This window comes from Calonectris borealis, chromosome 15 (assembly GCF_964195595.1).
Source record: "Calonectris borealis chromosome 15, bCalBor7.hap1.2, whole genome shotgun sequence".
Taxonomy (NCBI): domain Eukaryota; kingdom Metazoa; phylum Chordata; class Aves; order Procellariiformes; family Procellariidae; genus Calonectris; species Calonectris borealis.
In genome coordinates this window covers 22,247,813-22,391,991 of record NC_134326.1, presented here as the reverse complement: position 1 = coordinate 22,391,991, position 144,179 = coordinate 22,247,813, and the positions used below count along the sequence as shown (strand labels likewise).

Sequence of the window (144,179 nt, the reverse complement as noted above, 5' to 3'; positions counted from 1 at the left end):
AACATAAGCTTTCAATAATCTTTGTTTTGCTTTTTCCTGTTCTCTGGCTGAGTCTTGGTTTGAATTTCCGTAGACTAAAAATACATAATTTTGTTTGAAGAGCTTAGATGATCTTGTTCATTTTGCTGTTTATCTATTACCAGGAAAGTCTAATCCTTCTTTGATTGATGTTCAGCGTCACGTAGTTAATCAGCAATACAGGATATGCAGCAGGGAGTTATTATTCTTAACCACGCTCTTCAGGTACCTGAGCCCTCTGTTGACACAGCGCATCCACCACATATTAAATTGTATTGCCCTAACAAAACCTACTGCCACAGGTGAGGAGCAAAAATGTTAACAAATAGATGCAAAAAGGTGATAAAAGACAGAAATGGCAGAGGATATTAGGAGGCATAGGGCAGAGAGAGAGATTGGTGGCAGTCAAGCCTGATTTTCAAGATAACAACATGACTCTGAGGCACCATTCTCCACGTTGTTCATGTCTGAACACTGGCAGGGAAGGACTGTGCGTGCCCGACGCCTGGCTTCAGCCTTACCTGTGATATTTATCCATGTATTTATCTGGGGCTCTGCATTTCAGCTTCCCTTCTAGGATGTTTTATGGGGAACAGCTGGTGATTTCTTTAATTTATTTAAAGACCTGTAGGGTAAAGAAGCAGGGAGAGGAAAAGCAAGCCAAAGCTTCCGAAGGATTTCCCCATTTACTGGGCTTCTGGATGTTCATGTCAAAGTTAAAAAGTAGCATTAATTACAGGCATCTAGAAAGAGCCATAATCATCTGTCATTCATGGTGACAGAATGACACCTCCTGTTTGGATGGTTCAGCATTACCATTGGCAATCTCAAGAGCTCAGGCTACAATGATAACTATTTCTGACAACCTCGGGAGACGAGTTCGACATTGTGGATGTGTGTGTGCAGGGGAGGTCGTATGGCAGGGCAGGTATGCGTTAGGTTCTTCCATAGACAAAGAGCAAACAGGTATTTTCATTCTGAGCAGCTTTTACTTTGGATAAAGGGGGGAATAAGCACAAAAGAAGAAAGCGCGGAAGGTGGGGTACCCCTTGTGCCCTCCATATGGCTTGTATTGCAGATTCACCGCTACGTCCAGAGTCCCATTAAGCTAGATGCTGCACACCCCTAATGACATTGAACTCCTCCAGATAGCCAACAGATGAAGTGTTATAAGTCATTAAACTGTGCGTCTTATCCTTGCTCAATCCCCCCTTTTACCTGGGAGCAGATGTGAAAACGAAGCCTGCCATTTACATGGAGCTGGGCTGCGGGCTGCCCAGCCAGAAGGGACCTCCTCGGAGCCTGAACTTCGTCCTTTGCTCCTGCAAATCTCCTTGTGGATTTTTTTGCTTCCAGGATGAGTCCCAGTGAGAAATGCTTGTTTGGAAAATAGACAAAAACTAGTAGCCATTGAGAGTTGGGTCTGTTTATTCCCTACATCTATGATGCTATGATGGCAACTGTCATCAAAATCTTGCTTGAGTGCCTAAACTGAGTAAATTGGACTGGAGGACAGCAGGGGCAGGAATGCCAGACCCAAATAATGGGTTCAGCATGCTGAGACGCACCAGTTCAGGACTGACAAGCGCCCATGTGCAGACTAACAGACGGCCAGCATCGCATCTCTGTGCAAAGCAGGGCATCATAATGTCAGATCTTTTTTGACTGGGTGGTTTCCCCCTCCCCATCAGATATCAATCTCTTGGAGAGCTGGCATCTCTCATATCCTCCTTGGCTCTGGCTTCTCTGCGTGTCTGCATAAAGTAGACCTGCTGGCTCCTGCTCAGCTCGGAGCTATGTGGTAGTCAGGAGACCCTGCCTGCCTTGCTGCCTGCCCCACAAAATGTTTCTGTGTGCCCTCATGGCCTGTGTGCTGCTGGGGCTAACCCCTGCACTATGCTGCAGGTAGTTTGCAAGTTTGGAGTCGGGCACGTAGCTTGAGCACATGAGGAATGCAGCATCTTCATCACTCTTGATTAATAATGTGTCATGAGAGGTGAGAGTCATTTGCCTGCGAAATTCGTTAATGATGTGTTATATTAATAATAACAGAGATGAAGAATAAAGAAGAAAACAAACAAAAAAATCCCCATCCAACCCCAAATCCAAGCTAAATAATGTAAGGAGTGTCTCCTGTGACCATCTCGCTACAGATTAGATCAATAGCAACGTCTGAACGAAGCCAGGAGAGTGGCTCTGAGCCCAGAGCTCTGCAGCACTGGCAGGATTCACAGCCCTTATCATGGTTTATTACACAAATGTTTTCCCTGCACATCGCAAGGTTCCCTGGTTGGCTAATATACAACCATTGTCGAAATAAATGTTTTGTTAATTTTTTTCTTGCTAGAGGAGAGATCAAGTAGCAACTTTTCACTGCCACTGGGAAAGAATATGCAAAGCCAGATCTTCAAAAGGTCAGGCTTGTATTAGACACTGTGAATACAGACAGAAAAGGAAATCTGCACTCACTCTGCCCTTTGGGCGGATGCTAGACATTGTGAAGTTTGGTGTGCAAAAGTATTTTTTTTATACTTATGGAATAATGTTTGCAATCTGGACTCTTGGAGGAAGTCGGTAAGAATCTCTGCTGGGTCTTGACATGGGATTTCTAACTAACATGATGAATTTCTTTGTTTGCTGTGTTTATTTTTCTCCCTCAGCTGAACCAGTCTCATGGTGTTTATTGTGCAGTTCATTATTTATACCGCAGCACTCAGCTGCCCTCATCGGATCAGCTCCCTCTGTGCAAACACACAGTGGGAAAGTCCCTTCTCTAAAGAGCTTTAGCCATCGCTGCTAATTAGAAGACAAAGGTGCCTGCTGCTCTCCCGTACTTTGTTCTGGCTCACAATAACAGGCAGTTTTCCATGATGTCCCGGGAGACGATGGGATTGTACCTCCCTCCGGCCGTTTGCCAAGAGCCAGTGCCTCGAGGGTGCAGGTTCAGAGCTGTCGGTGGAGGATTTGTCCATTCTGTGAACAGACGAAGATTTGCACCACAGGAGCATCCTCCAAACACACTGCCTTCACTTCGAGGACTCAAAAGGACTTTAGCTACAACTTCAACTTCCATCTTTCTTAATCTTACAGCTTTCCAGCCTCTGTTTGGGAAGATATGATGAAATGGTTTCCCACGTCCCTGATTATTACAAAGGGGAGCACAATATACAATGAAGGTTAAAATGATTTATAACGTAGAACGCTCCAAAGGATATACAACGCAGGGAATGAGAGAACCGCTGGAACACAATCTTCTGGCAGTGCATGAAAGCCCAATAATGATCTTGGAAACATATTGATTCAGGGATTAGCATGAAAGGCATCCAGCTAGGACGCTTTGTTCTCTTTTGGGTGGCATCACTGGAGACCTTGAGGAAGGTCAGTAGATCCCACTGACTCTCACTCATTCCAGCTGGAAGTTGGGTAAGAAGCAAAGACCTGGTGGAGGACCAGATGCTGTATCCACTCTTACTGTTCCAGGGTAAATAAAAGAAGAAAATGCTTTTCATTTGTTTGAGCAGCTGTTGTTCTCCAGTGAATCTTCCACTTCATCATTTTCAATTGCGAATTGGCTAAGTAACTGTACATATTTCAAATTATAATTAAAGATAAAGTATAATTTAAATACATCATTCTATTGCCATTGAAGTGGTACGAGCCACACTTTGATAGTGCAGTCAAAAGGGTTACAAGTGTAGTGACACAGAAGAAGCCAGTTGTGCTAGCCAGGCACATTTCTCTTGCCTGCATTACACAAGGCGCTTTGAGAGAGGCCAGAAAAGCAACATCATGAAATAAGACCTGGAGGATCTGAAATGGTTTTAGTTTTAAAGTACAGCTGCTGTCATTCGCTTCCCCACCTCCATCTCAGCTATTTTTGCAACGGGGGCCGTTCAGACACACACGGACAGATGTGGCTAGAAAGGCAGACTTGACACCATATATAGGATGCAAAGAATATTGTATACCTTATAGGAAGATAAAGCCATGTCAAGCTAGAAACAGAGAGCTGATACTCTTGCGCTGTATCTCTCCTCTCAGCCCTGCACGTGCGGCGGGATGAGGGAAGTGGAGATCGCAGTGAGATCGATCCTGCGGGCAGTCCTGGACACCACACCTCTGCGTCACGCGTTTCTGCAGACACGCCGCATCGCCCAGCGGCCGCTCCGGTGCTCTGGCTCCCGCACCTCGCGCGCGAGGAGCTGCACGTCCTCCGCAGGCGTTTACTGCCCGAAGCACCATGGTCGGCGATCCTGTGCTGCGAGTGCCGCGCTAATCTGGGGACGTACAAATGGTGACTCCTCTGCAACTGGAAGGAGACAGTAACTGATTTTAGGTGGTTTTCACGATACGCAAGTCTGACTGCAAACTGTACAGCTCCTTAATTAATGACTTGCTGGCTTCATTCCCGACTCATGCCTTCTCCATTTAGACTATTCCAGTCACACACACTCTCGAAACAGCTTTGGCTTTTACAGATGCAATCCACCAGATGAATAAATAACAAAAAGCTCTGGCTGAAATGCATTCAGGAAACATTTGATAGGAACTAATTTATTTTACTTTATTATTTAGCAAGCCAATATATAAAATTACCTAACACAACAGTGGATTAGCTGATGCACTCACTTTCTATTAGCTTTTGGTTGCTGTTATTGAAAGGCTCAAGTATATTTTTGGAGAGGGAGTTATGTAAGAAAGAGGTGTTTTAAAAAAGACAAGATATTTTCAGGGTTTCCTGACATAAAAGCATACTGAAATAGTCCTGCATCATCAAGCCTTTAAAGTATTGGTCCTTTATCTAAGCTTCGTCTTAAAAAGCTTACATCCTAGGTTGGTTTTAAGGAAGACATCACTGAAAACTCTGCAGTAAAGATTACAGCTGACACCGCCTGTCCTCCGGCGCAGACGGACTTCCCACCACATGGGTGAGGTGTCCCCAGGGGCTGGTTGTGCCCCAGGAATGGAGCACCAGCTTAGATCTCCCTGCCCATTGCACTAACTCATCTCTAACATGAAAACGGAGCAGGGTACACAGTAAGAGTGAAACCCCAAATTAAATACTACCAAAGCAAAGTGTCTTCTTGCACGTACAGGTCTTTGCTTGGGAAGGTAAGGCAGGTGCCCAGCTCCCTGCTAGGTGGGCTGGCGTTGAAGGGCACTGGTGTCTCAGGGAGTTTCTGGGCTTCTCCCCCCTGCCACAGGCTGCAGCATCATGTTCAGGTCTGTCCAACAGAGAAACTCATCACAAACGTATGGGTAATCCCAGAAACCGGGAAGACTAAAATGAACCTTAAGTAGTTTGGCTGCTCATGCACAAACACTGCCTCTGCTTTGACAACACAATGTGGACAGACTCCTCGGAGTCGTAGGAAACCAGAGAGGGTAGAAGAAAGACCAGCCAAATATATTCCCTGGCTGTAAATAGCCACTACTGCAGTAAACCCTTTTGTTAGAAACAGTGCATTTGCATTTCTGAAAAAGAGAGTTACAATGGTGAGGGTGAAAACTGGAAGAACAGCGCTGGACTCCCTGGCTTTGGACCCTCAAGGTGTCTAGGAAAGGAAAGCAAACCTTCAGTAATTCCAGCTACGGTGGAGTTTTTTAATTTTTAGAGTTTTTCTGTTGTATTCTGATTTATCTGTTAGACAAAAGAAACAGCTCGAACGAAATACTTAGGCCCCAATCCTGAAAATGAGAACCAGTTAGAGGTCTCACAGTATCTGAATTAAATAAATATATTAATCTTTGCAGGAGAAGAGATATGGTAATATTCTCTGAAAATCTTGTGCCCGTTTTGTAGAAACAATCAAAAACTGAGCAAGGGTAATTCTCTGAAAATTTTATGGTGGGTCCAGATAGCAAAGAAATATAAGTGCAAATCTGTCTGTCTGGTGATTCTCCTGGTTTACGAAATACGAAAGTTGAATGTGTTGTGCGCTTGAGGTGTTTTATTTGTACAGTCATTTATTCAGCAGTCATGCTGGTAGTTTTTCTATCCCTTCAACTTTGTGAAATTGTAGAAAATGACACAGTTTCTTTACAAAGCTTTGTGTGGTTATATGGAAATTAAACTCTTCATTACTTAAAAAGGCCACAACATGCAAGGAATTTGTTGGTATGTTTAAAAACTGGAATGATATTCTATTTAATTTTAGAACATTTAGCAGAAATTTAAAAATAGTTTAGTTCATCAAGAGATGTGTCTAGAAAGTCAGTAACCTGAAACTAAGGGTTTGGCAAGTAAAAGCAGATATACGATTCTTGGAGAGAAAATAAATTGAGAAGAAACCAAAAGCTTAGTAAAAGAAATCCATATTGGTGCAATTTCTTCTAATGTATTTAAGAAGGCAGTTAAATGGGCAAGACTGGCCGATGTGTAAAAAAGAGTGTGTTCAGATATAGATAGGTCACTTTTAAGACAGGGAAGGTTAAGTGACTTTGAACACTAACAATGTCCCCAGGGTTCGATGGGATAAAATGAAGAGAGAAGCATAACCAAAGAAAATAGAATATTAAGTGTACTAGAAAGAGCTACTACCATCAATTAATTTCTGGGGTTAATGGTAATATAGAGCAACACGACATACGTCTGGGGGGACCTGTGGAAGAGAAGAGTGCCTGGCAGGGAAGGGCAGTGGGGAGGAAATCCTCCTCTCCCGTTGCCACCAAACGCTTGTCCAGCTCCCCACATCCTACCCAGCTCCCACCGGCACAAAATGCCAAGCTGCTGACTCAAACTGCCTGAGTAACCAAGCAACTCCAAAAATATATATATATATATATATATATATATAAAAAAAAAATATTATATGTCTTCCTCTCCCTCCCATATATAAATATAGGTAGCAGTGTTCTGATATACCCAGCTCAGATTCTGAAATTGGTTTCTCATTTCTGTGACTCTCTCCCCGAATACAAGCTGGCTTTTTTTATCAGTGACCAAAAAATACTTTGCTACCTTTTGTGAATGATTTTCTGTGTATTTTAGTTCTGGTCCTTAACCGATAACATCCTGAGCATCCCACAAGCCCTTCTCCATACCCCAGCAAACCCAAGTGGTACTGAAGTGGTTGTCTCCTGCTCTGCAGCACTCACAATGATAATTCCCGAGACAGTTTAGCTGCGCTTTGAGGAATTAGTTAAACCTCCAGCTCTACCTAGAGCTGAGGAGTTTGTGGGGGTGGGGACGCTGCATGAAAAGTAGGCAGCATGAGACAAATATAGAAGCTGTCAAAAGGAAGCTTATTTCAAGCATGTCCCCCCAAACCCACCAGTCTATTATTCTAGCCATAAATTTGTCCTTCAGTGTTTGTTTTTCTTGTCTTACAGTCTGAAAGGCCTATTTCTAACATTGCGAAGCCTCAGCTGTCATATCTGCTTTCCTCTTATTGCAAGCTACGCACTGAAGCACCGTGCCCTTTCATATCAAATACATCATTAAAATAGATCCTTTTCCCCATCAGAAATAAGCTCTGGGTGCAGTTACTCAAGCGTTTGCTCTAGCAGCCAAGCCAATCTAAGACATTCCCACCTTCCTGACCTGTTTCTGCCCACGTGTACAGTTTTCATCCCCTCACGCGTACCTGTGTGGGGCTGCCCCATGAATTTGATGCATGTGGATTAAAACCAGCGCTCTAAGAACACATGCCTCAGCACAGCAGAGGGGGGCATCGACCCCCGGCATGAGATGGGCAACGTGTCCTTGTAACCACGTCTTCAGACACCGCTAATGGCCATTTCTGCTGCTTACGGGCACTGCCCAAAGCAAAGACTGCAAGAGCGAAAAACCTGACCTGAAACCTTTATGCATTTCTCAAGCAGCCAGCTGGAGACCAGAATCATTTAGTTATCTTTAATGGCACTCTCTTTGGGTATTTCCCCAAACAAAATTAACACCCTTAAATCCCCAAATCAATTCAGCTTCCACATTTTGCTGTGATTAAGTAACACGCTGTTAGTTATTTAATCCTTTTTGGAAACAGCAGAGCTGCTGTGAACAGAAGAGCCATGTTTATCTTCAGGTATTTCAAATTCGTTACACTGCTGTACTCAGAGATATAGAGAGAGATTTATATCCTCGGTACAGAGAAACCCATTGAGCGAAACAGAACACAAGCATCTAAAATACAAATCAGGGTGAGCCTGAAAAGCTGAACTGCAGTCTCGTGTCCTCCTCGCAAGCACGAATGTTCCAAAAGACTACGGCTCCCAGCATGCACCGAATCGAATGGCATTTCTGGCACCAGGGTGACAGCTTGCATGAAGAAGCAATTAACCTGCCTTGGCAAAACAGGAGCGAGTGGAAGAATCATGACCACAGCTGCTCCGTACTCTTGAAAATTTGGTGCAGCTGCCAGCTTGCACGTTTACCCTGCACTTTAAGCTAGTGAAAATTTGCAAGCTGTTTGACATGATGGTTGTTGGGAGGAAAAGGGATGCTAAAAATGACTTGTGGAGTGCTTGGTGAATACTGCGATATCACAGGAAGATAATTAAATGCAAAAAAGCACCTCTGTGAACAAGCGTTAGTGAGGTGTGTTTGCCTTGGAGAAAATCCTTTAAGTTAAACTTGCAAAGGAGCAGGACAAAAGGTAAAATATATCGCAATGGGTTTTCGCATCCACAGCACTCTAATGAGATGTTCCACCTAATCAATGAACCCCTGTTCAGGGTTTTGGGAATAATGCCAAAAAGCTGCAGCTCTGTGACACATGTGCAGACCCTTCCGTAGGGGTTTTGTGCTGTTGCCTTCAGACAGCATCGCTGGCAAGCTCATGGCCAGCCTTGCCAACCAGCTGCCACCGCAGGGTACGCCGAGTGTCCCAGGAGGGAAGCAGGCATCTCGCCCATCATTTCCAAACTGCCTGCTCTAGTTGGTTGCTGTTAAGGTGTGTATGAAACTTTAGCTTTTTGCAAACCTGAGATTTTGTGAAGAGACACAGCCTTGCTGGTGCTTATCAGTTTAGCAGAGAACAAGAGCCTAGGTTAATTATATTTGCATTACCAGTTGCATCTGCAAAGTCAGCTAGAACTAGCTGGAGAGCAGCAGCAGCATCAAGCCCAGCACGTTTCCTGAGCTCCTCTGTCTGCAGGCCCAGCATGGACAGGATAGGCTTTTGCTGGAGATGAGATCAGGCAGGCAGCCCGAGGGGAGACATGGATTAAAACCACCGTGCCATGGTGAGGGGGGAGAAACCACACCTTACCTTGGAGCCAAAAGGGACAGAGGAACATGCTGGATTTTGGTATCCCTATGCCCTTTCAAACTGACCTGCGGACTGGTGGACCCCCAATGTCCCCATAGACTGCAAGAGTGCTTGAAGTCTTCCAGCACCTCCACCTTCTCATGCCAGGCTCTGTCCAACCCCCGTGTGCACCTCTGTGGGGAAGCCGGGCTGTCTCCAGGGTGCCTGCACGGGAGACCTCCACACTGCCCTGAGTATAAGCATGTCAAGTCCCTTTAAACCATTCCTGTTCTTTTCCCTGGAGTGAAGAGGCTGGATGAGAGGTTAAGTTAACTGGGGAGAATAAATCCTCTTTATTCTCATATCTGATTTTGCAAAATCTTAAAAATAGAAGAACCCATTTGTGTTTTCTCTAGCCCTGTTCAGAGTTAAGGACTCAGGTGTATATTTGTACAAGATGTACATGTACGTCTATAAAAATCTTCACCTCCTCTTCTTCTCCCCTACATGCATACGAACGCTTTGTAGCACTTGAAATTCTTCAGTTGCTCAGTAAAAATTGCTGAGGAGAAGATCAAAGGTTAATGGAAAGTTCAGCCAAGGAGCAGACCCCAGCAGAGAGAGCAGTTCCTTAAGGCTTTCAAACAGCTGACAAGAAACCATCAACAAGTATTTGTGGTCAAGGATAAAGAGAAACATCTTTTTGAACATATCCAAGCATGAAAACTCCATGGTAGTTACTTTATAATATTATCCCTATGTGTCAAACCATGTCATTTTTATGAAGAAGACTGATTTATATATGACAGTGGCAACTTTTTACAGCCCTCGGGAGTTGTGACTTCAATAGCTAAGATCTGAGTAGTAGAACTGTAGTCTGCAACCCTGTAATAAACGGCAGTGGGAGGAAGACGAGTGTTGCATTCTCGTTCCTGTTACCAGACTTTAATAAGTATTGCCTGCGAGTGCAGCCAATTTGTTTTCAGAGCTCAATAAAAATTGTCTTCGTGGAGCAGTGCTTTTTTTTTTTGTTTTGTTTCTGGGTTTCTCATCTTTTAAAGTAGACTCCCCTGAAACTAAGTTTTTGCTTTGATGCCTGGGAAATTGTTAAGGATATTTATTTATGTTTTGCGAATATTCATGTTATAAAATGAATGTACTTGTGGTGTTTGTTACTAGAGCTCCACTCACGTGAAAGCACGGTCAACAGTCTTTCAAGAAAGAGGACCAGGGTTGCTGGAATGGTTTATGCGGACCAGAGTCTACTCCTGCCTGAGGTCCGAGAGACCTCAGGAAAGAGGGCAATGGGAGCAGCCAGCGAAGTGGGGCCAGCCGGCAGGTCAGGGTGCCTCGATGATCTCAACAGCAAGTCACGAGAAAGCATCGTCACCTCGTGTGGGCTCTAGTTTGGGTTGTAATACCTATGGTCAGATGGTGGGGGCTCATGACGGGGGGATGATGTTGGAGAACTGGTGCTGGAGGAAGAGATTGATTCACATTCTCTGGGGTTAATTATACAGTGAATGTTGGTGAACTGGGCAGAGACCTTAAAATTTATGAGGTATTTGTAATGGGAATTTATCATCATACCTATTCTGTTATTGATCAAAATGGTAGTCACAAGACATCCAGACCCCACTGATTAATTTAGATATGTTAATGGCTTATGTATTCTAAATAGAGTTTGATGCACTAGTGGATATTTTCTCTTGCCTTTATTTTTATTTTCCTGTCGCCATGGTACTGTATATGTAAACACTCCTTATTTAAAAATATCCAATATGAAAGCAGATTTAAAGCATTTTAGAACGTAAGTGCTGGGATCAGAATAACATGTGTGGTGTTTTGACATGAGCTGAAAATATATCCAAAGGCTCCTTTCCAGCATGCTGACAAAATATATAAATTAGCCTGGCAAAGGTCTGGCTCTCACCAGAGCTCCCAGCTCAGCGCAGAGTTCTGATCCAGCAGAGCAGCCGAAGCCACTGCCTCTGATATGTGGTGGATCATCATTTTTCTAGCAAAGATTGTACCTGTGGTCATCGCAATGAAGACCGCAGGGAAGCCAGCAGCTCACTGCCTCTAAATTCAGTGATAAATTAGAATTGCTCTGTGTCTGGCTGCTACAGTGATGGCTGAGGAATCCCTACCGTGGTCTTCACTATTCTGTCCGTGAGAAGAGAGGCAGCAGAGTCACCCCTCGGGGCAACAGCTGGCGAAGACAGCACTTTCTAGGAAGAGACACTGAGCACCAGTCTCATATGTCCCTGTACCAGCACCCTCCTCTTAAGGAGTCATTCGGTGTTCTGGATCCAGTGGATAAGGGAGAAAACCTGGTGCAAGCTAAAGCATTTTTGGTGCTTGGTTAGCCTTTCCCAAACACGGCAGCCTGGAAGACTTGGGGCTCAGCCTGTCACCTTTTCATATATTTAGCTTTTGATGCACAGCCGCCTGGTTAAAACACAACCTGCTGCTTTGTACGCAGCAGTCCCAGCTAGGTTTGTACCAGGTTTCTGCACTGAGCTTCGCCTCCCCACTCGTGCTTTTAATTTTAGAGCTATGACAGTTCGTGCAAATGGGCTAGTGGAGGCATGAAATGTCCTTGAGTAGCTCTGAAAACAAAAAAGCAAATTTATTTAGGGATGTTTCTTCTCACGGCTGATGGATAAAGTTCACCCTCAGGCTTGAAAAGATGCAGACTTTAAATCACCTTGTAAAGAAAAGGATTTTCTCTTGGGATACAAGAATAGCATGAAAAAAAAACTCAAAAAAACAGGTCACTTTTATTGAGTTAGATATTTATTTAGGTGCCTAAATCTGATTCCTAATTTTAGGCACACATTTTTACCAGCGTTGAGAACCCTGGCCCTGATAACACCAAAGGCACAGAAGCACCACAAGGAAGAAGCTAACATTAAAAATGCAATTTCTTTTAAAGCATTACAGATTCTGTGATTTACACTTCTAATTCCTACAGATGCTCCAGAAAAAAACACTTTAAATGTTTGTCAAGCATGCTAGGACTGCTGGTGGGAAGTGCAAATTCAAAGCATTAATATTATTGCTTAGCTATTGTATCTAAAATACAAAGGGGCCATGTGGTCTTTAAATGTCATTTGAAAAAAGAAATCTTCCCCTGGAGAGATCAGCTTTCTTCTTCCAGGAATTCTCTGCTCCCAGGCAGATCCACAGTATTGAAGGGAGACTCGTTCACGTTCACATCTTGTCTGTTCTTACAGAGACTGAAGGAAAATCTCCCAAAGGAATGTATGCGGCTGCTATAGAGCTTGTGTTTTATTTCTGCACCTCGTCTGTTCTATCCTGCAGCTCAGGCTGGCGAACTGCTGTTAATAAAATACCAAGGATCAAGCTGGTATTGGAAATCAGGTCAGCTACTGAGTCTCAGTTTTAGCTGTTCTAATTACTCTATAGCACAGCAAGACACAGACACAGACCCCAGAAGGCTCACCTTTGGAGTAAGACCCATTCTCCATGTTGCTGGATCTAACGAGGGATTACATTTTGCTTCTTAGAGCTATTAATTTGGTAAATTATTCCAGGTGCAAACAGCCCCTCACCTGGATCACTCCCTCTTCCCCCCACAGCAGCTGGTGGTGGAGGGGGAACATCCTTTTTGCTGATGAAGAGCCCTGAATTGCTGCCAGCTGTGCACTGCCCCGCCACCCTGCAACACACCCCCTCCCAGATGTTTTATAGCTGTGCTCTAGTGAGCGGTCAGTTAAGGGGGTAGCTACTCTCATGTGTGTTGGAGGGAGGTTTTGCCTCTTATTACTGCACTGTGCATTTTTTGAAGCTCCCTTGCAATGTGAGTGGTTCTTCAGTCACAGGTAAGCAGCAGTCCTTGGGCTAATTTGGTGCTGAATGTTTTCACTTGCAGTGTTTCACTTCTGTGGATTTTAAAGTGGATGAGATCAAGTGGGTTGTTTTCTCACAGTTTGCTCCCAGGCTCCTGTGAGTGCCTGGTGTCCCAGGAAAGGTAAAGGTGGGCTAAGTTCTCCTGCTCTTTACAGATTGCTAAAAATATGAGACCTGTATGCTTATTTTTTGTTATGACTGCATACCATCCTCTGTAAAACTAACCACAGTTACTGTTTGTGGGTTGTTTGGGCATACAAGAAGTTTAGTGATAGATGGTCAAGCTAATTTATGTACTACTGGAAATTTTTTGTTATGCTTCTACTGGCTTTTTGCCCACAATCATTATACTTGAACTTTGATACACTGTTTATGAAATACTGGTAGCTCTGGAAGTGGGTGAATTTGTAAAAGTACTTAGTAGCTCTTGGTAGACAGATACCTAGTGATTTTCAGAAGAGTTCAACCTATTGTACTGAGAGCTCTGAAAATAAAAAATGTTGAACAGAGGATGAAGGATGTTTGATGCTGAGATATGGAAAGCACTTGACCTTTTGTGTCTGCTGCATCCTCTTGTCGCTGTAAGGTGTCCCTCACTGCAGAGGGCTACACGACACATTTACGAAAGGACCTGTTTTACACCCGAAATTAGAAAGAGGTTTCCTGTGGCTTCTTTCCTAATAGTCTGGACTTCAAAGCTATTCAGGTCTTCCTTCTATTTATGATAGTTTTCTCTTGGTGGAGTTCATAGTAGTTTGTGGTGGTTTGTACTGCTATAAGAACAGATAACTTATAGGACCAGGACTTTGGGGAGGAAAAAAGATTGGGGACAAGTAGTAAACCTTTCCCCAGATTTGTTGTGACTGCACAAGAGTTTTTTGGGGGGTGGGGTGGAATTGGCAATGAAGGGTTGCTTGGTCTATAGTAGCTAGTGTCGTTCAGGTGACTAGCTGTAACTAGCTTTCCTAGCTGAGGACCTCAGGTTGATAGTAGAGCATTTGCAAGCCCCAGAACAAAGGACTCAATGTCACATAGAAATGACTTTCTTCCTAGTGTGTCTCATCTGCATACTCCAGGTGCATGGCAGCCAGGCGGACTGCCTTGGGCTCTGTGCCTCACAGAGGTGTAAACTGGGAATTCTTAAAAGGATGGAGGACTGTCACTTAATTCATTTAATGAAATGGTATCAGAAATGAAAAAAATTTTTTTTACCATTTCATTTAATGAAATGGTATCAGAAAGAAAAAATTGAGATCTTTGCCTAGACCCTTAAAGTTTCTTATTTTGATGCTAGAAATGGATCTGATATGAGAAGTTCAGTCAATTCCTCTACTTAAGACAGCAGAAATCTATTTCTGAAGAACAAAGCAATGTGTGATAAGCACCAAAAGTATTGGCTGGAAAAAACGCAAGTAATTTATCAGAATCAGTTATTTTGTGAAAATTCTGGACCTCAGTTAGACATAAGAATATTAAAATTCCAGCTGGCCAGCAAGGCCTGTGGCAGGATCCAAAAAAGTTACCTCTTGAAACACTTGCTTTAAATCAGCCTGAGCCCTTTGGACAGTAAGTATCTGGTGTTTTCTTTGCTCTCATAATCATGCTGCTTTACCATGGTGAAACTGAGAAGACAATCCAACCTTTGTTTCTGATGGTTATTTTTCATAAATGACCACCTATCTATCTCCAGCAAGCCCAATTATGTTCTTCCATATTGCATTTCCAGTCATTTCACAATTGTCTTTTGTACTGTGTAAATGAACCATAGAAGCCTGTAGTAAGTGCCAATCCTGGTGAAGTAAGTCCTGTTTCAGTATATTACGGTTGGTTTGCAGTGCTTTTTGCTATTACTATACCTTTTTGTCATGGAAAATGAGGTGTATGCTGTATTACCAACTATTGAACTATTACACAGGTTTAGCATTATAGTTTCCATTGATAGCAAATGTTGTAGTTGAGGAGAAAAAATGGCTTCCATTATAAAAATCTGACTCAGTGTTCTCATCATTAGCCTTGGGGTGAAAATTGTCTCCAAACAGAATGTAAGCAATAACAAAATAAAGAATTTGGCCCACCACAGTCCTTTTATTGTAGAATCTGCCTCAAGTCCCCTGTCAACTGACTGAAACCTTAACTTTTCATAAATATCGGCAACTGAAACAAGCTACTCTGCAAGCAGCAGAACTAATATAGAATGGCTTCTCAGTAGTGAGCAGAAGTTATTCAGCTGCTTTCAGAGCCAAGATCGTCTTGTGAAGCCAAAGTATAGTCAGGTTCCAGCAATGTTGTACCTCTGCTAATGAGCCCAGGCAGATCCAGGCTGGCTCTGCATCTGGGCCAGGGTTGTTTTGCAAGTCACATAATGCACCCCAGGATAATAGCGCTGATAACGTTGTAGGGCATGCATGTACAGTAGCACATACTGTGTTAAGAACATAGAAGAGACATGCAATTAAGAAGTATATACATGCAAAATGGATAGGAAAACAAACTTGCACAGATGAACTTTCTTGGGTGCTGGGCTGCTTGGGTTTCCAGTAAAATCAGAGCTTACAATGAATGGAACTTTCAATTCACGTTCACTGTTTCATTCACAAGAAAGAAAGGAACCAGTTCTGTTGCTCTGGGCTGCCCAGTCCCACTGGAACAGTTGCCCTGCTGAGCTGAATTTGGGTAGTGTGTTGGGATGCTTCAGCACTGCTTAGTTTACATGCCAGCTTTCACTCTGTTTCTAGGGCAGGTTCCTTGGTAGCAGGAGCTTGCTTTCACTGCAGTAATCCAGAGATCAATTTTGTCCTCCCCAAAGTAAAGAACAGGGCAAAGGTACTCGAAGAAACCAGGAGGAGATAATCAGTTAGCAGGGGGTAGAGGGTAACGAGGGGATGAGTCTGTGGTCTGCTGCAATGGCAGGGACCAGGGACTGGGTCTATTCCCAGCTTCTCACTGATCTACTCTGACTCAGGGAAACTCAGTCTGTTTCAAATCCCCATTTGTAAGGGGAAAGGAAATAATCCTTTACCTCCACCAGTGTTGCAAATGTCATAGCCCTTATCTAAGAGATTGCCTTGAATACTGTAATGCTTCTTATCCTCTTTCCCCTCAGCTGTAGCTGCACAGGGTATTGGCAGGCTTCAAGGAGGGAGGGGGTCATCCTTTCTCCTCCATTCCCCCTTACTGTCCTTACTAAAGAGAGGAAAACGTTTTCACAAAGGCAAGGAATATCTTTGATGCTCTGAACATGCCTGATCCAGGAAAGGCTTGGTTAGCTGACTCAGCTTCAGTAGCACTGAAATTAAATTAGCAGGTGTTAAGCCTGTTTTGAAATGCAGCATCCCTGTTACCCGATTAATAAAGGCCTAACTCTTTTAAGCTGCCTCTTTGGCCTCATATAATTAAAATTTTGCCCATACATCATGTCGTTTCCTTGGTTTTTCTTATGCCAAAATGAAATTCTCTTTATTGCATTAGTCTCAGTAGCTGGAGGATGCTTGTTATCGAAGGCATTCAGATAGCTGTTGTCCCATTACTGCAAAGAGCACAGTGTGTTCAGTTCCTTATGGAGCTCCACAGGTACTAGCCAGGGCTGGCTCAAACCCAGAGACGCGCAGAGCTGTGCCTTACCCATGGCAGAAACTAACTTCTACCAGTGGTCAGTTAATCTGGATGGTTTTGTTTGAGACTTCAGATTCAAAGCCTGCAGTACTTTCCTCGCCCATTTAAACTGAAACTCTGTTTGGAAATTATGTGCTTTGCTTGCCTCTTGTGCCTTCTGGCTGGCAAAATGCTTCAGAGGTACAGAGACACCCATATTCTCTGCTGATGAGTATCGTGGCAAATAGCATTGCATTTTTTTTTTTTTTTACTACTTAGGTAGGGTGACTAACCCTTCTCATGCTTTCCTCATTTAGTCTGTGTGATGTAGACTTCTGTCCATTTCTTTGATGCAGATGCTGTTTGTGAAACAGCTTCTAAGGAAACAACTGGGCACAATGTATTGGGACACCAGTCCCGGCCTCAGAAGACGTGAATACCATCAATCCCCTTGGTAACCTTCACCTTTCTGGGCTCCTATTTTCTTCCCTCAACTTGTTTATTTAGCCTATATGTTCTTAGGGCAGGGCATGGTTCCATTCTTCCATGCTGCATTCAGCACAGCAGAGTTCTGATCCTTTGGAAATGCAGCAATAAATTTCTTGGAGAGTTTCCTGACTTGACAATTACGTGTGCTGAGTCCCATCTTCAGACATTCGGGAACCTAGCAGAGTCAAGTATCTCAGAGGTAACCAGCAAGACAAGAACGAAAACCAGGTCTGCTTTTTGGAAACTAGTGTTTTGTCATTCAGCAATTACCACCGGAAACTAGATAACCACATTTTCAGTATCTACTGTACTGATGTCTTCTGATAATCTGCCCACTGGTTTTGATGACTAAGTGACGGCTGATTCTCTGAAGGTGAGGTTCCTACTTGACTTCTGAGATTGACTCCAACATCTGATATCAACAGAGATGATGTACATCCATCTGCAGAAGGCCTGTTCATCATCAAAAACTAGGTCTTATATGGTGACTGAACCTTATCCTGTCCCTTATTGCCATCTAACCATGCTACCTAGCCCCACATGACTCTGAAAGCTGCTATGGATCTGCCAGATGGTAGAGTTATTGAAGGGCTATATTCCTCCTCCCAAATATAGCTGGCCAGTGCAGTATTTACACCCACAAACACATGAGGCAGTAGCAGCTCTTAGCCATGCTACATCCAGGGCTAGGGCATGCTCTGCTAGGCTAAAACTGGTCTAATCCCATCAAAATCCCCAAGCTGTGCAAGTTCATACTGCCTAGCTCTTTGCTCTGAGTTTCTGGGTACACCTCTGAACATAAGAGAGAAGAAAAATCACATGAAAGCAGAATACCCATTACTGCTAGAAAGTGTAATTATGAGAAAGCTAAAATTGCTTGTTGGTCCTAGAAGTATTTGAATTGTGAAGAGTTCTTTTTAGTGAAGAGTTTCATTGGGTTGCCATGATTTCTTCAGTTCATAGTATTTTCACGCCGATATAACAGTTTGTTGTATAACTGGCTTTTGCACATGTCCTGTATTTTGATACAAATTGTCTAGCACTACGGCTATCGTAAATGGTCATCACAGTAAACAAAGCCCAGTCACTGTATGTTGGGTGAAAGGAGCAGATTTGCAGTAAAACAGCTGACAGAGGAAGAGACAGCGTGAGACTGCAGCCCTGAAACATGTCACTGACTTCAGGCAATGCAGATCAGCAGGAGACAGGACTGCAGCAGATGGTCTGAGTTTGATTAATCAAATGTCCTGAATTAAAGCCTGATTGTTTAAAAAAAAAAGTAGGTTAAAAAATAAAAGCAAGCTGACAATGTAAATGACTGCACTGTCTATCCCTATTATTAACTTCAAGTAGCTGAAGGAATCGTTGTTCTTCTAACAGAGCTCAGCACATCAAACATTAGTGTGTTTAAATACAGTTTTATTTTTGTGTGTTTAAATACATTTTAAACATTGTGGGCATCAAGCAAATTCTTGATCTCTGAAAATCAAGCAAATTCTGCATCCTCTGGAAAGGCTGAGCTTGATGGGCTGGGGTCCTTATGAATGACAGGCAAAGTTGTGCTAAAATACCCAGGGCCCCCCCAGTCTTGGGAACAGCTCTGGGCCATAAAACAGGCCCATAAGTTGCCTGTTCCACCCCAGGCATACACCACCCTGTATTGAATTCAATGTAGTTGAGGATTCAAGCCTTCCAATGTGACTTTATTTCCAGAGAAGCAAACCAGACCTCAGTTCTTCATGGCTGAGACTGCATGATTCTTTTTTGTTTTTTTAATCATGTGCACATTTTATTATAATTAATCATCATAACATAAGAAATGGGGAGAAATGACAGAAGCGGTGAAAATCACATTCAGCTCTGATTTTCTGTCTCTAAAATAGCAAAAACCACCCAACATTTTGGGAGTACAGAATTGAATTAAAACTATAGATTGATCATAAGTCCTCTTGGCTATAAGCCAAGAGTGGAGCTATTAATTTGACACAAATTAATCTATGCAAATTTGCACACTGATTTAATGAAGAGACAGACATGCAATCATTTCATTACTTCTCAGGTTTTCAATTAGATTGAATTCAGTAGCTGGCCACCATCATAGTCACTGAGTTTTGCTAAAAGGTTATTTGATGAATATTTATGAATTTGGGACTCTGCTACAGCTGGGCTTAATAGCAAGTATCATACTTTCTGAGTACATGCAAATGATTCTTCAAATATCCTAATGTAGTGATTGATTTACTTTTTTTTTTGTCTTGACTGCTCTATCTTTAATCTCAGTTATTACTCTGCTGTTCTGGTCTGAGATAAATGACTTGCTCAGGGGTAAGTGACTGTTTTGTATTATTACAAACACTGTCTTGTTTCGTGGGTATTTCAGTGTGAGACATGACGTTCTAAACAGCTGGAAATGTGACAAACCTCACTCAGAATGCAAACAGATAAAACTGAGACAACCCATAATATTTCCCTGGGCAAAAAAGGTGCCACTTCTACAGATGTCTGAGATTAGAGCAATGGATTCCCTTCTCATTGATTTCTATAATGCTACTCATCTTGCAGTCGCACTTAAGGATGGGTTCAGCTGGAAGTCTGATGCTTCTGCTGTATCAACTCCAGTGAAGCTATACATGCACAAACACTGCCCCAGTTCGAACTGGTGCTTCTGAACCTTATCCAGCTTTTGCTGAAATGAATGGACCTAAACTAAATTGCTATAAATAGGAATAGGAGCAAGTCCAACACGTTCTATTCCTGCCTTTCATTGTTGCAGGTTCTCATTTCTTGTAAGGATCCAGAATAAAGACTAAACTCCTGAATGCACAATACATTCATGTACTGCAGGACCGTTCTGGAGACAACCAGAATCAGAAGCAGCCCTGCGAAATACTGGCTGCCCTCAGGTGGCTTTTACACCCCAATCTATAGCCAGAATGTCAGAAACTTACTGCAGAAAACAATTCATTTTGTGCCAAATTAAACAGGGACATCAGCAAAAAGTGATCACATTATTGTAAGCACTTTGACTCGCCCTTTTCCTATGCTTATTTGTGTAGGCTCTTATAAAACCTCCATCAACACAGTGTCAAAGCCTCTTCTGTAACCATTAAGCAAATTGCCTAGTGGCTGGCAAGAGAGATTCATTGTGTCTCACTGCATCTCTTATCTGTGCCACAAATGGGATTTGCTTTGGATGCTCTTGAAGTCGGCCTGAAGAAATACACAGCTGGTACTTTGATTAGGAGATAGGTTTGTGGTGCTCTTTAGCTCCTGAAGAAAACAATTCTGATGTCTGAGGTCAGCACCTCACTGTTTATCATAGACTTCAAACTTTGCCTTGGACCTTAGCCTTTTACCAGTGCAATGCAGATGTGAAAGCACAGGTAAATGTGAAAGGAAAATGGCTGTAATTTGTGAGCTTTGTAAAATGAGATCTTGACCTGCACAAGGCAACATGGAAATAAGCCCTATATTTTATCCCTTCAGAACCAGAACTGGAGAGAGTTGGCTAGCTAGAGTAAAAACATACTTATCTCTTAGTAAACTGTGATGGAGATGACAATTGTAATTTCAGAACTAAGCCAAAACTGGTGTCACTGGCACCTTCTGCCAGACCCCTTGGTATGCTAGTTAAACCAGTTTTGTTGCCCTTTAGTTGACACCCACATATATTACAATTACTTGCACATAACCACAGGACTGGCTCACTCTACCCGAGCAAGAGTATCTTCTGTGTGAAGAGCCAGAAGAGCAGGATATATCTAGAAAGACAAGAAGCGGTGATAAGGAAGTGTTGACTGAATAGGCTGCACCTCCTTTTAGGTTTCTCTCTCCACTGGAGCCAAGGTGTTAAGCTTATTCACTCCTACTGTAACATATACCATTTTGTATCTTCCCACTAACCTCTGCCTGCTATCCAGACTATGAATTAAATCTTGTTTGTGATGGAGGAATTTAGCTGGGAATAATGGGAGAGCAGCAGACTTCAGAAGGTTAGGAGGTTGACAGGACAAGGAAGGCATGTTCCCATGCTGCTTGAGAGAAAGAGTCCTATTCTTTTTAACTGGCAAGGAGACTGGTTGCTATTCAATTAATGGCTCCTGAAATAAAGAGTACTTATGAAGTCTCTGCAATCCCTTTACTCAACAAGGTCAAAAGGGTGCTGTTTCCATTGCAGTCTGTTTCTTGCACTAAATAAACACCTGCAGGTTATGTCAGGCAGGACTCAGCTGCTCCGTGAGGAAATGCTGCAGGATTTCAACACAGGGGCCTGGATTGCCTGGGGAGAAAAGCTAATTCAGTATAGGCTTTGGGAAAGTTTGCAGCAAATGTCATTGGTAGGGTTTGTCTATACGCTTATGTAAATCAGAGTACGTGTGGAGGAGGCTTATCAAACTAGCAAAGTAATAATATTACTAGCAAGTGACCTAAGGCTGAACCATTGCAGGGAGGCTGGGCTGAGTGAGGACTGCAAAATTTGACTCACTCTACTCGGGGGTTTCTGATTTCCACACCAATTTATTTGCATGAATCCTGCGCGACTGAGTGTCTAATCATCTCCTGCTTATTCATACCTTTCCCTGTTGTGGAGCACATCCTCCCTGAGCTTTTTCTTTAACCTAAAGGAGCTTTCACCACTACCTAGGGATGTAACCATACAACTGAGAGGCATCGCTGCTTACAGTGCTATTATATGACAGCGCGTGATGTTTCCACACTTAACTTGCAAGCTTGTCGAATGCCTCATTGCCTTCCTGAAAATCGCCTTTCTCTGAGCAGCAGTGACAAATGACCATCACAGGGCCCACGGAGCAGGAGGGGAAACTGCAAAACTCAGTAGAAATTAATTTCTGCTAAGTAACAGACTAAAACCCATGCTTGCACAGCTTAATACATTTCAGCCGCTGGCAGCATTTCTGCCTCCCTTACAGGCTGCAAGCAACTGAGGTGTCTTCCCTGTGCCGATCTTGGAGCTGGTGCTCTTTGCTTTTGTGGCTCACTGAAAGGACATGGCACAACCATCTTAGCACAGAGTGAGACGTTCCCTGCAAGCCCTTCGTCCAGGTGTGAGCAAACAACGCCATGATCCCATATCCCCTTTAAAAAGCAGGGCTGTACAAGAAACAGGACTGCCCTGTCTAAGGGACTGGGAGATGGTTTTGCCCTCAGTCCTGCTGCTGGCCCATGCTGGAGTTTCTGGCATGTCTCTGCCCTGCTGGTGGGTGTCCTTCCCTTGCGCACACCGGCTGGGCTGCCATGCTTGGAAAGGGGCCCTGAATTGGCAGGAAACTTCCTCAGAGCTAAGGAGGCTGATGTGGGTGACGCTGTGAGGGAGGAACAGCCCTCCGGGAGGGAGGAGATCTCTCTGTGTCCTCACAGATAAGGCACCACTAGCTTTACCTGAGGCAACTCTCCTATTGCCATTTCTGGTCAGTCTCGTTATCTACTGCCAAAGCTGCCCTCAGGAGGAAGGCACCGGCTGCACTCCTGAGAAAAGGAAAAAGGAGGTAAGAAACAGGAAAAAGGTGCTTTTCCTGCACAGGGAGGGTCTTTCCCCCCAGGCACAGTGCTGAGGTGCTAACTCTGGGGGACTATAAAATGGCTGTCCTCACCTGCCTCCCTCAAAATGGCTTGCCCCCTGCCTGGGGGCCAGGAGGAGATGTGCCCTTTGCCATGACAGGACCACTTTGGCAGGCTTAGGTGCCGTGTCCTGCTCTCACTCCCCACTGTGCTTTCAGCACCCTCTTGCTGTCGGGCTTTGAATACTGAGCAGGGCTGGCTGGGCCGTGCCCACCCTCTTTGCTGCTCCCTGCATGGGGGATGTGCCATGGGCCTGGGCCTGGTGCTGGAAGCCGTGGGCACGGCCAGCACTGGTGGGGTGGCTGGAGTAGCCATGGAGAAGCTCTTCCCCATGATGCAAACATAACAAGGAAAACCTTTTATTTAAAAAAAAAAGAAATCGTCTTGTTTCCTCTGGGTGTTTAGTCCATGCATGTACTCCTGTGCCCAGGCCCTGGCTCCTCAGCAGGGACAAGGGGATGAGCCTGGCTCTCCACAGCAGCCCCTTGCAGGGAGAGAAGTGGCTGTTGAATGGCCCCTGGAGAACACCTGGAGCTCAAGGTGCTGGGAAATCATCTGTGGCCACTCTTTGCTGTGTGAGAAGAGCATCAGACATGACAGGTAGGCTCTGGATTGCTGTGTGGAGGTGCTCCTACTGCAGGGTCTGACCCTCGGCTGCTCCTGGCACTGACCGTATTTTGGGGGTGCTTCTCTCATGCCCTGGTCCTGGCCACAGGGTAACACTGTGCCTGTTTTGTCGTGCTTCCCCTGCACCCATGTAACCGTCTCCAAGCTGCCCCTGAGCAGTGAGATGGCTCGATTTCTTGTCACTTAATATTAGGTCTTTCAGCCATACTGCAAATAAACCTCAGAAGGAAATCAATATTTCTCACCGTTAGCACATTGATATACACCACCTTTCCAATGATGACTCCTGTAACAAATGCAAAAGGGCTTTTAAAGACTTGTCTGAATGCAAATATCTTCCATGTGCAAATATAGCAGTGTGGGGTGGTGGGGAATATATGCGCCTGAACAAACTTGCAAGGGGCAGCGCAGACTCATGCAGGGCTGGCTTCTGTGCTACTGCATGTGCGTGGATGTCTTTTAGAGATGCAGTCCATAGTCTGGGAACAAGCAGCAGAACAGTGGGACGCTGCCTCAGCATGTGGGTTAAAATGGAACTAGGATGGTGACATGGTGACAATACATGATGACAATAAAAAAAAAGGTAGTGACAAGGTTTCAACCTTGAAGCATTCCGCTTCAAGAGAATAGCAGTGCCATGCCGTGCTTTTGAGTTGCCTCTATGTTGGTGCCAGGCAGCTGGGTGCCTTGAGCCTATGTGTGTAGGTAGCCTCAGTCAGCTGGTTACAATGCCAAAATATTAGCCTTTTACCTGTGAAACTAACTCCCAGGGCAAGGGGAGAAGCTGCAGAAGTAGCTGGGATCAGATCTGGGGCCACAGAGACAGGCCCTGTCTTGGTGTTAGAGCAACATGCTTGATACTTGCCTACACCCCAAAGCACTTCAGTGACCAGAAAGCCACCCAGGATTGTGACTCTGCCTGTTCTTTGAATTGGCTATGTAGAAAGTATAATTTGTATTGTTGAGTTGCATGAAATCTAGTAATTGCTTAGTCCCAGTAAACCTTTGTGTTAATGGCTGCCTCTTCATTTTGGAAAAATACAGCAGCTAGCTAATATGCCCCTTTATATGTCAAAGCAGCCACCAAAAGCACAAGCTGAAGTCACCAGTCAGAGGAGTTGTAGGGGCTTCACAAGATGCTGTTCTGTGGCCCTGGCAGAATGGCACCAGATCATCTGCGTAAGCAGCCGGAGAAAGCACAGAGAGAAAGCACTGCCAGCACAGTCTTGAGAAAATGCTGAATGCAGCTTTTTGCTGGCTAAAAAGGGATTTGGAGCTCTCTCCTGCTGCTTCATTCCTGGTGTGTGAAGGAAAACAAGGCTTTGTACATAATTTGAAAACAAACAGGATTGTGTCAAAGGTATCAGACTCCACCATTAATTATTTCTCCAGACTGGAATGACCCGTGGGAGTCAGATTTTTAGCCAGCTCCTCTGGGCAGGCAGATAATATCCTGAAATGTTCTTATCTGATGGAAGTGTGTATCACTCCCTGGACTTTACACTAATACACACCAGTGAAAAAGCTGAAAAAAATAAAAAAACAACTTCCATTGGAGTTGAAGCTGAGCAGTACCTGGATTTAAATAGCTGCTTTAAGTTAGCTACTTGGTATATTAAGTACATCATTTTCCTGCTCCATTACTTCCACTGTAAAACAATTGCTAATGAACACTATGAATTAGAGTTTGAAAAAAATGCTTTTGAATATTATGCAGTTTGACTCAAACTGATTCCTTGTCTAAAAGGGTAGATCTCATAGTTCATAGGTCTGCAGGGATTGCTGATCCATACTATATAGTTGCTTTAAAGGTGTCAGCATTTCAGAGCTGTTGGGCTATACATCTGCATTGCTGCATTCTGTCTATGAGTTCCTATTAGGGCAGTTTCCAGAATTTTCCAAGCTTCGTCCCCAGTAAAATTGCAGGTCCTTGGGAAAGAAGGTGCAGAGGAGAATTATTTCGTATGTGTTTATACAGTATCTACCACCCTGGGACTCCAATCCTAACTGAAGTCTTTGGGTACTGCCACAGTATAAATAACAAATCTTCCAAACATTGCTGTATAAAAGACATTTAGGAGATCGTGCAGAGTGTCCGAGTCCTACTGTGCTAATTCACTGGGGCAAGTGATCTACTGTTGATTATTTGGTATGATAGGTGTTTGGCTCATAGTAAGAGCTGGGCATTCAGTGGCATTAAGTTATAATTATTCTCTTGAAGTCCTTAGACTGGTCCAGAGGTGCAAAACCTGGACACAGGCCTGGACTTTCCCCAGCTCTAAGGCTGTATTGGGTTGTGTGACCTCATTGGGTCCTCGGCTGTCATTTGAAATGTAACCTGCTGGAGTCTGAGCATCTTTTTGGGTTCAGCGGGAGAAGAGGGTTGGGGTAGCTGTGGACCTCATTCACAGGGAGACTCATCAATGCATTTTAATGCTTTTGGTTTAGTATGCAGGGTTTTTATTCCTTGAAGGGAAAAAAAAATATCTGAGAGAGAGGATTTGTAATTACTGTTTGTAATTTGGATAAAATTGGCACCTTTGACTTGAATGACCCTCTATGCAAAGATTTTTTCATGCACTGAACAGCATGATTTCCCATCAATTCTGAGAAAAAGCACTGTTCAATCAAGGCACCTCTACCTGCGTGGGAGAACAGTGCTGTAGCAATGGTACTTCCCTTGGTCAGTAAGCTGGGTTTATTGTGTATATTTGGTATTCCAGCCATAGTTTCATTTTTATTCTTAAAAAACCATGGATTTTCCCAGCAAGACATTCTGCCCTACCACCAATCTACTGTGCAGCTGCCTCTGTCCTCCAGCTTGGCTCTCAGTCCCAGCAAGTGCCTCTGAAAATATAATACTTAAAATAGAATGGTTGTATGTGCATCAATCCATACCGATTATATTTATAAGCTGCCACTGCTCTGGGCATGTACGAGGACAGGCATGGCATCGAAAGACAAAAGGAAATGCCATAGAGGCTTTTATGCTTGCAAACACCTCGACTGTATCTTAGATATTGGGAAATGCACTTCATAGGGTAGTGCACGATCTCTCTGCACTGGCACCCAATTGCATGACTTGTCTCTTTTGTATTCATGAAGAGCTCTCATTATGGCTACTTCTCACATTTATTTTATTTCTAATTACACTGATTTATGATTGGGTTTTAATTAACTTCTCGTGTCTGGAGCCTACCTATACACTTAACAGATCCTTACAATCTAGGCCTAACACATTCACACTGGTGGAAATTGTGCATGGAAACACCCTTGTAGCCACAAGCTTTAATTAATAAAGGATTAGATGCTCTAAAAGAGCAGTTAGTGAGGAAGATCTCAACTTTTTACAGAGGAGGTGAATGACTTGTTCAAGATCTCTCCTGAGCCCTGGTCTCCCAATACCAAATCAGTGCTGTGGTCCTCAGACTCCCATTCCCATGGGCCGGGTACACCGTGCTTGTGGACCCATCCTGTTGTCCAGTCAGGCTTTTTTGTTCTCCATCTCTGTGACACTCGGCAGCTCCAGTGAGACCTCAGATCTGACTTGACTTTGGAGGATGCTGGGACCCCACAGCAGACAGAGGAGAGCGGAAAACTGCTGACAGTGTCAGACTGTTGATTCCCTGCGAGGCTGCCATGCATTTCAGTCTGAGAGCGCTGACTTGCACTGCAGTCCTGGCTGCAGAGATATATAACAGTGCTATGAGTTAACTTTGATGTGACATCAGACTTTTAGTTTAGTATGACAGTCCCTCAATTTTCTAATAAATTTGGGTCAACACTGGTCTCTTGTGGGATAATTAAGGTTGATCCATTCTGCAGGGCAGGCAGGAAGAAAATTCATTACTGTGTGGGGAGGTCAACAAGGGCCAAGGTGGAGAAATATCTGAGTCCTGAGCACTGCTGTTTAGTGCTGCATCCTAATTGATCAGTGAACTATGTAAATGCTGAACAGGTCAGGCTCTGCATTTTATAAAGTGTCAGAACTGATGAGGCTTTCTTTGAAAAGTTACGTTGCTCTGCTGCATGCTGCTGAGAGAATAGGAAAATGGGACTTCTAAGCACTGTTTATTTTTAATTCATGGCAAATTCTTTTTATGATCTTTATGCAGCACTCAGTCTGCTGAGCATAGTGATTGTCTCTGTAAACAAAATATTTGCCACACAAATAAGACAAGAAACAGCTTCCAACCCTCCTTACCCCCTTCACCGCCCGTAGTACTAGGTGCTGTACACAGCAAAATAGGATTTATTAGCTTGGGCTTAGGTTCAGGCAAGTTCAACTTCTTGTTCTGGAGCTAAAATCAAAGGCCGTAGAGGCCACTGTTTCACACTCCCTTGGGTGCGGACTTCATCTCTTTCCTTTTTTTTTTAAGGAGAGAAACCTGATCCAAAGCCCAGCCTCCATCTTCTTTCTTCCAACTGGGCTCCAGTGTTCTGAGTAGAATGTTGCCAGGAACACTACTGCCCTGCACAGGAATAGAAAATAGGGGCATCTCATAGCTGAGTTGGGTCCTTGTATGGCACTTGCAAGCTGAAATCCCAACAACATCGGGAGGAGGAGATCTGCTATAAATACAGGGCTTTGTAGAGCTTTGACTTGCAGGATCATGCTCAAGTCCCATAGCCTGAGCACTCTGCTAGAACAAATTGCTCTAAGAGATCTCGGTGTTTTTCATTTTACTACGATTGGAGGAATGCCAAGTTTTTTTCGTTCACTTGTAGCAAAAACTTATCTGACCTCAGGGCTTTACAAAGCACAATGAGTTAGAATCATCCAAGAATGAGATCTTCCTGTGAAGGAAACTACATATTCATTTGCACAAGTGATGTGGGGACAGAATTTCTACTTGTGGCATTAATCATTTTTGTGATAGACCCTTCACCACTACTTCCCATCAGTGCTAAAGCTGGGAAACATTGTTTTCACAATGAGAGAGGCAAGAAGTGGATCTCTAATTATGAATACTATTAGGGAGCAGAAGCAAAGCACCCAGGCTTGTTTTAAGTACCAAACAATGGAAATCGCCACTTGGGCTCAGACAACATGCGTGTGTTACTGATATTAGAATTGTTAAGGTAAACATGCCACGGTTTTCTGTTGTGATAAGACTGTGCAAATACAAAGCAAAAAAAAAAAAAAAAATTCAGAGGATGCTTGAAATTCTGATTCTTCCAGGCAGAATTCTTCCAGTGGGCCCTGGTCTGCCTCTTGGACACCAGTTGAAAGAGTGGAGCAGCAGACTGCCATCCCAGGCTGGGAGAGGTATGCTATGGCTGATGGTCTAGCTATGCAGAACAAGGAATCTCTGATCCTAAGACAGGAGGTTGAGGCTCTCATAGGAGAAACAGCTTGGCTTGTACTGCCTCCTGAAATGAAAACGAAGGAGAGGATGTGATTGCTGGCTATAAATACAAGAGGAATAGATAGCAGGAAGGAGAAGAGCTCCATAGTTGGCCTGTGCCTCTGTAAGCTTGCCCAGTGCTTCCCCATTGTATAAATTGATTTAATGAAAGATATTACCTCTTCCTGCAGACTTTGCTTTTCTTCTGGTCTTAGGCTATAACAGCTATGGTACTTCTATGCTTGGCACTAGAGTGGAACACTTACAGTCTAGTTGAGAATAAATTTAGTTTGAGTGTGAGGAGGTTTCCAAGTATGAGAGCTGCAGGGATCTTGAAAAGGCTCACAGTAAATCTCATGTAGGCAAGGCACCTGAAATAGCCATAAACTGGCATTTGATTTGTATCTGAAGGATTGCATAACATGGAAGCACAGGATAGCGGAATTGTTGTGATGGATCAAGAGATCCTCTGCAGTCCTAAGGGAACATGAGCTGAAATAAAGAGACTGCGTAACATCAGCAAAGTGGGAAAAATCTGCATAAGGAACATCAGCAGATTTACTATCCAACGGTTTCTATTCAATTATTGATAGTAATCCAAATACTGCTTACTGGATCTTGTACTATTTTACAGTGTTTTCATCTGTGTATTGAATGTCTGATTTACTAAGAAACTATATGCTTGGAGTTGTGTAAGAACAACGAATGTATTCATCAGCTTTCATATAAAGCAGCTGTAAGATCTCACTGAGGAGGGCTTCTGCAAAGAGTTAAGCTGGGGAGGAGGGGAAATGTAATAGAATTATACATAAGATTGGCACATCCATCTAATGTACTACATAAGCTGTGTCATAAGGTTGGTGTTTTGTTCTCTCTCTTTGCATGGTTAGAACTTACACAAAGATTTCAGAAATTCAGTGTCCATACCTGGGGTAAGATTTTGGCTCCCACTTAGGCACTGTCTGAAGGAGCCAGGGTCTCGAATGGAGCGCTGTGCTCAGCACTTTCTCCTTAGGTCTGCCATGGAGAAAAGCTGTTCGTTAGAGTCAGCCGAGAGGATTGGAGCGCAGATGAGCGCTGTGGCCTTCCTAGCTCCCCGATGCCTGCAGGGAGGGTGACTGGTTGCAGGCATTTTGGGGAGTTACAATCCACAGGGAGTGCAGTGGTTTGAATTTTGGAGCAGTTTCTTCAATAGGACTGGGTGTGGGATGGCAGGACAATTTTGCATGGTAAAAAATTATCTAAGTGAGTTGCCAAACTTTTGCTCAGGATAAACAACCAGAGAACATTAGAATATTTCTGTAAGTTAACCTCTGCCAGTGGCATCACTGGAAGTACCAGGAAAAATCCTTATCTTTCCCCTGCACTGCACTGCACTGCATCCTTGCTCTGTATTGGTAAGAGGGACGTTTCTTGTCTTAAGAAAGGAAATACTCCAGAGCCTCAATATATATGGTTCATTGTGATACAAAATACTTCATGCACATTTTATAAAATTGCTGGTCTAAATTCTTCCTTGAAATCTCATCTGAAGGGACAGGCTGTGATGGAGGGTCTGATAAAATAGAAGCTAACCAAGGATGGAAGACCCTGCTATCTGAGCCTCCTCGGAGGAGTATGTGTGCTCAGAAGAACAAGCAAACAAAAATCCTTCCCACGTACTGCATGGGCCTGAACTCTGAACTTGGGCTGCTCTTTTTGATAGCTTAAACAGGTTTTGGATTAACCTGTGTGAATGGGAATGTATTCCCAGTAACTACACAGCAATAATCTTATGAGCTACTGCTTACCAGTAGTAGTTAGGGAGCCATTGCAAACAACTGGATGAAGATGGGATGATGTTTTACACTGTCCTCAGTTATCATTCTTCTCTTCTTGTAAATGCATCTGAAGGGCATGATTTCTATTTCGCGTACATTGTAGAACCAGGTCAAACATGAGGAATTCATTTTTTACCTGCCTCGTAACCTGACAGATCATGTAGTTTGATCTTTGTGAAATTATCTGATTAGACACAGTGCTCTTCGAAAGCAGAGGATTAGGAAGTATTTAGACAAAGAAGCAGACGGTGTATTAAAACACAGTGATAATAATAGTTGCTTGCTCTAGCCTTACATAGAAAATGAAATTAATGGGGAAAGTGTTACTTATTTGACTGTGAATGTGGGAATTATTACTAATTGCAAGAGTAATTCCTTGATAATGATGCTGTAATGATTCTTTCTATTACAAGTGGTAATGCTGTCATTACTACATTACTCAAGCTCAAATCCGTGGGAAGCTCTGTAGGGTTAGCAGTGACTGAAAGTTCCACATTAAAATAATTACCCGGAATCTTAAATTTAGAATGTGTGTGATATATATCTAATGTTCACTAGATTTCTTAAGGCTCCTCTTCCACAAAGATATTTCTCTTATCTGCACTGGGCTCTGGTTATTTTGTTCTTTCTACACTAGTTAATTGTTCAGGACATGTTTAAGGATGATACTCAGAAATAGTTTTAGTATTGTTAAATGGTTACAACCGATAAATGAGCAGCGTATTTCTTATCTATAATGTTGTGTAGGGAAAAATGTATCATTCCTTATCCAGAGCTTTTCTGTTCCTGCCGCCTCTTTGAGATAGGATTTCAGTATCTTGGCTGAAACATACAGTGGCAGTGTGAGAAATATGACATAGGTAGGTGCAACAAATGCTAATCCAGGTCTGATTTTGATTCTGAAAGCCCTGGTGAGAGGAATGTGAAGAACTGAGAAAGTCCTTCTCTTTACAGTGTGGGAGGGAGAGCTATGGAGTCGGGCTTCCACACAGGCATTCTCTCTGCTTTTTTTTTGCGCCTTTCTCACTAACCCAACGACACTTCCAGAACTTCCTAAAGAGGGTAGGGCAAGCCCTTCCCCTGGGAAATATTGTTAATTCAATTCTCCCAGAGGTGAGGAGCCTGCTTGAACCCGGTATTTTAACTAGTATCTTCTGTATTACTTAAGAGTCAGTTCTTTGACAGCCAGAATGAGGCATATGGTTGTCATGTACATATATGCCTCAGTGTAGCAGAGACGGGGGAATGCCACTGAAATGCAGTGAGAAAATAAGGTGCTTTCCTCTCCTTACTCTATTTCTCTGTGGTGTTCCTGGTAGCAACTGGGAACTGCGCCACTGCTATGCTCTGCCCTTGGCTTGTCTTTCAATGGAAGACTCTGCTGACACAAGTGCTAAATGCTCATGCTCAAGGATTGCTATTAACTTGTAGGAACAATTCTGAAGGAGGGTTTTATTCTGGTTTTTCTGTACCAAACAAAGGAGAAGGAAGCCTCCAAAATCATTTTTGGTTAAGCTAACTGGATATAAATTAGGTTGCCATAGAAAAACACAACTCACTTCAACTTGGAGATGAAGGAGCAGTGGGAGCCAGACCATCTCCTGTTTTGGAAGCACTTGCAAAGCTTCTGAACTCTGTTTCTTCGTGGAGTCCTGAACAGGGGCTGTGGCTGGGACCACTGAGGGGAACTTGGGTCCCGTGTGAGGGTGATGGCTGGCCCAGCTGTGAGCCCTAAGGACTTCTCCCTGATCTCTCACTGCTCTTAACCTCAGTGATAACCTTTCTCCTTACTGAGCTTGTCCCAGTTAACTGAAGTTGGGGGCTTGTCAGGATTCTCCTCTGGCAGAGAATTTTAGTCTTTGTTCTTCATACATATTCTCCTTTGTAGAGGAGTACAGAATCTGTTTTCTTTTTAAGTATAATTTTTGAACATATTAATGATATTGGCGATTATTCAAAGAAAAACATATAATCAATGCTTGTTAGTCTGTGCGATGATAAATTTTAAAAATACAGTCTGTGCTCGTCTGGAATTTATTGCTTCAGGCAAGGTGATAGCTTCAGCAGTGCCATTTCCAAAGAGTGCACTGTGCATTTATTTTCTCATTAGCATCTAGTTTCTATTGTATATTTTGAACAAAGGTAACCTTGGAGTAGGAACACATTCCTTTCTGTCAGGAAGAACTTGTGATGCTGTTTCAAAGGTGCATGCATGATTGAGCAGCAACACATCACAGGAAGCTCTGCAAAGAAGATAATTCTCCGTGGGCTGCAGTAGAAGAAAAGAAAAAACCATTTTTTAGATTACCGTACTTTCTGTGTGGGGGAGGGTTAAATTATGTGTGTTGTGACAAGCTCTCTCAGATGGTGAGTAGACTGTTTGTTAACTCATAACTATAATTCTCCAAAATAGCAAAGAGTCAATGATTTGCATTTTAGTAGGTTTTGATAAAAATTTATATTCCTTTTTAAATGAGGGAGGCTGTTGTCAGTGCAAATTTTAAAAAACAAAAATCCAGACTGACTTTAATAGTGCAAGAGAGGAATTTGAAACAGTGACTCTTAACTTTCCACTGCAGCATCCATTGTATAGTGTAAAAAACCCTTGGTATATTGTTAGCATTTAAAACATGCTTAGGATGCATACAGTCCACACAGAGCTGCAAGTTCGTGGTAGCTGCATTTCCGAGGATGGAGGAGAAGACGTGCTGAGGAAATGAGGGAGGGCAGTCTTGTGGTAAAGCACTGAGCTGGGCCCTAGAGGAAGAGGAGGTCCGTGGCAGAGGGAGAAGGCTATATGACCAAGGGTGAGTCACCTAATTTGTGCTATTTTGCTGCTGTGTTGCTTGTCTGTCTGCTTGGTTTGGATTGCAGCTGCTTTGGTTTGGGGATGTCACTGTAAGTGATGCGGTATCAGAGCAATGGTTTTGCTCAGCTGTGTTTACTTGGGGTCTGGCACACTCGGACTCTAATGTCACATTCTCCCTGCAAAATAAATACTAAATGGTGACTTGTCCATCAATAAATACCAGTGGGAGACCTGGAAATGGCCTCTCAGGTGCTCCTGTTTTGAAAGCATCTGCATTCCAGCAGCATCTCAGAATAGTAGACCCAGCTCAAGAAGGTAACTAGGAGCGGTCCTTTCTGTAGCTTGGACCAGAGCTGGGATAATAACCGCTACCCAGCAGCTTGAGTCCTAGGAAAGACCCATTCACATCCCCAGAGACCACAGGGCGTAGTTAAACAGGTAAGAGGAAAAACACTGGTGGCAGAGCCAGGTATTAACCAGGATGCTAATCCCAGTACTCTCATTTTACAAAACGCAAGCTGAGATCTTTAACAAGTCTGTGTTACCTCAGACCCATCTGCTTCAGCAGAACTGTGCCCCCACACCTAAGGTGAGCACTGACTCAGAGGAGTGGCTTCTGCTAAGAACCTGCTGCTAGCTGTGGGTAAAGCTTCTCATGTTTAGAAAGTTCATCAGTGTAGGGCCAGCTGTCTCTGATGCTGCCAGGATTTTGACTTAATGTGCCATCGCTGCAGCTAACAGTGCTGTCCACACTAGTGCTCTGGGTGCACCCTCAGTGGCCTCCTATAGATTGGCTGAGCTGTCCCAGGAAAACAGAAGCACAGATGAACTGTGGAAAGAAAATACTGTTTCTTCAGTTTGCTGTTCTTGATAGATTTTAATCACAGCTGAGGTGGCTCTATCCACGCTGAGGACGCTGTGTGCTGAGCGTTAGGCTGAGTGCAAACAAGCTGCTTGGGCTCATTCTGCTGCAAAGCAAGAGCAGTGCCTGGGGAATTCCAGAGATATTAAAGGGCTGCACCAGCCAAAGCAGCTGGATCGTGGCTTTCAGCTCTCAGCGTGAGCGAGCTGTGGTGTTGGCCCTTGCTCTTGTGTTTTTATGATGATGGAGATAGGACAGGGAACTGACGCCCTGCAGTTTCTCGCTTTGGGGATTTTTCTGTGATAGCAAGTTTGAATCCTCAGCCTTCCTAGGACACAAGAGTCACAAGAACTTGCTTCCGTTGAAAATGGGGCTTTTCAGTCCCGTACCAGGTTGATCCTAGAGGGTAAATCTCTATCAGAGGAGTTAGTGGTTTAAGGATAAACTTCTGGTGTGAGGCACTGTATAATCACAACACAAAAAGCTGGCTCTTGGCTTGAAGAGAGTTAGCTCTGCAGTCAGCTACAGCTGTTCTGGCTCGAAAGATCATATTAAACGCAATGTCTGTTTCTATTCATAAAACTTGATGTTTTTTGAACAATACAAACTTTAATGTGTTTGAAAGTGCCTTAAGTTGGTAATAATGATGAAATAAAAAAAATTTCTGTTTACTTCTATAATATAAACAGCTTTATTCAGTAGTTCCTGCATGGGGTATTAAAGATTTTTGACTGACAACAGAAATCCACATATGGCTCAGAAAAGTGTTGGCATACTCTTGTGTGAAGTTTGTTAAAACTGTATGATAGACATCTTGTTATTTAAAAAATTCTTTTCCTTTCAAACAAATTTATTCTGTGGTTTAAAAGCTGAGTTTTAAAAGCTAATTGGACAAGGCCAAGGATATAGTTAGACTTATACTTATGCAGAACAGTCCTCCAGGACTGTAAAAGAACTGAGACTGAAATTGAAGTTTGTCAGAATATCACCAGCAAGGGGGGTGGGGGGAAGGAAAAAAAAATTGCTATCCGCTCTAAGTGACAATTCCAGTTGTACCAGGAGGGTTCTCAGTATCTAAGGCAGAGATGATCTGGTGCCATTATTTACCATCCACCTTGTCAAGCCTTCTTCCTTCCTCCTTTCCTGGGGTGATGCTGACTGCCAAAACCATCAGACCTGCTGGTGGTGTTTGTAGGATTAAGAAGGTTAAACCAACATTTGGTCACTCACTGAAGGCTGATGATTCATAGCTGTTAACAAGTGCATTCAGTAGCCATATTCTTTCTGACCATCAAATCAATCACATCTTTAAGAGGAGCATAAAATAATTCATTTAGGAAATAAGAATCTTCACAAGCAACCTAAACCTTTTTTTTTTTTTCATTTTTTTAGGGAATTTAAATTCTCTCCTTCCCTCACATAGAAAAGTTTCAAAGGAATGTCTTCCAGTCTTTTTGCACTTGCTTCCTTGTGAAGTCAAAGATGAACAAAAGCTTGCTGAAGGCATCCTCCAAAAGTAAAACTAGTCAAATCAGGCCAAGTTGGTTTTTTTGGCTTTCTGTTGGGTGTGTAACAACATCATGATTTCTACATAGTAGCTTATTTTTGCCATTCAAACGTGTGCAGCATGCACAAACATGACTGCCCTGCACAATCTTACTGTGCTTATTTAAGCCTTGTTTTAAAAATCCAACAAGGATGTGTGTTCCTTAAAGAACAATAAATGTGAAATGGAGAGCAGAAAACTGACTTCATTTATTCAGTGACTTCATTTCTTTCTGAAATCTTTGTGCTATAGGCCTGTAAGTGGAAAACATGTATGAATGTTACACATGGAAGTACCCCAGATTTCAAATACGGGTAGCCAGGCAGAAAGGTTCCCTTCCTCAAAGCTTAATAAAGATTATTCAAATCTTACAACTTTGGTAGCAGGAATTGTTTCTTGTCTTTGCTAATTCCTGAGTAGGACAAAGATATATGAAATTAAGGGGAGAGAGAGAGAAGATGGGCTATACAGGACTACTTGAAACCTCTGAAGTTCAGACATGATCTGCAATGTTGATGATGGTTAGGCTCAGCCTGTGCATTTTCTGTGGCTATTTCCAAAAAGAAAGCACCTCCAAAATCTAAGTGGCTTACTAGATCTCTGTCATTGGGGAGAAAGCTTAATGTGATGCAAATATACTAAATTTATAACAAATACATTGCTCGTATCCCATTTGCTCCTGATACTGCAAACATTAGTGGAACAGAAAACGATCTGGTGTCTTGAGGTCTACAAAGTCTGGTCAGTAATGAGTTATACCTGTCTAAATGTGGTCCTACCACCTTGCCATCAAGGAGCTGCTATCTTAAAGGCTATTCCTCTTTGTGTGTGAAATGGTTTTTTTCACCTGTGGTTCAGCCACCTCCTCCTGATCCCTTACACCGATGAGAGCTGTATCGGTTCTCAGGTCATTCATCTTACCTCAAAGTTTATTAACTGTCCACAGGTTTCTGGATCTTGTGCTTTTCTGCCTTTGCCTGGATCATTTCATGGCTGAGATACGTCTAGAAAAGCACAAACGTTATTTCATTCAACTTGCCCTCGACTTGTAACTGCGTTTCCCACCTATGCTATAACTTGTTTGGCCTCCCCTTATGCTTTTACCTGCCTTACTGTTATCACACATCAAAGATATGTGCCAGGTCCTGACTAAATAGAAGGCATGCTCTGGCGTATTTATCTGTAAAGTGCCAGGGGCCAAATTCTCCCCTCAGCCTCCGTGCTCTGCTTTGATCTGGCAGGAGCTGTGTGCTCAGGCACCTGGAGGAGCAGATCACCTTACCTGTGGTTTGCCTCCTCTCCCTCCCAATTATCACTGGAAGCAGCAGCTTTTACAGTGTAAATGAGACATTTGAAAGCAGCTGTTGTCAAAAGGTTCCTCCTAATTCCATAATGCAAATCTTGCATGTTAAAGAAGTTGTCCCTCATTAGGCACATGCTATCATTTAGCATGTGGACGTATCAACCAATGGCAGGTGTCCTCTGTTGCTAATATCTATACATTTGGGTAATTAGAACTCATCTCTACCCTGAAGAACTTACAGTTGGAGCTTGTACGCAAGACTTATAGGGAACTTCTTGAATGGGAATTTTCCAGTTGTCAAAACTGAGTGGTTTTGTGGAAATAACCTGACTTCCCAGACTTCTGACAGAGCATATACATGTCTGAATGGCCCCTATTTCCTACTTTCCTAGAAGCCCCAGCCTTTCCAAATTCCCGTACAAATTGAATAAATAATGTAGAGTTTTATTTCCATGAAAAGGCTGCAGGTCTTGGCCAAAAATGACCCTGGATATTTCTTCCTTCCCCCCCCCCCCCCCCAAACTAAAGTCTGGTTTACTATTAAGTTGTATTTATTCAGTGACTTCATTTCTTTCTGAAATCTTTGTGCTATAGGCCTGTAAGTGGAAAACATGTATGAATGTTACACATGGAAGCACCCCAGATTTCAAATACAGGTAACCAGGCAGAAAGGTTCCCTTCCTCAAAGGGAAGGGAATTTATTTCTGTTTATTGTCTAACAGAAAAGACGGAGGAAATATGCCTTTGAGAGCAAACAGACTAAATGACTTCCCCAGGGTCCCAGACGTACTCCAGAGCAGAAGCTGAACTGAGCTTACAGCTCCTGAATATTAGTAAGGCCTTAACCACAGAATTGTCTTTGTCTTGTTAACATAATCTCAGTTATATGCTGGCTGACTTAAACCTCTGAAAATGAAAGCAAAGCTCTAGCTCGAAAATGAAATAAAATGCTGGAATCACTTCAGTACTAGTGAATTATTAATATTAACCACTTAAAGAAAAATGTCACTGTTCTAGAGGAATAGCTTTTTAAAAAGTCTTTTCGAAGGACAAATATTTATTCATGTGGATTTTTTTTTCCTTAGCCATTCAATAACCAGACTGCAGGGAATCATCTCTGAGAAAGCTGCTTTGACTCTTACTCTGAATCCTTTACCTATAATTTGCTAATGAATTTCAGCTTAAGTGCAGTTAAAATGTAAGAGTTTGACTAGGGAATGGATTGAAAATAATAATTTTCCTTCTTCCTGCTCCCTCTCTAGGCACTTGTTAAGAAATGTTTGAACGTACTGAAGTGTTAAGAGACTGAGAGCTTGTTAAAATAGCAGAGGGTTTGCTGTTTGAGGGGAGACAAAGAGGAAGGTAAGGAAGGAATCTGAAGAAACTTCCTTTCCAAGGAAGATTAAAAGCATTTCAATTTGGGGAAAAATGAATGTCCTTTCACATCTTCCTGTTGCACACATTAAAATCAAATGAGCTAGAAAATTCGTTTGGCTGCTTTTATGAGCATCAGTCTTTTATGTCTGCATCGGGACACTGGACCTGGTGTGCACGTGCCCAGGCTAATTGCACTGGTAATGTCTCACTGCAGCTGCTGGATCCAATTTTGATGGATATTTAGGAATAATGGATGCATTCATAGGGACTGGGATTGGCTAAAACCAGGATAAAGTCTTCAAATATCTAGTTTGCAGTTGGTGATTCATCCAATTTTGATAAGGACATTTTGCATGAAAAAGGCTTCCCTTTCCTCAATAATTCATCAACTTCTATATTTATTGCTCAATAGCCATTGCTCAGCTCTGGTTAGGCATCTTCAGGGCTGGCTTTTCATAGTGCTTCTGTGTTTTAATACCAAATGCAGTCGTCTTAAATGCTGTAACCTATGGGATCAAATCAACTTTAAATAAGAAGGGCGAAGTCAGCCAGCAGCCAGCTCTAAAGCAAGAGCAGTATCTTTGTCCTGGTGCTTGCTGGCTTGGGTAGAGGGTGAGTTCATGCCACGTCTATCTCTAGGAGCACACAGCCAGGCTCCGCAGGGCGCAGCCCCGGGATGAAGCAGAGCACAGGAATGAAGCCTGTAGTTGGCATATCACAGTAACTGTAGGGGAGAGGACAGGCATCAGCTGCAAGTTTTCACTGCTGGTCATCTCAAATGAGAAGCAGTTTATGTTTGTCTGCCAAGACTAATGCAAGGGCAAGTGACTGGGATATCTCTGTGTGTGTGTTTGCCACATATGAAAGGGCTGGAGCAAGTTCTCCATGGGTCCAACCCACTGGTGCCAAATAGGAAAGGACTGCTTGGCCTCTCCCATATTCTCTTCTGCACTCTCTACCCTTGTTATGTGGGATCTGATGCTTCTTGGGCCCTGCATGGAGCTGAATCCATTTGTTAATCCAGCAGAAAATTAACTTCCCGAAATCAAAAGGATATTTTTGCTGAATTGCCACAGAGTTGGCTCAGCACAGAGGCTGATGAATGTCAGAGCTGAAGCAAGGCAGAGAGCAAGACTTCTGACTTCAGTGCTGGCATCTCAGCCGTGCTGTGTAACTCCACCCGTAGCAGTTGTTGCCTGCCTTGGGAAGTAGAGTTAACAAGGAAGATTTTGTTACTGTGAAGTGTCTTAAGTTTTTGTGAGGACGATCTGTGGAGCAGATATCCTGTGCTGGGAGCAGGCCCTGACTCTCTGGAAGGGTGGTAATATACCTCTTACTTTTGCAAAACTGGCCTAATGTATGTGCAATGTTAGGTTGTTTCATGATTTACAGGCATGGAGATTGAAAGCATTCAGTTAGATGATAGGTGATTAAAGACACTTTTTCTGTTAATCCGTGTGGATTAGGAGGATAGGTTTAAGAGTTTAACACTGAAGGGGACTTAAAAATATTTGTGAAGTACAGACTTTGCCGTTCATTCAGCTGTAAGCCTTTGGGATCCTGAGAAGCGCATGTTTCATTTCACAACAGCATACAGATGGGGAAAGTCTGTTTGCAGATGCATCATGTTCTGTGGAAGGGACTTGGTGGGAATGTTTGCCTTGGACTTTTAGTATTATTCAGATACAGTTCTGGTTTAGTTTGGATTTTAAGCAAGAAATTTGCTCCAATTCTACTCTCGTGTGGTGGGTTGACCCTGGCTGGATGCCTGGTGCCCATCAAAGCTGCTCTATCACTCCCCTCCTCACTGGGCAGGGGAGAGAAAATATAACGAAAGGCTCATTGGTCGAGATAAGGGCAGGGAGATCACTCAGCAATTACCGTCATGGGCAAAACAGACTCGACTTGGGGAAATTAGTTTAATTTATTACCAATCAAATCGGAGTAGGATAATGAGAAATAAAACCAAATCTTAAAAACACCTTCCTCCCACCCCTCCCTTCTTCCCAGGCTTAACTTTACTCCCGATTTTCTCTCCCTCCTCCTCGCCAGCGGCGCATGGGGACGGGGAATGGGCTTGCGGTCAGGTCATCACGTTATCTCTGCCGCTCCTTCCTCCTCAGGGGGAGGACTCCTCACACTCTTCCCCTGCTCCAGCGTGGGGTCCCTCCCATGGGACACAGTCCTCCATGAACTGCTCCAGCGTGGGTCCTTTCCATGGGTGCAGTCCTTCAGGAACAGACTGCTCCAGTGTGGGTCCCCCACAGGGTAACAGGTCCTGCCAGCAAACCTGCTCCAGTGCAGGCTTCTCTCCATGAGGCCACAGGTCCTGCCAGGAGCCTGCTCCAGCGCAGGCTTCCCACAGGGTCACAGCCTCCTTCGGGCATCCCCCTGCTCCGGCGTGGGGTCCTCCACGGGCTGCAGGAGGATATCTGCTCCACCATGGACCTCCATGGGCTGCAGGGGGACAGCCTGCCTCACCATGGTCTTCACCATGGGCTGCAGGGGAATCTCTGCTCCAGCGCCTGGGGCACCTCCTGCCCCTCCTTCTTCACTGACCTTGGTGTCTGCAGGGTTGTTGCTCTCACATATTCTCATTACTCTCTCTGGCTGCAATTGGCTAAGGTTTTTCCCCACCCCACCCCTTCTTAAATATGTTATCACAGAGGTGCTACTACGGTTGCTGGTGGGCTCAGCCTTGGCCAGCGGTGGGTCTGTCTTGGAGCTGGCTGGCATTGGCTCTGTCGGACATAGGGGAAGCTTCTAGCAGCTCTTCACAGAAGTCGCCCCTGTAGCCCCCCTGCTTCCAAAACCTTGCCACGCAAACCCAATACATCTTGTTTGAAATTCAAGATTTACCTGTACAAGTGCTAGTACAGATTGAGCTAATGCCACTGAAGTCCTGCACAGGCTGTGGGGATGCAGCAGGCACATGAACTGAGCGGCGGCTCCCATCCCATCCGGTGTGAGCATACCACGTATGGATGCACCAAACTGTGCTGGGGCGGCCCATTGTTATGACCCTGTCACATCTCAAAGGAGACGTTTGGTAATGACTTTGAATCCAGGCCTTCAAATGAAGTACTCTGGACTCTTAATTGAACTCTGCAAAACCCTGATTGCTTGGCTGATGTGCACCTTGATAGGCAGATTTCCAGAAATCCAGGGAATTAAACAATAGTCTGGTATGGATTAGTGTTGCTGGCTTTGAAAATCATAGTTGTATATTTTAAGGACTGAATTAAGCCATTTAAATCATCCAGCATGACTTGTATAACATCATAGAGTTCTCTTGCCTTATGTTCTAATTGAGATAAAATATATCTCTTAGATATAAGGACCAATCTATCACATCCCCCAAACAGGCTGTTCACCTACAAATTGTCCTTAATCTTAAAAGTGCATATAATGGTGCTGATGCCCCTAAATCATGTTGGCAAGTCCATAAAATTGGCTTTGATATTCAGCCTAATGTGCTAAACTGAGTCTGGACATTGAGAAGCTGGATTTGCCCAAGCAGGGTATATAGGTGCCCTGGCTTGAAACTTGGCTTCTTGTCACTATAACATGTATTCTTCACCTTAAAAAAAAAAAAAAAAAAAAAAAAACAAAAACCAACAAACACAACAACAAAACAAAAAAAATATCACCACCAAAAAAACCCATATTGCCAGCTTGTTTACACATCATCTCAGCTGGTCTCTGTATGGTTGCTATAGTGTTGCTAACACAAGCATGTGGATTAGGAGTAGTAATTTCCTCTACTACTTTTCCGGTTGAGCAATAAAATAATCCATGTTGGCAACCAAGTACTTTTTTAGCACTCAACAGAAAATGGTTTTATCAAAATTCCCAATTAAAACAAACCCAACCTTAGCCTGAAATTTGAAAGCCTATTCATTGGCAAAACTCGTTAACTTGTCAGTTTGTTAAATATTCCCAGGACTAAACTCACATCCACAGAAAGAACAATGCAAAATGCAAAGTTTTAACAAAGCTATAAGAGAGGTGGAAGTCCTTTTTTCTTTTGTTAATGTATTTCCAGCACTGTTTTGCATCCTTATGACTCTGGGGAACATAGTCTGCAAAGTACATGATTAAGCATTATCATCATGATTTCAGAAGCCATTCTGTTACACCAAGTAATAATTCATTTTCCACCATTGTGCACACCGATATTACTGTCCGAGCTATAAGTTAGACCCTGGCACTTGCACAACAGTGGAAGAGAAGCCATAAACTAGCAATAACCATTGTGTACGCTTTTTTCCCTACTCATGACTCTTACGCTTAGTAAAGCCAAACAGGCCTATGGACTAGAATTACAGTCCTACCATAGGCTTGGCAGTCTGGGCAGAATAAGGCTGTTCTGTTACTCTAAGGTGTTTATGGTTATAGTTTTCTGTGGGTTTGTAAGAGTCTTATGTTTTTCTGGAGGCACCATTTTAATTTTGAGGGCTAATCATGACCAATGTTGGATTCGTCTGTTTAATGAGATTGCTCCAGGTAGAATTTGTTCTCTGTTAATTAAAACATTCACTTGGACTCAAACCTGAAGTACTGTTTGGAAGCAGGAGAGCAGCAGCCCCTGGGTGTGGATGTGAGAGGGAGGCTGAGGCTGGCAGGAAGGTGGAGCTTTGAGGCAGAAAGAGGTCCATGAACATTTACTCTTTTAATCCCTACTTTTTAGGTCTCCCTGTACAGCCACCTCGTGTGCAATGAAATGATGGCTGTGACGTCAACTGATAGAATTACAAGGGGCTCTCGCTGCTCATAATCCCCAGAACCAAAGCTGGAGACCTAGCCCCCATTTCCCAAACAGGGAGGAATATTTTCATTACTATGTTAATTCAATCTCTCCTGTAATAGCGATACTTTAATTGCTCCTCTGTTTTCTTCAGACATAATCCAATTCCCTTTGGCCTCCTAGTTTATCCACACATTAATTGGGTTATTGCCTTGTAAAACAGAAGGGCAAATATATCACTTAAATTTTATCACAGACAATTAATAAGCACGACTGAGATTTTTAAAGTGCCCTAATGCAATTAAGTGCCAGGCTCCCAGGAATTTCAGTGGGATCTGGGTGCCTTCCTGCATCACACCTACTTGGAAATCCCCATCTAAGACACCTAAGGAAAACTATATTTCTTTATTGTACATTGAGCACTTCAGAGTTTCTCCTTTTCAACCTGAATTCCTGATTCTACAGTCTTTAATCTTGTAAATCTGCTTTTGATTTAATCTAGTAAAATTCCTTTTGATTTCCTTGATTAAGGATTGCGGGGTCAAAGCCTTTGAAGTACAGCTGAAAGCTTCAAAGTATAAAAAAAGGCAGAGGCAGGGCTTGGGGACTGGTAATGGGACACCCAGCTTCTCACATTCAGGACTGCAGTCCTCGTCAAAAGTGACTCCTTGTTTCCTCAACCTTGTGGCTGCAGGGCTGGTGTCTGTACCCCGAAATCTGATGGAGCTGCTGAGTAACAGCCTTGTTCAGCAAACTCAGAAAGCTCTGAAGCTTTCTCATCTCCCCACAGCAGCTTGTTGTGGAAAGGAGCTGGCGTGGCCAGGTACGTGCGAGTTATCCGACAAGCAGACACCTCTGAGCCCCTCCTGTTTCATGGGTGCTTTTGTCCTGTGAATTTTTATTACCTGTGTTAAGGAACACTCGACCAGGATAGCAGCAATGAAAATTGTTAGAAAAAAGCAAGTGGACCATTGAGAATGGCCCTAGTTTGTTTTCACCTGAGCAGTGCAGTGAAACACCAGGACTGAGCATGCTGTGGAGATCTTACCCCCTTCGTAGCTGTTTCAAGCACCACTTGTAGCAGCATGGTCAGAAATATCCTTCATTTGTAATCAAAACCGTGCACCCTGCAACTCCTTGAGCTGGTGTTTCTTGGAGGCAACAGGTTGCAACAGAAAGGGAGATGGGTGCTACATCCTCCCACAAGATCCTAGTGACACCAGTATTGGGTAACAATGAACAAATAGCCACCGTCGCTACAAAGCCTTCATAAAGGAAACACATGTGCTGAACTAAGCCCTCTTTATTGTTACTTATTTGGGGCGTGAATCAACCAGCATAAAAGCCAATAGTGCATGATCAAAGGGTGAATACTAATGATAAGAATATTATAGTAAGTCATGGGATATCTCTTCCATACCAGCTAAGGTATTATAATCATGCCCTACCCACATCGTGTCTGTGTAGTGGCAAGAATCAATTTTCTTCAAGCTAGCAAGGGAGAAATAAGAATTGCCAAAGCAACACACACTTTGTATGCTTTCTTCCTATAAAACATGGAGTGAATGAAACTGATGGGGATCATTTTGCTTTGAGTGGTTTTCAGATAAAACCACTTTCCACCCAGCCTTATATAGCATAGGTATTATAGTGGCCAGGGAAAAGCATACATTGAGCAGACCATTGCAGGAGTCGCTAAAATTGAAACTAGAAGTAAGTTACAAGTGGTATGAGAGAGCTGGGGACAGGTACTTCTCCAGTGTAGCTCAAGCAGAGACTGAAGACCCAGGGCTGAGCTTAGCTGGAACCCCTGGGCCCATGGGCACAGCCCTGGTGAATGCAAGGCAAGATGTGTATAAATGCAGTGCTAGATTATTGTGATAGTTTCTCCTGACCTGTAACATATTGTACATGGTAAACCTTTGTGCATCAGCAAAGAACAAGTCTCTTATACTAAAGGCTAAGGGACGTGCCAGGGAGGTGTATTGCCTTGCATCTGTCTCATGGAGAGTCTTAACATCTCCTCTCAAAGACGCTGATGTTGGCTGCCATAGGATGTCGGTTTGCTTAAACCATGAAAACCCAAACCAAAGAAAGAGAATTGGTTTTGGTCCAAAATTATTTTCTTTATTGGAATTCTTTATTGGAATCTTTGTCATTTCAAGTAATTCATGGATTTAGAATCAGTAACTTTTGCTGAGATATGAATTTGGGCTTTTCAGGAAGTACCATATTCCAAAGTTCAATGGACAGAGGGATAATGAGGGTACAGGTCCACTTGGATGCTTCGTGGAGCTAGGCGAAGCGTTTGCTTTTGCTTCTGACTCTTCCATGAGGAAAATCAGCCCTATTGCTGGCTGGGCTTCCATGTGTCTGTTGAGCAAAAAATTACTTTTATCTGGGAAGTTTCTCACATGAGAATGTAGGGATATACTACTCCAGATGAGCTGATCAGGGTTTCTGGAGGGTGTGGATTCTTCATCACTTACAGACAGATCTACAGTATCTCAAAGGTACAGTTGTCCAAACAAGCAGGGAGCTTGATGTGGAGTGTCTCTGACCTGTTACACTGTAAGTTGGCCAAGACCGTCATAAGCATCATCTTAAAATCTACAGACATATTTTTTGTGTTGTGTCTGCAGTTATTCCATTTCCAGGAAACACCTTTAATTTAAACAGAAAAAGTCTGGGTAATTAAACAAAGCAAAATGCTATAGTGAGGAGTGTGCCATCCAGCTGTGATTGTGCAAAGTACCAATGTTTCCTTTCTCCCCTCCGAAGAAATTAAAGGAGTTACAGTCTTGTTTTAACTCAGCTGGGGTTCCCAAAGCTCACTTTACCTATTTACCACCATTACTGCTACTGGCTGTAGGCGTTCAGCTGTAAGCATATATAGAGGGAAGCATTCAGCTGCCTGAGCTGTATTCATGGACAACAGCTTGGGAGCACCTGAACTAGCCTGGCCTCAGCACAGTACCCGACTGAGTGGAGTTGTGCCAGTGTGTCTGGGAGCACAGGCTGAGCCTTTCAAAGGCGTTGCTATTCCTGCTGGAGTCTTCACAGTGCTTTTGCCGCTACTCAGCTGCGTGCTGAACCAGCCAGCTTGTAGGACTGAGCGGTGAGTTTTCCCTTGGGGAAACTTCCCTGCCATTTCATTTGGAAAATAATAAAAATGAAACATGGAGATTTTCTCTGTAGTGGTGGATTTGGAAAAGAGGGAAATGACTGCAGTACTGTTCTGTTAAATGCTCACTGCCACAGGGGAAGGGATGCTGCTGCTGCTAAATTTGGGGTGGATTAAAACTCCCTTGTAGTATAGGGCAGAGCATTTTCATTTGGAGCATGGAGTCCGTCCAAAACAGAAATGCAGAAATACAGATAAAGCTGCGATTCTGACAACTGCTCAATCCTGTCTTCCTGTCCCTCTCCCTGTACAAAAAAAACAACACAAGTTTTGGTTTCAAGCCTTTGGTCTTGCTTTTCTTTTTGGCTGAGCACTCATTTCAGGTAAATGCTGTCAGACAAGCTTGTTCTATTTCTTGAAAACTTAAAAGTCCAGGGATTCATTTTATGAGATTTTTTCTTCATTGCAGGCTTCAGAGTTTACACGAAGGGCCAGGACATACTTGTTGGGTTTTTTAGTCACAAAAATATCTTAAATAAGGTCTTTTATAGCCTCATAAGCTTTATTTGTTGTTGGGCTTTTTTAATACCTTTCAGGATTTATTAGCTATGTATATGGAAAACACCCTAAAATCTGATAATCTGCAATATCTTTACTCAGGCTGTTGAGTTGATTGCACTTTACAAGACACTGTGACATCTTAAGTACTTCATTGAAGCTACAGCTATAATAAGATTATTGCCTGGTTATTGGCATTAAATATAATAGTAGCCACAAGGTTTTAAAATTGTTGCGTACATTAGAAATGGGATAAAATGTATCATTGATTATGCTGCAATTTATTGACAGTTCTATTGACAGCACTGTGCCCAGATGAACTGGGAAAACCCTGATCTTTTTGCTGATAAGAAGCTGAGCTCCCATCAGTTTTACGCCAACAGAATCAAGCTCACAGAAGTAGCCCGAGATAGGGAAATCAAAATATCCTTTATGTTGGTAGCTGATCTGCCTCTTATGTAAGTGGGAGGTGGGCTCCAAATTCAAAGCAGCAGAGGGAAGTATAGCACTGATTTCCTCAAGCTGTTTCCCAAATGACCAAGGAGTCATGGGGGATTGTGCATTTTGCCCCAGTGATTTTCCTGGTCTGCTCTTTGAGATATGTTAGCTTGACCTCATTCCCTGTAGAAGAGCTGTCTGGGTTGAATGGTCTAAAACCTTTAAGATCAGCAAGAAATTAGCAAGCACAGATGGGAAATTGAGTCCTGTCACTAACTTTGAACAGGCAGTGTAAGATCTCAGGGATAAATGAGAAGACTTAAGGGAAATGTGGTGCTTAAAGGACTTTATTACTTACATTCTGTAGCACTGATTTTGATTAATAGCTCTCTAATGCTAGAAGCACCATATCCAGATCTGAGGGAGCTCCACACACTGGAGCTATATAGGGCCCCCCAGAGCTCAGTCTATGGGGCACAGTCATAAGATAATTTGTGTGGTTGTAAAAAATGGGATGGCAGAAATGGGAAAGAGGGTAAAGATGTTAAAAACACAGGTATTTGTTATATATTAGATCTGTTTCCGTTAGGATCAGCCGTGGTCCATGCTGCATGTTCAGAGGTGTTATTTTGGGTTGTTACCCTGGTACGTCTGAATGGAGCTGAGTCTGAGGTGCTGAAAATTCTGCTTCTGATGTGACGCAGAGCCACTCCCTTGTGTGCCACAACACAATTTCCCTAGCCCAGAAGGACCATCTGAGGCTGAGAGGTTATTTGACTCCTAGGGATGTACAGACTGTAACTTTGCCATCTACACTTGCTCTGTCACTCTGAAAAATCAGCCGTTTGGCTGGCATGAAACATGAATTTCCCATTCGTACCAGCTGGTGCAATGCAAGTTTCAGGACTGTTTTAACTGGAAAGATCTGTGAAGGTGGCAATAGCAGTTTAGCTTTATCTTTTATCTTTAGGCAATAGCTTTATCTTTTTTTCAGACTTCTAGGTGAATGAATTGTAGGCTCTGTTTATGACCTTGAACTGAAGATGACCACTCTCTTTACAGCCTCAGCATAAGTCTTACCGGGACCTCGTGAGAAAAGTGTTATTCCCTTTTGGAGCAGAGCGAGCCAAGGGTTGTGATCCTGAGGTGTCACGCAAGCCAAATCCAGCTCAGCTTTCCCTGGCCACAGTCAGCCCAACTCCTGTGAGATTAACGAGCCAAATTCTGATCTCACTTATGTTTGTGGAGTTGTCCCATATTCGTCCTGAATAAATCAGTCTTACCCTGTTCAGGAAAGCCAGATAGGTTTTGGTCCCAATTAAGTCAATGGGAATTTTGCCATTGGCTGCAGTGGGTTTGGGTTTCATTTGCTGTTGAGAGCTTTCAGTTTAATATAACTATTTCCTACTGGAGAAGGCAGTACTGTCCCAAACCTGAAATAAATACTTGGCATCCTCTAAACCAGGCAGCTCTCATCTAAAGGTGCATTGCATTTCCCATAAAGACTGCTGCAATATTTGGTTGGCCAGGATGCTTCCCTTTCATGCTGAATCAACGGCTCTAATTAAGCATGATGACAAAATATGAGGACTTCTGTGTAATTATGGCAACGGCACCACCTGCCTCTAATTAAGCTGCCAAAACATTTGGTCTAAAATGGTGCAATGAATAAGAAAAAAAAATTATATCCAATATTTTGGCAACGCAACAAGAGGCTGGCTTTCCTCACATAATTAGCTTTAACAAAGTGTTGTTAATCTGATTTCTGATTAATAGACTATTTAATCTTATAGCAGTGTGACAAGACTCTGAGCTGCCCCTGGTTTAAGTTTCCACCAAAAAAGCTAAGATTTCTAACAGTTTTAAGGGATATACTTACATGAGAAACATTAGATTTTCTTATCATTTTCATTGTTCTTCATGAGAGCCCCAAAGGTTACATTCTCTGAATTCACTGAACTTTTAAGCCTTTCATTAAATTGGAAGCCAGAGGAAAAGCTAATTTTTCTTCCTCTTCCTAATTCCTCGTTCAGAGAAGTCACTGGTATGATGAATTGGGGGGAGGAGGGGTGCCCAGAAACCTTGCAAACTCTGCACATTTTAGAGCTGCTGGTCGGCTGGCAGAAAGTATCAGCTATTTGGGCTGCTGTGATGCCCTGGGGTGTTTGGTGGCTAATGGTTTCCCCCTAGAAGTGCTTCTTGGGTTGGATTTAGTGACAATGAGGAGGGGAATATAAAGTGTAACAACAGCAAAGCAGCCCAACTGCTTTTTCAGGACTTGTGTGGCCATTTGGGTTTCAGAGCTGTTAATGTAACCTGGCATGTTAAATCAGACATGCTCAACACTGTAAAAGAGCCAAGCATACCAACAGTACAGATGGGTGGCAGATAATGAAAGCAGCCATGGCTGAGCAGTGTAAAACTGCTGATCAAACCACGTTAATATATGGGACTTATATTTCTGAAAATCAGCATTTGAACACCAGGATGAAAACAGGTAACTCTGTATTCACTATAGATGCCAAACCTTTAAAAACAAGTTTTCAGCAGCTTTTTGTGCCCTGCCCTGGCTGCCTTAAATTTTCTTTTGGCATGATTTTTCCACTGCCTTGTGCCCCCTATAACGATTGATGACTCCATAAAGTGGGTATACAGAGTTTCCACCAGCCGTGGTGTTTCATGTCTGTTCTCTTGCCCTGTTGAGGCTCTTTCCCATAGCAATGTCTGGGCTGGATTATCTACTCCCACTCCAGCTGCAAAGTCTCGACTAGCTTTAAAATTCAGGGGAGTTTCAAAAAAGTCCAAGAACTTGGCAGCTCTCGGCTGTTTGTAAAGATGACTGTTAATTCAAAGGATTTGTTTCAATTTTCTCAGCCTGAAGTAATGATAACGGCAGTGTTCTTGTATCTGGTATATTGCTGGGACAGTGGTGAGATTTTTAGCATTTGAGAATAGGCTTCCCAGTGCAGTTCCCTGCTCTGACAGCACAGATTCGATGGCACGAATGACACTCCCTTTGTAGGTTAGACAGCCTTTATATCTGTGTGCTCACACACCCTTCAGAGTTGGGTGCAGAAGTCCATTTGTTATCGCTAGGCTTCCTTTGTGCAAGCAGTAGTTTAGTTATGTAGTAAACCTTAACAGATTTGCTAAATAAAAATGTAGTTGACGGGTTGTACCATGACCCACCAGGAGAGAGGCAGCAGTGTAAAACCACCTCCAGATTCCACCTACTAACAACGCTTGAGACGTGGAGCGTCCTCAATAAATGCTTTCTGTACAGCTGCATGATAAGAAGAAGAGATTAGGGTCAGAGGTCTCATTTGGTGCTGATAGAGTGCGTGGATCAAAACCCCGATGTGGTGAGTATCCCACATGATCTGCTGAAGCAGGGGGAATACCCAGTTACTCACTACACACTGCGACTCCTGCCGACAATAAAAGCCAGGATCTCTATTAATTCCCAAATCTTGTCAATACACCGCCCTGCTACTCCAAAAAAACAGCAACAAACCTTAGGTGACCTCACCTCTCTTACACATTGGACTGGCAGATGAAATGCTTATGACTTTTTTTTCCCTCCACTCTCTATCTTATTTATCAAATATGTTTTCAGATGCAGATTTGGGAATACCCTGTGTTTACTTTTAAGTACGCTTGGTGAGATTTGTTTTCTTAAGAGCTGATCTAAGAACTGAACAAATGAGCTCCTGAGCTGGTCTATAGAAGGAGATGGCTCAGGTCAGTTTGATGTTTTCCATGATTAAAGTACACACTGCTGAGTAAATAGAGGGAGGAATTATATATTATTTGACTAGCTGCTAATTATGGTGAGCTCTTCCTGACTGCTCTTCCTTTGTAAAAGATGAAAGTCAGATCCCTCAAAATTCTCATATTTAGTTCCTTTGGAGAAAATGGTCTGGTAAATAAAACAAGTATTACTGCTCTAGTTTGTATCATGCTTCGTTTGCATGCTAATCTGAAGCTCCCCCGAGATAATTTGACAAGGCGGCCATTAATGCAAATTTAAGCATGACCTAGAAAGAATTTATTTTTCATGTACCACATTGATTCTCTGCTATTGTTATTTGTTTTTCTTTGTTTCAAACGCCTAGTGTTTCAGGGTTGCCTTTCCTTCTTTTTCTTTCCTCCTTTTTTTTTTTTTAAATCTCATGACCATAGTAGCATAATTCACCTCAAAAGAAATATGTTGCTTTCAAATAAAATGCTCAAGTAAGATATGAAAATGTTGCATGTAAAGAATGGAGTTTATCCAGCAAACACTAGGTATAGTTTGGAAAAAACGTCTTTGTAGGCAATTAAGAAAAGTTGACTTTAATTTCTTTTATTTTACTGGAGAACTTGTGTGCAAATTTGCATCATAGATACCTGAGCTTTCCCAACAGATGTGGTCTCAAAGCCCTCTATTGTCCAACCGTGCCAACTGGCCAGTAGAATTAAGTAAATACTAACAAACCCAAAACTGTTGCAGCAAGCAGGATTAAACATTCTTTTTTCAATTGCTCAATTCTGTTTCTGTGATTTCTAGGCATAACATAATTTTGAGGGACTCTAGCTCCAACATTCATGTGAGATATCTAATGTAGAAACAAGTGAGGAACAAACCCAAACACTTGAGAATCTCAACACTTCTGGGTTTGGTTATACCTCGTAAAGAAGAAAAAGGTCCCAGTTATCGGCCTCCTTTTAGCCCTTTGCAGGTCACCTTTACTATTTTTGCATTTTAATATATATGGGAATAAAGTATGTAAGCTTTCCCAAAGGGATCTCAAAGCTCTGTGCCATCTTCTTTCACTAAGCCCTCGAAAAATATGCCATTGCTTATAGTCAGAAGAAATAAATCTAGCTGGTTTCCAGTTAAGATGTGGCCTGTTACTATGTGTTGGTAAAAACCTCTCTCTCTGAGCCGGTGCATTTTTCCCCTTTCGACTGCTAATGGCAGAAAAAAAATGGTTACTTTCCTTTTAGCTCCTCAGCGTGCTGGGAGGTTATTGCTGATGGTGGCACTGAGAATGCATGCAAGGGCGCGCACACAATTCGCTTCTGGGTTGGTTAATATTTTTCCCTTTCAGGTCGATACGTCTGCTTTATATTCGGCTGAAGAGAATGCAAAATACTTCCTCATGTGGTGCAATGGGGACAGTGAGCAGTCCTGAGGCGGAGGGAAGTTAAATGACTTGAGGTTATGGAGTAATTGAAGCAAAGGCAGATCGAGGTGCGAGTCCCGCTGGAGCCAGGGCTGCGCCGGCAGCGCTCCCGCTCCTGCCCGGGGAGCCGCGCCGGGAGCGATGCCGCCAGGCAGCGAGCTCTCGCTGACACCGTGCCAGCTTCTGCTGCCGGAAAACGCATCCAGTGTCCAGCCCGCTTGACCCCCTGTCTGAGTAACTTGTTTTGCCATTTGTCACTGCCAAATGTTTCTTTATTCTGCCTCAGTCACTTGGTTTGCCACTCATTTGACTCCCTGCATAATTAACTTTGCCAGCCAATTGACTTGCTGTGTAATTATCTTTGCCAGTCACTTTGGTCTCTGCATGTTAATCACGGTGTCTAACGGGCCTCGGGGCAGGTTGCAGCTCAGTGGGGCCGGCAGCAGCTGCCGGCCGGCCCTCGCACCCACCGGGCACTGCCCGGCGTCGCGGGAGAGCCCGAGGGCTGCCGGCGCAGACGAGACTTTGCTGGGACCGCAGCACGGCCAGGACAGCTGCAGAGACATGCTGCCACTTGCTGCTTCTCTTCCCTGACCCGAATTTAATTCCGCTTCCCCCTCCCCCTCCGCAGTGCCCCCCTCCAGCCCTGCCCCTCCTCATTTAATTGCTCTCATTTCAATCGCATCTGTCCACCTTTGTCGGCTTCTCAGACACACTTCCCCATGTGCTTTACCACGCTCTGGTTGTGCAGACCGGTCCTTCGCTCCCCAAACAATCTGCAAGGCGTCCACAAATTCTTTGTTCAGCTTCAACCAGGGGGTTGTTTTTGCAGGATGCCTTGGAAAAATTATCTGACTTAGAGTGACAAGTGTGAAGAGCAGTTGCAGACAGTTTATACACCCTCCTCATGGAAAATAAACCTGTTAGTGTACGCCATATGCTACAAAGAAGTGGCTCTTGGCCACACAGCTGAAACACTAGAGCCTTTCCTTGACTCTTTGTCTGCTCGTCTATTTGTCTTCAAAGAAGGAGCCCCTTACAGCTGACACTTCTCTTTCTGTCCTGTTTGCCAAATAGCTGTGGACTTTGTAAATAACGTAGACAAAAGTTTTGGATGTTGTTGGGAATAAATAACGTAACGCCTAGATTTATCATCTAATCGCAGAATAATGTACTTTGGAAACTGATCTTGCCTGCCTGCTTGCCTACAGTTCAGAGAGGTTTGGGTTTTTCCTTTGGTGCACTTTGCCTTTAAAATCTCTCTAGCCTGTGCTTTGTTTTGCCCCTTCTGCCCAACTTCAGTCTAGCCCCTTTATTGCTTAATTAAATTTTGTACAACTTCATTCCCTGTCAGATACACTTCAGCTCTAAAAACACAAGCCGGCACCAAAACCAAACAGAATTCCAATCTAGTTTTCCCTGATGGTGTTTTCTAGTTTGTCTGGACAGATAAAATCCATTACAAGGATTTTGGCCTCTCTGTATCCTTTTATATTGACTGGTTATTTCATAGTCCAGTTATTCTCCTTGCTTAGAGGACCTATAACAAATTCTTGTAAAGAGCTTTTTAAAATCCTCTCCCATTGTTTGATGTTTTGCATTTGTATGTAACCAACAATGTCTCACAGAGCTTATTCTTCTGAAGTATCAAAATAAATCCCCAAATGCATTCTGAGATACAAAGGCGTGACTCTATACTGTGCAATCGAGTGTGATGCTGTCATCTCACCTAATTTTGGTTGAGGTAGCTCCACAAACAGGAGCTTTCCAGCTTCTGCAGTTAGTATGGCATTTTGTGAGGTGCTTTTGCCCCGCCATCCAGCCCTGCGCAGCCGGGGCTGTGCTCAGCGCAGACTTGCTCAGAGCTCGCTTGTGGACCTCGATGTGGTGCACCATTGGGTATGCCTGACGTGAACATTTTGCTCATGTCAAGGGGAGGCAAGTATTCCCCCTCCTCCCAACTTGTCTTTCGGTCTCCAGCTTTTACATTCCCTGACATGTTCCTTGGAGAGCCTGGATTATTGTTGGTAGTGGTTTTGTTTTGCAAGAGTTCTTTGGCTGACTAATGCACAGACAAATCATCTGTCCTGGCTTGGTCTTCCCATAACTTCCGCATAACAAAAGGAAAAGGAGTGATCATATCTCAGCTGTCCTGCGCTCTCACGCCTGCGTTTCAGTCTGGGGCAAGATAAGGGTACTCTGCTGGGAAGAGATCTAAAGTTCACAATCTGGAGTTTTTCTTCTGAGGTTTAATAACTTTTTTCTTCTTTAGAAAAAATGAGTTCATGTGTGAAGTATGACTGCTGTTTATTTTTTTTTTCCCTGAAGCGTCTCTGCTCTGTCTCTCCCAACAGCTTTGAGCTGCAATAAACCCACTCAGAAATGCACCAAGAGCTAGTTCTGACTGGTGCGGACAGTGCGGCTGCTGAAATTTGATTTCGGCACAGGAAGTGACATGACTGGAGCAAATTCCTCAGCTTGACATTTAAGAGCAAATATAACATCATTGGTGGTTTGGCTGGGGCTGCTGTTCTTTTGGACTAGGCTTGGGTCAGTGGGAAACATGGCAACAGAGGGGATGTACTAATGCAGCCTCATGTTGCCTGCTCAGCCAGGGAGAATCTGGGGGACAAGGGGACAACTTTGCATTTTGCCCAGGTCAGTCCCTACCTTTGTGGATGTACAAACTCAAGGCTCCATGCACAGGGAACTCCAGCAGAAAGGAGGAAAGAAACACAGTCCTTGCAATGAGCTCTAGCTAAAGATTAACCTTGCTGACTAATTGAATGCTGGGAATGAAAAATGTGAAAACAAATATTCTAAAGAACCAGGCTGTATTTTTCCTCTCTATCTGTTGATGGAGGGCTGTGTTGCCACCTGTCTGGGCCAGCATCTTTGGATGTTAAATAAACCCAGTCTCCTTCTGTGATACAGTACAGAGAAGTTAATTCAGCTCTATTAGAAAAGTCTACAGCATAAAGCAAGCCAATAATAGCTTTGAGAGTGTGTCCTTCAAGTTACGTTTCACACCCACCCAGTACATGGAGATAACAATGTTTACTATCACTTTGTATGTATAACTCCTGGATGACTAAATCAGAAAGTAATGAAATGCAGCTGCCTGCTCTATTTCTGTTTTCTCTTTTATTTATTCATCTTTCTGTAAAAGAGCCTAGGGTCTATGATCCCCTCCTATGGGAAAAGCAGGAGTAGGTTCCCCTCTGGGGAAAGCCTGGCATGTGGGTCGGGCTGCCCTGCTGCAGCTGGGGAGATGTGGGGGCACCGACTAGTGCTGCCAGGGGATTTTGGCTTCAGTGATGGAGTGGGTTTGGTTCAGGACTCCTAGTTTAGCCTCTTCACTGTTGTCTGAACCTCTGGAACGTCCTTCTAGGAAAAAATGTTACCTGGAGTTGTCTCGTAGTGGGGATGTGAAACAGTGAAGAGGTTCTGAGCAGCTCAGGTCTGCTGTGTTGGGTTCCCCGCTTGCAGCCAGAAGCAGCTGCAGTCACCGGCAGGACAGCCTGCATCCCAGGGCGGCACAGGTACTCAGAGGAGAGACCGGGGAAACGCAACGACCGCGCTGCGGACAGTCCTGGTGTGGTAATGAGGTGCTATGGGGAGGTGTCTCAGGAACTGACTTTACAATCAAGACCAAACGTTACCACTAATCCACATGGCGTTACAGACGGTGCTGGTGGGATGCCAGTTCAGAACAGAGCTTGCTAGCAAGGGACCCTTTGGCTGTCGGACACGGTGCCACAAGAGGTCAAAATGTTACCAAATCTTGATACCCTCCACTCAGCTCTCTTTACCAGAGTTGACCTGCAGTGATGACGGATTGCCAGAAACGAGGGAGAAAAAAGAGACAACAGTGGAGGAAGGGGGACAGGGATGCTGTTAGAAATCATTGGCCTTTTAAGACCTCCTTTAAAGTCTCTCTATTATTGCAAAGATGAGCTTACTATAAACTCCTGAATAGACAGACAGAGCCTGAGATGCAAGAGAATGGGCCTCAGACAGCTAAGACAGTTTTCTATTATCTGGGAGATTTCTGTCTTGATAGAAGCTTTCAGAGCCAGCATGAGAGTTGAGCTTTAAAATTATGCCCCTGTAGGAACAGAGTGTGTTCTGATGGAAAAGGCAAATAAATTGTGTTTTGTGATACGATATTGCACACACACAGTATTACTCTGCTGGTTCTCAAGTCACACAGACTCCATCACAGACAGCGAGCCTAAATGTCTTCTGTGGCAAAAATAAAAATCACTTTCTGTTCTCACTAAGAAAATACTTTGTTTCTACAGAGTAATACCTGGTCAAGGTGGCTGCTCTGTTGAGCTCTGCAGAGAGTTTTCTTCTCCTCTGTGCTGCTGAGCTCTTTCTACTCCTGTGCACACATTTTTCTTTTAATTTTTCTTTTGACAGTATCTATTATCTCAACCTGTAAGTGTGAAATTAATGTTTACATACTTTGAACGAGTTAAAACTAATTAGAGTAAACCGTCGCCTTCCAGGTTGGGCTGAAATGGAGAACAGTCCATGCCCCAATACACACACACTTACACCCACCTGCCTGTCACACAGCAGGATTTAATGGCAACAAATCATAATGTCAGGTTAGCCGAAGCTTTGCTACCCTGGTGCTCCTACATCCTGCAGTTTCAGTCACTGGATCAGAACTCTCTCCACATCCAAACCTGTGGTTTACAGAATAGATTTTGTACTTTCGGTCTTGCCACTACTTTATTTACTTCACTACTTTCTTTACTCACCACTTCTGGGTGGTGTCTCCTTCAGGGACGCTAGCCACAGCTTCCATTATTGGCCGCATTGTTTGTCATAATTCCGCATTATTTCATTTTCTGCCAATGGCAATCACATAACAGCAGTGGATTATTTACCTCCTTTCAGTTTAAATATGATCTATATATTTCAGCCCAGCTTAATAGCTCTTACATTAGCAGTGCATTTCTGTTTGAAGATTTTAATTGAATGTATGTTCCAATAATTCCTACAACAATATTTATTTTTCTGCTAAAAAACAGGATTCAATAAAGAGCCTGCCTTCATGTTTTACAGGTTTTTAAAGAGAAAGAATCTCATGAACAATTTTTGGTGTTGCACCTTTTTTTTTTGATCTGCAATTAAGGGAATGTAATTACTTTTCACCTTGTCTTCTGTTTGCTTTTTGCATTCCACTTCTCCTGTGCTAGGGGTATGAATCATGTTTTATTTCATGACTGGAGAGCAGGCATGGGTGTGCTGCTGATTCTGTGTCTGGTCTATATTTTTGGTAGAGACACTCAGCTGCTAGAAACCAACAAAGGAGTCAATGAAGGCAAGTTGGTTTAGATGTGCAAAGATGTGTAACCTTTGATCTTCTGCAATAGAAAGCCCTTGACCCTACCCCTTTGAAAAATCTAATTTAAAACAAAAAGTACATGACTGTCAGTCAAACACATTCTATTCTTCTCTTGGTGGGGGTTTGCTCTTGCAGGCTTTTTTTCCTCCTCCTAGGAATGCAGTCGACAGGATTCAGATAAAAACCTGATACCTAAGAAAGACCCTTCAGCAAAATGTTTGTCCGGCAGTGTTAGAACTTGCCCCTGGATAATGAGTTAGATCCACCTTTATCATTCTCTTGCAACTCTCACGCAATTAAGCAGCCGATTGCAGCGTTTGCTGAAACTTACTGACGATTATCAGCCTGTATCTGCTCCTGCTGACAATCAATTTTACACTGGTGGAGCCGAGTGGGCTTGGACCCATCCCTTGCAGGTTACCTGCCTACGTACAGTACTTCCTTTCAAATCTCATGCTATATCACTGATGGAATAACTTTGTAGGCTCAGCTGGGCTTTCCCTTGAACCTGCTCTCTAATTAACCACTGCTTTAAGTTCTTATCAGCAGATTAACTTACTGCAGAAACACTCTGCATTTCCATAGCTTCCAAGCCACATAGGAACATGGCTTCTGTCATCTTGCCATAACCTTGACATTACTCAACACGTCAGCTGAAGTCTTAGGAGTTTTCCAGACCTTTTAATCTTTACTTCTCACTTAATATTGTTCCCTTCAAATAGATGTCATTCCACCCACAGGCAATTTGCCCCATGGGGATCTAAAGCAAGCTGGGTTGAGTAAAGACCCATTTCACACATGGAGGAAAACACAAGAAAGATAAGGACTCTAAATATAAGCCTCCATTTAGGAGGACAATAAAGCCAGTGCTTAAATCTGTACCTGTTGTAATTATTGGTGTTACGAGAGCTATAGAAACTACAGCCTTATTTGTACTTGCTGTTGTACAAATATATAATGAGGAGGAAGTGTTGTGTCCTGAAAGACTGCCTAGCAATGTAAGAATACAGTCAACAGGGAGATCCAAGCAACAGACACGAGTACGGAAAACTTGAAAAAGCTTTATCTACAGAGGGATTCACCGGCCAAAACAAATTACCTGTTGAACAGCGCTGTGATTTCTGTGGGTATTGTGGCATATCCTCAGTCCAAAGCACATATTTAAGTCTAATTGAAGAAATTAAAGTTTAACATGTACTTCAGTGCTTTGCTGAATCAGGGCCATAATGCTGCCACCGGCCATTTTAACGCTGGACGGAGATGAGCTAAAGAATGTGTCTGGTATCAGTGAAATTCCCGAATTGGGTACGTTGTGTCCAGCCAGAAGAACTGAAGCCCCTTTCTGTACTGTGATTTTCAACTCTGATTAAACTATCTCAATATACATTCCCGAGGCCACTGATGTAATAGATTCCTTCCAGAGAAAACACTGCGTAAAGCAACGCTGCCAGGAAATGGGAGTCCTCACACTTGGTGCCTGTATTTATTGTAAATATCCTGACTGAAGTCTTTTGTGCGGTAGTTTGAGAAGAAGCTTGTTGTTGTCACCCTCCTCAACTGCACCATTGTCCAAATCTGGAAAGAAATTGGGATCTCATCTGTGGTGAAAAAAATCCATCTTAGAAAAAGAGACGAAATACAGTAAGGGCAAAAATAGCCTGAAAATGGGATTGCAGTGAGACAGTAAGTTTCCTGGAGGTCTTGTCAAAATAATCTTCATCAACAAAGCACTCTTAAATGCTATGGAATTTTAGCTTTTTTTTTTTCTGTAATAGTAGATTCAATACATTAATGCTCATTTCCCAAAAGTGATGCTCTCCCTGACCCTGTGGTCGCAACATGACCCTCAGCCCCCTGCTTCAAACAAATTCAGCAGCTTTGCAGCTTTCTGTGGAAGAAGCCAGCTCACCTCACTCTTCGGCATTTCCAGAAGCAGTAAAATTCAAGGGGAGTTTTGCAGCTGAGCAGGATAAAACTCTTGAGTGTTTGTGCTAGGCACTCTACCATGTCCGTACCACAGGCTCGAGAGCTCTTCTGCTGGAATCAACAAGCCCCTTGTCTCAGTACTCCAAATGTGCAAAGCTCCTTTATGAATTAAGCAGCTAAAATACATACAAAAGAAGCAGCCAGTTTGTTGGCATACTAATAGTATTAAATGTCATTTTACTGTTAAACATCAAAGATACTGAGCTTGGACCAGAGTTCTCCCCCGCTGAAACCAGTTAGTGACTAAGGCATCTGGGCAGGCTAGCACTAACCAGAGGTGCACATCTGCTGTCTGTGCCTGGCTGTGAGTACGCAGCCATAGCTCTGCGTGAGAGAGCATCCACAGCTACTTTCAAGCTACTGTGGAAACCTGTGGGTCTTCCTATAGACCTGACCGCTTGCCAGATTCTCATTAAGAGCTAAAGACAGAGATTGTCATGTAAAATGAGGGGCAAGGATGGGGCTTAGCCCCACCATGAAGGCCTCCAGCCATTGACCCTGGGGACAACTGGAGATGCTGCTCCTGGGATGATGACTCCTGTGGTGGCCGTGGACCAGCTGCACCTACCCTATGACTGCTGGCAGCCCTCACCTGGTAAAAATTACCACAATGTTAACAAAAGAGCAACGCTATTTACCAAAATTGAGAGTGGAATATCTTAGTGAAATCACATGGCTTACTGGGTGTGCCTTTCAATTTTTGATAAATCCTTCAGTGAAAACATAGGCAATGTGTCACCATAGGTACCTTTCTAATTAAACTGAGAACATACCACATCTATTCCTCAATGTCCAGCACTCTTTCTCCTGGGTGCAATTCGCGGTGCTGGGTTTGATTTATGAGCTCCTTGTGTGGCTTGGTTAACGGCTGCCTTGGAGCATGCTCCTTTCTCCTCCAGCCATTACAGCAGCAGAGACCGAGGGGATGCTGTGTCAATGACTTCCTGAAGCCAAACTGCTAATAGAGATTTGGGCAGTTCTGTCTTACTGGAATTAACTCCCCTGTTGAGCCAATAAAACGTGTATGTTGAAGGTAGCACAGAGTATAACACTAAGCAGCGTGAGTGAGAATCAAGAGGCTGCATGTCTATCTTAACTAAGGAAACCAAGCTGGTAACTGTCCGAGGACGCCTTTCCCTTCGCAAAAAAGTATAGAGTGAGTCACCTGCTGATGAAGGAAATATACCCCTTTGCCACCTTTTTTTCTTTCTATCTGAGAATCACATCTACATGTCAAAGGATGATGAGCAACAACCCTAGCCTTCCTTCTGCAGCCTGCTGGCAACATGGGAAACGTGGCTTGGTTGCCTAGAGAGACAGAAGTGATGAAGATGCGGAACGTCTGAGGACCGGAGGCCTCTTGTCTCTGGATTCCTTCCATGGTGTTTTATAGATTCTACCATCATCTTCCCTTGCCTGTGGGAGATGGGTTATGATGTGGCAGAGAACGATGCTGTCACACAGCTGGGTGAAGCTAAGGGGCTGCACTTTTATGTGCAAATACCAAAAAATCCTTTTTCAGGAAGGCAGAAATAAGGAGGGACTGGGAGACCAACTCAAAAATATTCTTGGGTTTTTGTGGTTTTGTGATGCTTCTTCATTCTCCCAGGTGTCTCATTAAAATGAATTAAAATGAGACAATTAGCTGCTACTGAGAATTTACAATGCTGCTGCATCAAAGTACTTTTGAGTACTTACTAAATAACAGCTGAATAATTGGTACCTACCTCTACTGTCTGTCACAAAGACAATGGACATGGCGAGGGTCCTGGAGAGATATGGTCTTTGTTGAAGAAAAGAAATGAATGTTTAAACAGGTTAATTATAAACAACATATATAAATTAATATGATTAGCAGTAGCTTGACTGGCTTTTTTTGTTCTTTTTGCTTTTTTTTTCCTGCTTCCTTCCATATAGTTTTCTTCTGGTTGGCTGTGATCAAATAAGAAAAGGCAGAAATAATATTCCTTTCACAAAACCACGATCAAAAGGCCCTTGTGCTTCTTAAAAATGGAAAATGTGGATACATGTCATCTGGAAACCACTGCCTGACAGTGGTTGCATGACAGTCGCAGCTTCTTCCACACCTCCCCTCTAACCTTGCTGTTTCTCCTGTTACTTCTCGAGCAGAATTCAGGTCTTGACTACTGTCAGAACCAAAATTATGAAGTCCAACATTTCCCATGTCAAACCTACCATGCATGCACAGCCCATCCTTGAGTGTGGTGCACTCACACCCTGGAGGGGGTCCCCCTTGGGCACATGCATGTTTGATTCCTGCAGGCAGAGCCACCAGCCCAGGACACAGGGAGTCTGCCAAGCCTCTGCTTTCAGCAGTGATTTACTGCTTTTCTATGTGTGCAGCATGGTACAGCTGCTTCTGCCTCCCTAGCTCTCTGCTTCTGGGCAGCAGGATTTCACTCCAGGAAAAGGAGGAAAGAAACAAGAAAAGCAGCAAGGCAGGAGAGTGGCAGGAGAGAATTTTTGATTAACTCCTTTTCACAGACTACGTTTTTATTTGAGACTACACCAATTCCAGTTTTCATAACAATGCATTTTTCCTTTGACAAGTGCTTATTTCATTTCATATAGTTGTCTAAATAGTTATCACACTGCTAATGTTTCCAGCCAGAAATTACTCCCCAATGTGCCAGATCCAGACCTTCCAGTAATTTGTGTATGTAAATTCAGATTATTATTATGTTCGCATGTAATACTACAGGTAACAAAATGAAAGAGCAGATACAAATTATCTGCATAAAAATCTGCATAAAATATTCACATATAGAAACCTAATATTTCTTGTTTGTATAAACGTCTGAACATGTAAGATCTATTGATCAATCTCACTTGTACCCATACAGCTCAGAAGCATGTCATATTTATTGTGTGAGTCTTAACATCATCTTCCAGTAGTTCATAAAATATGATCACTGCTAGGAGCTGATCGGAATGCAGAACTGTATGATCATTTGGTTGCTACTGTGGATCTAAAATGTCTTTTTTTTTCCTGCTATGAATTTTTCTTATTTAACAGTCAACTCAACTATAGTGATCTGGGAATTAGCAGCTGAGGACTGTTCAGCACTGCAGGATGGTTAATGCAATTAGCAAAGTTAATAAAATGTTGGACAGGTGCCTTATACCGGGGGAAAAAAGGCGTTGTTCTTATTTGCTCAGGATCAAACAGTTACATTACCTTGGTTTTTTTAAGAAAGCATTTATTCTTAAAATGGAATGAAATAAAGAACAAAATCAATGATTGACCTGGTTTTGGTTGAATTCTACAGTAAGCTTCCCTGTTTTCTACTTCCAGGAGAACAGCTTCAGGAAACAACGTGTACCTACTTGCAGAGGGGCACAGAAACAAAAGGTACACTGAAATGGGCAAAGCCTGAAGAAGATTACACTGGAGTATCTAAGGAACAAGTTGAAGCCAGCTCTGAACGGGTGGAGGATGGGAAATATAACAGAGGTCAGAGAGGAGTAAGTATACTGTTCCTCCTCTTCTTGACAAAGCTGATCACACGCTTAGCTTAACACCTGGAAAGATGGTAGAAAAACTGAGTCAATGAGAGACAGCTGAAAACTACTGATGTGCAGAACTGGGGAGAGGAGAGGACTCCTGCTGAGCGCTCCATGCTCCCATGAAGCATAAGAAAAACAAGGATGTTGCCAATAAGGTAAGTGTGCAAGTCTACTTGTATCTTCACTCAAGAGCTCACAAGCTGGAGGATTCCCCTATTTAGGGTGAATGTTTTCCTGCATCTGTCCTTGAGGGAAAACTAAACGAGGCAATTCTCTGAAGTTACTTCTATGTTGGTTTTAGAGGAAGATTGGGAAGTCTGAGTGAGAGCCTGTGATTATAACGGGTCTTTAAAATAAAAAAGCTAACATGTAGAGAAAAGACCTTAAGAGAGAAATTGCAGAGTCAGTCTGTCAGGCCACCTGTGTTCTGGTTCAAGCCACATTCTTCCAGGTTGTGTTGATTTTGTGTTTCCTTCACCTCTTCTATATTTATATCCTTCTAAGAAAAGACTCTACCATGACTGAAGTAAAACTGGAAGAAAGGATAGTCGTAGCTTCTTCATCCCTGTCCTGTCTCCTAAGCCATCCGCTGCAGCAGCGTCTGTGCTCAGGGAATACACACAGCTGCCTCTGACATTACACCTTCCCCGTGCCTTTGCTCTCTGGGGATCCCACCTGAATCAAGAACAGAAAGCAGGCATATGAAAAATAGTAGCTGGAAGACACAGCATCACTTTTATCTCTGTGATCATGTAGGCTTCCCTGTCTTCTGAGCAGCCACGGGAGTATTAGAGGGTGAGCAAAAACCCAAAGGGGCTCAGTCCAAGGCAAACCAAGGATGCCCCATGCCATGCACACCTCGTGAAACTCCCCGTCTGCTTGTGTCCCTCAGAAATCTGCAGAGCACCGTTGCAAAAACAAGGAGCATTTTACTGTTCCTGCTGAGGAAAAGGCAGAGATCCTTGTGCAGAGGGCTGGTGTCAGTAGGCAATTCAGCGTGTCTCTAGCTGTCTTTAAGCTGGGCCTGCAGAGCTGCCCTCTTGGAGCTGACCATGTCAGACTGGAGGGCTAGTTTGTTCCAAAGGGAAAACCTGCATGGGGACAGGCGTGGAGCATGGGCTTGAGGCCAGAATTAATGCTGATGTAGCCCCAGTCTCTAGGTAGAGCTACCCTTTTACCCTTTACATAGGTGCAAAATAATTCTCAGTCCGCAGGTGTAATGTCAGCACAGCTGATAAATATAAAATGGGAGTGTGACTTATCATTGTGGGCTTGAGCTGGGAAGCTGGTCTTCTTGAACGGACTGTAGTCACTTGCCTTCACTTAAAACAAAAAGAAGCTGATAGAAGCTGGTGGCTGAGATCCTGGACTGTGCGAGAGGAGCAGGCAGGACATGCTCTCTTTTGGGGGTGGGGGAGCTCACTTCCAACCTGCGCATTGTGTTAACATGCAGGAATGCCCAACCCCTTAGACACTGCCCGGGCTGACGTATGGAAAGAGGTACAGATGTGCAGGCTGTCTGCTGCTGCCCTCCGCAACCCTGAGCTAGGAGAATTCCCTAATCCTGCTTATCTGAAGTATTTACACTCCTCATAGTGCCCAAGTGTCAGCAGGCATGGCATGGCCGCATTTCAGCTTTGAGTCATCGGGTGAAAGAAGTCTGGTCTGGGGCCTGTAGTGACTAGAAATCATTACCTTGTGTTGGCTGCTTGTCCTCTGCAAGATGAATTTGCGGGCTTGATCCGTTTTCCCCACATACATGCATAAAACGCCCACACATCTGGCTTGTATTAGCGTGTCCTCATTGGCAATTTCTCTAAAGACAAACCAAGTTGGAGAGAATGGAGTGTTTTAACCAGCTGCAGCTCACCTGGCCCGCTGAGAGCACAGGTACAGTGAAGGAGCAGTGTGGGGGGGTGCTGGTCCTGTTCAGCTGGCCTGGACATCCGCTGTTGCCATCCTGAAGCTGTGCTCCTGTTCAATAAGATGGCCCTTCCTCAACACTTGCGATAACCTTACATTGGTGTAGCTAGGATGTTTTGTCCTCCCTTCCTACAAGCGGCCCAGTCATTTTGCTTTCTAAGGACATGGACTTTTAGAAATAAGTCAATAAACATTGCCCCTTATATTCACCTGCCGTGAGCCAAAAGCTTCCGTTGAAAGCATGGGTCTCTAAAGGCGGGGTTCACAGGAGCGTGGGCCTGGGTGTGCGGGGGCCTCTCCCGCAGTGTGGGTCCGCAGGGCAGGGTCTGGCCGCGGGTTCAGCAGGAGCGCCCAGCTCTCCGCTGCCGCAGAGCGAGCGGGAGGGGCTGCGCGGCAGCCGCGCAGGGGGATTTCGATCAGCACGACTGCCAAAGCCAATTATCAGGAAGAGGACGATATAATTATATTAGGGAACATCTGTACTTCATTAAAAGCCCTCGCGGGGCGGATTCACGCCCGGCCACGTTATGCACAGGCGCTTCCAGGCGCCTCTCGCCCCCCTTCACCGCGCCCGGGCGCACCCGGCCCCGCTCCGCCAGCTGGGCCGCCCCGGGCCGCGCCGCGCTCCGGGCCGCGCCGCCCCCCGGGCGGCTGCACCTGCCCCCGCGGCCGGGCCGCCCCTCCCGCCGCAGCCGGTCCCATCCCGGGCGCGGCGGGCAGGCGGCGCTCTGCGGCCGGGCTGCGCTGGGGCTCCGGGGCGGCGCGGTCTCCTCTTCCTCCTCCTCCTCCGCGGCGGCGGCGGGCAGATGCGGCGGATCCTGGGGCGGCTCTCGCCCGCAGCGGGCTCCCGTCCCCCCGCCGCCCCCATGGACGGCAGCGGGGGCAGCAGGCGCGCGTAGCTCGGTGAGTCCCGCCGCGGCCGGTCCTGCTCCCGTCCCCTCCCCCAGCAGGCTGCCCGCCGGCAGCCCGCACCGCGCTGCCGCAGCCGGGGATGCTGCCTGCCTCTCCCGCGCTCCTCCGCTTCCCTCTCTCCGCGGAAAAATCAACCCCCCCGCGCGCCACGCGTGTTGGCGGCGGGGGCCGGCTGGCGGCGCCGGGGCTGGGCTGCAGGGACCGGCTCGCCGCCCGGCTCTGCCACCTGCTCCCTGCAGCGCGGCCGCGGCTGCCTGCGGGGCTGCGGGAGCGTGGCCTCCGCGGGCTGCTCCCTCCCGCCGGGATGGGGTTTGGGAGGGCGCTCCCCGCTCGCGTCGCGGCCGGCGTCCTGTCTCCCTCTCTGTTGGGAGTCCGGGCCGGGGGGTTGCAGTTGGACTCCCTAACGTTTGTTTCAGGGTAGGACTTTACCAATATCAATCTTGGAGTTCTTTTCTTTCAGCTAAATTTAATTTAAACTGACTCAGCTGTTGTAAGAAGCTCGGGGAAAAATGTCAGTTTGAGGATTGTTTTCTTTACCTTGGGTTTAAAGACCGCTCTCTGTATATTCGGTAATGTTTCTTTTTGTAAAATAATTTTGGTGTGCTTTATTTACTCCTGGAATTTAACAGTCCTCCAAGACAGACAGGATTGTTAGAGGCTGAAATAATCAGCTCCAAGGCACAGGCAGTGCCCTTGGTTGTAACAGGTGCAATATGCATATTCTTAGGAACAATGAAATGGTTTCAGCACTCAGGTTTATTTGTATGCTCTGCATTTCTGTGACTCCGAAGAAATTGTCATGCTATGTTATGTCAAAGATGCACTTACAGCGTGAGCGTGTCCGTAGTACCAAATTAACAGGACGTGGGAGCAGCTGCACAGACCCTGTCCATCAGTGATGGCTTTAATATCCAGGGTGTTCCTGGGTGACACCATATAGCTTGGGGTGTTTTCGTGGCTTGTGTGAGGACCCATGCCGGGCACTGGTCCCTCAGCAATGCTCTGGCACAGCATGAAACACTGGGAGATGAGAGGGGAAAGAGAAGTGCAGAGGAGGAACCATTTGTGCTCGGATTGTATTCTCTAGGCTTGGCGGTCCTTTAATACAGTTCCCTGCCCCTGTGTTTTCCAAGTAGGGTGGTGGTGGCGGCACATCTTGTGTTGTTACTGAAACCTAAAACACTGACACATTCCATAGAAGAAATTTCCTGGGCAGGTATTTCATAAATAAAAAGATGGTCATTGTTTTAGTAGCTTCATGGGCTCCTTATTTAAGGCAAAAACTCAGAGTGACACCACATTGGTAATTGACTTAATGGGAGTCATTCAGGAGTTAGAGCTGTAGATCAGAAGGAAATTAGACTGGAATTTAGTTATTGCTCTCAAGCCAATATAGCACAAAAGGTGTCTTCCAGCAGTCCTTACCCAGGTTCAGCTCCTGCTGAGGGGTAACCTGTGCTCTGTGGTGCAGCCAATGGCACCTCCTGCCTGGAGGTGTCTCTGCCCTCCTCGGCACTGAAAGATGCACTTTGCTGGCGCTCTGCTTTCCAGGACTCTTCAAATCTCACCTATTTTGTTAGGGATGGGAGGAGGAGTGGACTGCATGTGTAGGATGGGGAAGGATTACTGGGTAAAGTGGTGAGGATGGGGAGTGCATTCATTTGTTACCCTCCAGCTCTTTATGGATTACAACAAAGAAATGGTAGAGCAAAGGAGTCAAGGCTCTAGCCAAGGGAAAATGCCTGGCAATGGAGTCTGTTAGAGCTGTCCTCCTGGGTGATATTAATGAAGGCACCAGAGATGCCTAAGAGGTCTTAGCTTATTGTCAGAGATGCTCTGAGACTGCACGGGCTTGGAGTTATGCCTTGTAGCTTACCCTATCATGAGAGATGGTGCTTCTTCCTCCAGGAGAACGTTGAGAAAGGTAGTCACAGTGGTGTCTTCTAGGGCAGTCCTCTCCAGGGGGTTTTCCCGGTGGTGGGGTCTACCAGCTCATGCTAATGAGTTGCAATGAACTGCAACTGCAGTGAACTTTGTGTTGTTCTGTACCTACAAACCTTGGGACAGCAAAGTGTCTTGCAAAGGAGGTGGAGAAACAAAACCAGCATTTCTACTGCTGTGTTAACTTCCCTTGGACTTCTTACAGCCTCACCCAGCGATGTAATTCCATCCCTTGTGGTTCTTGGTTTACGGCAGGTGTAGGTAGGAATACGCTTCTGCCTCCTCTGAGGCATGGCGTTTTGTATAGCTCTAATTCAGTCAAGCAAGGAAGATAATTACCTTGTTCACCGTTTGTAAGGTAAGACTGATACAGCTCCCTCTGGTTTATTAAGTTAAAAGTGGTGTGTACTGTTAAAAGACAGCACGCTTCTCAAAAAGCCATTACTTGAGGAGAAAACATTTCTATTATACCATCAAATCAACTTCACCTAATGATGTTCAGTTGAAAGGATTTAAAGTGTTATTTAATCAAATTTGGGGACAATAATCTTAAAGGATTCTTTAAAAATCCTTAGAAGTAATTAGCAGCTTTATTTAGCATCTTGGGCGATTTACGCTGGTCAGAGAGTGATTTGTCCTGCTCACGTTGCTGGCAAAGTGTGATGTTGCTGTGAGTAAGCTGGATCATGTTTACGGATCTGCTAAAGCAATGAAGCTCTGGATAGTGGTCCTTTAATTGCCTGAGGCTTTTTTCGCTATACGTGCTTGTTTAACAGAGTTTTGAAAATCATCTCTGGAAGCCGGTGATTTGTTTGTGCTGCAGATGCTGATCTGGTCAGGGATATCTTCATGCTGCAGTCATGGATGTAGCGTGAAGCGCTCTGCTCTGCAGGAGTGTGTCTGTGAGCACGTGGAGCTCAGTGCCCCCTAATGCTGCAGGTACCTGCTCTTGCCGTGCTGAGCTCACCTGTGCAAAAGGAGCGCCGTGTCCTCCACTGACTTGATGCACCTGCAGGAAAGTGGGGTTGATGCAAGAGCAGAGACTTCTGGACGCTCTGGCCAGTGAGCGTAGGAGACTTGTAGCCCCAAGTCATTAGCTAGGCCAGGAGTTCAGCAGGATGTAAGCCGAGTTAGGTGTTTCAGATAGCTAAGATGAGAGAGAGCAGCGTGTGCTTAAAATGAATAAGGCTTTAAGGGGGATCCAATGCCTTTTGCTTGGTATTGTTGCTCTCTGATACAAAGTTAAGAGAAGGGGCTTTCTAGGTGCTCCTGATGGCACATGGTGTTTGAGGACTGGGTGGCAGTGCCTGTCCTCTGAGAAAGACCTGTTCTCTCACAGTAGACAGTTAATAAATGAAGGAATTAATAGTAGCAAATGAATTCATAATCATAATTTTAAATCTGCGTGGTAAGTTCCTTAGTAAACTTCATTTATTCTTTTTTCTCATTTCCTTGCTCAAGGACTGCTCTGCCTGTGGAATAGTAGTTCAAATGCTCTGGCATGCTTCTTTCTAATAGCATCGCATTGGTTATCTTAGAAATGTTTTGTCTAAGCAAACTCATTCCGGACACTTTTCCCACCTGCAGGTTCCTTCAGGGATGCAGAAGCTTAGCAGGTGTGTAGCGAAGGCCTTTCCTTTGCTGGTCAAATGTTTGCTCGTGTCCTAAATATAACTTCTGGGAATTTGTGTTTGTTCTGGAGCTGGGGAACACTTTTCTCTTTTACCCTTTTTATAGATTCAGAGGATTTAAGCATATGATTAACATTAAACATGTGAGTATTCTCCCCGGACTCATTTTTTGGATCAAAGGCAGAGCGCTCAGTATGTTGAGAGGATGGAGCCCACAACGACTAAATGCAGGGAGCTGATCTGCCGCTATGCTTGTCTAAAAAGTGTGTATGATATGAGTACTTCGGATTTATGTCTGTCTGTGCCCCAAATCCCTCTGCTAACTGCTGTCTTGATGTTCCTTATCTACAAAGTGCTTACAAGCATTAACAAACCTTTGTGATGCCTCTGAGACATGTTGTTATTCCCATTTTCCAGAAGGAGATGCTGAGAGAGTTTGGTGATCTGCTGAGACTGCTGTGGGTTATGGACAAAGCTGGGCATTGAACTTGCAGCTTTTAATTCCCAGCCCCGTAAGGCAGGGGCAGCAGCACAGCTCTCTGGTGGTACTTGGTTAAACATTGGCATCTTTCACACGATCAGAATGCTCCCCAGATTTCCATCCCAACACAAAGGCTTCTCATATTATCTACTGGATCAGACTCCAATCCAAAATACAGTTTCTCTGCAGGAGTAAGCAGTGGCCTGTTAAGGGAAAGAATCTCAGCGAAAATTTTGTATCTATCCTGGCTCTCAGTCTTGCTGGATGTTGCAAGGAGAGCTGCTGTTTCAAGAGTCCTGTAACCTGAATGGTTGGAGCTTAGAGAAAGGGGGATTTTTCCATCTTCTCTCCTCTAAGTGCAGCGATTCTTGATTTTTCGCTGATTTAAAAATACTCAGAATGCCTCTACAGAGCAGAGAGCCTGAGTCCATGCATATAAATATAGACACGCTAGGTGTGTATGCCTATGAGCTGGCAAATGAATCAGTTTCCACATATGAAGTTTGTGTCGTGTCACGTTTGGCTCTGTGTTGTGGGCTTTTCTTCTTCCTGGCTTTATCGTGCTTCATTTCCTTAAGTTAGAAGAATTTCTCAAAAGAGAACGGGCAAACTTCAAACATGGAGGAACGTGCTTTGTGCTGATCTTGTGTGGGGCAGTGCGGAGGTGAGAGGCTGGCGCCTGCCCTTCATCAATAAGGCCCTCCTGGACTGCTATGGGATGCCGGGGTCTTGGGAAGCTGCGGTGGCTAGGAAGGCTCATGCTGGATCCAGTAACCATGACAAAGGCAAGCTTGAGGGACCTTGACAGTGCTTGAGCACTTGCTGGTGAAGACTGAGGGGGAAAAAAAAGTCATTGAGTACCTCTGCCTTCTCCATATCCTGGGTAACCAGGTCTCCCGTTTCCTTCCGGAGAGGGCCCACGTTTTTCCTAGTCCTCCCTTTATCACCAACGTACCTATAGAAGCTTTTCTTGTTGCCCTTGATGTCCCTGGCCAGATTTAATTCTATCAGGGCTTTAGCTTTCCTAACCCGCTCCCTGGTGCTCGGACAATTTCTCTGTATTCCTCCCAGGCTACCTGTCCTTGATTCCACCCTCTGTAGGCTTCCTTTTTGTGTTTGAGTTTGTCCAGGAGCAACTTGTTCTTCCATGCAGGCCTCCTGGCGTTTTTGCCTGACTTCATCTTTGTTGGGATGCATTGCTCCTGAGCTTGGAGGAGATGATCCTTGAATATTAACCAGCTTTCTTGGGGCCCTCTTCCCTCCAGGGCCTTATCCCATGGGTACTCTACCAAGCAGATCCCTGAAGAGGCCAAAGTCTGCTCTCCTGAAGTCCAGGGTAGTGAGCTTGCCCTAAGGATCTTGAACTCCACCATTTCATGGTCACTGCAGCCAAGGCTGCCCTTGACCTTCACATTCCCCACCAGCCCTTCCTTGTTGGTGAGAACAAGGTCCAGCATAGCACCTCTCCTCTATCACTTGGAGAAGGAAGTTATCATCGACACATTCCAGGAACCTCCTGGATTGCTTATGCCCTGCCGTGTTGTCCCTCCAACAGATACCAGCGTGGCTGAAGTCCCCCGTGAGGACCAGGGCTTGTGAACGTGAGGCTGCTCCTATCTGTCTATAGAGGGCCTCATCCGCTTGGTCTTCCTGGTTGGGTGGCCTGTAGCAGTCCCCCACCGTAATGTCACCTGTCCCTGCCCTCCCTTTAATCCTGACCCATAAGCTCTCAGTCAGCTCCTCATCCATCCCCAGGTGGAGCTCCATGCACTCCAGCTGGTCATTGACATAGAGGGCAACACCTCCTCCCATCTCCCCTGCTTGTCCTTCCTAAAGAGCCTGTATCCTTCCCTCCCAACACTCCAGTCATAGGAGCCATCCCACTGTGTCTCCATGATGCCAATAAGATCGTAGCCCTGCAGGCGTGCGCACGTCTCTAACTCCTCTTGTTTATTCCCCATGCTCCGTGCGTTTGCATAGAGGCATTTAAGTTGGGCCCCCAATGAAGCTGTCTTACTGGCTGGGGTTCCTTTGTGCTGCTCTTCAGGTGCTCTCCTGCTGACCCGTGATCCTTCTCCAGGCTCTGGGCATCTATTGCTGGCACTGGCATCAAACTGCTGGGAGTGGGATGAATTGACGTTCCCTTCCCCCAGGAACGTTAGTTTAAAGCCCTCTTCACCAGCTTGGCAATTCTCGAGTATCCCACCGGGTAGCTGTCTGGTGTACCTGCGCGTACAAACATCCGTGAGGGACAGACAAGCTCTAATTGGGGATTTACTACCTTACATGCTTTGTGAATGAACCACAACCATCCTGAGCTTTTGCATGTATGCAAAATATATATATATATTATAATGGCATCTTTCCCTCTTTCCTTTTATCCCCTGTAGGGAACCTGTGTTCTTCTGAACTAACGTTCCCTTCCATAAATGACCCAATCAGCCTTCATCACTGCTCGTTAAATCAGAAACTTCATTAGTTAATAGCAGTGCTGTTCTTCCTTTTTGTCCAGGCTAGAGCTAAGCTCATGGCATTTACAGACAGACTTGTTAGTCATTAATATTCTTTGTATTCTTCATCTTTGGCTTCAGAAAAGAAGGCCTTTCATCTTTTGCCTTGCTTTGTTTTTTAGAAGAAGCCAAGTTTGACTGGAGGAAAAAAGAAACCAAAAAAACATTTCTCTCCTGCTTTTTTATAAGCTTCCAGGCAGGCTCCCCTGCTGACTTTGTACTTTCACAGTAGACAAACATTGACTTTGTTTTCACAGAATATAGCTGGTTTATTTTTTTTCCTGGTTTACCTTTTTGGTTATGCCTCAGCAGCTTGACAGGACAGGATTAATTAGCAGCGACTGTCTATTTTGCTGAAATTCTCATTCTTTCCACAATTTTTCCATCAGGTTTATTGTACCTAAAGTGAAGTTGGTATAAAGAGAACATAAGCATGTCTAAACTTAAAAAAATTGTGAAGGGTTTCCCTTGTTTGGAGCCTAGAAGATTACTGCGATTGATCTGTCGAGTCTTGCTCTTCTCTTTAAAAGAAATCAAAATGCTGATACCCAGGAATGTGTTTTAACTCTGCCTACCTGGGGTGAAGTGTGCATGGGCAAGTACAATAATAAACCATGTTCCTCAGTTGGGGAAGGCTTTCTTTTCACCACTAAAGGCTCGCTACTTGTAAGTGGTCAAATCCTTTGCTAATCTGCAGTGCTAACTAAAAAGGAAGATACGGAGGCACAGCATTTGATCTCTGTGATCATATGGAATCTCATAGCTCATTTCTGAAGAGCAGGACCAAAAGCAAAAAAACTTCTGGCCTGGGCTATGTGTTTTGTTCCTGAGGTTCGTTAAATGCTTTTTAAAATGTGCCAGTAGTTCATATCCATTCTGCTCAGGTTTCCTCACTCCTAGCTCTGATGCAGTGCATATCACAGTGCGATCATTAAGTGTGATTACCACATTTTTGACCTATTTAAAAGTCTCTGGCTGTGAAATTCCAAAGATTCTAATTTAAGCTATAAAACAGATTATTAATGTGCCATCGCTTACACATTTCATGGCTCATTTCTTGATTACAGCAATTTTGAACGTATAGTCTGTTCCAATGCACGTGTATAAACATCATATACCACGTACAGCCTGGTCACCTGGGCTAGAGGCTCACGTTCCACGTATCTTCAACAAATTAAAGCAGATAGAAGAGAAAGCCCCAAGTGCAAGAAGCTGCAACGTTCCACATTGGTGCTGGTAAAAGGCCTGATGCTTTCTGCAGGGCTGGAGCTCAGGAGAGGGTGTAGGAATGAGGATCGTGCAGGGGTGTAGAAGTCGGGCAAGAGAACAGACTTCAAGAACATCTTCACACAGTCCCTTGCTCTGCCCTGTGGACTGGAGAAGGTGCCCTCTGAAAGCATCAGGGCTCAGTGGCTGTCCCTGGATGGCTGCCAGGGGACTTAAGCTGTACTGAAGCTGGAACACAGGCAAGATGCTACGTGTACTCAGTGGGTCTGCAGAGGACAAAGATGGCTGTTGAGATCTTCCAGTCTTTTTCATCACTTCATGCAAATCTGTCATCTTGTTCATGGAACTGAAACTTGCAGAGCTTCCTTATCCATGTGCACAGAAAGGAGTTTGGGGTTACAGTTACCTGGGTCACTTACGATTTGGCCATTAGGATGACACAGTGTGAAATAATTCACCAAGGTTACAGGTGCACTTGCAAACAGTGGATCCAACAGAGAAATTCACTTTGAAAAATCAAGAGCATGTGAAAGTGTTGTATAAATTATCCTGTGACCCAGTCACTTCATGAGGCCTGAAACAGCGAGGCACTTCTGTGTACACTTATATTGAGTCTACTCCTGGTGAGGACGTAAAGAAAAGCCTACGTCTCGCTAAGATTCATAGGATTAGTTACGTGCTTAAAAATGCATCTAGAGATTTCTTCCTGAGCTGGGAGCGTGCCTAAAGCTAAGTGTGTGGCTGGCTGAGTTTGATGCCGTGTTCCAGAGGGGCTGACCCTGCAGTCCCAGTGTCCATGGTTCCAGCTTTCATGTCTTTCAGAAAGCGGCATCCCTTGGGTTTGGTTATGAAGCCGTAAAATCTTTGTGTTGACTCTCCACTTACAGACTGGGTGCACTTTTTACTTGAGTAGTGGCTTGTTCTCATTCCCTTTTTCAATCTAACAGCTGGAGCTGCTGCAAATCCAGTGGTTTTAATAGTTGGAGCTGTTTGGGCGTCTCTAACACGACCCCCACTGTCACCTGATCACAGACACAGTGGGGTCCTCTGTGTTTTTCTCAAAGGTGGAGGTAAGGTACAATATCTATTGGCAGAAAAAGGAGGGAGGAAAAAAAAGGAAAAGTGAAATACAGGTGAAGGAGTTAATTTGGCTTATTGACTTACCCTTTTGGGTCACGGCACATGATCAGAGTCCTGACCTGACAGAATGAAGTAGTTCTGTACTGAAGTTGTTTTTGGTTTTGTTTGGGGTTGTTGTTTTGTGGTTTGGTGTTTTTTGTTTGTTTTTTTTTTTAAATCAGTTTGTCACTTTAATCATGGTTACTGCGTCAATCACATCCAACACAACCAAGTCCGGGAAGCAAGGAAGGTTTGGAAGATCAGGGCTTGAACTCTCTTTACATTGCTCTCTTTAAAATACATTGTCATGACAAATTGACACGTATATTAAACCTGTAATCTTGCAGATATTTTAAATAGTTGAATAATTTGGGGCATGTGAGCAGTTCTTCAGAAGTCAGTAGGGACAGTATCTGAGCCTGGGCATTTGCAGATTAAGGCTACAGGATGTTAGTTATTTAGCTATTTTCTTACTGCCATGTCAAGTGCTTGGCTCTTTGGTCCTACGTTAGCTGTCAGATATGGATGTCTGCCTCCGAGTGAGGTTAGTAGTGATTTTATACAAGTCTGGGATGCAGGATGAAAGCAAGGGCTGGAGTAGAGCAAGGTGAGATGGGGCCCTTCTCTTTCAGGACCTGGGGGCGAACTTCAGCATAGCTGGAACACTCGTGCCTCATGCACACAACATGCGAGAGGTGAGAACCAGGCAATAGGCCATGGTATTTGTCCCTGCTGAGGAGCAGTGTCCCTTGGCGTTTTCTGTCCTGCTCCAAGGAGAGGAGATGGATGGAGAGGTGCAATTAGTGCTCCTCATCTCCGAGCACTGCTGGAGGACACGGTTAGTAGCCTCTCTCGTGGCGTCTGCTGTGCCAAGACCTGGAGGAGAGATTTCTGTTCCTCTCAGCCTCTGTGGAGACTGCCAGCGCAAGCCTTGCACACTCGTTCTGCGCATCAGGAGCAGGATTTGTGCTTTTGTTCCTGGCTTGTGCATATATTAAACAGTATTTCAGATGTTCAGTGTATATTGCTTTCAAACACCAGCAATACATAGTTTATAAAGGCAGCGTCACTGCCGTTTGTTACGGAGATGCTGGAGATGATTTGGATCCTTTGGAGCTTTCTGTCTCTCTCCCAAGTGAGAAGTTGGTTGTGAGGCTGGCTAAGCCCCGGTAGAAGATACCATTACATAGTGTACACAGCTGGGAGATCATCAGCTTGTCATCTGCAGTTGTCTTACTTCTTAATGTGGTGTGGTAAATTATAAATGTACACACACACACCTACGGAGCATTTCATTCATAAGCTGCCAGACGGCACTGTGTGTTTTGAAATTGCTGTTTTGGGGTTTGTTTTTGTTTCCTAGGATAACTTCATTAACTGATACTAGGCATTTCTTAAAAATAAATAGATCATATGAGAACCATGTGTCCATTAGTGATTCTGCTAATAAAAATTTGGTGGTTTTTTCATTCCATGAAAGACCTTCTGTGCAACAACCTTTTTGTTCTTTATGGCACAGTTATTAGCTGTTATTAGGTCATTTCAGGAAGGTCGTTATTTGCAAATTGATGTGCTGTGGGGCTTGGAAGCATGTGCCACAGCGTCATGTAGGCCAACAGAAATATTTGGGAGTATAGATTGTTAGGAAAACATGCAAGAGGTTCGTATAAATAGGGATGGTTACGACTAAGTCCTTCTCGTGGCATTACTCATACGCCTCTCTCTTCTGGGGTATAGCAGTGCTAACAGCTATCCAGTTTGTGTATTAAAGCAAGTATCTTCCGAAGTGGAACCACAAATGACAGCAGAATTATGATTAAAGGGCACTCAGTAGTGATGGTGAGCCCAGCATAAAATACAAGCCTGGCTGTGGTTAGGAGAATATGCCCATCTAATAAGCAGCTTAACTTGGTGTATTACTGTGAAATAGGAAGAAGCATGAAATATGTGATGTGAATAGTAGGCTGGGTTTCCCTGTCACTTTGTATTTATGTTCCTGGAGCTGCCCTGGCTTCGCCAGGATTCCTTCTGAATTACACCCAAGTGAATGAGAAGAGGATTTCTACTTCTCAACACTTTTTTTTTTTTTTTTTTAAATTTGGAAACAGCAGCATGATTTCTCTTTTGTAGCCCTAGATTTGAAGTTTTTGTATCAGATAAAATGCAGCCAGTAAGACTAATTGGTCCAGTGGTTTTATTTTTCCTGATCAGGTGCTAACTGCTACAACTTCATTCAACTCCATTAAAGAAAATAAGTGTCATTCCTTTCTCATTAATGGAAGTTGGATTGGACCATTAACGGCCAATTTCAGCAGAGATATTGGCAAATACTAAGGCTTGATCCACAGCATTTTGCAGTCAATAAATCAGCAATTGCTATCTACACAATAGCAGGTCTAGTAGGGGTTTGAGTGTCTTTGAGATTGAGAGCACTTGTCTTGAGTATTGCTTCTAAAGTTTTCTGAAATCAGTTAAATTGAGATAAATCCAGTGATTTGTTCATGTCCATTGGAGTTGCTCAAAATTTATGTTCTTCACTGAGAATAGACTGTGGCCTGCTGTGCTTGGATAGGGGAAATCAGGAGCTTTTCCCCGTGGACTATAAATAGCCTGCCGAATGTTTGTATTCTAAAGGAGGTGTTCAACCAACCACTGAAACAGTATTTCCACACTGCTTTAAATCAGTTCCCAATCGTTTCTGTTACAGATAGCCAGGTTTTACTTTTTGTAGGCTTTTACATACATGACGTTTCCTTTTAAGATTGTTGTGTCTCTCTCGCCTCCCCTCCCGGCAGGATTCTTTTCCTTTACAAGCCACGTCCAAATATCTCAGTGGTATGTTGTGGGAAGAAAAGTCTATTGTATAAGGCTGTGTGTATGGGTGTTTCAGCAAGTAGCACAAGAAATCTGAGGTTCTGTCTTGCACACCTTCTTTCTTGATGTTTTGACAAGCCCCATTTAAAAACTCTTATGGCAAGTGATTTTTATGAGCACATGTGAAGAGGCATGTGTAAAGTGCTTGAGATGGTAGGGACTGGGAAGATGCATGACAACTGCTGTGTGTAAGATGATCTGTGTTCTGAGGAACAAATGGTGCATTGAGATGACAAATGGAGCAGCGGAGGTGCAGCTGGGCTGCAAGGGCTGTTCGATAGCAGAGGTACCGCCGAGCAGCTCGATGAGTCTTCTGCAGTGCTAAGAATAATAAAAATGCATTTGCTCCCAGCAAATGAAAGGATTTTGTATGCTGGTCAATATAAACAATTTCCTGTTTAAGCTTGAGCTTTCTTATAAATTAATGATATAATTCTCATTGACTTAATTAAATCAGGTTCCAGGGTCTTGATTTGCAGAATTTTCTGGTAGTGGTTTTATAACTACAAGATTTTTAGGCAAATAAATGGCCTCTATTATTTCACTTGCTGGGTGGGGTGTCTGCCGATAATTAGTGCATTTATCAAGGTGTCTTTCCGTGTTAGAGACAGGCTGTTATCCACTTTTGATAGACAGAAACAGAGGGACAGTGAGATTGTGGGACTTGTTAGTCATCGCTGTCAGCGAGCAAAGCGCAAGTGCGAAGACTTGAGGTTTTGGTATCTTACCAGCTTGGGCTGGGAGTGCGAAGTGGTCCTGTTGGCACTGCAGGGAGCCGGTGCTGGTTTCTGGGCTTTCCACCTGGTGAGATGACGTGCTAATATTGCATCGCTCTGGTTAGTTTTGGTTTCTCTCACTTGAGTTTGAACTCAGCAGATCGAGAAGGGATTAATGCCACATTCTACTTAATTGTTCGCCAACAGCTAAAATCATGACAAAACTGCTCCACCCCAATTAGTAAAGCAGCAATTAGGAAGACTTAAACTCAGACATCTGAAATCTTACTGCTTCCTGGGCCTGGGAATGCTGTAGCAGTCCCACGCATGCAGCGAACTTTGCTTAGTGTTAGCCCTGCACTAACGAGCAGAATCACTTGTTCCCTTATTTAGAAGTATTTGACCTCAAGATATGAAAGTGTGTCAAGGAGGTGACTTTTAAATCATGGAAACTTGTGTTTCAAGACTCAGTCAATACCTGGATTTTATTTATATGTATCTTCTTATTTCTACTAATTACTGTGTCAAGTAACTAGTTTAGCAAGGCCAGCTTAAAAGATAAATGACTGTAAAATCTTGGGAAGAAGAGAATGGTTTTTTTCCTACAACAGGTCCAGAGGAATTTGTACCCGTGAGTTAGATTTGCAAACCCTCTGACCCTCCCGCCATTGGTATTTTTCTCATAAAAATGAAGATACTGTCAGCGCAAGTCACCGTTTCAGCAAAAGGGTCCTTTACCTTTCATAAAAAATAATAAAGAGCTGTGTAAATATTCTCCATATGCTACTACTGGATTGTATTACTGAAATATGTCAGTGTTTGTGGCGTGTGCAGCCCCATGTTTTATGACACCACTTGAAAAATGGGAAACATTCATATGAGTTATTTGGAAGCAGGTTTTTTTACAGCTTATGTAGTATTGGGTCTCTCCTATACCTAGGTATTTCCCATCCATGGCTTTACTGAGCTTCTCGGATCATCTGCATGTTGCCAAGACAGGCTGCGGAGCTCAGTAGTAGAAATGTTGACACAGAAGAATCTAAGAAAGGTCATTTTTGACCTCTCAAGCAACTTAGACTTTCACCTGACAGTGTTGGCTACAGCAGAGTGAACCCTTGTACATCTGGTGCCTCACACATCTGAATGCAGCCGTTTGCATTGGTGACCAGAGCTGAGTTTTTCTGAGCCAGAAGAGCAGGGGTGATCGGGGCGAGCGGGGTTTGGGTTTGGGTTTGGGTCACGAGGGTATGCCGTGGGCGGCTGAGGAAAACGTTACCCCAGGTGCCCTTTCCTCTGAAGCCATTGTGCTATGCCCTCCCCATCCAATACAACAATGGGGACGATTGATAGTAAAGAGCAAGAAAGAAGCAGCTTCTGCCTGCATCTTTTTATGATTATATCTAGTCCCTGAGCCTTCACTGTATTATCTCCTTAAATCTGTGTGCCTGACAATTTTGCTTTAGCACAGTTGAATGTATTACTGTCCTGGGTTGCAAAAGAAAAGCATGCACTTGCAAGCCTGCCGCTGGCTCCCTGGGAGGATTTGGAGTAAACCTCCCAACGTGCAAGTGCCCGCTTCAATTCTCCCTTTTCACATAGCTCTTTTTCGAAGAGTGAACTATTGCGAGGAGAAATTGCTGTATGCAAATTTGAGATGAAACCTTTTGTCTTTCCAACATTTTCTATTTGCATTGCTCAGAAAGCGGTTGGGGTTTCCCAGCTTTGGACTCTGGCTATGAAAATACCCCGGCTGAGGGCTGGGAGTGTTGATGCATTGTGTGGTGTCTCCAGGTACAGCATTCAAGGAACAGCGGGTGATGGGATTGACAAAACCTGTGGGCAGATGATTTGTACTGCAGGCAGCGGCACAAAGTCAGGGCTCTTTTGGTTAATGAATATTGAACTCCTGTCTAACAGCAAGTTTGTATCCTGCTCTGCAAGTGAGCATCTCTGTGAGCGGCTGAGCTGCAGGCAGGGGGACTGCTTGTGAATTCATTAATTTGTGGCTGGATGACAAGTGTGCTCCAAACAGGGTTCTGCTGGTCACCCAGTTGGTGCATGCAATATGATTATTTCTTTTAGTTGTTTGGTTCTAACTGCTTTCCTCTTGAAAGCTAAGAGTCTTTTACTCAGTGCTGGATGCTTTTATCTAGCTGTCCACGTTGCATTTTGTACACGACAATATCCTTCTTTGGAAAGAATTGGTGTAATAAATTTGTGCACGCAGCAGTCCCTAAATTCAGCTCTACTTGTGGCAGGAGTTCCAAAGGGCACATACGTCTCAGAGACGTGACTGTTGCATGAAATGGTAATTTCAATGCATGGAAGATCAACTTCTGATTTATTTTTATCAATGCAGATGAAAATTACTATGATGGTTCAAGTAGGGTGTAAAAGAAATATCTCTAATCTCATTCTATGAGGAATATTAACTTCAAATTTTGTATTTCTTTTCTTTCCCAAACCACTGTAAAATGCTTAGTATGCGACTTGAGTGTCTGTTCTATCATGTTTATGTAGGAAGGTTTCTCTTCTTCTTTTTTCATGCTCATAATAGGAAAAGTGTATTTTTTTTTCCCTGTAGTGTTTTATGTAACAGAAGTTCCAGTTCCTTTGATCAGGAAAAAGTCTCAATTTTTAACCAGAGCACAGAAATGTGCATTTATCCCAAAGGACAAAAGCATGTTAGGAAGCGCTTTCCCAAACAGGATACTGCAGGTGATTTCAATTTAAAAACCACCAAGACTGAGAAATCAAAGATTTGCTACCAGCAAGAATACACGGGCAGCCAGGGCTTGTGGACGGGACTATTTCTACTCTTGTTTTCCTTTTACCACCTACAGGCGAGGACCAGTATGGTCCTGAAGACTTTATAGATATACAAGTAGCTTCTTGGAAGGCTGACTGTAAATTGAGGTTCTGGGGAACACCCCGGTGCTTGAGTCTCCACTTTTTTCCCCAGCTATTTTGGCACAAGCTGCGGGGAGGATAAGCCCTTTGTAGACTTCAGCCGTATCCTGTCTGTTAATCTGCTGCCCACGTCCACGCCTCGGGGTGGCTGACAGCATGAAACCAGGCCTGGAAATGGAAAGTAGTGCTCCTCCCTGCTACCATTTCAGGGGTGGCATGTTACAGGTCAGGGGCATGATGTGTCCTGGCTGCTATGGCATACCTATCTGCTGTCCTGCTGCTGTACAGTCCTGGTCATTCTATTAGCGTGCAAAATCTGTGTTAACTGATAGCACTGGCCATGCTAAACAGATCACGGAAGAAAAAGCGATGATTCTCGTAGCGTGGCTCAGCGCTCCTGCTCTGAACTACCAAAACACATGTGGATAAGTGGAGTTGTGAATAATGCTAAATATTTTCATCCCTAGATGAATTAGCAAAAACATGGTTATAGGCAAGCCAGGACTTAGTACCTGCATTTGAGAAGATGAATGCATGGTTCTGTGACATGGTCCTGTCTCTGTAAGAGCATTAGGCAACAGCGATGCTTCAATGGGGTTAATTGGTAGCCTAAATAGCATTGGGGAAAATAGTAAAAGGCCTTGAAGAGAATGTTAAAGGATTCAAGTATCGCTTGAAGTATTAACAGAAGATGTACATGTAGGTATGTGTGTGCATGTGTGTAATTGGCGATGCAAAGCCTTTGAATTGGAAATCATTGGTACAGAAATACAGTTAAGGTTTAGAATGGATTTCGTTCAGACAGCCATAGGGAAAAGTCAGGGTATTAAAGCAGTAAAAAGATGTACTGCAAGGCATTCACTTCTCTATCAGTATATTGATTATACTGAAGGTGGAGTGTGTGCATAGTTGGGTCTTCTGGCAGGAAAGGGGAATTTATTTTGGGGAATGGGAAAAAATCACTGAAAGTGCTGTAAGAAATTAATATTAATGCTTCTTTTTGAAGGTCTAGAGAGGATTCTTGTGAGTTTTGCTCTGTGTTGTCCTCTGTATGGGGACAGCTATGCACAGTCTAAAGGTGAAGAAACCAGTGTGGTCTAAGACTCCACAGGTATAAGAGAAGGAAAGTCATGATATGAAAATATTTATGGTGGCAAGGAAGTTTACACTGCTAAAGTGACACTTCTGCTGTGAATAATTTACCATAATGAAAGTCAAGAGTTTGGCATCCTGGTGAGTTGACTTTGGCTGTTCAGTGAGAGAGCTTAGAGAGATGTTCCTGAGGAGGTAAGGTTGATGCTTATTATTCCAGAGAATAACTTGAATAGTCTTTCTGTGTCAGTAGCACAGAGTCTGCTAAGGATTATCATCTGCTGGCCTAGGGAACGGACACCTGGAGTGTGTGGTCAAGATGGTGTCTATCCCAAATGACTGACCTGCCTAGGAGCCCACTGTGTGAATCGCTGGTGAGCATCGCTTCATCTGGGCTGAGCGCCCTGCTGGTGTAAAGCTTTTTATAAGCCAGGTTTTGGGAGGAATTTGGAGGAGGTGGCTTTGGGAGTGTTACAGGTTGAGCTGGGGAGAGTCCTTATAAACCACACTGGTCTTGTGACTGGTCTCTCTTCTGTTGACTTTGTTAGTGACACCCCTGCCATTTCTCAGCGGGTTTAGGGTGTCTGGGGGACTGTGATGGAGGACTGCCATGTCTGTCCTCCAGTGTGAAGTGGGAGCACATATCCCATTTGTGGTCTCCACCACTATCTTGTGCTCACCCACTTGATGATAATGCCCAAATCCACCATGGGTTTCTGCATAGTGCTAAGGATGCTCACCCTGTCCTGTCCATACCCCACAATGCTCAGCTAACTCCAGACAAACCGGCTCACACTGTAGTTCACGGTTTAAATAAAAGTACACTGTGGTCCCTGGGTACTGAGAAGGGCTGAGAGACGTGATGTCTGTGTGGTATAGTGCAGGGTACAGAGCCAGTTCATGACTTTATACTACGGAGCATACACCTGCCCTGGGGGTCTTTTATTCACGAGAGGCAGCTCACCCCTCTGTCTCCTGAGCTTTTGTATAAACCAATACGCCCAGCTACCATGTTTTCTTTGGCGACTAAGTGCTTAATCTTTGACTGTACTAATTCCTTTAGGAGATATTTAAGGGTTGCTTGATGTCCACTCGCAAATACACTGCTTATATTGCTGGGTGAAGATATTCTTGGAATACTTATTTTAGTGCGAACCCTCCAGTGGGCAATTTTTTATTCCAGAATAATGGGCCGTTGTCCAATTTAACATAATGTACTTTGGAAGTGGAAGTCTGTAGTTTGTTGCACAGGAAATGCACTCATTTACTAAATCTCGTTAATTAACTGGCACCTATTTAAGGGAAGTTTCTTCTCTCTTGTGGTGTTTAAAACATCATCTGTCATGACAAGTAGCTCTCTAGTTTTTTAGAATTGATCTTTGATTTTACAAGTGATTCCTTCTGCATATTAAAAGTAATCTTTCTGCTACTTATTGTTATGAAAAAGGAACCTAGCTTTGAGAATTACAGTTTAAGCTGCTCAGAATTGTGTGGCAGCTCTGTGCTTGCTGCCAGGAAGCTGTTACTGTGCTCAGGACAGTGCGTCTCTGCCATTTGATGTAATATTCTACGTGACGAAAAAATAAAGCAGCTTTTTTTTCTTCCACGTGTAGCCCCCACCACTTCTGGGCGGCGCAAGATTAATCTTCTGGCTGCCAATCCACAGAGCTTTTGCCCAAACCAGAGACACCTAGCAATGCCTGCACTGCACCAACTGTATCAGACAAAACTCATCGCCTCTCCTTGGTGGGCTTTATTGATATAACCATGCAAACGTTTCTCCTTGGCCGCCTCATCTTTGCTCCTTGCCTTGCTTCACTTTGTCATTTCCAGGTCACTTCCCTTGCCTTTGTCAGCATGTTTAGCATTGCTTTGTGTAGGCGCTGCCCTCAGGAGCACCGTCATGCATACTAAATTCATGTCTGGGACCATGGCATGAAGTGGCCCATCCCCTCAGGAGCAAGATACAGCCATAGGGAAGAACAGACGAGCTGCAGACCTGCTGGAGGTCAGTTCTCTGCAGCCGCACAAGCACCTTCTACTGTCCTCCTGGAGTAAGGGTGCTCGGGGGGCCCTCGTGCAGGTGGGTGCACTGCTTCTGCCATCCCTGGCTGCTCTGACTTGTCTTCAGTGGTGCCTGAGCCAGTCTATTTTAGTAATGCAGTTATTCATGTTGAGCGTAATCAGTGAGCCACAGAGCAATCTACCGGTGGCTCCAATCAGTGGAATTATTCAGAAGGACCAAAATGAGCTTCGTTTTCTGAAAATGGTGCTGTCATTCACACAGAAATGGGTTCAAGGAAACTCCATTCTTTATACAGGGTATGCTGTGACTCTGAGTACCTGTCCTTGTCTTGCCATAATGTAGGAGTAAGGGTCTGCGTATGTTTGGGAAGATGAGGCTACCAAAGGTGTTTGCCTGTAGAAGAGCCAGGGTAATAACCTTCCCAGAGAGAATATGAATAAAGGGCTGCAGAAAATACTGCAGCTTGCTTTCTCTCTGCTGGCAGTACCACTGCCATGAGTAAAAGATTGTTTCAGTTGGGTTTAGCTGAGTGTCTCTAGGACAATGTGGTCACAGCTCAGACTGTGATAGCCACCTGAGGAAGGCGGTGGAAGTTTGTGCACTTGTCCAACAGTGAACTGCTGTGGCTGGTACCTGCTGGCATGAGCCTGCTGCCCCCATGCAAATGGGCCACATACCTTCAGCACCTAACCATGAATGCACAATGCGTAGGGAGTCCTCTTGCCTCTCTCACATGTGCTCTTCCTTCCAAACTACAAAAATACATGGAGGATTTCAGGGAGGGAGGAGGGATTTGGTATGAAAAATGGCACTCCTCTGTGCTCGGCAGGACTTCGGCCAAGCTTACAGCTGTACGGAGGGGAGGCCAAATGTGCGCCCCCCATTTGAGTGTGCCTCTCGGCACAGCTGTGGGAAAGTATCACGCAGATTGCCAGCCGCGTGCTGTGATTTTTATGTGCACATCTCTGTGTGCACTGGTTATGTATTATTCTGCAAACCTGCCTCTGCCTGCTGGCTAGCCCCAAAAAACCACAACTTTGTCTCCTCCCCCATGTGTGCTGGATGCCACTTGCTCACCAAGAGCGTGGCTTGAAGGTTTTACCCTACCCGTGAATTAATGCCAAAAGGGACAGTCTCTTTCCTCTTTTGCAGTTATGCATTCGCTCTCACTTGCCTCGGGTTTGCAGGTTGTGTGGCTGACGGGAGCGGACTCCCTGGGCTCATCCTGTGGGCAATGTTCGGTTTTGATAAGGGGCAGAGCAGTCCTTGGGCTTTTTACCTCTTGGTGTGTTAATTTTCTGCTAGATCAGCAGATTGAACAGACTCACCCTGCTTGTCTGCCAGTTCTGTCTCTGTTGCAAGAGAAGCAACAGGCAGTGGTGGGAGAGCAGGATCTCTCCTTCACGCTGTGCATGGTCACACCAGATTATGTTTAACATCCAACTGCTGTCTTACCTACTTACTGCTTACCTTGGATGCGCCTGCAAATGGAAACTGCTGAGCTTTTATATGATTATTGTTGGGTTCAGAGTTTCAAAATGCAGCCACAAATAGCAGTTTGGCTTTAAAAAGTTAAAATGTTGTGTGCATGAAGTCATTAATTTATTGTCAGACTCTTATGCTGATCGGGGTAAGCAAGAATCAGATGATGGGATCCAAATACTTCCATGCTTTCAGAGACCTCAGATCCCAAGTCGGAGATTAGGCCCAAATGTTCATGGTGATCTTTCCCAAAATGCCTCATCCCAAAGGGTGTAACAACCCCCTGCCCATCTTTGGGCACTCAGCTCCAGTTCTTGAGTTTAGTTCCTGTCCCTGGGCATCCTGTGCTGCCCTGCAGAGGTAAGGAGAGCTAAAGCTGAAGGTATTTTGAATTGCCAAAGCCTTCTGTATTTTGTGTATTTGAAATCCAGCTGCGGAGGAGGGTTTGTTCTACTCCATGCTACTGTTATTTTAAGGTATTGGTTTTGGGCTTTGGAGGGTTTTCTTGCTTTATTTTTAATCCTCACAATAGCTGCTTATGTGATACAGAAAACCTAGTCCAGGACTCTTGCTGCTCAGAAAAAAATAAAGGAATATTTGAAAAATGTTCAGTTGGGTCCAGTTTTTCAACTTAGTTCAGATCCCTGATTTGGAGCCCAAAATATGTATGAGAAAGCCAAGGTGCACAAGTAATGGATGTCTCCAAGACACCAGTCTGTCCTGGAGCATGTCTCTGACATTGCCTTTTGTTTCGATTTATAAGAATAAGCGTGGTAACACTGTGGTATTTGTTGGCAAAATAGTAACTTCCTTATGGCAACCGCTCTGCAGGTTTTAGGCAGCAGTTCAGCAAAATACAGAACCACGTGAGCAACCCCATCTCTGCTGGATGGGACGTTTATATGTTTACTTAATTTTGAGCACATGAGTAGCCTTATTGGCTGTTGCATGTTGAAACACATGGTTAAATGATTTACTGACCTGGGGCCTACATGCAGATGTGAATATTGAAAATGAAAATTTAGGCATCCAATCCAGATTGTGAAACTGAGATGCTTCTTTTTCAAGGCAGTCTTGAGGATTTAAACAAACATTTTCCATTAAGATTAATGGAAGATACATGCCTTAATTCCTGTAGACTGCTTTGAAAAACATGAATCAAGTGTTATAGTATGAAGCCCTAAATGCTTGATGTCTTTGCATTGCAGTCTGCATTCTCAGCTCTGTGGTCCTTGTAACATCTCCTGGTCACTGCTTTGCATCGAGACCATACTGTCCTTGTCGCACAGTTGCCAGTGTTGTCAGTCCCTGCAATTTTATCTTTAGTTTCATGGTACTTAAAATCACAATTTGTAGTCCCGATTCAAACAGTACAGTCTCAGTTTCTATTCTCATTTCTACTTAGCGTGTGTTGTTGGGGGAGATGGACATTTACAGCCTTTAAATTCGTGAGAGAAGTACTTGAAACGCTTGACAGCATTAACCATAAGCACTTGGAATCCCAGAGGGAATATAAAGTTGATGTACTTGTGCATGTGTTTTTAAATCTCGAGGTTTTAACATCAGTCTTCTGATCAGTGGGAAGCCTGTTTCATTGCTGTGGACCACTCGATGCCAGCGACCCAGCACACGCAGCCTTACAAGCTCCTGCGCGTGCATCAACCAGACACGCGTGTCGGGAGGCTGGATCGGTCCTGCTGTGTTTTAGCATGTACCACAGTTGACCGACTCTCCTTCCTGCCTTTCTGGAAAGTACTTACAATTGTTCCCAGCTCCTCACTTTTCTTGATGCTCTAACCTCTCTGTAGCGGTGCTCCAGGGATCTTGGAGAGGTGTAGCAAGCATAATTTCCACATGCTATCTGTAGGACTGCTCTGTTTTTTGGAGGTAAAACCATGTTTTCCTTCAACTCTGCCTTTTGTGCGTAGGCATCAGTGCTTGAGGCAGAGCATTTCATTAAAGATTTATGTAAAGCAGGGGCTGGTCTCTGAGACAGGAGGATAAAGCTCTGCTCCAGAATGCTAATGCTGAGCTGGAGCAGTTTGAGATGTGCATAATGCAGCACCAGTTGGCACGACCCAAGGTTTCATCCAGGAGAGGGAAACTTGCACCATCTTTATCTTTGCCGCCCCGTAACTTTGAGGTTCATTCGCATTTCGGTTTACAGTGAGGAAACAGAAACACCCTGCAGGCAGGCCTTGCCAGGCGCCCTGAGCGTGCACGGGCTGGGAGGAGCGAAGGAGGGTTGGCTCTTGGAGCTGGGGTGCCAGTCAGCAGCCCAGCGTGGAGCCTGCCAGTACGCTGAGCTGAAGCTGTTGGGAGAAAACCGCAACCGTGTGATTTTGTTCTCTCTCTGCCCTATCCTTCCTCTTCCAGCTGGCATGAGCAGGACGTGGAGGTGAAGCTCAGCTTATGTTTCCTTCACTAGATCTCTCTGATTCATTTCAGCCACTGCAGAAGTTATGGAGAATGTGCCTGTTCTGTCCCTGGTTCTCCAGTGCTGTCCTGGCAGGATGTTTGGGAATCCAGAGTCTGTCAAACATGGAGACACTTGTGAAAATTCACAAGTGTGTCCGAGAGCATTGCTGTGGGTAGCATTACTTGGCGTTTGCTGCAGCTGCCGTGCTGCTGGAAATCTGACTTCTGGAAAAGCACTTGTGTTTGCACAGAGCTGTGAGCAGGGATTGTCCCAGCCCCATCCACAGCAGCTTGTGCAGAGCCCAAGCAACCTCTGTCTGACAGCAGTAAGTGGAAATCTAACAGCATATGGAGCTTTCCCTGGGCTTCACAGCTGCACACAGGAACCCACACGTACTTTTTCAAAATAGTGTTGTTTACTGTTCGTGGCAGGTGCAGCTCCTGTTCCCTGGTTTGCAGGCAAAGCTCTTTCCTGTAAGGATGCACCTAAAGCTCCCAGGGACTTGCCATCCTTTAGACATACGCGTTTATGTATTGCTGAGCTGTTTATTTGAATGTAAAGGCACAACAGGAAATGGGGTTTGTATTCATGGAAATGTAATTATGTACGTTGTGTAAACTAACCAGTAAAAGCAATTCTGGAACTCAAAACAGGACAAGATTTGAATACTTACTAACCAAAACAATGGTAGTTGCTGCGTACCTTGGAATAAACACTTCTCTCTCCTATAGGAGAGGCTGTAAGTATTGTCCCATCCTCTCTCTAGCTTTGGCAGCTGGAAATGACCATCTTGCAGACCCAGTGTAGGAGGCTTTGGCAAATGTGGTCTTGAATTCTCTCTGCTGTATGAAGATCCTGCAAGATCTTCAGGGTCTTCTTTCAAGGGTGAAAGCCTGGAACAAGCTTGCCTATGCAGGCAGTACACTTGAGCTAATCTCCTGATGATAGGATCTGTGTGTTCCTTTGAAGTCATTCATGGAGAGCCATGATAATGTGGAAATCTCTTGGACTGTCTCCCTCTGCCTGGCAGCTCCAGCTGGGATCAGAGGCCAAACTGCTGCATTGAATGTTTGAGAGGGAAACGCTGCTGTAGGACTCCGGGCGTGCAGAGGGTGGTGGGTGGCAAATGGCCTTGTCAAGGGATGAACAGGGCAGGGTTTGATTTTGCAAGCTGAAATATCAGCCAGAGCAGCGTAACAGCATGAGTGCGAAATAGCTTTCTGAGTCGGAGAACCCAAAGATAGATGTGCATTGCAAATGCTTCTTGTGGTGTGAGCTCCCAGCTTGCATCAGCTGTACAAAGCAATTGCACCGCTTGTCCCTAAGGCGTCAGATCCCAGGACTGAATTGGTTGCACTAATTTCACCGTGTACCTGAACTAATATAGCAGACCGTGACTGTCTCATCTGCAGTTTGCTTTAAGGTCAGACTCTTCACAAATTGCAAAGTTCAAGTCCTGGTCCTCTTAATGTCAGTCATCTGCATGGGGGATGCCAGCCACGTGTATTTTAACAAGCACACACCTGGAGAAACACCTTCAGCTGATTTTTGGTCAGTGTTTGCAAGAGGCAGGTAATGCCAAGCTGATGGCTTTTGTAAGAGAAAGTTCTGAAAAACTTTGAATTACTCTGGTGCAAGTCAACTTGGTTGCTATGTGAGTAGAGCTACAGAAAAAAGATTGCCCAATGTTATTATCTTAAGCAAGGAATAATTTTCTAGCTTTCCTAAACTGGAATATGAATTGAAAAAATCCAAGTCTCTTTCTGCATTTTTGTGGCCTCCATTTTTGGCAGTGCAAGGGACGTAGGACAGCTAAATGTCACTTGGCTTATCTGCTGTGTCTTCAGCAATGGGTGCAGGCAACCATCAGCTTCCAGTCACTTTCAGCAGCTCTGCAAACAAGCACTGGAAATGGCTTTGCTGATGCTACAGACAATGTAAGGGCTAGAAATAAGAGGTTGGCAGTGATAAGTTGTTGTTTCCCAGCAGCTTTGGAGGACAGGGTATACTTGAAATAAATCTATCAGGTAGGTTTTCAAATTGGCCAGGGCTGTGTAAGCAACAGTTTATTGAGCTTATTTATGATGCTGCACCTAGGAAATGAAATGGAGAAATGTCAAATGCTTTCAACACCAGCCAGCACAATTTAATGCCCCCTCCCCCTTGCTTGGAAGCTCTGTCTTGGCTTCATGCCGGAGGCATATTATTGTAATAAAACACATTCACATTCTAGGTGGTAAATGGAATTTACCCGATAATTAAAACTACAAATAAAATAAATTCATTCATCATTATCTTCATTCCCAGCGTAGCTTACATTCTTAGCACTATATATGGTATAAAAATGTGCAAAAAATGTGCACCTTGGGCTTTTTAGCTGTTCATGGCGTAATGACCAAATCCATCTGTGAGAGTCTTGGGAATCTAAGCTGAAGCAAAACCACACAAAAGCTAGATCTGAGCAGTTCCCTTAAATGATGTTTCCACAGTCTCTTCTCCTGTATTTGGACTTTGGCCCGCTGTGAAGCCTATCTTCTTTCCAGACTTCTGGTTGTTACCATTATACAAAGATGGAACAGCCTGAAGTTCCTCAGCTGAGTAACCATCTGTCTGCCCTCCCACACGGACACCTGAACATGAGTTAATGTTGAAAAGAAAACAAATCATTTAAATAATTTTAAAGCCTCAAATGATCTTTCTACAATCTTGAAAGTTTCCAGTGTGTTTTTTCATGTGTTAATAGGATAGATACAGTCTTAGGGGTGTTTGCTTGTTACATTAAAATTGTGGCATTCAGTTTGGTAGATGGCTTCGTAATTGTGCAAAGGGTATTCTTGATGCCTTGGTTATAATATGTGCACTGAATCTGGCATGTTGAACATGGGTCACTTGGACATGCACAAATGAATATTAGTTGGATGCTGTCCTGAGGGCCAGCAGCCCTTCTGCAAACCTGGGGACAGGGAAGAGTGACATGAGATCTGCAGTCTGTTTTGCAAATCGTGTCTCTGTGTGCAGTCTTACTGAGTAAAGCCTTAGTAAGCAGTCGCATAATCCAGTACAAGTAGCACAATTGAGCACAGCAGTTTCTTTTCAGAGGAGTGCTTGCTAATATTAGGATAAACTTACACAAAATAGAAAAATTAAAGACAACTTTGAAATAAATCCTGAAATGCAGCTAGAGGGATCTTGGATTAAAAACCTCTTGCGTGCTGCTTTATGAACAAACAACTTCATCCGTGATAGATTGTGTGCCCTGAGCATATGTAACAAGGCAATTAAGAGAAAGCACAGTCAGTGGAATAATATTGTATTATCTTTTTGTTTCATATAAGTCCTGTATCTCCTTTCCACTGCCAGTTTGCTGTAAATTGCACCTTGTCATTAATAGGATTATTGAGAACTCTCTCAAACACAGCTTCTGCAGAATTTACTGTTTGCTGAAGTGCCTCCATCATTAAAAAGTATTACTAACATGCTTTGAACATAAATCTTGTACAGTGCTCTAGGTTACAGCCAGCAGCAAGTAGAGCTCTGTAGATTGCTAAAGCTGGAAGACAGGGACACCTGCCTGCTTTGGGCTGCAGTGTCTCACACTGTTTGAATTTTTTTTCAAGCATGTAAACTATTAAAAGTGCGTTTGCCCTTCCCCCCTGGGGCAAATTCAGGGGTGAATTCCACCCTGGATAATCAGCTTGTGCCATGATCGAATGTTCACCAGACAACTCGTATTCTTCTTGCTTTCGCCCTCTCACCCTGCTTGTTTGGAGGCAGCAGCTGCGGTGCCGGTGGCCCCAGGTTGTGCTGCTGGTGTTGGCTCTCTGGGGCCCTGCACCTTGGGAGGTGGCACTGTGGATGGTTTGCACTGGCCTTCGCCGTAGGACATGGTGATACGCAGGTTCAAAGTCTGATGGCCTCTGGGAAGTCAGCTGAAGGACGTGGGTTCACATCCAGCAACAAAAAGCTGTTCATTGCCTGCCAGCAAGGCTGTCAGCAATGTGGCTAGCATGTCACATGCTGTCCCTCAGCCCGGACCTAGGATGGGTGACTGCAGGGCACAGGCTTGTTTTGGGCTAAAAGACAGCATTGTGGCTGGAACTTTCTCCAAACAACTTTTCTTTGCTGAGTAGCACCACGTCTCTGAAGTTTGGGTTCAATTTCAGCCAGCTGCTTCCTGGCCCTTTGTCATCCTCCCCTGTGCATCATCTTGGTACCTGTTTGTGGCTGTGTAGAGCGAAGGGCAGGCGGTGCTGTGCCTTCTCTGCCCTTTGTCAGCTTCTCAAATCCTCCCTGCATGTCCCTTCGTGCTGTGGTTCAGGAGGTGCTGAGTGGGATTCCAGAGCAGGATTGATAGTGGAGGTGCCATTGCCTGTTGCTCCAATTGATTTGGAAGAGCTATGTCGCAGGGTTATCCTGGACTACTTTGCTCCTGCTGGGCAATGCTTTATTGTTGACAGGTCTGAAAGCTGCAGAGGGGTTTGGAGGAATGAAAATAGATGATTCTCCCATCTTTGGTGAGACCCAGAGATCATCCATCACGGCTTTTTCAGTCCCACCTCCAGCTTGGATCCAGATTGTTGTCTAGAGCATCAGACTCGTTTAGGTGATCGCTGCTGTTCCCTGGGTGCCCAGTCTCTGTCTAATGTTCTCTAGAGCTCAGTCCAGCTCAGACTTCAATAACACAAAGGGATTTAATATATCTGGAGATGTGATTTACTGTTGTTTGATGGAGTCGTGTGGTATCCATCTGGAGTTGTAAGAAGGCGCGGGCAGACTTGCCTTGGTACCCTCCTGACGTTTCAGTGCAGCAACCAAATTCAGGCTGAGCAAGGACGGTGCAGAGCAATTCCCTGGGATTTTTATTAGCAGTGTGGTGATGTTCAGATGTCTTTGAAGTTGGGGGCCTGCATGGAGTTAGAGCAGTGCCTGCTACAAATTCTTTCGGCCCCTTCTCTAGCTCATGTAAAGCAGCAAGTTGAGACAGCCTGCCTAGTCATTTAGAAGATGATCGTTCTCTCAAAGCAGCAGTTTGTCAGACTGTAATTTTAAAATTACATTGTGTTTTGCTAAGACTTGGCAGAACTTCTCCTAGGACTAGACTTTTAAAATAGCAGCCCAAAAAAGCTCATTCCTGGTGCAATTAAAAACAAAAACAAAAGGAAGAAGGAAGAGTGATTTGAAATGAACTGTTTGTTTGGGAGGCTTTTTTTTTAAGAGAAAGCTGTCTGAAACTCTTGCTTTTGAAGATGTATTCCCACGCTGAGTCACATCCAAGGTTCATACAGAAGAGCCTGGCTGGCGTTTTAGAGGTCGATATTTGTTGGCTGCTTTAGAGAGGTTGCCAGTGCACAGCAGTGGTGTCTCACAGAGGAGGGCTACAGGCATGCCCTAAGATAAATTGATTCAGAAGGTAGGCACTACCTCTTTGCTGCTTTTATTTTCCTCCTCCTGGGTTTGCTGTGCTGGTGTGATTACAACACAGGCTGGGCTGGGGTTGCCATCTTCCGCTGGGTGACAAGGACAAATATTTTTGCCTTCAGAGAGACTGAAGGTTTCTCTATTGTGTGTCACTGCTGTCTGGGGAGCACGTAACTTCATGTCACCTGTGACAAACACAGCATTAGAAATAAGCCTGCTATGGGTTAAGAGCCTCTAGCTCGAGGTTATGTGGCTTCTATGCTACTAAATATCGTTTTAACTTAGAGTCTTCCTCTAGCCTTATTTCTCAGTGCTTCTGTTGGTGAGCGCGCGGTTTTGTTACTGCTACTCATGGAGTGCATAACTCAGCGTGAGTAAAGACGCCCATCTGAAATCATAATGTACAACTACATTAAGCCCCATTAGTTAAGAGTTGGACTGGTTACAAACGAGGGTAAAATGCACACTCCATTACTGCATCTGTCTCTTCTCTGTGTGTTTAATTTTGTGAACAAAGGGTGGGGAATTAAGAGACACCTCTTTGATACATTTGCTGCCGTTTTGAGCCAGCCCAGATCTGGGAGAGCAATTGTATTTTAATCAGCTCTGTGAGTCATCACCAAAAATGCCCGCTCAGGTTTGATTGCCGAGTTCGTATTGTTGCTGATGTGTGAGACATGAAGTAGAAAGAACACAACGTGGTATTTAGTTGCAAGACTGAGCTCAAGATGCTGACAATCTGAAAAAGCTCGGTTTTGACTTTGCATGCCAAACAAATTTACTGTAGGAAGAACACGTTTGCCACACAATGATGTCATTTTCAGAGAGTCACTTTATAGGTAGTGCCCACAGCTCAGCAGAAGGCTTGGTCTGAATACAGAGACCTCTTCAGGGTTCTTCTAAGTCTCCTGGTTGGAAGAAAGCCAGTACTGATGTGATAGTGAAATGCATGTGGATAGCGAAACTACTCATCCGGTAAAATTCCTGCCTGAACTCACTTGCAGATCAAAAGTGTCACTGAACTGCCTAGAGAAGGTGAAAATTATCAAAGATTTGTGGATGTGAGAGAGAGAGAAAAAAAAATCCTAGGATTCTAGAGAGGGTGAAGACATGGTGCTAGAACAAAACCTTTCTTTGTGGGAGGGTCATTTGGAAATTGGAAGCTCCTGGAGGCTTTTGTAGAAATGGGCATTGAATAACAATGGGCGAAGCTCCAGAATAACCTCCTGATTCCGGCTTCTCATGGTGTGCGGCGTGGCAGTGGAGCGGAACGAAGAGCCAATGTAACATGAAAAGGGATGTTTTAAAAGTGGAGGATTTGGGAATTTCGGGATTAGATTCCCACTGAGAAATGGCTTGGTTGGTAAAATGGACTACAATCCTGGAAAATGTTGGTGATTTGTACCATTTTTTTCTCCCCAAGTAATATGTGATAGCCATCTAAATACTCACTATGTTAATAAAAATTATAAACAAGAAAGCAATTATATATTTGTGAAAGGCAGGCACACACTTAAAAATGCCCTGGACAGTAAAGAAGAATATTGGTCATTAGCATGGTAAAAGAGACATAATGGCCTAAATTACTTAATTTCCCACACATTTCTGGATTTGGCCAACATAAAAGATTTCACCGAAATGATCACAAAGCAGACTGAGATAATCTTGGCCAATATCCTCCTTTCGACAAAACAGATTCTAATAATAAAATCCCGCGTTTGATTGCTTAGCCCAATGAAAGGCTTTTAGTAATCCTTCCTTTTCATGCTGTTTAACAGGCTGTAGCGATATTGCCAACCAGCCCAGAGCAGGAAGGGAAGGAGAGTTTTGTGCTGGCCTTGGCAGGGAGGTCGGGGCACAGGTCTGGCCGAAGCGCAGTGGCACTTGCAGGGACCAGCTGGAGGGATTATTAAACGTGCAGAATGGAAGTGCAGAATCAGGCTGCCCAAAACAGAATCGGAGTATTGGTGTGAAGGGGGGGATCTTCACAGATACCTCTATTTGGAAGATAATACTTGAACAAAATGCTTATTACAGCACAGGAGGAAATGAGATACAAGCAAACGCCTCACATTTCCCAGAAAGGCTCCCATGCCAATATTGACAGGGACTCTCGGCCCTGCTGAGATATGGGGAGGTCCCCAGGTGAGGTGACGAGGCTGTAGATGCACACTGCTTTTGGTGTTTGCAGACTAAGTAAATAGCCATTACAGCTGTGCTTTTGGACACTGCAGCTTCTCTAGTTTAACCTGTTAAAACTCTTTGAAGAACTTAAATACCCAGAGCTCCATCTAAAGCTGAATTACATCTTGTCCTGTTCTTGTAGCACAACATGGTGTTTTTGAGCAGTCTCCAAGTTGTTTATTCTCTTCACTGACCATTGAAAAGCACCCAATTCCACCATGTTGTTTTAAAGCTCGAATGTTTCATTTTTGTGGATATTTTAGGGATCCTTGAAATCCCTAAAAAAACAGCTTGTTTCTCTGAGTCCCAGGCATGTCTGCTGAAAACACTGTAAATGTCATAAGAAGCGATTTCACTGTACAGGCTGCCCAAAACAGACGTATTGATGTTATTTAGCCTTCACTTGCCAATTTAGCGTTAGGATTGTGTCTTCACATGCGAAGAAGCTATCAGCTTTACAGATAGCCATATTTTCATAAGCTGCATTTGGCTGTCACACCTTCTCCTGTAGTCTCTTGATATGCAAACAAGTCTCAGTTATATATGCTCCTGGCCTATAAACTGATATCCCTGAAGAGTTCCTGATTATCCTTCCATTAACTTTTACTCTCCCCCGTCTCCCTTGGGGAGGTAACAAGTAGTCTTTCCTTCATCATGGGTTTCCAGCTGGTTACCTCCCCAGATCCCTCCTAAATGGATTCTCTCGGTAGTTGTGTGTGTCACTACAGAAATACTGACTGTGAAATTTCAGCGCCATTTAAAAGTACAGCAGGGACTGCTGAAATGGGGATTTGAAAATTTGAAATGCAAGGAAAGCATCCTGGATCTTAAAGTGCCATCCTAAAGAACAGAATAACCATACAGCACGTCTAAAGTGTAGTGTCATAGTGCACCAGGGAAAGGGGCATCGCTGTTTGTATATGGTGTTTCAAGTCCTCAGCTGTACTGCTGAAAACTTTGACGAAGGCTTGTGTGAGTCTCTGCCATTCTTATATTTTCTGGTCTGATTAGTATTGTTTACAAACCAACATTCAAACCCATGTCTTGGTTGCATTGAATGCTGCACGCTTCATTATGTTCCTCATTTCCACAGATTTTCCTTTATAGAGTTCAGATTGTTTCTTAATCAGATTCTCATACCCTGTGTCCATCGTAGCTGCAGCTGGGGTCATCCCAGCAAAGCATTTAGCAATGAAATCCTCATCTGTCCTGTGTCCATCCTTCTGCAAACTCCTGTGACAGTAAATGTTTGTGTGAGTGCAACCCGAGTCCTGCTCCCAAAGACTGGGACCGTGCAGGGTGTTTTGCACTGGGAACCCATCCATGCAAGTTTTGGACACACTGCTGATGTCTTGACCACTAATAGCCTTTGAGGCCTCTCTCTCCTAGCACGTATTCCTACTTGGTTTAAATCCATTTGACAATGGGCTGTATGTTTCTTCTAGTTATTGCCTTAAATTGGGCATAAACCAGTGTTTGCCCGTTCCCGTCAATATTCTTTGTTTGAAACAGGCTGCTGGCTCAGCTCCTTTAGAATCATTCAAACTGAAATGGTTATTTAGCTGAAAAAATGTTTCAAGACAAGTTGCACATTTCTAGTGCGGTATTGGCACTCCTAGAAAATTTGCAAATACCAGAGACTCGGTTTTTAAATGCAATATTTAACCTTGTTGCTGTTAATATTTATGGGAGCAATTGGTTGTATCTGGGGAGCAGAGGTGACTCCCCCTATCCGCATGAAGCAGAAGCATACTTTTTGAATAGTCACACTGATTTCAAGGGCTTGTTGAGTTTGTGGCCATTGAACAGAAATCAGATGGTTAGAATTTGGCCCCAGCTATGTGGCAATGCCAGACCTAATCTGAGCATGTGACTCATCCAATTTCCCAGGCGGAGTGGAAAGTCAAGGGTTTTCTTCAACTGCATGTTTAAATCTATGGGCTTGAGAGATTACAGGTGACATTAGACTTTTCCTTTTGCAAATTCTACATATTTGCATATCTGCACATGCATAATTTTACGAGAAATTCCCCTACAGTGTTTAAAGTCCTGTTGTGTATGTCTCTGTCTGTTCAGGTCTGGAGTCTTAGAAGATTAAGTAAGGGTGAGACATTTAGCCACAGGGTAATAACTCTGGTGTACATTCAAATTTTGTATCAGGTAGTTTGTTATATTATTAAAATAGTACAATTTCGTAACAATGGTAGTTGCTGCTTTAAAAACCTGACTGTTGCTCAAGCAATATGCGAAATGAATGAATGAATATAGCTTTTTATGCTGGGCCCTATCCATAGACAAACCTTGGGATTTTCACTGGGTCCCTGTGTAGCATGTTCTGCTTCAAACACTACGGAGGGGTGTGCGTATGTCCCCATCTGGGCTGCCTGAACGCTAAGCAAGCTGCTACCCTGCAGCCTTGGAGTTGGGGGGGAAGAACTATGCGTGGTGTTTGTGCCTTCTCAGAGCACCAGAATAACGAGTTAAAAAAGCTCTGTGCTTTCTGAGGGTCACATATCTTTCTGATCTATAGGATTTGCACCCTTGACACCATCTTTTGAGGAGCACTTCTAAAAAGTATGGAATGAATGTGGATTATGTGGGAAATATCTCAGTAGCGTGCTCACACAGCTCGAGTCAGCACAGTCTCCCACTGTTAACTGAACATGTCCTTTATGGAAATTGGCTTTGTAACCCACATTTCAACTGCTGAAGAGTTATGAGGTCAGCAAGTGCAGTTCAGAATTTAGCTCACACTGTGTGTATCTTGGACCATATTCACCCCTGGTTTTTATACCACAAAAATCAGTAGAATGATGCCAAGAAAAAATGCATCCTCTGATATTTAAAGTCGGATCCTCACATACACATGTATTTCACTGAGCTCCCTACCATAGCTCTAGGAAGGCTTCTGCTTGCTGGTTCCTGAAGTGTATAATTTTATATGGGCACTGAGAATAACTAACAATAGCAGGTTTTTCGGATATTAAATCTTGTGCTTCAGGGTATGAACTATCTCTAACTACTCAAGAGCGGGAAGAGGCTGCTGTAGTGAGCAAACCATTGCATTTCTGCCCTCCACAGCACTCTTGCCCCTTTCTGCGACTTATCCAATGGTGGCCAGCATGAGAGGCAGGCGGGTGAGCTGGATGGACCGCGGGCAGCTCGGCACGGGCGATTCCCACGTTTCTCTGAGAGCAGATTGCTGATCCCGAAGCCAGAGCATCACATAGCTGGTGCTTGGATAGAAAGCAAAGAACTAATGTCTGCAGTACCTTTTAATGACAGTCTTTTAGCAGTGATCACAGAAGCGTCTTGCAGAGTTAATTTTGGCTAACGAGCAATTAGTCAGCTCGGCAGTGACCCCCCCACCCCCACCCCTTGCCCGCTGCAGAAGAGGTGGTTGGGGCTGAGCATGGCGCTTCCCTGGGGTGCGGGAGCCCCGGCAGGACCCGCGTGGACCCAGCACCCTCACCTGCGGTGCCTTGGAGGAGAAGCGGCAGCAGAACTTGGGCTGCAGCTGAAATTTCCTTTTTCTGAAGTTGAGGGATTTATTTTCCAGCTACAGACTTGCTGTGTTATCCTAAATGTCATCAGAGTCTCTTCTTTTTTCTTTTTTTTAGAATACTTAATGCAGCCAGAGAAAAATCTGTCAGCAGAAGACTCTTTGCCTGCCCAAACGAAGGTTGAACTTGCGTGGGCTGAGCATATTCCAGTGTGAATATGTTTAAATTTGGGGACAGCTACAGATGAAGTTGCTGCTTTCTCACCTCGTGCGAGAAGCGTGGGGCTGGCGAGTGCCCGAGTGTGCCCAGCTGCTTCGGGTCACGCCGCAGTAGCGGGTGGTGGGACTGGGAGCGGGCGCAGATGGTGCTCCAGAAGGGCAAATCCAGAAGCTCGTTTCTTTTAGGGAGATACGTCCATATGTCGTCCATACAGCACAAGAGCCTGCTCGTCAGTCTGGAGCCCTCCGGGGCTGCTGGGATGAAATAACCCAAATCTGTAGCTAAGACTGGATCCTGATGCTGGCTGCACTGGTGTACCCCCTGTGCTCCATCCCTCTTCCCTGGTAGGGAGTGAAGTCCTGTGTTCGAGTGTCGTCATCAGTGCCTCTCCAGCCCAGGGCTGAGGGGATATTTGGGAGGAGTTGGCTAGGGAGCCTGCGTGGCCAGATCCATCATTGACAGGCTCAGCTCTGACCTCTCACTTTTTACGCATCCCCAAATCTGTGCACAGCTCTCGAAGGCGAGTCGAGGACAGGGGATGTGAGCACCATAAATCGGATGCTCAGTTGTCCGTCCCCTCGGCTCGGCACTGCACACCGAAGCACAGAGGTGCTTGCCACAAAGGATTCCTCATGGTGGGGCATAAATCTCAGGGATGCCTGCAGACCGTGGCAATTAAGAGCAAAAATCTCAGACAATTGTGCTCATCTGGTAACTGAGCATTGCTCAAATACAGTGTAATTAACGGTGGTGATAAATTGACATTGGTGACAGTCAGAGCTTATACTGCTCTTCAGAAGGCATTGATGTTTTCTGAGGTAAAGATTAGACCCTCTTACATTTAATATTTTAGCGAATTTGGGAAGAAAAAAAAGTCAAATGAAATGTTGTCCCACCCAAACTGGAGCAGTGATAAGCAAGTTACTTGAATTGCTGTATTTACATATTGGAGATGGGGGGTGCACTTATAAAAATGTGTGTGCCTCTATATAATTGCGCATATATATATGTAATGCCCAAAATATATCATTATGCATTCATATTCGCATGTGGAGTCTGTCTGAGGATGTATGTGTATATATAAAAATATGATTTATAGGCTTTTAAACCTCCCTGACAGACTCCAGGAGACCAATTTCTAAATGTATGCCAAGATTTTTGACTAAGAGACAGGTAGCAGTAGGTGCTAGTAAATGAAAGGACTGCGAGTGAAATGTTGTGACATGCACCTCTCTGAACAACCTGCGGAGCGCTGGCAGAATCATCAAACCGAGCTGAGAGTAATCAGCAGGGACTGATAAAACTGCTCTTGTAATTATTTGTTTGATATACAGCTTTCCTTCTTCCTTCTGCATAAATAGCAGAATTGCTTTGCTTAGTGTGGGAGGTTTTTTTATTCCTGTCAGGGCTTGTTCTCACCAAGATGTCATGAGAGGAGGACTGAGGTCTGCATTTTTTTCTTATTTACGGGCTTTCCATTGTAATTCTGACAGCACGCGGTGGAGACAGCATTCATTTAGGTGGGGAGAGGCGTCCTTGCTCATGCAAAGCTGTCGGTGTTGCAGGGGCCAGACTCTGCCATGCTGCTTTTAAGCTGCTCTGATTCCTCCAGGTATGGCCTGGAAGAAGCTGTTCCCGAGGGGAGGTGGCTGCTGAGGTCTGAAAGCAGTCGCGATGTCATGCCCCTGTATTTACATATTAAATAAAATTCCCACAGCAGCTTTCTTGTTTGTATGTGTGAGTTTGGTGATGCTGCAGCCCAGACTGCCCTACAAAACCGCACAGCCCTTCAGATTGACAACTGTTAGTTATCCTTAAATAACTCCCGCTCTGCACCACTTCCACTGCCTAAGCAAGAAAATCCAAGCGTTGACTGATTTCCAGGCAGTCACGGTGGTGGCCCGTCAGCGACGACTGAACTGAGCCAAAAGGCTCCTGGTGATGTCAGTGGTTTCTGGGAACGCTGCCTGCATGGTTTTGTTCCGGGATTTCCCTCTCCGTCCATGCCTGGTTGAGCTCTGACTTCACTCGGGGCAAATTTTGCAATTCTGTGTTTAACAAAAAGTGCAGTAATTCATTCCCACTCTAAGCACTCTCATTTTCCTTGTTCCATTTATGTTCTCTTTATCCTTTTTCTTTCCTTAGGGAAAAAGAAATAATTCTTTTCCTTAAGGAAAGAAAAAGGATAAATTTTTCTTTGAAAAAAAGGAAAAAAAAATCCTGTACACCAGGATAGTTTTTATATTGTTTAAGGGTTTTACCAGGAACTCAGGAGGAAGGAGGAGGCATAAGGGGAGAGAGGCACTTAGAGCAGAAAATAGATTTCCTAGCCTGAAGTGAGAGAAATCCAGACTGCTGCCTTTAGCATGCATTTGAGTACTGTCAAGGGCATCTGGAATATATTGGTAGGCGTTTTCCTTCTAATATTGCTAAAAATCTGATAATGAGGCACAGATATGCCACTGGCTCTGAACTTCACAGGCACACGCAATATTGGGAAAGTGTCTGAGACATCAGAGGCTGTGTTCAGTCTCATGCCAGGGTCAATGCCAACTTACTCTTACTCAGGAGAAATACTTCAGACTTGAACCAGATTAATGAACAGAGAAAATGTTCTGAGACTAAGAAAAGCTTTACGCCCATTGCAGTTTTATGGGGGGTTGTTCCTAAGCAATTACGGTGCGTCCTTTCAACGCTTTCTGATTCCAGGCAATGATGGCATTTTAAGATAAATAACGTGTTCGCGGCTCTGCTTGTTATTGAAGGGCTTTTATTATTGCTGATGTTACATGAAAAAGAAAGTTATTAAAAAAATGTGGCACTAACAAATTGAAGCCCCCAGGGAACTGTTGCCTGAATGGGATTTTGATTGGAGTTCAATTTAATTGGCCATAAATCTTCTCGTTTCTGATTTACATTCTACTTCAGACCAGTCTAACAAATTCATGATAATCAGGTTTTCATTTTTCTCTATCGAACAAAAAACTCCGACATGAGCATAAACAGAAATATTCCTTCAGCAAGGTGACCTTGTTCTTGCTTGCATCGTGCTGGTAATTGATTTAATGCCTCCTTACCTATAAATTGGGCCTCTTTCTGAGGCGTGTCTGTCAGATTTCAAGGTAATTGGTTAGCGTAGTTGGTTTGCCACTGTAGTATTTTGACTGCAAGATATTTCTCATAAACCTCTAGTACAAGAGTAGCTGTGATCATTTTCCATCTGACACGATGGAAAAAATTCAGCTGCTAGACGCACACGTGCCTCTCCTGTTGGCTGGCTTTGAATGCAGCTATGTGCATATCTCAGAGAATAAAAGCTCTTGTTCTAGCCTGGAGTAAATATGTGAGATGCAGAGCCCAGTCATTTCTGCGGGGTTTGAGTTGAATCTTTTTCCTGTCACATTGCAATGTCTTTAGGGGAATGAAGTGACGCTGCAGGCGCCACTTGCACTGGGCCCTTCTGGCATGGAGGTTTGCTGCAAAGGAAGAAGCCGGGATCGTTTTGGTGCCTGCCCTGAATGTTAGCCTTTGCTCCGCGACTCGCCCAGGTGCTAGCAGGGAGAGGGTGGAGACCTGAGGGCTTCTCTGCGTGTTCTGGGGCAATGTAAATGCTGGTTTGGAGGCGCTGGGTCCAGTTTCTGGTCTGAATGTTTGGAATTACTCTTTTGGATTAGAATGCTTTTTCATGGGGAAGTTGGAAGCCCATCAAGAATTGCTTAGTGTGCTTTTTACAGCAGAGGTTTCAGTTTTTCCTTGAAGAACTGGATGAAGAGGGTTTGTCTTTAGGTGCTTCCCCAGAGCCCCATGGGAGCTGCAGCTCAGCTGCTCTTGCAGCCTGTTCTCCTGGTCAGAGCTTCCCAGAGTGTCCCCTTGCCCACCTTGTGCTGAGGGCTGGGGCTTCGCCATGCCCTGCCCCTCCTCCCCAGGAGTGGGGTTGAGCAGCAGCACTCACCTGGACTTCAGGCTCCAGCAGCTCCCAGGACAGTTCGGAGCACTTCAGTTTGGGTCAAACCAGGTGTTTAGTGGAATTTTGTCACCCCCAAAAGAAGTCTTACAGAAGAAGAAGAAAAAAGTTTTCCAGGCACCCCGAGGTTCCTGGCCCCCATCCCTCCCCTGCTCCGGAGTGCTGTGCACCACAACACATTGTAGAGCTGTGGTCTCGCTCTCTACTGCTCTGCTTTCCTTTCCCTTGCTTTACCCAAGGTTGCTTTTTGCAATTGCTGGTTTAGATTTGTCAGGAGTTTTCTTTCCCCTCCTGATCTGCAACACCCAAAGGAGGCTCCTCTTGAGAGGACGGGGTGGGGGTGAATTCTTTAGGGAAGTGATTTGGGAGGGGAGATGAGTAAGAGGTGAGAACCAGGTGGGATCAAAGGAAATTGAATTGTCATCTAATTCTGATTAGATACCCAAAACCCTTAAATTCACTTGCTGCTCTTGCAGTCTCATTCATGGGAATCTCAGCAAAGTGCCTCAGCTGCTGTAAGGAAAGGGTAGGAAAGGGGAGGGAGCCAGCCCGCATCGAGATGTCATCCTTGTTACTGAGTTTGGAGAATATAGCAGTTAAGTGTTTTTCCCCACCTTTCCCGTCCCACGGTTCTTTTCCCTTGTGATTCTTTTGTGTTTCTAAGTTGTGTAGCTTCATTATATTGCTCATTTAACCATTTCCAACAGTATTGGGATTGACAGGTTGAGTTTTCTGCAATCTCACAACTTCATGGACTGTAAATTGAATGTTTTATGGCCTGTTGAAAAGGTGAAAAGAGAGTTACATCTGCTACCGGTTTCCTAATTACATCAGCATCAAATACATTGAGTTTGTTAATGCCAGGTACTCTTGTTGGAAAAACGTTTATAACCATAGCCTTGACAACTGGAAGCAATTACTTTGCAGTGGCTTTCCTTTTGTTTTCTGAAACATTAGAATTTTTTCTCTCCTCTTTCTTCTGCTTCCCTCCCTACCAAAGAAATAGAGAAAAATCTGAATTTTAACTCATTATGATTATCTTCTGAAATTTTTTTTGTCTGCAAAGATGAATAGCTGGAAAATTACTGAAAGTAATGTTAAAGAAAAATGAGCATCTGTTACTGAAGTTTCTGCTGAGCCCACCGGTATTTAGGGCTTGTATGACAGCAGTGGGTGGGTACCGAGGCAGATGAGACCCAACTGTGTCTCATGCTGTCCTGGCTGGGAGCACGGAGCAGGTTTGTTCCCGAGGGGACAGGGCAGAAAGCGAGTGCTGCATGGGGAACAGCTGAAGGACTCACACTATGTCCTGACCCGCAGGGAGCGTGTGGCAGAAACGAGAAGCATCATTGATAAAAGTGTCTTCATGCTGAATAATGCATCTACGAACAGCTAAACCCTTCTGGCTCTAGTTTGTGTGTTCAGGCTGTCTGTGAAGTTGTGAATGGGGAGGGTTCGAAACTCGCCTGCACTGTGCAACCTGCTCCACAGCGCAATCGTTTCTGCTCCTTCAGTCATTACCTACTTGAGTCTCAGTTTAGGAGTCAAAGTCTTTTCCAAGCTACCTAGATGGTAACTCTGGTTATAGCTTGGACCCTAAAGCCCAATGAATAGGATGGGGAGCTGGTTCTTCTCCCACCTGTGGCATTAAGTAGATCACCTTTGGCTCCAGTTTCTTATCCTACTGTTTGTCCATCACAGTAGTGACTTTTGTTCGGGGCAGGATTCACCTGTATGTGAATTAGAACAAACAGGGCCTTGGTTTTGGTGGTATTGCAGCTAAACATTGAAGAAGAGATCTGTATGTCTGCTCTGAGCTGCAGGCCTGTGCAGTCCATTAGATCGTTTGGGCCAACATCCATTTAGAGAAGATGCTGGTTGCTTGTGATTCTTTCTCTTTTCTTGCTCTTCCATCCCTTAGTTCCTGATGCTTTTGGAGCAGAGCAAATCCTTCAGCAAAGCTTTCCAATGTCGCATAGCGATGGTTGGATAATAGGTTTGGTTACTAAAGCTGGCCAAGAACTATCCAGGATGTTTTTCTGAAATGTTTTAGCATGAACCATCTTCACTTCCTTGAACTGTCTGGTTTTAGTGAAAGTTGGATCAATAAAGACTTTTGCAGGATTGAGGTGGGATGGGAGATGAGTCCCACCTCTGCTCTCAGATGGGAGTAAGAACCAGTCCAACTCAGTCTAGATTAGGTATATTTGTTAAAGTCTCTGCCTTGCCAAATTATGCTTGATGTTGAGTCTCCCGTACCCTTGATTTATCCCCTGCTCATGCTCACTGAGCACTGACGTCCTGAGTTCTTGCAAGGAGGAGCCCACCGTCACGGTCAGGGTAGCGAGTGAAACTGGAGCCTCCCTCATGGCACAGACGGACACCCCAACCTCCACACCTTCCCTTACCATCCTCTCTAGCTCCTGTTATTCTGCTGGGAGATTGTCAAAAGCTTGTGCCTTTCATCCCTGAAGTGGGAAGGGTTTTATTTATTTTGTTAATCTGAAAGTTAAGTGGGTGGGAAGATAAGTCTGCAGCCCCGCTCCATTCGTCACATGGTACCAGCTCTTGTTTCCCCTTGAGAGAGGCAGAGCAGATGGAAGGCAGAGATGAAATGAAGATCAAAAGTAAACAGTGTGATTAAGTTTTTGATAAAAGGATAAAACACTTATCACATCAAAGCTGCTGAAAAACACATTAAATGTTTCCTGAACATTTCATGTCCACGTAAGCATTAACCGTACTTGCCACGGGGACGTTTGTAACAGCAGGTGGCGGAGCTGGGGAATGCTGGTGGGGTATTTACCCTCGTGGCTCTGCCGCAGGTCACCTGGCTGGCACCAGGACGGCAGAGCTGGCAGCCTGTTAGCCATCCTCCAGCACATGCAACCTCTCTTGCTGCAGATCGGTGGGCTCACGTTATGTGCATGGTTAGGCAGTCCCTTCTTCAAGCCATGCCCAGCTCGGTTTTCCAGGTTTGGGCACTGGTTTTCCAGAGGTTTTAAGGCACTAGCGGTTGTAGATAGGTGCAGTGTGTGTAGGTAGCTTTTCTCCCAAGCATTGGTGATCATTTGATCTCACGCTTTGGCTTAGTGAATCAAGTCCTTAAATATTTTTGTGTAAGCAGCATAATTTGTAGTGAGAAGTGTCTATGGATTGCCTATTTTCATCACTGTGTTGGAATACTTAGTAGTTCTGGCCGGTGGAGAAAGATTAAAAAGCAGCATATTGCCATTATTTTTTAGGTTCTTTTCCAATCTTACGAAAGTATGAAATATATTAAAAGAATGTAAAGAAAAGGCACTTTGTAATAGCCAATAAAAGCTGAGAATGATGAATGATGAAACAGAAGAACAGCAAAAAGGAGTAGAGGTAGAAATAAATACAGGAGAAGATTCCCTATTCCAGTTATTACTGTAACACCCCAGAAATGCATTTCCTCTGCAGTGGCAATGGGCTCACTTCCAGCAAACCCGACTTCATCATCCAAAAAAGCCACAGTTGAACAAGCTGTTGCTTGAGCTGTTGCATTTCCCAATCAGAGAATCTTTGGCTGAACACACAACCCCAAGATCTGGGAGAACGTTGAGGAGCCCGTTGTGACCTGGTGTGACACCGTTGTCCTCATTCCTAGGGATAGAGGGTCACCAGGACACCTTACTGCAAAGTGCCCCAATACATGTTGAGGAGAGACCTTTCCTGTGCCTTCTTGCTCAGCACCACTTGCACAGAGCTGGGATTATTGATTGCACTGTGCCACTGCCGGTAGTCTTAACATTTTGGTAAAATAAATGCAAAATGCTATGGTACTGGCTCAGTAGCATTTTATGTTGCCTTTGTGCAGATGTCCGTGCTGAGTCCAACTTGCTTTTTTCCATTTTATAACCTTGTTTTTCTGTAGGCAAGGGATGAGCCACATGCCCTCCCTTCTCCCACTGTAATGGAAACTAGTCCCAGAAACAGTCTCCCCTCGCATTTCCTTTTTTTTTTTTTTTAACCTGTGCAGAGACGTTTTCACATCTCCAACTCTCAGTGCTTTAGAGCACAGGGATAGTTTAAATGCTGTGCGTGTGCAGCCATGTGTATCATCAGTCATTCTGCATGGCAGGGTGTGGAAGTCTGCCCTTCGCTAAGATCCCCCCCCAGCAATGCTCCCTCCAGAGCACTATTTATCAAAGCAGTCCTTCAATGCACACATTATATTTTACCCTTGTCACTGCCACGAGAGCCTGTGTGCTGTTAGCAAAGCTCCTTCTGAACCCACAAGCATTAAGTCTGGTTTTGGGACCAGTGTATACCAGTATATCCTTCCAAAGTCAGGGCACCAGCCCTCCGGTATGTTTACTGCTGGAGATTTCCAGGTCTTAGTAAGTATGTGTAAGAGAAGCAGAACCTGTGAAACTTGGGGGTTTGGCTTTTTCTTGCATGATTAGATTTCCCTGTACTTAGGAAGGTCGGTGGATGCTGTTCCTTCAGCCTAGTGTATTTGTAGGGTCTCTCATCTCCATACAAGTCCTCTTGCGTCCAGCGACAGGTCAGCTCACGTTGCTGCTCTCTGCCCAGAAGGTCAATGATTTGGGTCTTTCTCCTCCCCCCAGCTGCTGAGCTTTATGGCACATGGCACACTCAGACGCCTTTGAGATCTCTATATCATCCTGCAAATTTTGGTTGAAACTGGCATCTGATTTCCTTCTGAAGTGAGAGGAACAGCAAAACATTGTGTGTTGAATTGGACTGAAGTTCAGGGAAGCACTTACCTGCTGAAATCTTATTGACTTCAGGTTAAGTCCAAGTGGTCTTCAAGTGAAGTTTTGGGCCATTTTTACCACGTGCGGGCTGTAGTTTCCAGGAAAAGTGGAAAAAGTTTTTACACCCAACATGGACTTCTTTACAAATATCTAATCTTTACAAATATCTAATCTTTACAAATATCTAATCTTTACAAATATCTAATCTTTACAAATATCTAATCTTTACAAATATCTAATCTTTACAAATATCTAATCTTTACAAATATCTAATCTTTACAAATATCTAATGATGCGGACTAGATTTTTACTTGCTATGGTTTATATTAAAAAGCCCAGAAATGGGGCAACACTGCAACAGTTTCAGACAGACGTATTAGAATCACAGAAAAGTTAATCAGAAAGGACCTCCCGTGGTTGTTAGTCCAAGCTCCCACTTGAAGCAGGGCTAACTTCAAAGTTTGCTCAGGTTGCTCAGGGCCTTGTCTAGTTGAGTTTTGAAAATCTCCCAGGGAGGAGATTGAACATCCTTTCCAGGTCCCTTTTCCAATTTCGTGCGGTGCTCAGGGGAGGATTTTCTCCTATGTGCAACTGGAATTTTCCTTCTGCAGCCTGAGGGTGTTGCCTCTCATCCTGTCACTGTGCTCTTCGGGGAAGGGTCTGGCTCTGCCTACACCGCCTACCTTTTCCGTCTCCAAACCACCGTCAGTACAATAAGACAAATCTCCTTGAGGTTGTTTGCTTGTTTGTTTTCCTCTCTCAGTGCTTCCCTTGTTGTTTCTGTATTCTGCGAGTGATTGACAGCATAACCTCGTCTTCTGCCTACTGCAGGCAATCACATATTTGGGCTCTTTCAAAGCAAGATCTTGTTTCCGTTCAGTGCTTTTGAAAAGAGTACTGCATGAACAGAAAAAGAAATGAGGTGGTGTGAGCAGAGAAGTCCCTGTCCTAAATTCCTGTCTGCCAAATACTTATGTTAGTTATTATCAAGCTTAGTAGCGCACGAGGTTTTTAGTCTCTGTACAGTTGGCCTTCATCCTGCTGTGAACATAACAGTATCAGTCAAGAGTGAGCAAAAAGGCATGAAATTAAAACCTTTGGGTCTTCTTCAGTGGCAAGTAAGGTGGCAACCAGGCACCAGCTCAGATATGACACAGGCCTTGCCCGAAAATTTGAGATTACACCAGGAACTTCATAATAAAAAGGCAAATTTAATTTCTTAACACCACCCAAGACAGATGTCTCAGTGGCAGTTGTACAGCTGGTTTTATTCAGTTTAAAAAAAAAAAGGTAACTTTTTCTTAAGAAGCATTACTATGTATTTCGGAAAGATTTCTCATGTAATGAGATGCAAAAGTTCAGGCAATATCCTGTTTAGATGTGTTTCTATTTAATAACAAAAATGGCGTTGACAGTGAGGGATTGCACTGAATAAATTACTCCTTTGAGTTCTATTTTACACTGTAGCCAGGATGTGTCCTGTTAGTTCACAGCTGTTTTAACTTTTTCTTTTCCTCATCTAGACACCTATATGTCCATGAGATTTATTTGTTGATCTATATGGACATGCAATTCTTCTTGGGATTATTGCCATAGAAACAAGATGTAACATAGAGCGTGTTAGAAGTAACAAATGGGATTTGGCAGTCCTTCCCATTTACTACACACAGTCTGAGCTGTGTACAAAAAGTAGCAATTACTTGCTCTTGGAGCCTTATTAACAGGCACATCTATCTGCACATTCATTAAAACTAGATACTTCTTCAGTTCTATCTGGGATGACATTCAGATATTCTGGTCTTTAAACTAAACTAAAATCCCTGACTTCTATTTTATTTTTCAGTCAAGGCAGGAATATGTTGGTTTTGACATTTTGGTTCCTTTTTGTTTGATTGCAAATCCCAGAGGCAGCCTGCGCTCCCAGCCGGTGTGAGCCTCCCAGGAGGAGAGAAGATGCAGTAACCGAACCGCTGGCTCCCGGGGAACGGTCCCTCCTTTGAAGGATGAAGTCACCCAAGTTTTGCTCGTAAAGCCTGATCTGCCACGGTGCTGGGACCCAGCTCCCAGCCTCTCCCAGGGCTTCACACCCTGCCTGGCTTACAGGCACGCTGCCCTTATCCTCGGCGGCCCAAGGTTGCTCTCAGTTGGCAAGGTGCAGCAGCCGGAGCTTGGGGGAGTAATGGGCTGTGCCAGGCAGAGAGGCGCTTCTGCGCGCGAGGATGTTTGCAGGAGTAAACACAACGTACTGTACGTGTAACTAAAGCTGAGCTGACTGTCTGGGCCACAGCACGCTTACTGATATATGTGAGGGAGGAACGCTAACTCAAGTTTTTAAGCCAAATCCATGGGGCAGCTTTCGAAGTTGTGTGGCATGGTGAAGAGGCAGAATACTAGATGGAACAGGGTAAAGGACAGAGCGGAGAAATATACTGGAAGATAAGGCATATCTGCTGACTGCCTGTGCCTGAGCACCAGCGGGCAGGACGAGTCGGCAGGCTGAGGCGTAGCGGCAGGCAGTGTCAGCCTGTGGCCCTGCGCCTTCCTACGTGGGAGGTCGGTGCCGGCTCAGCAGGCTGTGGGGTGCAGATCTTGCTCTTCCAGCAGACAGAGGTTATGCTCAGGAGGGAGCACCGGAGTCCTGGGAGATGTTTTGTAGCTACTCAGGGAAGTAGACGTTGGCTCTAGGACTCATCCCTTCCTTCATCTCTTTCCCATCCTCCCTGCACCAAGTAAAATGAAATTTAGAAGCAAATTGTCTGGCCCCAGAGGGGTCCCTTGCTCTGGATGATACATTTGCTGACCTGGGATTGAGCACGCACTGTCCTTTTCCTAGTCCACATCCTATAATGCTGCCTCTTGTTGAGAGCGGAGCAGTTTCTAGGGGGAATTTCAGAGGCAGCTGGAGATGCTTTAAAGCTCTCAGGGCAAAATCTGTCACCCCCCTGCACCAATTCAGGAACAAACCAACTTTGCTCAACAGAATAAACATTAAAAGCTGATTGTAAGCCACAAAATTGAAATGGAGCCCACAATGCAACCTGGAGAGCCCAGAGAACGGATAATACAGGGAGCTTGAAACTGGGCTACATGCTCCGAGTTTGCCTGGCCTCCTTTTCAAAGGTGCCGAGGACTCTGCATCTCTAGTGAAGTCAATGAGTGCTCAGGATCTTTTTGAAACATTTATTTTAGTGCCTAAGTATAGATCTAGCACTGACAAACTTCAGGCTCCAAAAATAGTGCAGGTGTCTGCCTTCTCCCTCTCCCTCATTTCTCTTTTCATTGCTCTTTAATCTCTTCTTCAGCTCCCACGTTCTCTGTTCCCTCCAACTCCCTTCATTTTTCCATCCTCCTCCGGCTGACTTCTGCTCCTCCTGCTACCCCTCACTCACTCTGACGCCTCTCCTGTCCCGTGGGAGCCACAGAGCATTTCTCAAGGTCCATTCTGAGCAAGCCTTGGGTGGCACCCTTTTCTCTCCCTCTCTCACCTTAAATTCTCCCTGCCTCATTCTCAGGGGGACAGAGGTTCAAACGAACAGCTCTGTTCTGCAGAGGAACCTGCTGAATTCAAGTCCCAAGTATCTTGCCTCTCCTGCATGGGACTGACCAGGGCTGATAGCAAAAAGGGGATCATCGCAGACACTCTTGATTGGGGTGAGAGCCTGAAGCAGGTGATGTCCCTTTCTGGCCCAAAAACATAAATCAAAATGTCCCATTTTCCTGTGTATTTCCCATTGCAGGCATGATCTGGCAATGTGAACAACGAAAGAGGTTATAATGAAGTGATCATGTTAATGTTGTGAACAGGAAGCTCTCATTAATGGCTGGTGCTTTTCAACTCAGCTAGAAGACAGATGTGGCTGTGAGTCTGGTGGATCTTGTCCCTGACGTGAGCTTCTGTCTGTTGCAGGAAGGCATGCCCCAAACGCTGAGTTCTACCAGTATGTTTACCCCATGTGGCTTCAGCCCTCATCTACATACTTCGAAAGAAGATGAACAAGGAGGACTGATCTTCCAGGATGGAAACCTTACCTCAGCATCTCTGGATGCTCTAATCCAGCATCTCATACCTACCACTGATTACTACCCTGAAGTAAGCAATTCACAGTATAATAAACAGTTTAATTTTGATGAATTGGGGCAGCACTTTATGCAAAAGTGCAAATGTGTTAAATTTTGAATTAAGAGGACTAATTTAAAAGCTGCATGCAATTAAAGCTTGGTAAATTGATGCATTGCTTTAAATGCTGTTTCGCTGCTCTATAATTGTTCCCATGAAAAAGCAGATCCCAAAGTTGTTACTGCCTTTAAATAAGAGAACAGGGTGAGGGGGAAAAGCTGTGGTGCTGATGAATTAGTGATATAGCAGTCGGAGCATTTCAAAAATAGCAGTGCATCCCAGAGAGGTTTAGATGAAGACTGAAGCAAAAAACTTCAAGTCTGAACTGCATTAAATTAGCTGAATTTCAGTAGTTGCTGAAGTCATCCAGTTTTGTCTGCATGTACAAATTGTTCCCTTGGTGACAACAGAGATGCTCCTTCTGGTGGGTTCATAATTTACTAGGGTTATATTCACACCAGCTTTGCAGTCACTGGACAGCACAGTCCAGATCCTAATCCTTGCTCCATCAGTGAATATTCAGTGTTTCTTCACCAACACTGTGAGGGTCTAAACTGGAAGCAGGTTTATGGTCCTGCAAGCCATTGACTTCACTGGATTTTGCACATCCTCAGTGGAATTCAGGATGGAGTTTGACTGGAAGACTTTTAAGTGGTAATATCTCTCTATGGAAAGGCTTGTATTTCAAAACACAGAGTAGCATTGACTTCTGGGCAGTTTAGAAGACTGCGGAAGTTATCAATGCAGAACAGACAGCATGTTTTAAATTACCCGCAGCTCAGTTTCTGATCAGCTAAAAATAAGTAATAAAGAAGCATATCAATTAAAAAAAAGAACAGAAAGGCAATAAAAATAGGTAATGGACAGATTAGGCTGTGAGATTTTCATTAAGCAATGTGTGATGTGTAATATTATACCTGCTGCTCAGGAGCATGGCTAGGTCTGGGGGAAGGAAGATAATTCAGGCGCCGGCAGGGGTCAGGATGCAAACAACTGAGGATTCATGCCTATATTTTAAATTCACTGCTGGAATACTTTAAATAATCCAAGGATTTATCCGACAGGCCTGCTTCCCACCGCTTCACAGCTGTGGGACTGCATCTGATTGGCTTGGTTGATAGAAATGAATTTGGGGGAGTTAGTAGAATAAATGAAATATTCCTTAAAGCAGGCTGGGTGAGACCTGCAGGGCTATAGCAAGAAGTGACTAACCTGGGGGTGTCTGCAGCTCACAACCCAGTACAACACAGACGTGCCTGAGTGTCTACACATGTTTAGCTTTCCCTGGCCTCCGTGCATGCCTGGTTGTGCTGTCTCTTATACCTGGGCTCGCTCCTGTAGAGCAGCCTACACATTGTCTTTGCTGATGTTTGCACAGCGTTTGGGCAACCAAAGGCTGGAAGTGGATGCTGTGGAGGAAGGAGATGCCACTGCCTCCTGCACCCACTGTAACCAGTTCCATTTTCAGGGTCAGGAATCATTTTAGACGTAAAGGTCTGTCCCAGTGGAAATGCAAAAACCGTGGAGTTTGGGGCTTTTATAGCTAATATTTACCTGCTGTGCAGCTGCTTACAGCGGATCTGCTTGTCTTTCTCCCACAGAAAGCCTATATCTTTACATTCCTGCTGAGTTCCAGACTCTTCATCGAACCCCATGAGCTTTTGTCCCGAGTTTGTCACAAGTGCATTGAGCAGCAGCGGCTGGATGACCCCGTGCTGGACAAGGTTAGTTTATCTTTACAGCAGAAAAATGTGAGGTATTTTCAATGGGCAGAGAATTCTGGGGCTCTGCGGTGTGTCCTTTGCCTCTCTTTGGATTGAATGAAACTTTCTTATAAAGGATGATGGTTGCCACTGAGATCCTGACATTGAGGCACCCTAGTACCCATGTCCAAGAGCAGTGCTCCAGGCACTAGTCACCTAAAATCTTCTTCTAATTTTCCCTTTCCCCCTGTCTCAGTCTTCCCAGGTGACTTTTCTTCTTAACTTCTTTAAGGCTCTGGTGAAGCCTGAGGGATGCAAGGAGGTAGGACGTAAACTTCACACACTGTCAATTGCAGATGTCGACACACCACTCTCCCGTTTTTACTTGATGCGTCTGCCCTTTTGCTTTCTTGCTTCTGGTTCAGTAATATTTCCTCTTGGCCTTACCTGTCACTTTGAACGCTACGTAACAGCATGCAGCTACCCACTAACCTCCCGTTGCTGGCACTGACAGATCGTCCGCACAGCCGTGCTGCAGAGCGGCGCTGTCTGGCACACCGGGAACGAGTTGAAGCAGTAGTGAGGCTGTGACAAGCTAACAGAATGAGAAAATCCAAGCTGTTACTGCGTCGGCACGCCTCCTGTTTTGCCCTAGGGACTGTGCAGACTGATACAGTGTGTAACAACACACATGCATCCTCTGGCAGTCTCCACAGACAGTGGAGATGGATCCCACTGGATCCTATTCACTGCTGGATTCCACCCAAGCTCTCCTCAGTGCATTAATGAAGACCTGTCCAGTACACTACCTGGAGCAGGAGGTGCATCTTCAGTGCAGTGGAGGGGACAAGAACGTGCATTAGTCACAACTTTCCAAAAACACCCAAAATCTGAAATGATTCTCAAGATCAGCCTTTCCAGCCTTGAAACAGTATTTTTGGCATCAGATATTGAATCACCAACATCTGAACACGTGTGCTTGTTTTTGCCCAGGCAATTGGTTGCGTGAGTAACAGGAGGAGCTCTGCCCTCACTATGGAGAGCAATCAGCCAGACTACATAGATACTTGGATTACCCGTACAGTCTGCGTTAATAGAAATATCTGTATGAGGTGCAGCATCCAAAACGCTTTTTCTGAGGTGTGATGGGTTCTGTTCTCTGATGCAAATTTAGGAGGATTAAAGTGTGAGCATTGCAAAGTTCTGCTGCTCATTAAACTTTGCAAGAAATGAGAAACATTATCTTATTACAAAGATCTCCCAATCTGCCTGAGGTGAGTCTGCGTTTTGGACTAGCCTGTAGTAAAGTGGAGTTGGTGGGACACAGCTGATTTTGTGTTCCTGAGAGTGGGGCTGACTTTGAAACTTGGGACACAAGCAACCTCCCGTCCCCCGAGCCGTGTCCTGTGACTTGCACAAAGTCCTCTCCTTCAATTCGTAATAGCAGTTTACACAGCTGGAGCAAATGTCTCCCCAGACCTTTGTAGTTTCCAATAAAGCTTTCCCTTTAGCAGCCACCTGCTGGTCTTTGAGCATGAGCTTAATGCTAGCTGACAGCCGTTATTTTTAGAGATGTGGTTCATTGAAACCTGTTGTTGGTGGAAAGCTGAAATACGCATTTTAACCACCTTGGTTGAAAAGCAGAGCTGTGGAGCTCAAGAGTATAATTTTTCCTGATTACAGGGTATGCTTTAGCTACAGTACGTAGGATGCAGAAGAAGGGTGTTTGTTTTGGTCTGTGTTTTCTGTAAATAAAAATGCAGTTTGTTGTTTAACGCAATTTCCTTTTCACGTGTTCTTGGATAACGGAGGATGAAAGCTTTGGAAGCAGCCGCACTGGCCGTCTTTTGAGATAATTCTAATGCACCAATTGTGCTGTTCCGCCTATTTCCCTCCTTGCCCCATATCTTCCTGACTATTCCCACTGCTGCATTCTCAGATAAATCTACACCAAAAGCAAAGTGGGCGCCAGCTGTCTGTTATGTGAGTGGGTGTCCTTGTCCTATCATGGCCTTGAGCTCATGTGGGAAGAGAGCAACATTATCAGTAGCCCAGGTAAAGTTACTAAAGTGCTGGTGTTTTGTCCATCTTTTCTTCCTCATGTTACATCTGCCACTGGTCACTAGGCAGTTTTTTCATACAGCCAGAAAGCAAAGAAGGAAAAAACGCCTCTTTGTTGGTCAAGAAATACATTCCAATCAATTTTTCAGGGAAGGATGAAAATGTAGGAGCGTTGTAAGTACAAAAGGGAAGAATATATCCTTCAAATCAGCAAAAAGGCCAGATGTTTTTAAAAAAGGTATAAAGGCTGCACCAACAAAATGTCCATCTGACCATAAATCGGCCAATTGCATGTGCAGAATACTTAAATCTGCATGTAAACCAGACAGTTGTGCATGCATCTAAGTATTGGTATATTTTGCATGCCAAAATGTATCATTTGTGCACCACACTATTTGTTTGCATGTGTGCAGATTTTGCAGGTGCAACCGTAAGTGCCTTCTTTGAAAATCTGGCTCCAAGTTCAATGACATACGTATTTGCTGGGAGACTTTACTGAGTAAACACGTTTCAATCCCTATCCATCATTCTGGTTTCCATTTCAGGCTCGGATCAGAAAATTTGGACCCAAAATCTTACAGTTGCTGACAGAGTGGACAGAGACATTCCCATATGACTTTCAGGAAGAGCGGATGATTGGCCATCTAAAAGACATGATTCACAGGATAGCCCCGTGTGATGAGGTGAGGATGTCTGACCTGGGATGTTGTGTGGAGATGTTAAGTTCATTTTCCCACTTGGTTCCTCCTTTTCCTCCTTTTGCCACGTTCTGTTCCATGCCTCTTTCTGGGAACTCTCACAGCTTTGTTCTCCTCTACTGGTTAAAACCTGTAGTAGCTTCCCTGAAAGCCACATCTCCCAGTTTAGGTACCCCTGTGGCAGTGACATGGGGACACGTTGGAGTGATCAGTGGAATTTATCTACTACACATCGAATTGTAAGAGAACAACATTCCCGTTTCACAGATGGGAGATCTGAGGAATAGCATAGACTGAATGTGGTGGTCACAATTCAAATAGCAACGGAGCTGTGATCTCCCAAGTTATAGTCTAGCAGAGGAGTGAAGTATTGTGACCTGAGACCAACCCTCCTGGCCAAGCAGTGGCTCAGGGAGCGCCCCAGGATGTTTAGTTTAGTAATGGGGAGTGGAGCAAGCAGCCAGTCATCAAGTGATTGCATTGGGGAGCTAAAAAAGATCATCAGTTGCCTGAAGGTACCTGATGAAGGCTTCCTTACTCTAAGAAAACAAGTGGTTGTGAAAGTGGAACCACCAAAGGGCTTTTATGGTCCTTTTTTTGTCTCACCTTCTCCATTTGCTTTTGTCCTTGATCACCTCTGCCGAAATCTAATTTTCCATTCCTTACTTTACATGTCTTCAGTCTGGTAATTTTTTTGAAAGAATCTTTGCTTTTTGTCATCTTTTTCATTAGTGAATCTAACAAGGGTTTGGCTTACTCTTCCCTGTCCCTGTAAAAGAGTTCACGGGCCCTATGCTTGAGCTGGCTGATGCTGTAAAGCAGGGACCCAGACAGGAGGTGAGCAGGCACAGAGCAGCAGGCTCTGATCACAGGTTGGCTGATGCCACTGGAATCCCCATCGAAGTTCACAGGATCTACGGGCCAAGAGAGAGCTCCTGTTGAATCCAGCCTGTTTGGCTGATGTGGTGAGATAGCAAGGGACAGGCCTTATATTTAAAGAAAATACAGATGTTTATGGACACGTAGCTTCTCTGGGAGCATGGAAGTGGCAGAAGACAGCAGTGTGTCGCCTGCTGGGCAAAACTCAGTCTAGATGGCTGTATGGTCTTGGTGCTCAAATGCATGAGCCATGTGTGTGGCAGAATAGGACACAGTGAATGGAGTCTCTGGGAGACCTGCTTGCAAATTCAGGTGGGTGAATTCCATAAATTAATTCAGAAACATTAAAAATAGCACAAAATCCATGAAAATAATAAGGATAAGAGCAAATAGTGCATAGAGAGTCTCTAATTACTTCTAGGTTAACCATGGGATGTGGAAGAATTCCCTTCCATTGGCTACATCAAGGCCTGGCTTCAGGCCACAGATGGGTGCAATTCAGTAGAACAAAAAGCGCATACCCGTGAGTCCAAGAAAGAGAGGGGTGGAGAGAAGAGAGAAGGAATTAGCAGGGTTGCAGCACAACGGAAATTAAATTGGACCCTCCTACCCACATGAAACACGAGGGAAATGGAAACAGCTGCTCTTGGGCTGGGCTGGCTTCATGGCTGGCACTTTTGGGTGGCTGTAGGCTGGCTGGGCTGGCCAGCCCGTGGGAGAGAAGGGGTGGGAAGGGGAAGCTGCGTGACACTTTGATGGAGGTGAAGGGAACACAAAGGACTTTCAGAAGGAGCCAAGGTGACCTCAGTTCTGTTGACCAGAGCAGTAAAACTTCTCCCTCAAGGGGAAGAGGCAATGAACTTGCTCCTGCCAGCCACCAAGAAAGGTGCCTTGCAGCCCTTCAGCGTCTGAAGTGAGAGAAACCCATACAGACCCACCAAAAGCATGTTCACTGGAAAGGAGGAACCAGCCAAAAGGGCAGAGAACAGTGGCTTTATGGGTGCTCTTTAAAAGCAGTAGCTGCCCGGGTGAAGAGCCATAAATGCTAAAAGTCAACTTTTTGCATACAAAGCAATCGTTTATTTGCCTAACCTGAGCAAGTGCTGCACACCTTTGCTCTAGAGTGGGCCTAGCTGTGTACCAATGCTTATAGGTGCCTTTTGGGGCAAATCATTGTTTTTCAGATACTATTAGGCACTATAATTGCAAGTGATTGTGCCTGAGCAAAATCAAGAATTAATTTAAGAAACAGCTCATATCCTGCAAATGCAAATTTCCTTTTTTAAGGGACAGAAAGAGTGGTGGTGCCCATTAGTTGTTTGGAAGAAAGTAGTTCCCATTGTGGATCATAGAAATTGAAGATTGAAGGATTGTGAGGTCATCTAGTCCATGTAGGTTAATGCAGGATTTTCCCCTGCAGTGTATGCTCCTGTCCTTTGTAGGGTCCACTTTCTAAAGGCTCTGTGATGTGCTCATAAAGGTGTCCATGCTGAGAAGCATTTCTTAGTAAGTGCTGTGATTTGCATTTAGAGTTAGCAATTTTAATTAAAATTTGAGCTCCTAAGCCACCTGCTGAGGCCTGCTGTCTTCAGAGGAACTTTCCCAGTTAAGAACGAAACATTTTCTTTAAATATTAAACAGTGGTATGCTTCTTTTGACTGTTAATGTGGCAATGAAGTGAAATCGGTTGATAGAGTCCAGCATGCAGCCCCTGTACAATGGGGAGTCACTTTAATTACCAGCATGCTGAAGGTAATGAACAACGTTGTTTTCACCTAGTGAACATAGTTTAAAGAAGGCAGGAAATGCTTTTAAAAGGGCAAAAGCAGGATTTTTAAAAATTTCTCCCCCAATACGCACAGAAAAACTTTCTAGGCAGGGGGGAACCAAACGATTTTCAGTGAGTCTCTTCAAGAGCTCTAATTTCTGAATAATCTTTTTTGTGTCCATTAAGCGTCTCTCTTACTGTATTCTTTATTAGGTGGTTGGCTTACCTGAGTCTTTGTTTACTGTTGTCTATATCTATATTATTATGCCATATTCCCTACAGAACTAGGTGAAACTAGATCTCTTGATAAGGATTTATTGAAAGTCTGGCTAATATGCATGTCTTTCAAGCGATTTTATACTGCTTTTTGGCTTTTCATCCAAACAGTGAAGAATTTGATACCGCACAGACATGGCTGGTCCAAGATTTCTCATCCAAACTCCTTTTTAAAGAGAACTGGGTTTTCAGCTAAAAGTTTTTTAGCCAAATGTTTTATGTTCTGTAGAAGACTTGGATTTCTGTGCCGTGCCTGCCCCCCTGCCCCAAAATTAATCCCCCTGTTTACAAAATATGTTCACAAAATACCAAATATGTCTCTCTCTAAATTTCCACTAAAAAATAACATTCTATTCATAGAGCTTGATAAGCTATGCTGAGATTTGCAAACACACCTGGATGTAAACCAGAGAAATATTTAGATGGTGTTCAGTAGTTTGGGTCCAGGACAGTCTCTGTAAATCAAAAGTGTGACCATCTGTTTTAATGAGGATTTACATGAAGGCGGCCAGTAGGCTCTCTTCCTTGGAGCTAGTATACAACAGGAACAGATAAAAACCGAAAGAATGTTTTTTAATTTTCTAGAACTTATTTAAATTATTTATTTTTACGTCTTCCTCACTCAATTTTCACTACTCCTGTGTGATTTGCTTCCGAATATGACACGTGTTGTCATTCTCCAAGACAAGTCCCTTCTGCCTTCTAGGTACTTGTTTCATTTCAGACTTACCAGCTCTATTTTGCAAAAAAGCCTGACTACGTCGTGCTTATCTGGCCCATGTTCCAGCCCAGCTCAAGAGAGCATCTTCCTCGAGTGAAATGAGAGGTTCCTCAGCAATGTTAAACCTTCTGCTAGAAAAGCTGTATGAAAGTTATGGTGTTGCAGCAAAAGTTGAAGCGCTTGGGATGTTCTGAAGGTTTCCAGCCTCAGACTGTAATGGAAACAGGGTAGACATGAGCATGTTGTTCTTCACTGTGAAGTAGTAGGAGATGCAACTTCCAGTGTGCACATGGGATCCTGCGTAGCTGAAAAGAGCATTGACTGTGGCTTCTGGTACCTTGAACACCTAAAACATGAGAGCTGTCAATGCCTAACACTGAAGACTATCCACAGTCTACAAAAGTCTGAAGAAGACAAAGGCTGTATATAAACCATGGGATTCAGGAGTACTTCCCAAGGCTTCGCTTGGGCTGCATCCAGCTTGGGATGCAACACAGGTGTGTGTTGGTCTTCATGGGAAGGCCCACTCCGGCCAAGTCCCTGTTGTGATGATGAGGACTGCGTGGAGGGTGCCAGGGTGTACATCTGCTGCGCAGTACAGATGTAGCAGAAGAGGGCTTCGTGCCAGCTGTTTTAACACTGACAGATTACAAACTGATGTTACTGGCAACTTGACGTTACTGAATTCTGTTTGGATGGAGAGTGAGGACTTATTTCACTTGTCAGCAGCCAGAGGATCTCTCCGCTGTGTGTCTTTGTGCTGGAAGAGGAGCTGGTAGTAGGCCAGCCTGCAAACTGTTTTCCCAAGTGGCCGTGCTCTTTGAAATTAAGCAAGCACCCATTGCACCCGTGCTTGATGCTCCTTTTTCTGGCTGGGAGAGGCCGTGTTCCTCAGCAGGGTACGCTCCGTGCTCTACGTGAGGCTTTTGCCCAGGGATGTTTCCAATTAGTCCTTGTCTTTAGAGCCCATCCACCAGTTATCTCTGGTGATGCCTGCATCTGTCAGCCATGAAGAGTTGAAGGCATTTCTTTCTGCCGATCCGCCATGGCCAGCGGCTCCACTCATTGTTTTGTAAAGAGCTGCTCCAGCTCAGAGAGCAACCTGAGCAACTTAGTAACGATCATCCTGCTGAGCACCTGGCTGTGCTTGGAATACGCTATGAGCTTCCTTCAGTAGCAGTTAACGTTTTGGATATTAAATACTCAAAGCTACATGATGCTCAGACCACTCCAACTAGGTAGCAAGCAGCAGCATGCTTCTGCTGCTCTCAGCTCCAAAGGATGGAGAGAATAGCGTTAGAAACCTTTCTTATTCCTAATAAATAAGAGTTGACTAGGCACCACGAACAGGTAGAGTTCTTGGCCAACACGTAGCTGGCATAAAGGATAGGTACTGAATGCTGCTGTGCTCCAGAAAGCTGCAATAACTCATGTTGTAGCATTACCTCTCCTCTGATCCTGATGTTGGCAGGAATATGCGAGTACCAGTGCCAGCCCAACCCACCAGTCCTGCCTGCCTCTTCTCTTGACTGCAGTCTGTTTCTGTGGTCCAGAGCACAGAACTGTAATTAAGCCAACTGGTTATTCTGAAATAGGCTTGTTGAAAATAAAATGGTAACCTGTTGCTGGCTTAGGATTATTTTGCAGAAGGGAAAATTCAGCATAAAAACACTCCTTTGTCAAGTTCTGTGGGTGGTTTATGTTTCTTTCTCTCCCTGTCTCTCCAGGCCTACTGGAAAAAGATGAATCAGCTTTTGCAAACCCTGAATCAGAAGCTTGCAAGCCTCAGCCATGGGCAAGAAGGGATTGTCAAGATCAGTGCTGCTGTCTCTGATAAGCTGGTTGCCTTTAAAAGTAAACCTCCATCAATTCAGAGAGAAATCCTGAGCGTCTGCAGTGACCCTTACACTCTGGCTCAGCAGCTGACACATGTGGAGCTGGTAAGTGGGAATGGTTCCCAACTTCTGCAGTCAGAGATATTATTTTAAGCCATCATCTGCTAAGTATTCCAGACACAACCAAAAAATGTCTGCACTGCTGCAGCACATCCCGTGCTGTATCAGCACTGCAGCAGGAGGCAGGGTTTGACAGGTTAAGAGATGCTTGGGAAGCAAGCTGTACATCAGAGTGTTCCTGTGCACTTCACCTTTCCAGCTTGCTTATTTGTGAAATGTGAGTCACAGTCACAGGAAGGTCAAGGGGTTCCCACTTCTGTAAGGTGCTCTGAACCCCACAACCTGAAAGTGCTATTGAAATGGCTGGTCATTAGCTCTGTTATTGATTTGGAAGAAATTTTAACAGTTAAATCCATTCCTACAGATACACAAAGCATCTGAGTTGTCTGATGTGTTTTTCATTCTTCCCTTTGGGACTTTCTGTATGGACATACAAGGATGTGCAAATACCACCCACACGAAGTCCTGCTGTTTCCTTCCTTGGACCGCAGCGCATTCTCAAACAGGCTTTTGATGGTAATCGCTCCAATTGCAGTACCGAGATGTTGGACAGACTGTGGTGTTGCACACCCTTCTCCCAGGTTCAGGTCCTCCGTGTAGACCTCCTGGATGTTCACAGAAGAACATAAAACATTGCTGCCATCTGCAGATCTCTTGATGCTGTAATGATTTCCTGTTGCCTGTCCTCCTGTAGACAGTGTTCACCCTTGAGAGGATGGCTGGAAAAACAAACCATGAAATGGATTGAAGTGAATATCATGGAATTAGCCTTGGGAATTCTGAAGGTAGTGGATATTCTATTTGTCAAGAAGTGGAATAGTTCAGAAACCCCAAATTTAGGATCATCTTTTCACCTTGGTTAGTTTTCAGAACATGTAACTTTGGCTCTCCTCACTTTATGTAACTTAAGTCAGAGAGTAGTCCTTTTGCCTGGGTTTTTTTTCTTGCTTTTCTTTTCCTCCACACTACAATTATCTTCCAAGGGGAGATACCCTGTAACTGGGGCACCACTGCACTTTTAAAACTGATGCAGCTAGAGGTTTTCATTCCACTTTACTGTAATCAATGCTCTCTACCTTCTTTTTCACTTACTGCATCCAGTACGCCAACTACTCTGCACTGAAACTGCCTGAAGCTTATTTGTTAGTAAGAATTATTTGCTATTTATTTAATAACAGTTATTTGCTAGTAAGGGTCCTATACAGTTATCAGTGGCAAGGTGCGAAGCCACGAGAAATAGCATAGGAATAGCCATAAAGTTTTCACAAAACTACTGTTAATTTTATTGTTGCTTGGGTTCTCTAAGTTTGTGCTGTAGGAATTCCATAATATCTCCTCTGAAATAGCTTTGTGGCCTACAACAAATACTTTCTTCTAAGAAACGTGTTTAAGGGAATTGAAAAGCCTAATAAGAAGGCCAGTGGTGTGGCTAGAACTGCCAGGTTTGTTCAGGAGCTGGTGGAGATGGACGGTTCTTTACTAAGAGAAATCTGGATGTTTTATTTACTGTTGTTTTGGGTAATGCCTGGGACACTCTACAGCGTAGGCAATGCCTTTAATGTAAGCCTGTGCATCTTCAATGCCTTCCTTCCCCACTGGCACAGAGCCACCACCTTGGGGCATCACCTGAGCTTCACTGGGTAGGGAGGTAGGGTCAGAGCACCGTGTGTGCAGGTGAGCAACGGATTGCTGTTGTTACCAGATCGCAGCATTACTGCCATTTTAACAGCTGGGAAACAAGGCTGTTGAGTAGTGCTGGACCACAGCAGGTCTGTGGCAGCGCCAAGCACAGAACTGGGGTCTGCTGGCTCCCAGATGGAGCTTTGTGTATCCAGCACCTTTCTGGAGAGGGCTCTTTCTGTGGCTTATCAGTAATGAGACATATTTATTCTCATTTTCTTCTTTCTGCTGAAATAACTCTAATTGTTCGTATGAATTTTAATGTCTTGTGCTAGTTGGCTGTCTACCAGTTCAGTGACACCATTCAGAGCTGACAGATAATGGGGTTGTCTTACCAAGAGAAACAGAAGAGATTCTGGGGTGCTTTCTTATTTCTTCCTCTCTCTCTTTTCTCCCCCCTCTAATAGGAAAGGCTAAGTCACATTGGACCTGAGGAGTTTGTGCAGGCATTTGTACATAAAGACCCTCTGGATGGCACCAAGGTATGATTTGTCCACATGCAAAGTGTCTCCTGCGATCGCTGTTTGTTCTAGACGAACTGATGTGATGAGATCCATAAGAGCAGGGCCAGGCCAACTGTATTCTCATGGCAAGGATGGGACCTGTTGATAGAGCTTGCACTGGCAGGTCATTGCCATTCCTTCCTGGTGAGAGGATGTCCTAGCCTGAGACTGGCCAGCACCCTGATGTTCTGCTTTCTGGGTTGTTCCTCCTAACCTGCTTTGACCAGGGCAGATGGCTTGCGGCGGTGCACAACCAGGGAATGTCTGTTCCCAGCGTTGAAGGCGTAAGGACTCTGGACGTGATGTAATGCCCATAGCGTGTGCCCAGACACCACAGCAATGAGTCAGTGCGTCATGAATCAACATACTCTTCTCTCTCTACACAATAGCTTTTAACCCAGAGCACCGCAGGGAATGGAGTGCCTGATCAGGGCTTGATCCAAAGTCCGTGGAAGCCAGTTGGAGTCTTGCCACTGATTCCAGTGGGGTTTGAAGCAGCATTTCAGTGAGTGCCTCAATAAGGAAAGAGACTTCCTGGCTGAAGAGGGAGAGTCGGAGATTTCACATACTGCCAGAAAAGAAAGAGGGTGGAAAATTCTTCCCCAGAACTGCATATGGGCTCCCACTGAGATCATACATCAATGGCAGAATTTCATCATTGGATGCTGAACACAACAGGAAGACCTCTGCCCAAAGAGCACCAGAATAGCCTGTAATGGTGAAAAAATGGATGGATGGATGAATAAAAAGTGCAACATTGGACTCCTTCCTTCTCTTATTGGAGTCATGGAGATTCTGCAGTTGGTTTCAGGGAGAGGGGAGTGGGCAGAGATGGTGTTTCAAGTATTCTAAGCATTGATCACATCCTTTAGGAAGGAACCCCAAGGTAGCAAAGATGTGTCAGAAACATGAAGTATCAAACTAACCACAGTGAGATGTCAGCAATCTGCTGCCAATATGAGGGACAAGACTGAAAATGAACAGTCGTATCGAAGTAAAATGAAAGAGATCAAATGAGCGCACTAAATGTGAGTGAATTTTGGAAGACTGGGAGGGAGGCAGCAGTGAGTGAAATCAAATTGCATAAAGCCTATGCTTTGGGGGGGAAGGGATACTAAGAGAAAGAAGGAAATGTTCAATAATAAACTAATGTACGCACAACGGCTGTAGCTGTGTCTAGACTTTCAAATGCGGGGCCAGCACAGGATACCCCCAAGATGTGAAGAGAAATTGAGGTTACCAAGTAAACATAAGGAAACATCAGCTAAGGTGGACGGGAAGGATTAGAATGAGAGGCGGAGAGCCTAAAAATAATGGTGGGATGGGAAATCCAAGCAAATCATCTTGCCAGACTATGACAAGCTATTTGACAGTTATGCATGTTCTTCAAATGCAGATCTGAACACTGAGATGCTGCCCAGAAACAGTTCTGTGACTTCAATGAGGTGCATAATAACAGAGAAGATAACAGGCGCAAAGCAGGGATGCACCACTGCGTTGCCTTTTAAGTTCAAGGCAATGTCTTCCCCTAGGAGGATCTGCTTAGTAAAGCAAAAACTGCCGTAACATTTTCACACAAGACATGGCACTAACAAATTATTGGGATTCAAGTCAGCAAGGCTGATGAAAGCAGAGGTAGTCTGCAACTTTTCTCTACCCTTTCCCTGGGCTGACCAGAGGTCTCAGCAATGATTTAGAAGAGCCTCCACATGAGGGTGAGGTATAGCCAAGGGATCGTGTGGGACCTGGCAGAACATGGTACATAGCAGCACAAACCTTACGTGGAGTGACATATCATTCCCCGACCCATGGAGACCACCCCTGTTAACCACAGGGAATTGGCTCTGGTCTAAATTCCCTCCAGCTGGAGATCATATTAAACATCTTTCTTGCATGAGGGCTTCAAAAGGCTTCACTTATGAATGTTGATCAAGCACTTTGAGTTGCAGATGGAAGATGCTAGGGAGGTGCTAAATATTGTTGCCATTTATAAAGCTTAACCTTTAAAAAGCAGTCTGTTTCAACTTTAACTGTTGCACATTTTTCACAAGTTTTGTGGTATTAGCTGTGGTTCTTATGCCCTGGCACAGCACAGCAGTGTTGAGATGGAAATACTATATTCAGAACAAAACCTAGGTTTCATGTACTTTTTTGCTGTAACAAGGAACAATACCACAGAGCGCAAGAAAAGCAACTGCTACGGATAGACTGGGGCTGCTTTGGGTTTTCTGTGTTTTGTTTGGTATTTACGTGCTGCTTGCTGACATTTACCTTTGAGATGCTTTTAAAATATATTTTTTATTGTATATGTAGTCTACTTACAAAGTGGCTAGGAATTTCAGGCTTGTGAAGATTTGCTCCATAGCATGGTACTGTAATTTCTGTTTCTAAACATGCCTGTGTACAGAATCACAGGTGAATATTTTCTTTAATTACCTCGGGAATCATACTAAGCCCCATTTCTTTTAAAGGGATTTTAGTCACTTGTTTAACTTACATAATACGGGTAATCCCATTGACATTAATGGATCTGTGTTTATGCATTGTGATTTTCTTCTTAGCGGCATGTATTTATGGTAGCTCTGGGAAATGATCATCTTAATAAAACAAAAAATCGGTATTCTCTGATACCCTCTAGTGGATGTTAATGAATGTTCAAACAAATCACGTGAACTCCAGAGAGCAGTGTGTCCTAGATGGACAGTCTAAGAATTTAGGGCTGGGACAAGGATTTGAGTTCTTATAATCCCAAGCAACATCTTCAGGCTGTGTGAACTGCCTTACCACTCTGCTGAAGTCAAATTATCTGTTGATCTCAAAGGAACTGGAAGAGTTCAGCCAAGTATCTGCTCCACAGCCTGTATCAGTTATGGGAATTTATGTTAAGTTTCATATAAAAAAAGTGAAAAATGTTCTTCTTGTAATGGCTCTTATCAATGAAGTATCTCTGGCGAGTAAGTGACCTGTTCAAGAGCAGCCATCAAGACAGAGCTGGTCGCTGGAGAGCCTATTATCCTGAAAACTCAATGAGGGAAATGTTTTTTTCCATAAAGAAGCAACTAGAACTGTGTTTTCTTTTGCTTATCTCTTGTTTACTTCACTAAATTATGGCCTCTCCCCTCCAGAAGAGGGCTGTGGGTGATTGCGTTTACTAAAGTGAAGGAAGTCCTGGAATCAAAGGCACAAACGGCGCATGCTGTGAAGACTGTGCTCGTCTTACTTTTTCTGCATGTCGTTGCTGTCTGAATCCTGCAATGCCCCGGCTGTTAATGTCCCAGTGAGCAACAGTGCAGACTGTTGGTGAACGCTTGCTGCAGGCAAACCGGGGCTGTTTTCTACACACTAGTGTGATCCGCGCAGTGTGCCACGCTCAGCTGGACCCGGTGCGTCTGCCAGCCACCCACCTACCCCCTGACTTTTTGAAAGGGGCTCTTAATGCGCAGTCTTACATGTGCATGAGAGAGATGTGGCCAAGTCATTACCTTTGTGTAGTATTTATCTTAGCGATCAGGCAGCTAACTGAAACACAGTTACATGTCTTTCTGTGCTTTTTTCCCCCCAGACTTGTTTCAGTGAACAGAAGAAGACGAGTAACCTTGAGGCCTATGTGAAATGGTTCAATAGACTCTGCTATCTTGTAGCCACAGAAATTTGCATGGTAAGTGAAAAGTATGTGGCATGTTTTATCACATGCCTGAATTCCCAGTTTGAGATCGTACATTAATAAGTAAACCTGGGAATTTATTTCTTATGACCCAGCTAAGCATCTGACGGTAAGTTTTAGCAATGTTGCACTCGCAGAAGCAACCTGATAAATGACAAACATATTGCAAAACAGAGCTGGTGACACGCGGGGATACATGGTTCTCTTGATGTAGTAGGAGCACAGTGAGGAATAATGAACCCTGCAGGGAAAAAAGAGAGGAAAAAATGCCTTGAATTGTCCTGTGAGATTTCTGCTGGAAAAGATTCTAGTGAGCAGTATTTGTTATCTGTCATCCTGAAGTTCTGTTGTGCTTGTGAATTCCCATTGCATGGCTCTTTGTCCTGCTGCCCGTTACTGTAGCTGTGACTAGTGGTTTTTTAACTTGGTAGCGGTTTTAGTTTGTTTCACTTGGCCCCATCAAAATGAAATGAGTATTTTCTCTGTTGAAAAGGGGGTGGAAGGAAGGAATAGTAATAGTATTAACAGCCTAGATAGCCCGTGACTCAAAAGCATTACCATTTGAAGATCATCTTTGGAAAAGGTGGGGTGATTCCAGTCCAATTAAAATGTGTATTTAAAATGCAAGCTACCATTTGGCCTGGCCATACTGCTGAAAGGGCCAGAAGAGGGGAAAGGGATTAATGCTGTGAAACGAAGTCTTTCTGGGACAAAGGTGCTGCTGTTACATGGATGTGAAATCCTGCCCTTAGGAAGGTCTGTGCTGACGTGCCCACTGACTGGGAGGGGGGCCGGCAGGGAGCTGAGGCACTGCTTCAGGGCCGTTTGGGCTGCCCGTCCCAGCGCTAGGACATCAACTGAGCCTGGGAATTGCTGTGAATTTCTTCTGTGTCACTGCAAGGAAAGCTTTGATTTTAGAGACTGCCGGTCACCAGCATCCACTGGATTGCTGGAACAGAATTAGGGCAGTGACTGACAGCAGATGACCCAAGCTGCGCATGGACCCCTGCTCTGTGTGTATCAAATACCTAAAATGCCCTCCAATTCTGCATATGCTTATTACAGATACTCATTTATTTTAATTTGCAGCCTGCAAAAAAGAAACAGCGAGCACAAGTCATCGAATTCTTCATTGATGTTGCCCGAGAGTGCTTTAACATAGGGAATTTTAATTCGCTGATGGCAATCATTTGTAAGTACAGCTTCTAACCAGGTCTCTCCACCAGCTGTCACGGATGAAAAGGGGAAACCTGACCCTGATCCATGGCTTTCTTCTCTTCTTTCTCACTTGTAGCTGGAATGAACATGAGTCCAGTTTCCAGGCTAAAGAAGACTTGGTCAAAAGTGAAAACAGCCAAATTTTTCATTCTTGAGGTAAAAAAAAAAAAAAGGTGCTGATACACTGCTTGAATTATATTCTGGATTTTTTTTGTTTGTGCATGTTCACATTTTTATCCAGGTATGAGATGTTTGTAGACATGTTTCACAGGCAGAGGGCCAGATTCTGGCTGAAGTTTCCCAGGTGTAGTGAGGAAGGTGTGAAGCCGCTGATACGTAGAGGGGAATCAGAGCACTCAAATAGATAGAAGGAGGAAAAAACCCCAAAATAGAAGCCTATATGCAAGTCATAGTGCTTCCACCGATGCCAGTTTTGTTTGGCCACAGACACAACGCTGAGTGTAAAGCTCCCAAGCTATACCTTGGACGTCGAGTGAAAAAGACCCAAGGTTGTTTTTTGTATTGAGGATACCAGGATTTGGCATATACAAAATGTGCAGTCCTTACTCTTCACATAAAAGCTCAGTAAGCTATTACTAGAAAAATTGAAGGTACAAACAGCCATGATCTGTCCTTGTACCTGTGGTTCATGGGGTTTTGTGTGTATGTGGATTTTTGAAGATGTAGGCTAGGCTCTGTTCAGGGTTTGCTACAACTGAGGGTAAAGTTGTCTTCAGAGGACCCAGGTCACTTTCCAACCAAAGTGTCTTCTTTTGTGTATCTAGCACCAGATGGACCCTACTGGTAACTTCTATAACTACAGAACAGCATTGCGGGGGGCTGCTCACAGGTCACTCACCGCACACAGCAACAGGGAGAAGGTAGGTGTGACCACATCTCGTTTATCTCCAAAGGGATGGTGTGCGTTGCTGCTGAGAGTCAGTGGCTCAAAGACTTGATGCAAATGCTTTCCTCCCTTCCGTGGGTCACCGTTGCAAGGCTCGTGCACTGCTAGGTGCAATTGGAAATGTAAATCTGTGGCTGAAAGGACTCTGAAATGGATCACAGGGCTCTCGGACATTGGGGAGCCAGAGAGGGCAGGACACACAGCATGGAGGACTTTGTTGCAAGCATCTCTGTATCCCTGGAAAATTCACATTGTTTAGATTGATAAACCTGAGGGAACAGGTATTCCAGACTAAAATGGCTTTTATTTTGGTGTGGAGCAAGGTGGAACTGCGCTTTTGTTACAGCTGTGCCAGCCAGGCCTCTGTGCAGACAAGCCCCTGTTGTGCAGTGTGTGATTGAGAGAGCACAAAGGGCACGGCACTCAGAGATGCGGTGGTTCTCCATTCACATTAGGGAAAGATGACTTACCACAAGTCCTGCAAAGAAGTCTGGTCTGAATCCATCGCAGCAATTTGGGGTGAAATTCTGTCCTCGTGAATTTTCATTTCATTTGGTTGTTGCTGCCATCTTGGTGAGCAAGAACTGAAGTGTTTTATCAGTGTTCGTGGCAGATATGTAGCTTTCTGAGATGTCACTGATGCTGCAAAAATCAGACTGACGAGAGGTTAGCGCAGGATCCTCCTGTTTTGTGCCCCAGTGTGTTTGTTAATTTTCTTATTTCTCCATTCAATTCTCTTTTTTTTGTTTTATGAAAGAGGGTTTGTTTTTAACATTGCGATTGCTCATAGTCGTAAATGGGTAATCTCTACACACAGCACGGCTAAGGTAGATACTGCGTGAACAAGCATAATATGGGATATAGTATTCATTCACTAAAGGAGCCAGGCCAGATGCTAATCTCGCATCACTGTGAATTTGATGTAAATCTGCTGAAGCTAATGGAATCTCACAGCATTTACAGTGAAATGAGATCAGCATCTGGTTGCAGGCTGACTCAGCTGCAATGGGAGTACGCTGAGTTGTTCTGAAAAGCACTTCTTTGTGCAAAGAAGATGATGGCTTTGGACGTTTGTTGACTGGCAGAGAAATTCTTTTCACTCTCACTCACTGCAGCGAGGACCTGTCAGTCTGAGATGCTTCTGCAGTTTAGTTCTTCTGCGACCATCATATATCTTCAAACCAGTTGCTTTATTGTTTGACTTAATTTCCTGTGGAAGTTAGCAATCTGTCATATCTCTACCCCTAGCTGGTAAAGACTGAGGGCAGAGAGGTTATTAGATTGAAAGGAATCTATTTTACATAAGAAAAAGCCCATATTCTGTTTCCCTTGTGTAGATAACATTAGTTCAAGAAAATGCTCAAGCATATGATTTGGTAGCTACTCACACTGGGTGTTTTACAGTGTCAGATACAGCAGATCACGTAATTCTTGCTGGAGGAATTAAGGAATTTTGTTTCTTTTTATAAGCAAGATTATCAGTTATTTATTTTAATGAGTTTGAATAAAATTGGAAGATGATGATCACTTTTTTGATAGAAAATGTTTTTTCTTGGCAAACTTGTGGCAGAGCTCACTCTGAAGAAAATTTTTATTCAATTCAAATTGAATTGCGCTTACCAGAGTTTGAGATCCCAATCCCCTCCCCTCTTCTCCACAAGTGGCCCCCCCAGAAGCACAGATGGAGGCTTCAGGCCCGAGAAGGAAGGTGCTCTGGAGGGAGCGCTCTTGTCGCAGACCGAGAGACTAAGCAGTGGGTTATGTCTTGCAGGAAGAAAAACTGCCTGTAGGCTCAGAGGAGCTAATATTTAACTGGCAGCCTCACCAGAAATGTTACTTTATTCTCTCCTCAGGGCTGGTGTCTTGGCTGCTGAGTTTTGAACAGCACTCGAACAGAAGCACAGCTCGGGGGCTAGGTGATGTCCCCAGAGGGAGCCGGGGGGAGCCAGTGACCTGGGGCACCCTCCCTCCTCCTGCGCCGCGCACACATCTCGCCCAAACCCCCGCGTGACACCGGCCTTCTGGCACAAATTGCGCTGCCTGATTTCATCACCCGCTCCATCCTCATCCTCAGGGTGCTCGTGCGAGGCGGCAGCACAGGCTGTAGGAGAAGGATCTCAATGTATACCCATGGAGGATCCCCTGACCTCAGTCCCCGCTGTTCTCCTCCAGCCCTTCTCTCTGTGTAAACGGCATAGTTATAACTGCTCGTTACTTGTTCAGGAGCAGGCTTGTAAAAAGGCACGGCAAAGTCGAGAGGCGCAAAACAGCGGCAGAAATAAACCTGCCAAAGTGCAGGGTGAGAGGACTGGTAATGAAGAAGGGCTGATGTTTCATGCAGAATTCAGAGGGGTGTACTTGTTAGGAACTAAGTCTGACTTTATCTATGCAGTCAGCTGAGCTATGCCATCTCCAAAATTAAGTCATTCCACTGGGGAACCCTGCATTGTGCTAATGACATTCCTCTGGCTTTGAGATGTTGGGAGTATGTACAGTGCAGCACTGTGTGTGTTGTTGCCGTCTGATACTACGGAGAAGAACACGTCAGGTCTCATTAGCTTTCTTCCTGCTGCAGGAGGCAGTTGTCCTTCAGCATGTGGGTGGGTTGGGTGGCACAAGGGGCAATCAAAAGGGAATGAAATGTGAGTTTCTGGCACTAACCCGGATTTTATGCTAGCAAAGGGCCTGGATTGAAGCCAACATTAGAGTAGTATATCCACTTTTGTTGCTTTTCCTATGGAAATTTGGAAAACAAAACATAGAGGGTAGCATATTTTTATGCGGGAAATAAAGGGTGACCCAAAGACAGAAATCCCCTGGAAATGTGTAGAGAATTGGTATCCTAGGGTATGTCTTTGACTCCTTTTGGATGCAGATGAGAACAAGCTCTACCCACGCTCTGAGCTGACTGGTGGCTTTGTAGCTGTATTAGCATGGCATTGAGCCCACATGCACACACCTTCCCTCTCAGCAAGGCTTTTCGTTTACGTTTAGTACCACTAATGATGGTGAGCTAGCTCCCAGGCAGTGAGGAGCAGGGCAGAACAAGCTCGCATCTGCCTGCAAAAAATATGTAGACAGAACCTGGCCATAATTTCTAGCTGGGGATCAGTGTCTGGCTCCATCTCTCTGTATCTTTTCACCTTATAAGACTGGAAAATAACAGCTGCCAATCCTGTTCTGGGCCCATTTCATATCCCGTTGCAGCTGATGTATGGCATGAGATGGAATAACAGTACGACGTTAAATACTTAACTAAAGGATTGCTCCCTTGGCTGGTCTTGCATGCCATGAAGGCACTTTGACTTTGGTGCATGCTTAACAAGTTACATTTCAGTTAATTTACAAATAGAACAGTGGAAACATTTGGACGCTCTACCATGCGATGTGCTTTCCTTTAAGTTCATGGTGACTAAGTTTATATTTAGTGGCTTAAAAGACAGGTGTTGCTGCCACAGGAAGATGCTCACAGAGGTGGCTGCAGACCTTACAGCTCACACCTTCCAAGTGGCCTTTTTCTATCACAGTGCCAGTGCTGGAGAGGTGGGTAGATTTGAATATTGAATCCCAGAGCCCTGGGGGTCACCTTTGTCATGGACTGGTCCTTTGTGTCATCCTTCTATTCCCGTTGAGTTGTGACACAAGAGGACCCAGGGAGTCTGCTGCACTCTGTGTCTCTGCTGAAGTGCTGGGGATGCGCTTCAGGAGCGCTATTGCTGCTTCCTGCCATAGAACATCTGGCATCAAATTTATCCCTGCTGTAATTCCATTAATGTTAAGAGTCTTACCTAGAAGTAGACTACTTCTGTAGCAAATTATGACCTGACTCTGATGGCTTAGAGAGAAGGCTTGGATCACTGCTATATGCCACTTTGCCCTGGATGATGCCCAGGGCTTATTTTGAGCACTACAATGGCAGTTTCCTGTCAACTAACTTAATATTTTCAATCCTACTGTCTGCAGGTTAATTTGGAGAAGCAGGTGGTTCTAATCAGACATTACAAGGAAATTACATGCCTCAAGAGGTAGCCATGCATGGAGCTGTTGAAAAAGAAACAGCTCCTGATTAACTGTTTGTAGACAAGTCCTTGGTCATCAAATTTTATTCTGTCTTTCCTTGTTCAGGGACAATACTGGTTCTTTCGTTCCCAGCTGTCTTTAAACGGCTCGATTTGTGTATTCAACATCTTTGCTTATAAAGACCCAACAGAGAAAGGAAGAGTTCTGCAATTTTATTTTGCTCTTTGCTGTCTGATCTTGTTCATCAAACAGTGATGCTGTTGATAATAAACTGGGTTATTAGCATTTTCTTAGTCATGTTATTCTGCTCAGTGAACATTGTGTTCAGTTCACATTCATTTCAGCGTACATCCTCCTGATGTGTCTGAAAGTGTCTCTATATCCTACAGCCCTTATGCTTGCCTGTCACTGTACTGTTTTTTAAGTGCACAGCACACTGAAAAGTTAATATTTCTTTTTTTCTCCTCTCTCCTGATTGAGTTCTTCTTTCATGCAGAGAAAACACTGAATTGGAAAGATAATAGTTATGTCATTTCTCTTCACAGATTGTGATCCCCTTCTTCAGCCTATTGATCAAAGACATTTATTTTTTGAATGAAGGATGTGCTAATCGCCTTCCAAATGGACACGTCAACTTTGAAGTAAGATCTGAAAAATGTTTTTATCTATCCCATTCTGACAGCACTATCTGAGGCCGTTTGCCTGCAATTTCAGTGCAGACCAACAAAGACTGAATATGCCAAAAGGGACGATCTCAAGTGACTGTGTGAAGGTTAAACCAATCCCAGAAGATTTTTTAAAAGAATTAATATGTATGTTTTATATAAACATTACAAGCAGATCATCCTAACTTGCTTGATGTCTGTTGGCTGCTAGAAATATAGTGTCAGTAGTATAAATGCTATAGTTATGGCTTAGAGCGGAAGATGACTTTTTCAGAGAACACGGAAAACTGTTTTTCCTATACACACACACACAGAGAAACAAGTCAGTATAAAATGCTTTAGACTTTATTTTATCTGCCTTTTTAGCCCTTTTTCTTTTTTAATAAAGAGGTTTGGCAAAGTAAGACATAAATTACTTGTGGTCACTAGAGAAAAATTAGAATACAAGCAGAATTACATATAGAATACACAGTCACTGTGTCCGTGAGATAAATGTCATGCTGCTGATGTAAGGATTCGAATGTGTTATCTCCTGCCTGTAGGTTTTACACAGAAGAATTTCTATTAAATGCAGTAGAAGGATTTATATTCCCTCACAGCCCTGGCACTAGGTAGTATTAGTCACGTATCCTGAGTAATCCCGGTTCTGTGCTGGAGCAGATGGTTTTATACCAGTACACCTTGTTGCTAGCGGCAGTGTGCAGGCCCTCGGGTGGCCTGCATTGTGCCGTGCATTGCGGTGGCTGTGTTCTTGTACGCCGCTGGAGGGGCAGAGGTGGGGTGTTTCTGAAAGAACTGCCCAGTGTCAATGAGAAAATAGTTTTTGAGCTCTCAAATTCTTTGTAAGTCATTTCTTCAGCATTGCTTTGGTTGCATTAAATTTCTTCTTCAGTTATTGGCATTGTGAGATAGTGAGTAATGCGTAAAATGCCGAGCCTGGCATTGCCTTAGATTATATCAGAACTGTTACAAGACCTGAAGAGTTGTGAGGCGTTGGAGTCTCTCACTTCATGTAATTTATATCTAATTCTGCTCCCTCTGTTCCATCAAAGTTTGTCCTCTATTCTTAAGTACATATGTGTAACCCGTAACTTTGTTCATGGATACATTTTCATTTAAGTACAGAGTCGGCTTGTCAGAAGGGACATGGTGCACCCTTTCCTCTCTCTTTCCCCTGTAAATGAACTGTGAAAAGGTAGCCATCTAAAACATACCAGGCTCTTTTCTCCTTATATCCTTGTGGTTGGCATGAGGGATCCTGGATCCCAGTCTTCTGCTTGGATGTGGTTGTTCTAGTGAGATAATCTTCCTGTATCCGAGTGGAATGGTTTTATGTTTACAGAAATTTCTGGAACTGGCTAAGCAAGTAGGAGAATTTATAACGTGGAAGCAAGTGGAATGTCCCTTTGAAGAAGACCCTAACATCATCCACTACTTGCATACTGCTCCCATTTTTACTGAAGATGGTAAGACTCTGTACAATCTCTGATCACTGAAAACATGTCTCTTCGTCACTACTGATTAACACCCTGATCCATGCTTTGGTGGTCTCTGCCACTGACCAGTCCCGGTTCTTTCCTACCTTTTCTGTCATGCAGCTTGTTTATCCCCAGTCTATCAACGTATTTTTGCAAATACAACCTTCTAGCTCATGAAGCTGCTGCCTGATTGCTTTTCTTTTGTCCATAGCTTCTCTGTCAGGCACTGTCTAGGAAGTTGCCATTGTGGCCCTATTTGTGTAACCAAGAGGCCACACAACCATGGCGCGGACTGCTATGAATGTCAGCTGTCCCTTAGCCGCTCATTCCGTGATTGATGGAGCCAGAACTAACCTCTTCCACAAACCAACACTGTCATCTCTTCAGTGAACACAGCCCGGGGCGATGGTAGTCCACTGACCTCCTCCACTACAGCAAAGAAATACGTTATCTACAGAAAAGAATTTTTAAGAAAAATATTTTCTAGTAATTAATTTAAGCTGTAGCTATGAAAGCCCTGTTCTGAAATTATTTCTCTGATTGTCTTTTTATACTTACGTGTCCTCTTCAATTTGGTATCCAGCATGTCAGACCGTGTCATTTCATACCAGTTCATGTCAGTTGCCTCTTGGTACATTGTCACGCACAGAATTGTCTATAGCTATATTCCCGTAAGCTATACTGGTGCTGGGTTTATTTTTTCTTGCTTCTATAGGCAGTTTTCTGTAGTAATCCAAGTTAAGCAGACCAGGTAGTTTTTATTTCACAGACTATTCAGAACACAAAATACTGCTTCAAAAATCCTGCCTAAATCCTAAGAAGAATGACGCCAAAATAGAATAATTAATGTGATTAAAGTAATACGTAACAAAAGGAGACAGGATGGAGGCATTTGTTCTGTTTTTAGGTTCTAAAGGGACAGAAAGTGAAAGTCAGGGTGTCTCAGAAGTGGTGTTTAAAAGTACAGTTTTCAGGCTGCTGGACCAAAAAAGGGTGACCTCAGCCCACTAATTGTTTGCAGCTTTTCTCTCTCATGCCCTCCCCTATATCCATACTGCTTTCATGAGCAGCCCTTTGCAGAAGCCACAGCATGAAGTTTTAAAGTTTCTCATCCTGTGTGGTACAATATAGGACATACAAAACGCAGAGAGATAGAGGGTTACTGTTGCTGTTGGAATAACACGTATTTACCTTTTCCAGGTTTGTATCTGGCTTCTTATGAAAGTGAAAGTCCGGAAAACCACACAGAAAAAGACAGGTGGAAATCCTTAAGGTAACCACTCATTTTATCAGCTCATTTCTAAAGTACCTCCAAAGTGCTGCACTGATAGTCAAAGCTTGTGAAGTGCTGGTGACCTCTGATGGAGGTGTTTTCCATTTAAGACTAATCTACAGAGCTCAGGCTGCACTGATAAAAGCTAATCGTAACCTCAAATTATCCACCATTTAAAGAATACCCTCCACTCGTGCGTTTATACAGTGCTGTACCCGTGCAAAAGAGGCCTGGGGAGGATGAAAAATGTCCTAGGTTAACTGGATCTTCCTACAGTTTACATCTCTCACAACAGATGTATAATGGCTTGGTGTAAGTGAGAATCTAAAGAGAGTGATTTAAAAAAAAACAAATATAAAGCTTTATATTTGCTTTTTTTTCATTGTTCTTATGTTTTAAATTTACAGATCCACTATTTTAGGAAAGACTTGAAGATTAAGAGATTATTGCAGTAGGTCAAGGAAAAGAAATCTGCAAACATTTTGCACTACTGATTCCAAAGATGCCTGTTTGGGATTTAGACAATTTTTTTTTGTTTGAGTTTTTTGTTGGGTTTTTTGACTGCCTAACGTGATGGATGAACTGGATTCATCCACTGAAATCAACAGAACTGTGTGCACAATGACGCTTTTCTAACTATGAGACATAGAGAGGAAGGACAAACAGACTATTTGTGGCTGTGCCCAAACTGCGTCAGGATCACTGTAACTTTTGCCTCTGAAGGAAAACGTAAGAAAATCAGGAGCGTGGAGAACCATGGTACTGCAAAAAAGAATGGAAAAGTATAAAAAAAGGAAAGCAAAAAATACACATGAATATTTCAGAAGCAGGTGCTTCAGACAGCAGCTCTTTAAGCCCTCTGAGGATTGTAAAATTAAATCAAACACAGACACAGCAGCAATCTGGTTAATTGCTGAATGAAGAAAGAAAAACTTAATCTTACATTAGCAGTCCCCCAGCCTTGTTGAACAAAGCACGGACTGCTACAGGTATAAGCTTCCAGCGGATGAAAACTGACATCGCTCGCTCATATATATACATGTATGTCACATATAGACCACATCAGCATGGGACAGTCGTACAAACCCCATGAATTTTTACAGAGAACAACCTGAAGTATGACTATTGCTTAGTTATTCTTCCCACCACTGTTGTTGCTTTTCTTACTGTGAATCTTGGCAGACCTGAGGAGGGCACAGAGTATTGCCTAAAGACCCCCCGCCACATCTAAAGTTGAAGAAGCAAATGACTCTGCACTCAACTTCTCTCTATTTAACATTATGTGGTGTATTCCCCAATTTTGTTGATGCTGAGATGCATCTTTTAGAGGGTTTTATCACACTTAAAGAAAAAAGATACTGCATTACCATTTGAAAAAAAAATCTGTCAGGTTCCAATTAATACAGTACTGTTTATTTTGCAACGTGATACTAGGAGGGTAGGAAGGGGGAGGTAATTGCTCTGAATTTGGGAACTACATGGTATACTTTAGAAAGACAAAGGGTTTCAGACTAGAATGAATGCACTAAAGAATTTGTCATTCATGAGCAGATAACCATTTTTCTCTTTTTTATTTTTAGAATCTAAACCATGTTCACCATTTCGTTACAGGCAATATGAAGTAAGGACTATGTCTTTGTTTAAAGTTGTACAATGATCAAGGTGCTACTGTAACACATATATTAAATGATAATGAACTATACGGATATTAGATTCAAAACTAAGCCCTAAGAGTAGACTAATTGTTTGTATGTGGAAGGAATGTTCCTACCTGCCCCAGAAAAGACCTCAAAAAGCTTAGATGAAACCTAAATGCCACATGATATCGAACTTTGCATTTCATTACTGATTTGATGCTGGCCTTTTCAGATGTTCCCGTCTTTCTCCGTCTACAACAAAAGAATGTAACCCTTTCTTTGAGATCAGTAATAGTTTTATTTCAATACAGAGTGATTCCAAGTGGCTGTACTGTTTTGAAAAATGAGGCTAATCACAAAACCCATGCATTTAGCCAGAAAACTGGAGCTGTTCCTGCCCTCTGCCAGGCCTCAGAAGTTATCCATGCCTGAGTGAGTTGTTGAAATGTGAGGCATTGGTGAGCTAGTGTTCGAGGGCAGCTCTGGCAGTTGAGCTGAGCGGGAGCACAGCAGCCTGAGACACGCTCCATGTGATACACTACAGGTTTGCAGTGGCTGCAGTGCAGTTCTTACGCTGGGTTTTGATCTGTGAAAACCGGTGCAGTCTGGATCACGGAATCCACTGCTCTTGGAGTTGCTGAGATGAGCAGGACAGCTTTTCCTAGATTTGCGTACGTAAGGGCTTGAGGCAGAACCGCAATTCTCCTTCTCATGTAGGTCTGTCAGCGCGTGAATTTAAACAGGGGGAACATGAAAACGTCATGTGTTTACTCAAGCTTTGTATGGAAGAACTAAGCGTAAGGATGGTACGACATCATTCCAGCCAGGGAATGATCACTATTCTGGCGATACTGTTAATATGCTGTTTGCTAATTTTTGTACACGAGCCGAGAGCTATACAGAGAAACGTACATACAAAGCCATTCCTTCAAGCAGAACCATTTCCAAAGTGATGCCATTAAAAGCCTGTTAAATTCCAACCAAATTCAGAGCAATAACCATAAACATATCTACAACAATGCTAATGCTTAAGTGTGTTTGCTAAATGGTCATTTTTTTCTTAATGTCTGCATCTTTTTAACAGGCACAGTGTGACTTCATAGCGGAAATAGTTTTTTATTTATCTGAAACCCAATGTAGGTGGATGGGCCCTTTCTTAAAACCTGCTTTTTAAAATGCAAGTTCTCATTCCTTTTCTAATGAGCCAATAGAGGCTGGTACAGCTGATATTATAACACCCTGACGATGAATCAAAATGTGATTTCTCATGATAATACTTTATATTCTTGGGCACCTTCCATGAATTCAGGCAATTTTGTAAGTATGAGTTAAATTAGATTCCATAAAGTTTATCACTGTTGCAAACTAAACCACTTTCATAGTCCCAAACTTTCAAACCTCAGTGCTTAAAATGGAAGCATAAGGGTCAGATTTAGGTAGGTATTAAGGGCTTAGTGGGACTTTCAAAAGCACCAAATTATCTTTAAGCCTTTTTGTAGTCACACATTTAAACGGTCTTTTTTCAGAGGTGCTAACCATCCTCACCTCTTGGTGAACACTGAGGCAATTATTGCTTTATAGAGGTGTGTGGCATATTGATCCGTTGTATTTGATCTCCAGAGACGCTGGCTGCTCTTTGCAAAATGACTCGGAGATGAGAGTACACAGCAAATTAAAATGAGAAGACAGCACTTTCAAAAAACAGACTTTAGGAATCATAGCTTGTCTTCACATAATTTCGTGGCTAAGATCCTACTGATTTAAATAGAAACAATGTAGAGCCTTAAGTTACAGCTGTCAGTTGCATTTGTAATTCATATTTGGCCTAACTAGGGTGTACAACTTCAGACGGGAGAGTGGTTAGAGCCTTGCTTCACCAACAAGTTTTACAAAGCACGAGTACAACTGAAAACAAAGGATGACAATTTGGGGAATAGATTTCTTCCAAAAACATTCTAACATTACATGAAAATGAGAAAAAGCACTTCCAATAATTAATGTTTTCTTGCTATAAACGTGTGAAGAACTCCTACCATGCTGAAAAGAAAGCAATATCACTTAACACCAAGCACTAAGCGGCTGTAAGGGAATGTAGTCATTAGACTAACATCTAGACAAGTTACTAGTAGTAATGTCATGGCTTTCTAATTCCACTTTTTTCAGTGGATTCGCCTCCCTGACAGCTGCTTGAACTAATGCTACAGAGAGAACAGAGCAAAGCTAGAGCTATCGGTCTGTAGCGTTAGTATCAAAACCCTAAGCTAGTAAGATGTGAATATATGATACAGAGCATTAACTTAGCTTCTGTGTATACAGCAATATTTTAAAAGACCCAGATAAATGAAATCACTTCTGCACCTCCTCTAGTGTAATCAGAGTGGTAACAAAAGTTCTACTTTTTCATTTCTTGAGTGTGCCATTCAGCAGCGCGGGGCTAGATAATGAGGGAGTTGCGTGCCTTCAGCTTGTGTTGAAGTCAGTAAATGAACTTGCTCAATGCCTTTCAAAAGACACTTCATCATACAATCTTGCCCTCAATTTCACATCAGCATCAATCACATTACCTAATTAAAGGTGGATGGGTGTAGGTCTGCTGGCTGTGACTGAATTTTGAGGGCAAAATACTCTTGCAATGAGTCTAGCATACAAGAACCAGAGTACACTGAGCTTAGCGTGGTGTTCCCTCTGTCAGGCAGTTAGCACAATCTGTCATACGGCTGGCTGGAAGCTCCCCACGTGGACAGAGGACATGCAGATCTGGAAGCAAACACTGATCCCAGCCACTGCCGAGATGGCACTTTAACAAAGTGTGGACGCAGCTGCTAAAGCACTTCAAATAAGAAACAATTTAAGCGTAGAGATATTTTTCTCAGCTTGAAAATATTTTATGATGTGGTCAGTGGTGATAAGATAATCACTCAAAATCAAGCCATTCCCTTACTGATACCTTGGTTACTTTGTCATGTTTTATTGCAATAGTTTACGCACCTTTTATGAAAGCACATGAGCACTGGTTTGCACATGACTGTAAATCCAGTTTAGAACAGAGCTCAGATTACTGAATATGTAACTGGAGCTATCAAAAAGAAGACATGCTAGTAGAAGAGATATTGTTATGCATATCGGTGTAAAAACGTTACACAGTTAACAGTATCTGGCCTAACAATGACTGTGTTCATAGAATGAGACTGATCCCAAGCACAGCAACGTGCCAGAGGAAGAACTCCAATTGATTTTCATGGGCTTTGGAGCAGTCCTGCAATTATTAACTACAGTACAGTTTTAAGTTATTCATAGGGATTAAATTGCATTGACAACTGGTATAGTCCCTGGCCTTTCTCTTGAGCCAGGTGTAACTCTCAAATGGACAGGTTGCACTTAATAGGGTGAAAATCCAGCCTTAGCATAAGTTTTCTTTGTCATTGTTGAAGTTTCAGCAGCAAATTCAAGGACCAAATCTGATCCAATGAATTAATTCACGCCTGAAAGCAAAATTTGACTTTCTGGCTTCAAGAACCTTCTTTTCTTTTTAAACTGGTAGAAATCAGCCTTAGTGTCTCAGGTGTCTTTTTCATTGGAAATTAAAAGCCCTTCGATTGTGAACTGATTATTTCCATTGTTGTAATTGCAGAATGGGATTAGGGAGTGACAAGGAAATAGGGAAGAGCCTCTTTGTCACTGCTCAGAGGCTCAACTGTGGGCCAGAGACTTTCTTTTCTTTTGTCCTTTTTAACATTATCCATTATCTGTGGAGTGAAATTACCTCAGTAGTTGGTGCAGGGCATTACTGAACTGTGGCTGGGGAACAGCACAGACTTACCTGCTGTCGGTATGGCAGCACATACACTAACAGGGGGATGCAGGGGTGATTAGATGATCCTGTACAAAGCTGACATGCAAACTGGTGTCTGAGCCTGCACTCTTAGGTTTCTGATGCTGGGACACATCCCTTTTGAAAGGTAAGAAGTTCTTGGAAGTTCACCTGGGGCAAAGCCTACTTCCTTATCCATCCAACAGAGTGATTACAAGAACATTCTTTGAACTGAAAGAGGTTCCTCTAGAGGACTTGAAACAGTGAAGAATTTGTTACTTAGTTGACAGAGATTTTAAGATCTCAGCAACATGGAAAAATAAGTACTTTAAAAAATTATGAGAAATACCTTGATGGTTGTTAACTTTGTATTTCACAGCATGGCAGCAGAGCGGAACAAGATAGCTGTGTCTATCTTCCTATTAATATCAATGGCAGCTGGGCAGGCTAAGGCAGGAGAGAATACAGTGAAATACTGGTGCAGGAAGCTGCACCAACACT

The 144,179-nt window shown here is 44.0% G+C and overlaps 1 protein-coding gene across 2 annotated transcripts; it reads left to right on the top strand.

The window, feature by feature from the left end:
* Positions 1 to 33,068: 33,068 nt before the first annotated feature.
* RASGEF1C (RasGEF domain family member 1C) lies at positions 33,069 to 139,603 on the top strand. 2 transcript variants are annotated; one of them, XM_075164680.1, is made up of 15 exons: positions 33,069 to 33,344; positions 63,134 to 63,500; positions 112,552 to 112,734; positions 114,363 to 114,485; positions 117,071 to 117,208; positions 122,595 to 122,807; positions 124,910 to 124,984; positions 128,568 to 128,663; positions 129,759 to 129,861; positions 129,964 to 130,043; positions 130,673 to 130,768; positions 135,360 to 135,455; positions 136,822 to 136,945; positions 138,158 to 138,230; positions 138,638 to 139,603. In XM_075164680.1, exons 2-15 carry the CDS (start codon positions 63,465 to 63,467, stop codon positions 138,660 to 138,662), a joined length of 1,461 nt encoding a protein of 486 aa, XP_075020781.1. In that variant the 5' UTR covers positions 33,069 to 33,344; positions 63,134 to 63,464; the 3' UTR covers positions 138,663 to 139,603. The 2 variants fall into 2 exon arrangements, with proteins under 2 accessions (XP_075020781.1, XP_075020782.1); XM_075164681.1 differs by lacking the exons at positions 33,069 to 33,344; positions 63,134 to 63,500 and adding an exon at positions 66,060 to 66,171.
* Positions 139,604 to 144,179: the final 4,576 nt, after the last annotated feature.

What these genes read in the sequence shown, in the direction of transcription:
- RASGEF1C (XM_075164680.1), top strand. Translation starts at nt 63,465, where the DNA reads ATGAAGCATAAGAAAAACAAGGATGTTGCCAATAAG. An exon ending in CACACAGCAACAGGGAGAAG is followed by an intron (nt 130,769 to 135,359) that starts GTAGGTGTGACC and finishes TTCTCTTCACAG; the next exon opens with ATTGTGATCCCCTTCTTCAG. An exon ending in GACAGGTGGAAATCCTTAAG is followed by an intron (nt 138,231 to 138,637) that starts GTAACCACTCAT and finishes TTAAATTTACAG; the next exon opens with ATCCACTATTTTAGGAAAGA.